The sequence below is a fragment of the Furipterus horrens genome, unplaced genomic scaffold (assembly GCF_987537825.1).
Source record: "Furipterus horrens unplaced genomic scaffold, mFurHor1.1.pri manual_scaffold_4, whole genome shotgun sequence".
In the NCBI taxonomy this organism is placed as follows: domain Eukaryota; kingdom Metazoa; phylum Chordata; class Mammalia; order Chiroptera; family Furipteridae; genus Furipterus; species Furipterus horrens.
Window position 1 is genome coordinate 173,736,161 of NW_028327174.1, and position 144,179 is coordinate 173,880,339.

A 144,179-nucleotide genomic window follows, 5' to 3' on the forward strand; every position below is an offset into this window, starting at 1 on the left:
TTTCAATTCCGCAGCTTCTGTTGCTGGTTGTTGTGATACAGCTTTCATTTTAATGTTCATAGTTTTGATCCTCCTTCTCCTAAACAAGTCCCTTTAATATTTTGTATAACAGTGGTGTGGCTCTGATGAACTCCTTCAGTTTTACTTTGTCCTGGAAGCACTTTCTCTGCCCTTCTATTCTGAATGACAGCTTCACTGGATAGAGTAATTGTGGTTGTAGGTTTTTGCTTTTCATTACTTTGAATATTTCCTGCCAGTCCCTTCTTGCCTGCAGAGTTTCTTTTGAGAAATAAGCTGAGAGTCTTATTGAGACCCCTTTGTGCGAAATTCTCTTCTCTCTTGCTGCTTTTAAGATTCTCTCTTTATCCTTAATTTTTGACATTTTGATTATAATGTGTCTTGGTGTGGTTCTCCCTGGGTCTAGTTTTTTTGGAACTCTCTGTGCTTCCTGGACCTGTAAGTTTATTTCCTTCCCCAAGTAAGGAATGTTCTGCTTCATTACTTTTTCACATAATTTTTCAATTTCTAGTTCTTCTTCTTCACCTTCTGGCAGCCCTGTGATTCGGATGCTGGCCCGCTTATAGCTGTCCGATAAGTTTCTGAGCCTCTTCTCACTTTCCTCACTTTTTGTTTCCTCTTTCTGCACTGGTTGAGTGTTTGTTCCTTCCCTATGTTCCAATTTGTTGATTTGATCCCTGTTTTTTTTGCCCTCACCACTAGTTTTGTATGTGTTTTTGTTAATTTCAGCAGAACTAGCTTTCATTCCTTCCCTGTCTTGTTTAAGGTCTGCTGTTAGGTCTGTAAGCATTTTTATAACCAAAGCTCTGAAGTGAGCCTCAGAAAGGTTTCCTATCTGCTCAGCCATTAGATTAGCTATTTGCTCTCTGGTCATCTGCGTCACTGGGATCTCTACCATGATCTGTGCCATCCTGATGGTTTTGTGTTTACCTTTGCTTCCTGGGCAGGGCTGTGACACCTCCTACGCTATAGGGGGCGGGGCCCTGTTCACTCGTCACTACCAGGAGACCTGTCTCACCACGCTGTGGTGTTTTCTGTGGGGGTGGGGGTCCCAGATGGATTCCTGCCATTCACTCTCTGCTGAGAGACTGGGAGCCTCCTCCTCTGTCCCCACCCACTCTGGGCCTCACAGTCCAAGGCAATGGAGGTCTGTCTTCCCTGACTTTAGAATCACGAGCTGACGAGTATGGTCTGCAGCCGGGGGTACTCCCCAGGTGCTTCTCATCTCTCCCTAAATATGGATGTCTGTGCTTACCGCTGTCCTGCCTCCATTGCTGCTGCTGCCATGGACAGCAGAGCTTGAATTCTCCTCCCTGGCTTCACTCCTCCTACCTGTCCAGACGAACACCACTTCTTTATAATTTCATACTTTGGACTTCCATTTATTTTCTGGAACTTCTGATTCTTTCTGGTTTCATGGTAGTTGAATTCCTTCTTAGTTGTGGAGATGGAGCATGTCAGTCTAGGCCTCCATCTTGGCCGGAAGTTTCCTGTGTTTGTTTGCTTCCTGGTTCCCATTTTTGAGACACAGAAATGTTAAGCAATTTGTCCAAAGCCACACAAGTGGTGAATCCACTGCTTCATTCTTTTAAATGGCTGCACGTATGTATTCCACTGTAAGGATCTACTATCATTAATTAACTGGTCTAATATTGATGGACATTTAGATTTTCCAATCTTAAGCTATTACAATGAATGCCACCATAAATATCCTTGAATATTTATGATTTAGCACATGTGGTAAAATATATGTTTTATGTATATTTTTAATTTTGATAAATAATGCCAATTTATACGTTCCTGTCAGCAATGTATGAGAACGTCTATTTCCCCACACTGCCAACATAGTATGTTGGTCCTGAGACTTTCTGGTCTCTCCCAATCTGATAAGTAAGAGGTGACATTGCATTGTTGTATTTAAACTTTTGGAATTTAAGATAATTTAAAATGTGAAATATAGTATATGCATGCATAAATGCTTATGAGAGTATGGAAAACACATTTGAGGTTTAAAGAATAATAAAGCAATCACCACCTAATTTAAGAAACAGGACATTGCCAGTATGTTGGAAGCTTCCTGGGTATTCCTTCCTACTCCTGGTCTCCCCTCTGCCCAGAGATAGTCACACTCCTGATTTAAGTTATAATTATTTCTTTGCTTTTCTTGAGTCTTTATCACCTGTGAAATATTTTTGCATCCTTAAACAGTATAGTTTGGAATTTCCTCTTTGTAAATTCTGTATAAGTTGAATCATTTGTAGATATTCTTCTTGACTTGTTTCTTCATTCAGTATTATGTTTGCGAGATTCATGTATCTGAGCATAGCTAAGTTCATTAATTTGTATTGCTAAATTCCATTATATTTATCCATTTTGCTTTGATGAATAATTGGGTTGCTTCCCAGCTCAATACTGTTATAAATATTTTATACATTTCTCCTGTTACTCATATATATTCCCAATTGTCCTACTTGTGGTTACAACCCATCCTTTTCTCCACCAATCTCCAATACCATCTCTGTTGTACAGCATAGTCCACAAAGGTGAATGGGTCTGGTTCTGAGATCTCTATTGTTTTTCATTGGTTTGTTTTCCTATTCCTGTGTCAATGTTACACTACCTTAATTAATATTGCTTTATAGTATGTTTTGGTCTCGTAGAGTAAGTCTCTTTACCCCAACCCAGTACTTCTTCAAATGTGTCATTGCTGTTCTCTGTCCTTTGAACTTTGATGTAAATTATGGAATCAGCTTATAAAATTCTACAATAATTCTTCTTGGGATTTAACAATGGGATTACATTGACTCTGTAGATCAATTTGGAGAGAATTAACATCTTTATAATATTGAGTTTTCCAACCCATGAATGGGAAATATTTCTATGTTTTATTTATCATTCAACACATTTTTTAATTTATAATTTTATGCATAAGGATCTTGAAACTCTGTTGCCAGATTTTCTTCTGTATGGTGACATTTAATATAAATATATAAAATATATTTTATATTGAAATATGTAAGTATATATCTATATTTCTTGGTATCCTTAAAAATATTTCATAATTTATTGCTGGAATATAGAAATGCAACATAATTTTTTTGTATATTGATTTAGTGCCTATGGACCTTGCTAAACTCTCTTTTTAATACTTAAATTTCTAAATTATTTAAATTTTCTGCATATAGGCAATAATAACATATGAGAATAATAGTTTTTTTTTTTCTTCTTTCAAAAATGTTAGACTTGCCTTTTTTTCTTGCCTAACTGCACTGGGACTTCCAGTTCAATGCTAAATATTTTTATCATGAAAGGGTGTTATTTTTTCAAATGCTTTTCCTGCCTCACTTGATATAATCATGTGATTTTTCTTATTTAGCCTGTTATTATGGTAGATTGCATTGACTGAACTTTGAATATTGAACCAACCTTAAGGCATTCAACTTCCCAATTTGATGAAGTCATGCAGAATTGTAGCTGCAGTTACACCTTTGCTTCATTGTCACTGTTCACCTCTGTGTGTTTTATTTGCAAATTTGGTGTTGAGAATTAATTAGAATTTATTGGCCTTATGTGTTTCATCATTCTCTACTGTTTTTACATACAATGTCTATCACACCCTTTCAGTTATTTATTTTTAACTGTTTATTGGGACAACTTTCTAAAGTTTCTATCCTAGAAAGATTATGAGGGTGTGTTATTTCTGTGTTTTCACATGACAGTGAGTGTCTTTTTAACCTTCACATCTGTTAGTGGTCAGCTGTGTGCAGAAGTCCGTATCACAACCCATTTCCCTCAGAACTCTGTCAACCTTGTTCCACTGACATTCACGTTCAGCTCTGCAGAGCAGCAGGCCAGTGCCCATCAGGTTCTCATTTCCTTTTAGGTAATCGGCTTTTCTTCTGCAGAAGAGTCTGTAGAATTGTTTTGGTGTGTATCAATACTTATTCTTGGGTTTACATATGTATGTCTCTGGCCAAAATTCTTGCCTGGTGATTGATAAACCTTTTATGAGCAGAATATCTAAAACATCTGTTCATTGAAAGGCTTTTTTCCCTCTTTATTATTTGTCTTTCATCTGTTTTGTGTTCTCCCCATGAATTCTATAATGGACACCCCTAGTCTATCTTTCATCTTTTCTCAAATAACTTAAATCTCTTTGGCTTTTTTCTCTGAGTCTAGGAGATCAATTTAAGTTATTTTTAATTTTAAAATTCATTTTCAAGCATTGGCCTATCTACTTCTATTATTTTTACTGAAATTTATTTGATTAATTATGTAGGGGTTTTTTTGAACCTAAGAAAATGTTCTTAGCTCCCAGTCATCTTTTCTCCTAGCTTCTTTTTATAGAATGTGCTTGTTTTACTGATTCAACAGCCACTTGAATTTCACTGAGGATACTTATGAGAACTTTCTCTAACATTTACAAATCCTCCTTCAATAACTCTTTTTCAGCAAAGGCTGTTTTGGATGTTAGTTTTTTCCTCTCTATTGAATTAAAAGGTTCTGTCAACTATCAGAAGTCTTCCATTCTGCTCATTCTTTTCCCTGGACTTCTAGATTGATTAGTATTGATTAGCTGACTTGGAATTCCTCACCAATTATGTGAGTGATTCTTACATGTTTCCTGGTGAACATCACTTCCATTTCCCTCTGATCTCTGTGTGGCTTTGGGGATTCTTAGGTAGAAAGCAAGTGATGGTCAGGTGGTTAAAGAATTAACCTCATTCTCCTTGACACACATTCATTTCCACATTACTCTGATGACCCAGAGGAGGCCCATGCTATTTAAGGACAGAACCCAAAGATGAAAACCATTTTTTTAAAGACTTTATTTACTTACTTTCAGAGAGGGGGAAGGAAGTGAGAAAGAGAGGGAAAGAAACATGTGAGAGATACATATATAGGTTGCCTCTCACACGTTCCCCAACGGGGGACCTGGCCCACAACCCAGGCATGTACCCTGACCAGAAATTGAACCAATGACCTTTCAAATTGCAGCCTGGCACTCAACCCAGTAAGCCACACCGGCCAGGGCTGAAAAACATTTTTAAAAAGGGAAAGGACAAGAAGCCCAAACCTTTGACTCTTGTATCTGTTTTGCAACATCTTCCTCACTACCCTCTCTGCTCCAAGAGTTTGAATGTGGAGACCTTGATTAAGGAGAAGGAAAAGGAGTTAATTATGGAGACATAGGGAGGAAACAGTTTAGGAAACAGTTTTAAGAATTAATGAGGAGAAAAAGCAATGAGCATAGAAATAAAAATATTACTAGTATTCAGTATAGAATAGGAAGAGTTGAAAGGTAACATAAAAATAAGGACCCATTCAAATACAGTATATTCAAAGAAAGAAGCCAAGGAGCCATTGAATTACAGGCCTTCAGACTAGAGCTTTTTATAAGTTCAAAAGTAAAACTTGAAGAGTTACTTTTCTTTGACATCAATTTGTTCACTATATATCATAGAGAACTAAGGCTTTACCAACAGGAATATACTTTTGTAAAATTGCTTATACGATAAGGTAAAAAAAAAAAAAAAACAAGTCCCATAAAATGCTTCTTGTTCACGCATAGCCATCTATGAAATTAGATTTACCTATGTAACCTTTGATGCAATTGGCCCTTCATCTTGTCCTCTGAGATTCTCAGGTGACAGCAAACAGGGGAAAAGAACCATCAGAACTTTCCCACCATCATTGGGCAAAATGTTTATGAAATATGAAGTTTCTCACAGCAGCTTTCACATCCTTGTTCCTCAGGCTGTAGATGACAGGGTTGAGCATGGGGGTCACCACCCCATAGAAAAGGGAGATGAGTTTGTCTGAAATGTCCTCTTTGTCTGCTCCCAATGGGTCCTTGGATTTGGGTTTTCCATACATGAAGAGGATGGTCCCATAGAAAACGACCACGACTGTGAGGTGGGCAGAGCAGGTGGAGAAGGCCTTTTTTCTTCCCTCAGCTGAGGGGATCCTCAGGATGGAAGCAATGATAAACACATAGGAGAAAAAGATGAAGAGAACTGGGATGCCCAGGAAGATCACATTGGCCACTGCCATACTGATCACATTGATGGAGATGTCAGCACAGGCCAACTTCAGGACAGCCAGGATCTCACAGGTGAAGTGGTTGATGATGTTGTCCCCGCAGAAGGGCAGTTGCATTGCTAGAGATGTCTGCACCATGGCAGTAGAGCTTCCAGCTACCCAGGAACCAGCAGCCATGGGCACATAGGCAGCCTTGCTCATGACCATAGGGTACCTGAGGGGGTTGCAGATGGCCACATAGCGATCAAATGCCATCATGCCCAGAAGCACACACTCTGTGGCTCCCATGGCAAAGGAGAGAAACATCTGCACAGCACAGGCTGAGAAGGGGATGGTTTTCCTGGGGGTCAGGAAGCTGTCAAGAATGAGGGGGACTGAGGAGGTTGTATAGCAGATGTCCAGGAAGGAGAGGTTCCCCAGGAAGAAGTACATAGGCGTGTGCAGGTGGGCATCAAAGATGGTCACCAGGATGAGGACCCCATTGCCCAGCAGGATCACCAGGTACATTAGCAGGATCAGCACAAAAAATGTATTCACCAGCTTTGGGTGGGCAGAGAGGCCCAGGAGAATGAACCCCACCACTGGGGAGGTCTGATTGGACCTGTTCATGGTGCATCTACTGTCACTTGCAAGAACTCAGAAAGCCATCTTCATGATTCTCTGATGCCCAAAGTGGCCAGAAAGCCAGTGAGAAAACTCACTTTACTGAACAGCTAGAGAACTGCTCTGGTAACGTGAATGGTTCTCTGTGTTGTTCTAAGTAAAATGCAGAAAATTAAATCAAAATCTACTTCAGGTATTCGGCTATCCCATAAAGATATTTGAAATGCTACCTGATTGGATTCAATATGCCTAATCACAAGATAAGAATTACACATTTACTTTCAGTTATACCATGTGTGGCTGATTCATTTTAATCAATTTTATGAGAAGTGTTATATTTCATTTTGGGACATAGGGTCTGGTTGAACTAACGGGTCTTCATCTTAAATTCCCAGCCATTCCCCTTTCCAAGCACTTTTGGATATGACTTCCCTCCTCTTTTACAGTTCTTTTGGACAGTGTATGGGACCCTGAGCTATTCATTCATTCATTCCTTCACTTGCTTCCCAAACTCCTGTGGAGCACTTGCCAAAAGAACTGGCCTGCGCCAATCACTCCACATGTGGGAACCGTTAAGTCCCCTTTCTTCTCTGAGCCTCCTTTCCCTCATACTCACTTTGGAATGGATTACTTTTAGCAGTATTCCTTCCCAGGGCCTAAATGATCTCACGAACTTCTCATTCTTGGATTTTCCGTCATAGCACTGAGATGTCCTTTTCCCTTTCCTTCAAGTTACCCCCATGCCACTTAGACTCGAGGGATGAAGACAGCAATGGGGCTGGGACCACAAGAGTGTATATATTCTTTTAAAAGTGCTCGCTTACCTTTTAATTTTTTTGTAAATAGGTTGATAAAGAAAATTACTTCTCTGAGATCTGGGAATAGTCCAGAGTCTGAAAATAGCCACAGTCTGGTCTGAAACAGCAGTCAGAGGCGTTCCAGCCTGAAATGGGTGAAAGCTAAGTTTTCTTGTGTTTGGGTAAAATCCACAAAGGACCATCTGTTGTGTATATGATGCCATTTAAAAGCCACCTTGCTATTGGGATTATATGAGTCCCTGAAGTAATTTAAAGTTTAGAAACTAAAGTGACAAAGTTTAAAAACTTTATACACCTGGGATTTTGTCCCCAAGATCCAATTTATTCTGAAGTTCCTCCAGAAATACTTTCTTCCCCCTCCCTCTCTATGAACCCATCCCACTGAGCTACTGAAAGCACCAGTGAAGAAGTGTCACTCTGGTCCTGCCAGAATTTACATCAACCCCCAATCTGTGAGAACTCTCACCCAGAGCCTATGATCGATGTGAGAGGATGTAAAACCCACGACACAGGGAAAATCCTTGTAGTTCAGTAGTACCTGGGCCATTTCCAAATTCAGGATCCTGAGGGTTAGAAAGAAGCAAGTGACTGGAAAGTGCCCTCTTGTCCGTATCCCACCCAATGAATTCTGAACTTCTACCATAGGCCAGACCTTTAAAGGGCATTGGGAAGGTCATAAATGAGTCTGGTCTGGGCTCCTGCCAGGAGACTTTCACAGCAGCTATGGACTTGAAAAAGGCCCATTGATTGCAGAAGTAATGTTGTGTTTTTTGAAGTCTTTATTACCTGTGTGTGCATGAATACCCCATATCTGTGCATCTGTGAAAGCATGGTTGGTTTGCCACTGGGATCTGGTATCCTCCACTTCCAAGATCCCAGTTGAAAGCTGTGACCACCTAGGCATCAGACAGGAGCATCTTCAACCAGGGACGCTGCTTTCTGACATGCTATAGTTTCCCAACCACGTTCTAGTTTTCCCCTTCTGTTTAATGTGGATGCTGAAGATGCTGGGCAGCACGTGTGGAGCTTTCGTCCCACAGATGTCCTTGGTGTCCAAGAGGAGCCTTCCCAGTGTCAGGAACAAATAGAAGACTTGGTCAGTCTTCTCATTTCTTTCACAAATGACACACACCTGCCATGTGCATAGGCTTCTAAAAATCTTAGAATCAAATACAGTATTCCCTCACTTATCGCGGGTATTATGTTCTAGACCCCCTGCAATAGGTGAAAATCCGCGAAGTGGGAACCTTACATTTATTTTAGTATTTATATATATTTTAAGGCTTTATAAACCCTTCCCACACACTTATAAACCATTCCCAGTCCCTTACTAAACTTTCCCACTCCCTTATTAACCTTTTCCACACTTTTATAAACACTACTTATGTTCTTAAACATATTCTACACTCTTAAAACTATGTAACTTTAAAAACATACATATACAGTACCAAAAAACCCCATGATATAGCAAAAAACCCTCAATAAATAATTAAATATAATATGTTTAAAAATCCCGCGATACAGTGAGGCCGTGATAAGTGAACCGCGATACAGAGAGGAACTACTGTATATGCCACATTCATGGTCATAAATCATTATGCCTTGCCTTGATATTTTTCCTTGTGAAATATAAATACCAAAGAGTGTAAAAAGTTTATGTGTAATATTTTAGGAAAAATAATAAAACGCATGCCATGTACCACCACAGGCTAAGAATTAAAATGTTCCAGTGCCTTAGAATCCCCCTATTTCTTACCCCAATTATAGTTGCTCTTATCTTTCTTCCAGAGGTAATTACTACTCTGACTTCCATGGAAATTATTTTATTTTAGGCAGAACTTAATGATATCATCTCAACCCATGATCTTTGTACTCATACACTAAATAGGTGCTGCTGTGAAGAGAATTTGTCCATGTAATTAAAGTTCAAATGGGCCAGACCCAATCAGGTTAACCCTTTAAAGCAGAGAGTTTTCTCTGACTAGCAGCAGAACTAGAAGACAGATTCAAAGCATCAGAAGTATTTCACCTGCTATTTCTGGATTTAAGAATGGAGGGGACCACAGCAAGGATGAGAGAACTGCCCCGAGAAGCTGAGAATGACCCCTGCCAATAACCAGCAAGGAAACCAGGGCTGTAGACCAATAGCCCACCCAAACTGAATTCTGCCAACAATCTGAATTTTCTCAGAGCTCACCCAGACTTCTCACTTACAGAACTGTTAGGTAATAATTAGATGTTGTTTTAATAAAACAACAATAAAAAGAGAATATACACTCTCTTGATTTTCTTCATGGTTTTACCACCTACACATGTATCTGTGTACAATGCATGTTTCATTTTTATAAAACTTAATAACAAGCATAAACCTACCTTTTCATGTAAAGGGAAAAATTGCCACTGTCTGGGGGAAGACTCACCTGAGGATATAAGCTTATGGTTTTAGCCCCTTCAGGGGAAGTCAGGCACAGCCGGAGTGTGGCTAGATACCAGACACCTGTCACAAACACCATCAGAGCAAGTGGTCGCTATGTGTTTTCTGCCTCTAAGCTCTCACTATGGCTTATTTCCCACTCTTTGGAAAAGTAGAAATGTATGTGGGGTGAAATGAGTGTCCTCAGCTAACGCAAGCACCAAGACGTGGAGAGAGAAGAGGAAATTTTATCAGTGTATGGTCAAGATAAGGCAAGTACTGTACAGGAAAGAATGTCAGAGAGAAAACCAATGTCCCAGCTTCAAGGCAGTCAGAAGGAAGGTGTTCTCTCCTAGCCTTTTGGTTCTATTCAGGCCTTCAACTGATGGGTGAGACCCACCACACTGAGTAGGACAATCTGCTTTAATCAGTCTATCAATTCAAATGTTAATTTCATCCCAAAAAACCCTCAAGACACACCCAGAATAATGTTTGACCAAATATCTGGGCACCCCATGTCCCAGCTGAGTATAAAATTAACCACCACAGTGTGGTATGGAATTCTAAGAATTTATTGGAAATCATCTTCCTTCTGAATTTGAAGGTCCTGCTGGTGCAAAGTCAGAAGCCATTCTAATTCTTGATCCTTTGTAATAATGGTTGTTTTCTCCCTGAAAGGTTACAGTACTCTTGCTCTCAACTGTGCCGCCCATTGTCCCTCAGTCCAGAGAGCCATTGTTTTATACTTTGCAGGAAGTAAATCTTTTGTTGGGGTAGAAAAGGGACAGTTGACCAATGTTATGGAATGAGAGAGGAGGTGTGGGGACTGTTTTTAAATATATTTTTCATTGAATCCTTCTTATTTTAGTAGTCCCTCCTGCTCCCTAGCCCCAAAGGGAGCTGGCATGGTGACTTCCTCTGTGTTAGAAATCTGGTTGTTGCTCAGCCCTCCTAGTTTCAGGCTTAAGATTTGATTCTATCAAATCTGTTACAGAAACAGGGGAGTTCAAAAACAAACCCCAGAGTTTGCGGCTGGGAGATAGGGAGCACGAAGCAGCTTTCAGGATGCCCTTGCATGCCTGGAGCTGGTGGCTAGAAACATTGTTGCAAAGATCCGCTTTACTTCCAAGACTCAGGAAGATGGGCGGGATCTTGGACTGTGGGCTGGTAAGGAAGAAGCAGACAGAGCCTACCTAGGGTTCTGTGAACGGTGAGAACTGTTTGCAACAACCACTGCGTGAGAGGACACAGTGAGGGAGAGGAGGCAGGGAGGAGAGAGAAGCAGCAGCGGACATTTTGGGCTGGCTCTGGTTCTAGGAGGCTCTCTCTCTCAGGCTCTCTCTGGCCCTCACGCCCTCACTCTCTGGCTCTTGTGGGCTCCCTCCATGTGGCTTGGAGGGGCAGGGGTCTCCAGGCTGCTTGAAGAAGAAGCTCTCGCCATGCGGTTTTGAGGAGAGGAGATCCACGCGGTTTGCAGGAAGAAGGCAGTTTGCAAGGAGGCTGAGAATCTAGGCGGTCCTGCATTGAGAGCTGGAGGGCACCACAGCACAGAAAGGACCTCCCCAATCAGAACTGAGTGATTGGCAGCTGCTGGTAAAGCTGAACTGTGCCTAGGAAGTAGGGAAACAGTGTTTCTGACTTTCCTAAGACTGGCCAGGTCTGGGAGGGGGAGGCAGGACTATGTGTAAATAAACAATTCTTTTTCTTTTCACTAAACTCTGGTATTACGAGTTATAATTCTGGCAGCGGGCAATCGGGCCGCTAACTAAACAGCACATGGGTTTTGTTTCAGTTGGGGCAACCCAAGGGTTCTGTTACAAATCTACTAGGGAAATGACTACTCATCCATCCATTTTTCCAGCCTTCAAAATGTTATCATTCTGATGTTTCATTTCTTCTCCTTAACCTTGTAACTTTTGTCATTGCAAAAAAATTAAACAAAACAAACAAAAAACCCCACTTTATTGAAGCTTTTGTGGGTTTCAGGAAGGAGCAAAATTAGATGTATGTGTTCAGTCCGCCTTTATGCTTCAGTCCTGAAACCATGCAGTTTCTAACACCCTCTTTTGTTTTCTTATTTATTTTATTGATTGTTTCTTGTCTGTTTTTCTCCTGCTCGAATGTAAATTTCACAGAGGCAGGGATTTTTCCTATACTGTTCACAGATGTATCCTAATCATAAAAATAGGACCTGACTTGCAGCAGGCACTTAATGAATAGTTGCTGACTGAATTAATAAATGAATTTTTGACCCACACCTATTTTTTTCTTTGTCCCATGTTAGCTCTCCTTCTTCTGTCTTATCTTCTCTTTATCTCATCTATTTTAATTTCCAGTTTTACAAACATTTTAGGTTGTGCATAACATATTGATGCAGTAAAACATTTATACAAACCAACAGTGTGAATTGTAAGGAAGCATGATTTTAGGGCCTAAGAGGCCCTTGACCCAACGTGCCTAGGCTCCAACACAAATGCCATGATACTCTGGGATTTGTTTCAAAATAATCCAGGAGAGGGAGAAGTAATCCATGGAGGTGTGGGTGAACAAGATTGGCCATGAGTGGCTCATTGTTGGATTTGCAAGGCTAATACCTAAGGATTCATTTTATTATTCTCTCCATTTTTCTGTAGGCCTTAATTTGCCCATAAAATGAAAGAAAAATGACTTCTCCAAGTCTTAGCTCATTTATGTATTGCAGCCTCTATTTCTGTTTTCACGTGAGTTTAGTTCTTTTTATGCATTTCATTTGCCATCTCTCTGCAGATGAGCTTTCTCTGTCCTACAGGGCACATGGCCACATCAGTTCTGAATTTGTGTGGCCCCTCAGTTCAAGAGTCCTATGCCAACTAACAAGGGTCTCTATATCCAAATCCCAAATTCCTTGGAAAAAAACCATGATTAGCCAGGAGAAGGGGCATGACTGTTCTTTCATTGAGTGGCTAGGGGAGGAGACATTCTGCCTCATGTAGGGCTTTCTGGCTAGTATGCCACATGCTCCAGATATGCCAAGCTCAGAGACCCCCAAGATCACTAAGTAGGACATGTAGTGGCCTAAGACCCCAGGTGAATTGCTTTCAGCCATGAATAGACTTACCCACTTACCCCAGGGTGCCATTCAAATCCCATTATTTTCTATGTGTTTTATACCAAGAAAAAGATTGGGAAATGTTAAACTAGGGATGTGGGCAGGGTGGGAATGGTAAGCAGATGTCAGAGAAGTTATCTACAAAATAAAACAAACTAAGGTTACAACCATGATAAATAGGGGAGCTGGAATCTAACCAAGGTCTGGTTCCAAAGCTTCAGTTGCTAACACTACACTATACTGCTGCATCCAACTATTCTACATGATTTTTGCTAACTAAGTATGTCCGATGTTCACAGATTATGAAAAGAGAACACATGTTAGTTGAGCATTGGAGTTTGCATGGTATCTCAGTTTGGGTTTGCTGGGAAGCAGACTCTGAGATGGAGGTTGGGGTGCAGGAGGTTTTTAGAGAGCTCTCTTGAGATCAACATTGGTGGAAGGGAGGATAAGGTAGCAGGGTTGGGCAGAGGGAGAAGTTAGGCTGTGATGCAGTGTCAACAAAGGCTTTGGTCAACCCCTGGGGAGCTCAGGCACCGGGATGTCCCTTCAGAATTGTCCCTAGTTGGGGCAAGCTGTTTATATCCCCCATCAATCAGTCATTGGATATGGGCTGCCTCGAGGAAGGGGCATGATGTTGGGTGACCTAGCTCTTTTTTAGCTAAGAGCCCTCTTTAGCTAATTCCTGAAGATGAGTGACGGCTGAAGGCTGTCTGCTGGCAGTACTTTGAGCAGCTGGAACACCTCCTTCAGTTCTGTAGGAAGATATGGGTGGGAATTAGGCACAGTTTTTCAAGTCAAAACTAGTGAAATAAAATATGTCAAAAAGGAATTTTGCTCTGCAGATATGTTTCATTTTTAAGTCAATTCTTGACTTGTAATGGTTCACAATACTGGCATCTTCTATGTGATGAGCTACAAAGTACTTGGAATGACTCCATGCTTAATAGGGAAAGGCAAATTCACAGCAGGATGGAACAAATAGTACTGTCTTTGAAATGGTGAAACAGGAACATGCCCCCTGTGCTCGCACTTACAGCCTGAGACTATTTTAGGGCCCACACAGGCAGTGATTGATGTGCATGTTTCTGCCCAATGTGGGCAGGAGAGTGCTGTGGGGCCAAAGAGAGTTGCTAGCTACATCTCAGGCTGGAGAAACCCCAGTCACCCAAGCAAGGCAGGCAAGAGAGCTTTTTAAAATTATTATTAAAAAGTTTTGATTCTCAGGAAAAAATAGACATCCAATTGCCTCAAGGAAAAAGAGATGTTTGAATTCCTCTGCCTCACAAATCTTTGCCCTTTTTAATTTCACTATTGACTGAGATTCTCACACATTTTATAACAGTGGGGAATTGTAATATATCCCTCCATTCTTTTGACATTGTTTCTGTAAATGTTGACTTTGACTAATATGTAGCTTGTAGATAAAAAGTATGTTTGTATAAGAATCTTAGGAAATAACTTCCAAAGATACAGACTCCAACCTTGAGTCATTCCAGCTCTGGGAGATTTGCTTACCTTCAACCATAAAAACAGGATGACCAATTTTGAGGTCCTTATTTGAACAGACTGTGCTGGTCTGAACGTCGAGAACTTTTCAACCCCCTCCCTTTCATCTCTTTGTTCTGCTTTCCCTCCTTCCTTATAAGAACTTCTGCCTGCACTGAGATGTTAAGATGGTTTTTGAGGCATGAGCCTGCCATCTTCTCAGGTTTCTGGCACCTCAGATAAAACCATTTTCCTTCTCACCAGCGCCTGTCTCATGAATCTGGCTTTCATGGTGGCAGGTAGTTGAACTTGTGGGGTCATTTTTCCTGGTTTCAATTTTACCTCTGGACCTCTTGTTAGGCATCTTATTTCATTTTCTGCTGATCACATCTTATTATTCTGACTCCTGCTGTGGCACACTGCTTTATTCTCTCCCAATAGGTCCATTCTTTAACTGCCCAGACTATAGAGCCAGACTATGTACTTAAACAAAACTTACTGAAGGCAGAAAAAAAATGAACCTTAAAATTGGATGGAATTAAAGAATTCCAGCTATGAATGTTCCCAGGTGAAGATGCTCCACATGTGTGTTACACGATTCAGCTTGCTTGTGCTCAGAGGAAATGCCTGACATGGAATCTACATGGTTCCAACTTCTCTAAGTCTCAGGGAAAGGAAGGAAACCAACTCTATTCTTGTCTCCAATTTTAGCCGTGCCTCCAAGAAAAATAAAATTTGAAGACGTGCCATTTCATCTGTAATACTGTTTTGTCATGAAGTTTTGCCCCACATTATCACTAGAGTAGGATTTTGGATCTTTATATAACACAAAGGTACACTAAACTATTTTTTCCCAAGACAGAGGAGCAACCTTTTCACAAAGGTGAATTCAGACTTGCCTAGTAGAAGATCAGAAAATTTGCTACTTTTTTAAAAGTAGCATTCCACTTCCATTCCATCAAGTCACTCTCCCATTAGGTCTTAGGTTTTATTGTTTAAAAAAACTAGGCCCAGTAACAGCTAAGATTCATCATTCCATGTGTAATTTGATTTTCTGGTCATTATTCTTTACATGTATATTCTTTGGAGGACACAGTCTCCTGAGACTGGTGTGTGAAGGCAGCCAAGAGGCACAGAATGACAGGGACATCTGTTCTCCAAACATCACTGGGTGAAGTGTTTCTGACTCACCAGGTTCTTCACAGCAGCCTTCACATCCTTGTTCCTCAGGCTGTAAACTATGGGGTTGAGCATGGGGATCACCACCCCATAGAAGAGGGAGATAAACTTGTCTGAAAGGTCCTCTTTGTCTGCTCCCAATGGGTCCTTGGATTTGGGTTTTCCATACATGAAGAAGATGGTCCCATAGAAGATGACCACGACTGTAAGGTGGGCAGAGCAAGTGGAGAAGGCCTTTTTCCTCCCCTCAGTTGAGGGGATCCTCAGGATGGTAGTGAGGATAAAGATGTAGGAGACAAAGATTGAAAGAACTGGGACCACCAAGAAGATCACATTTGTCGTTCCTATGCTGACCACATTAATAGAGATGTCGGCACAGGCCAACTTCAGGACAGCCAGGATCTCACAGGTAGAGTAGCTGATGATGTTGTTCCCACAGAAGGGCAGCCTCATCACAAGGTATGTTTGAACCATGGAAGCAGTACTTCCAGCTGTCCAGGAGCCGGCAGCCATGGGCACATAGGCAGCCTTGCTCATGACCATGGGGTACCTGAGGGGGTTGCAGATGGCCACATAGCGATCAAATGCCATCATGCCCAGAAGCACACACTCTGTAGCTCCCATGGCAAGGGAGAGAAACATCTGCACAGCACAGGCTGAGAAGGAGATGGTTTCCTGGGGGGTCAGGAAGCCATCCAGGACCAGAGGGACTGAGGAGGTTGTGTAGCAGATGTCCAGGAAGGAGAGGTTCCCCAGGAAGAAGTACATGGGCGTGCGCAGATGGGAGTCAAGGATGGTCACCAGGACAAGGACCCCATTTCCTAGCAGGATCACCAGGTACATCAGCAGAATGAGAACAAAGAATGTTTTCTCTAGCTTTGGGTGGGCTGAGAGGCCCAGGAGAATAAATTCTGTCACAGAGGCTGTCTGGTTGGCACTTTGCATGGTAGGTCTCCTCTTTCAACTGATGAAAATACTGAGATCCAAACTCAGCATTCTCTGCCTCATATCGGTGCAGGCCATCTGGTCTTGAGTTCAGTCAGGCTGAGTGATTAGAAAACCGTTCTGAAAGTCCACAAACTCCATTTCTTTTCCAAGAAAAAGAAGCAATAGGATGTCAAATTTACAGTGTTTAAAATGGTGATTCTGATAATTTAATGGGTTTAATCACAGACAAGAACTATAACACATTCATTTTAGTGATTCTATGTCTTACATGGCAATTTATCTCATTGAATTTCTATCATAAAAATGACTTTAAGTTTGCTCCATGTTCTTCCGCTGTGCAGGTACTGGTGATATGATTAGTTGTGAATACTCATTTTATTTCTTCTCTCCAGATGATTCTCACAGAAAACATACTCCTGCTATTCCCAGTATCTCCTTTCTCATGATCAGCATCAGCTCCAGGGCTTTCCTTCCTTCCATCCATCTATCTGTTCATCCATCCATCCCTTTGTCTATGTCTGAACATCCATCCACCAAAACACTTGTTAATCACCCAGTATGTAGGTATGACAATTCCTATGAGGAATAAGGGTGACTCGTGGCCAAGGATTAAATGACTCGCAGTCTAGCAGAGAGGAAAGGCATCAGGGTTTAGGAAAGGCCAGAGCATCTGAAAGGACATTTGGGGTATTGGTGGGAATAGGGGTCATGGAAGGCTCCTTTGATGATATAGAATCCAGCTAGTATTTTTAAGGACAAAAGGAGACTGAACATGGAGAGATAGAAGGGAAAGTGGGGAGGTCTCCACAGTGACTCTGCTCTGGAAATGCTGATATGTCCTTAATAGTTTGAATGTGATGTTTCATGAAGATAAAACAAACTCCAAAACCCACAAGGGATCACAGCGTCTGGAAATCTAGTTCTCTTAGGAACTAAAGCAGTGCTTTTTTATTTATCATCCTACTGGGTCACCTTCCCTCTGGATTAGTGTCCACAAAAGAATCAGTGGACATTAAAGTCCTTGAGCGTTTTGGCTCAGCTACCTGGGTATGTCGCCCAGACTAATATCCTGCCACTAATTATACTCTCAAAGTAATTTAGTCCAACACTCCCATTCTAGATCTTTTTCTGCACCACACTGAAGAGTAGCTTTTGGTTTTGGCTTGATCTCTTTTAATGATAAAGAGTACATTTTACCAAACAGTGTACTCCATTATTTGTAGAGCTCTGGAGTATTAGACAATTCCTTATATTGAAACAAGCAGGTAGCATTCTGAGTTTTTCTCATTCATATGATAGTAGTCAGCTTCCTTCTGAAACTGCATTGAATTTGTGGAAAGTCATCAGGTCTATAAGTCACAGATTTGGGCTGTATTCTTCTTAAACTTCTAACCTGCTGTATGGACTTCAGTACTTCTTCCTTCTCTTCAACCCTCAGGTTACCCTATTTTGAACTGGGACTAGAAGACGGAAATGATTTCAAACTCTTTAAGAAAGAGAACGTTTGTTTTCTTAAAGTCATAGCCCTCAAATGTAAAGCAGAGCCCTTCTTGTGGAAGTGGGGAAGCAAGGCCCAAAAAGTATGGGCTGCTCAGCTCGTGAAGCTGCTTCGAATCCAGAACACGGTGACACACAGCTCCAGGACACTGCACTTATATTGTACACAACATAAATGATGCCCTCTGGAGCACAACTCCAACCATTTTCATGGCTATAAAGTGAATGGTGCTCCTAGGAGTTGTACAAGACGAGGCTCCAAAACCATGGGACCCTCTCATTTCTCAAAGGGCCTCTGAAGTTATGTGAGTCCATGAAATGAGACTTAAAATTTTCATAGGTTTCTTGCCATCTCAGTTTTTCTGACCCACGGAAAAGAGGTCTGCATAGCCCTCAATCTTTGTAATACCACTGAAATTGTTTCATTTCTTCCCTTCTCAAACCCCAACCCCTTTGGGAAAAAAATCCAGAAGCTGAAAATGTTACTGCGATAATAAAAGATTAAGGATTACCCTTGTAAGAACTCTCACTTACCTTGATCAGGAACCTACTGAGAAGGGGTTCCTATGTCTTGAGAACAGACATGGGCCAGAAATAGCACCACCAGTTTGAAAGACCCAAGCCAAGATATCCACGTCTTATTTGAAGAAGTGGTACAAGCCAGTTTCCCTCTGTCTTGGTTCTGTGTTTTAGGAAAAATACCCAAAGGAACAACTAGTACGTATAGAAGGAAATTTGAAATCAGCACTGTAATTGGAACTACTTTGTTCCCTGGAGTGATTAAAAGTTTGGAAATGGAATCAGAAAGTCAGAAAACTTTTTATACTTCTGAGGCAATGTCCCCAAGATCCAATTATGCTGAAAGCGCTCCACGAAGACTTCTTTTTCTCCTTACTTTGTTCCTGCTTGAACTTTCCACTCTTAAGCCACTGAAGGACATCAAAGGAAGCAATTCCATGACCTGATGGAATTTCTGCAAACTTCAAAGTGCTTAACATTCTTGAAAAGAGCATCTAGGAAGATAAGAATTATTTATAAACATGCTATGCTTATGACACATGGAACCAGCAGCTGTGGGCACAAAACTTCTAAACCAAATGCTCAAGGTCACGACTGTGCACACTGGGGAGACTTCAAGGAGGAGCCAATTTCTGGCCAGGCCTTGAAAAATGGAGGAGAATTTGCAAATAAAGGGATAGATAAGGGATGGGGGGAAGGGGAAGACAATGTTAGGGACACAGCTTGGCACAGGTCTTGGGCTTATTTCTTCCACAGCCTCAATAGTCATTTGTTTAAAAAACTTCATGGAGCCCTGGCTGGTGTGGCTCAGTGGATTGAGTGCCAGCCTGCATACTAAAAGGTTGCTGGTTTGATTCCCTGCCAGGGCACATGCCTGGGTTACAGGCCAGGTTGTGCAAAAGGCAACCAATTTCTCTCACATATCGATGCTTCTTTCCCTCTCTTTTTCCCTTCCTTCCCCCCCTCTCTAAAAATAAATAAAATCTTAAAAACAAAAACAAACAAACAAAACCTTCATGGATCAAGAGGTATTGGACAAAGTCCAGGGAGGTCATTCTATGCTGATGGAATCTGGAGTATGGAAGCAGCCTCTAAGATGGCCCCAGTGACTCTTGCCTTCTGGGAATTATGGCCTTGTGTAATTTCCTCCCCATAAGTGACTTGCTTTTAACCCTGAGACTACACTCTATTGCTGGGTTTGATGAAACAAACTGCCAGATTTGAGAGACCCATTTGCGAAGGAACTGAAGGAAGTCTCTGGGCAACAGGCAATGTAGAATTGGGGTCTTAAGACCAACAACCCTTGGAACTAAACCCTCCCCAGTCAAACCTGCAGATGAGATCCCAACCCTAGCCAACATTTTGATAGCTGTCTTGTGAAAGACCCTAAAGCAGAGGATCCAGATAATCTGTGCTCAGATCTACATAATCTGTATTAGATCAACATAAGCCATAAACCACACAATAAAATGTTACAGTTTTGGCTTTAAATGCTCATACAAATGTTAAAAAAATTAAGAGAAAATTAGAGTTTTCTATTTCCCCACATATTTATAATTACTAGTGTCTTTTTTCCTTCTTAAAAAAAATAAACTTTCATTTGGTATCATAACTTTTCAACATGAAGAACTTCCTTTAGCATTTCTTGTACTTTAGATCTGCAAAAATACACACTCTTAGTTTTTTATTTATCTAAAAGAAGCTTTATTTTGTATTCATTCTTGAAAGATTTTTACTGGTTATAGAATTCTGGAATAATGGTTTCTTCTCTTCTTTAAAATATATTTTTTAAGCACATTTTATTGATTATGCTGTTACAGTTGTCCCAATATCTTCTCTCTTTGCTCCCCTCTGCCCAGTACCCCCTTCCCTCCAGCAATCCCACCCCCCTTAGTTCATGTCCATGGGTCGTGCATATAAGTTCTTTGGCTTCACCCTTTCCTATATTATTAACTTTCCCCTGTCTATTTTGTACCAACCAATTATGCTTCTTAGTCCCTGCACCATTTCCTCATTTCTCCCCCTTCCCCCTCCCAGCTGATAACCTCCCAAATGATCCCCATACCTATGATTCTATTCCTATTCTGGTTTGCTTAGTTGAATTTGGTTTTTATTTTTTAGATTCAGTTGTTGATAGTTGTGAGTTTGTTGTCATTTTAGTGTTCATAGTTTTGATTTTCTTTTTCTTAAGTAAGTCCCTTTGACATTTCATATAATAATGGCCTGGTGATGATGAATTCCTTTAGCTTCATTTTGTCTGGGAAGCACTTCATCTGCCCTTCCATTCCAAATGATAGCTTTGCTGGATAGAGTAATCTTGGATATAAGTTGCTTTTCATCTCATTGAATATTGCTTGCCAGTCCCTTCCTGCCTGCAAAGTGTTCTCTGAGAAATCAGTTGATAGTTCTATAGGCACCCCCCTATAGGTAACTCTCCGCCTCTCTCTTGCTGCCCCCAGGACTCTTTCTTTATATTTCACCTTTGGCATCTCAGTCATGGTGTATCCTGGTGTGATCCTCTCTGGGTCCAGCTTGCCTGGAACCCTCTGTGCTTCCCTCGCCTGTATGTCCATCTCCTTCGCAAAATTTGGGAACTTTTCTTCATTTTTTAAAATTCTTGCTTCCTCATTCTGCACTGGTCGACTCTTTTCTTTTTTCCTTATATTCCAAATCATTGATTTGAACCCTGGTTTTCTTCCCTTCACTGTTGGTTTTGTGTGGATTTTCCTTTGTTTCACTTAGTATAGCCTTCAGGTCTTCTCTTATGCGTTTGCCGTATTCAAGCATATCTGTCAAGCCTGTGAGCATCTTTATCACCAGTGTTTTGAATTCTTCATCTCTTAGGTTGTCTACCTCCTCATATGTTAGTTTGGCTATCTCCTCATCGCTCAGTTCTCCCACTGGAACCTTGATTTGTTTCCCCTTTTGGGCCGTACTTCTCTGTCTCCTCATTCTGACAGGCTCCTGTGTTTGTTTGCCTCCACATCCCAGGTAGAGCTGTCGCTCCTGCTAAATTGTAAGGGACAGAGCCTTAGGGATTCATCAGTAAAGGGAGACCTGTTTCAACACATTGTGGGGCTGTATGTGGGGGAGGGGTCTGAGAGGGAACAATGCTGCCTGCCCAGTACTCTCCCCTTTTCCAGGCACCTCTCCCACTTCTGCACCAGACTGGCGCCCCTCTAGCTGCTGCTCTGGCCATCGTTCCCAGAATGGGTGGCTGTGCAGACATTCTAGGACCCTGGAGGCCCTTTGAACAAGCAGATTCTGCTGAGACCAGCAGTTTCTGCCTCCACCCCAACCCCCACTGTCTGCACAGTCAGAAGCAATGAGGCTTAAGTTTCCCTGGTGATGGGACCATGGGCTGTGAGGTCCGGTGAGGAGCTGGGAATGCTCCCCAGGTGTCCTTCCTTACTTCTTAAAACATGCGACTGCTCTTTCTGCCAGCCTGCCGCTGCCACCACTGCTGCTGCTGTAGCTGCTTCTGCCACCACACCGAGTCCTCTCCACCCCGGCTCTGCACCTCCTACCTGTCTGGATGAGTATTTCTTATTTATATCTTTGTTTGCTGGACTTCCATGCAGTTTGATTTTCTGGAACTTCTGGTTGTTTCTAGTTTTGAGGTAGTTGTATTCTTTCTTAGTTGTGGAGGGAGACTCAGTGTGTCTGTCTATGCCTCTCTCTTGGCCAGAATTCTTAAAAAATATTTAAAAAAATAGTTTTCAATATATTCTAGCATTTTTTTTCCTGATGAAAAGCCACCAGACATTCAAATCTGGTTTTAAGATTTTCTCTTTATTTTTCCTCTTCAGCAGTTTGACTACAATGTGTCTATGATATGTTTTATAATTTTCATTTTTTAATGTTATTATATAATCTTATATTTTAAAATTTATGTTTATGCATGAGGTTTTCTGTATTTCTTGAAGCTGTGTCTTCATGTTTGTCACCACTTCTGGGATATTTTTGTCTATTGCTTTTTAAAATATTTTTCTGCCCTATTCTTTCTCTTTTCTTCTATGACTCAAGTTACATATATGTTAGGCCATTTTTTATGATCCCAAAGTATGAAGACTCATTGTTTTTTCAATCTTTTATATCTGTTTTTCAGACTGAATACTATTTTATTGGTCTATGTTGCATTTTGTTAAGTTTTCCTTCTGTTATCTCCAATAATTTGAAAGCATAGCTGGTTAGTATTTTTAATTCAAATATTTCAGTTTTTAGTTCTAGAATTTTTATGTTTTTATTTTTTTAGTTTCCCTATTTCTCTGCTAAGATTTCCTATCTATTCATTAATTGTGACTATATTTTTCTTTACTTTCTAGAGCAAAGTTATAACACTTAAAATTTTTTCTCTTCACAGACAGTAGATTAGTGGTGGCCTAGTGCAGGGGAGTGAGGAGAGATGGGGAATAATTGCTAATGGGTATAGGGTGAGGAAATGTTCTAGTATTTTGGGGGATAATGAAATGTTCTAAAATTAGATTATGGTAATAGTTGCATAACTATGAATACCTAAAAGCTATTTAATTGTACATTTTAAATGGGGGGATTTTATGGTGTGTGAATTATATCTCAACTAAGTAATTTAAAAATATTTTATGTATTTATTTTTAGAGAGAGGGAAGGGAGGGAGAAAGAGAGGAAGAGAAACATCAATATGAGGGAGAAAAATCAGTTAGTTGACTCTCATAGGCACCCTGACCATGCCCTGACCTGGGACCGGACCTGAAACCCAGACATGTGCCCTGACTGGGAATCAAACCAGCAACCTTTTGATTTGCAGGATGATGTCCAACCAACTGAGCCACATCATTCAGGGCACAAGTAAGTGATTTTTAAAAGATTGATTAATGCCTGAAGTCTGCCCCCCACACAGGTAGTTAAGTAGTCATTGAGACACTTGGATAGAGTTTATGTGCAAAATTTGAGACTATTTCTATATGGCTCTCTCCTTTCTTAGATTCAATCCACCTCCCACTTTCACACACACTTTCATAAGCAGTGGTTGCCCCAAACCCTGTATTCTGACTTCTCAACCAGTAAAATTGTTGGTTTCTATATGACTTTTAGCTAAACCATGTGACAACAACTAAAGGCTATCTTTAGATGAAAATCCATAAAAATGGCAAACTCACCAAATGCTCTTCCCATCTTCTGTCTTGACTTCCCTGCAGTTTTCAGCTTCTCTTCACTTTCTCTGAACTATTCAGTGTCTTCATATAGTTGTTTTTATTATATTTTGTCCATTATTTTAAATTGTTATACTTGAGGGGATGGATTAATGCAAGCCACTTCACAATTCCTGGAAACAGAGCATATAGTCCCACATTCAATTTATGTCATTTTGCTTTATTTTGATTCACTTTTAGCTGTCTCAAAATTCTTGCTCAAACAAGGATATACAAATCAATCAGGCAAACGAATTAGTGAATGAACCTTAATACCCGACCACTTCTACCAGAAAATCCTAGGTACTTGCTACTCAAAGTCTGGTCTAAGACGAGTAGTGACATCACTTGAGACCTTGTTAAAACTGTAGAATCTGCAGTCCCTCTCCAGGTCTACTGAACCATAACTGCATTTTAACAAAATTCCCAGGTGATTTATAGCACATTAAGTTTGGGAAACTGTCCTCAGTAGTTAATTGACATTCTGGAGTAACAGAAGAAATGTTGTTAACACGTCAGACTCCCTGTTCGGCAATGTTTGTCATTTCTTGGAATCCACCACACCATCATCTTCTTCGGTCACTTGGGTAGTTTCATTTGCTTCTCAGTTACGAACATTAATCCCAGACTGGCCACATCTGCACAACAAGCCTTTTGTTGTACCATCAGTTGGCTGATTGGCTCCCTACATTTTTCTGAAACCTGATGCTCCTACCTAGCCCCATCAAAATGTATAATGCACAATGCCTTTGCTTCATGCAGGCACTTCCTTAGAGTGAAACACATTCATGCCATATGACCCACCAATTCTACATATAGTTGTGTACATAAATGTTACTGGCAGCATTATTTATAATAGTTAAAAACTGAGAACAATATAAATGTCCACCAATGGGCAAATAGATAAACAAAATGTGGTACATCCATATAATTGAATACTATTCCATAATAAAAAGGAGCAAACTACTGATACTTGTTACAGTTGAATGAGCCTCAAGAATATCATGCTAAGTGAAAGATATCAGCCACACAAAGCTATATTATATGGCTCCATTCATCTGAAATTTCTAGAAAAGGCAAATTGTTCTAGAAATAAGTATATTAATGGTTACCTGCAGCTGGAGTAATGGATTGACTGCAAATGGGCATGACAGAACTTTTAGAAATGATGTAAATATTCTAAAATTTGTTTGTAGTGATAATAGCACAACTGTATACATTTACCAAAAATCATTAACCTGTACCTTATGTAGGGGATAAAATATATTATTACTTTTCCTCCCACCTTCTAAGTTCTTCTGGCTGGGCTAATAATCAAATTAATAGAGGCAGATTAACAGGAGAAAATCAAGTTTTAATATATGCACTTAGGAAATTCACATAGGCATAATAATTCTATGAAAATTCTGAAGATCGTGAGGCAACATTGAGTATATAATACATTTTTGGACAAGGAAGGAAGGAAGTGGGAAATGCAGTATTTAAATTTCAGAAGTGAGAATGGATGGTGTATATAGTGCTGATAAAAATGTTTGTTTGGTTTTATTTTCCCATAAGATGGCTCTAGCAATGCTTAGTTGTCTTTAACTTTATTCAAAACATTTTTGTTAGATTATATTGTGACAGCTGTCATATAAGTGCGCATTTTAAAAAATCACAATTGATCAGTTTTTGTGTAACCAACTTAATATTGAAGATGGAAGAAAATGTGCAATATTTTTGGCATTTTAATGCTTAATTATTTCAAGAAAGGTAAAAATGCAAACAAAATGCAAAGGAAGATTTGTGTAATGTATGGAGAAGGTGCTGTGACTGATCGAATGTGTCAAAAGTGACTTGCAAAGTTTCGTGCTGGAGATTTCTCACTGGATAATGCTCCACAGTCGGGTAGATCAGCTGAAGTTGATAACTCTAAAATTGAGACATTAATTGAGAACAATCAACATTATATACTATGTGGGAGATAGCCAACATACTCAAAAATATCCAAATCAATACAGTTATTAGTGAAAATGAAAACATGGATCTTTATTTTACAGAAAAAACTAAATAAACTTTTTGGCCAACCCAATAGTTTTCAGAGTACAGGTCTTTTACCCCTTTGGTTAAACATATTCCTATGTATTTTATGCTTTTTGATGCAGTTGTAAATAGGAATATTTTCTTAATTTCTCCTTCTGGTCATTTGTTATTGTTGTATAGAAACACAACAGATTTCTGTATATTTACTTAACTATTCTTTCAAAACATTACAATACATTATTCTCTTGGGCTAGCTACTTCTGGATGGTGTCATATGTGGAAGGGTCAATACAGTATATGTCATAATCATGATCCCACAACAGTACTTAACTTTGCTAAATGAGTCCCTTGGACTGATGAGATGTAATGCAGGGTCTCATGCCATTGAATCAAACCCTCCATGAGTTTTAGACAGTGATGTTGGCTAAAGCCCTGCTGAAGGAAAAGGCAACCCAAACTCAAGAGGTGTTAATTGTAATCAAGATTAATAATCACTGCCCCTTTCAGAATGGAATTGGTCTAATGCAATTAACTAACCACCAAGTGACTGATTAGTCTCTTCTAATGAGGGTTGGTTTCTGTTGCTGACAGTTTAAACAATCAGCTACTGAAATAACCACAGCAGCCTTTGTGAGTGAGAACGCCTGCTGTTTAATCCATAGACAGCCTTCTGCAATCATGGCTACTCTGTTCATTGTACCAGTGGTAAAGGTTGGATGGCACCAATTTCTTGAATCATCTATTGGTTGTTGAGCCTAGTGGGGAAGATGGAGACTCAGACATGCCTGGCACACAGACAGCTAAGGAAGTGAGAGAAACCTGACTTGTCTTCAAGTAATGAAATATTCCTGTAAGAAGGAACAATGTTCTTGTCAAGGGACTGACTCTCCCACTAGATAAAGGAAACACAGATCCAGGGAAATTCATGGGTGTGGCTGAGATGTGAAATACTCCCCCTTCACTGAGGTTCTTCAAAAGCAGAGGACACACACTCACGGTCACCCGGTTTTATGTGAGAGGTCAGAGATTTGACCAAGACCTTCTATATCATACATACACCTGGACATAGAATCCACGGAAGGCACAGCCACTATAGCAGGAAGGGAGCAACTGATAATAAGAAGTACTCCATATTAAGTTCAGAAAAATTGTTTCAAAGCTGATTTCTGTAAGACTTCTGCATGACAGCCTGGCACTCTGTTTCCACATGGCATATGAAAAAGAGTATTTTATAGAAGTTAATAATCATATTAGATGTTATTTTTTGACCCCCTTCAAAGAAAGTAACTTAACATAGACAAGTGAAAAGTAGAATCTAGTATAAGGATATAGGGAGTCTGTTAGAAGCACAAGTGCAAGAATGCAGCCAGGCCTGGGGAAAACTGAATTAAAAACTGTGAACACGTGAGGTTGCCTCATCATCTCTCATCTTTGCTCTTTAGCTCTTCTTTCTTTTCTCTTTGTAGACTTGGTTTCTCCCTAGTACACACAGTCAAACACAATTACCCCATAGCACCCGAGTTTGCAGATTATGGATCCAGGACTCACTCCTTGAGTATTAATGGAATTCCCCCCAAAAGAATCTGACTGGTCTAGGTAGGGTCAGTGTCACAGAGCACAAACAGGTGTCTCTTATCTCTGTGGATAAGGAACAAGGATGACTGAGAGGAAAGTGCCCAGAGAAATGGGACTATTGGCTGATAAGCTAGAAAGCCAACCAAAAGGGTGCAACAATAATAAATTGGAACTGATTCAGTTACATGTGGTACTGAATTCTTCCTTCAAATGTCATAAGGCTTCCTTAGAGGAATTATTTAACATATTTAATTAACAATAAAAATATTCATTTCTTAATTGGGATATTTGCTATTCTGAGCTACCCACTATATCTCTTTTTAATTTAATCCCACAGTTCCATGGGATCATTTTAATTATTTCCATTTGACAAATTAGGAAGCCAAGGGTATGCAAGATTAAGTAAATTTTCTAAGTGCCTGGAGTTACAAAGGCAGAGCCACCTCCTCATCACTCTGGCTCCAAAGCCCATGTTCTTCACGAGAAGAGCAATTATAAGTAGATTTTTAGCCATTGGTGCCAGTGTCCAAATCCTGAAGAGACAGAAGAAACTGAGTTTGTCCATTGGGGTTTGGATAATTGTAAAAATTAATTTCAGTGAAACAAAGCAACTCAGTATAAACTTTGAATTGTAGTAATGATTTGTCTAAATGGAGACTGCTAGAAATTTTGTTCTTGGCTAACAATACCAGAGTTTAATTAGTGTTGACACAAATTCCTCCTCCACAGGTTTGGGTAGGAATAGATGTGCTCTGTGTACAGGAAGAGAAGAAGGAATCCCCCCAAATTGGCTCTAGGATATTAAACAGGAAATAATTAAACTGGAAACACTCTGATCTTCTACAGTCAAAGGGCATTAAATAGTATCATTTGGCATGTCTTGGTGTTGGTAATTTTCCAAAATGCAGATTGGATTTTAGTTTGGACACCAATTAGTTAGGGGCTGTTCCTCATTTCCATGTTCCCCATTACACAGAGCAGAAAACAGCATAACCAGGACTTACAAATTGCAACTAGCCTGCACATGAACAAAGAAAGAAGTAAAAATTTTTACAAAGTTTTAACTTTATTGCTTATTTTTTCAGACTAAGAATACATTTTAATAGTCACTTATTCTTGGTTATGGATGATTTAACACAATCCTCCCTTCATTCTACAGAGCTGATGTTGCATTGTCAATCATTCAGGAAAGCCCCATTGTTTGGGCAGTTTTGTAATGAAACTGAGCAAGTCTATGCTTATCATGTGGTCATTTCCTAAGGGATCTGCTGTGTGCACAGAATCACAGGATACACTGCTTCCTCCCATTATCACTGGTTGAAGTATTTCTGACTCACTAGGCTCTTCATAGCGACCTTCACATCCTTGTTTCTGAGGCTGTAGATGATGGGGTTGAGCATGGGAGTCAGCACTCCGTAAAAGAGGGAGATGAGTTTGTCTGAAACATCCTGTTTGTCTGCCCGCAGTGGATTCTTTGATTTGGGTTTTGCGTACATAAAAAGAATAGTCCCATAGAAGATGACCACCACAGTAAGATGTGCAGAACAGGTAGAGAAGGCCTTTCGCTGGCCCTCAGCAGAGGGAATTCTCAGGATGGTGGTGAGGATGAAGATGTAGGAGACAAAGATGAACAGAACTGGGACCCCCAGGAAAATCACATTGGCCACCCCCATACTGATTACATTAATGGAGATGTCAGCACAAGCCAACTTCAGGACAGCCAGGATCTCACAGGTGAAGTGGTTGATAATATTGTCCCCACAGAAGGGTAATTGTACTGCAAGAGAGATCTGCACCAAGGAGTTGACTACACCAGCCAGCCAGGAGCTGGCAGCCATGGGCACGTAGACAGCCTTACTCATGACCATAGGGTACCTAAGGGGGTTGCAGATGGCCACATAGCGATCAAATGCCATCATGCCCAGAAGCACACACTCTGTGGCTCCCATGGCAAAGGAGAGAAACATCTGCATGGCACAGGCTGAGAAGGAGATAGTTTTCCGGGGAGTGAGGAAGCCATCCAGGACCAGAGGAATGGAAGAGGTTGTGTAGCAGATGTCCAGGAAGGAGAGGTTCCCCAGGAAGAAGTACATAGGCGTGTGCAGGTGGGCATCAAGGATGGTCACCAGGATGAGGACCCCATTGCCCAGCAGGATCACCAGGTACATCAGCAGGATCAGCACAAAGAACGTTTTCTCCAACTTTGGCTGATCTGACAACCCCAGTAAGACAAATTCTGCCACAATGGATTGGTTGGCCACTTCCATTTTAACATCTCTCTCCTACCCTCAGGAAAACTGAGGACAGCAAACACATATTTATAGGATCAATATGTGAGGATTACAATGAGATATTTCCAGAACTTATAATTGTACCCTTTGACACACCAACTTGTAGTATCAGTGTCTGAGAGATAAAATTCACTGTCTACTAAAGTGATCTTGTACTTAGGATATATCACATCAAAAGCAGGAAAAGGATAGCCTGGAAATCTGATCAAACCATGATATATGAAAGAATTTTAGCTGGATCAATAGCATTAACACATTTGAAGGGAGGGATGCATAAGGATGAACGTACATGAGGACCACAAAACATAGACTCAGAGGGTCAGCACTCACTGCCCCCCTGGCTAGTCCTGCCTGTCCCAGATGGTACCTGTAGTGTCCTGGGAGGCGGTTATATTCCCTGATGCTGACCACTGATGTAACCTCACTCCCCTTGTTCTAATTCTGTGCTTGTATAATAATTTTTCTGATGGTAATTTGGCTTCACCTGGAGTCCTGTATGGAAGGAATGTGATGACCACAAGCTGGGAAGATTACCTGATGCCTGGTTTATAGTTTGTTTCTTAGGAGTTTGTTTGGTGATCCCTCTTCATGACACTGTCAATAGGAGTTTCTACCCGATAGACCAGGGAGACCCTAACAGAAGCACTTCCACATCCCCCTTCTCTTGCCATGGCCTTTGTCCACAGCATTGCAGTGTCCTCAGCCTGCTCCAGCTCCAGGGGTTGGGGACAGGAACAGATTCCAAGGACAAGTGTCCTATAAGCCTCCCACTGTGAGCATCTGTGACATTGTGACCAGACTCCATGCTTCTGGAGTTATTTTATAAGTCACAACTCCTAGCTCAGATCCTTCTCTATCTGAGTTGACCATGATTGCCACTGCAATGCCACAGTAATGCTTTTTCCACAGGAAAGCAGACAGTCCCACCCAACCTTGCAGAGAGGCCAACACAAAGGAGGTGCTGCCTATAGGGTGTCCTTCAGTCCCTGGAGAATGGTCTAGTGCTTTAGAAAAAAGCTCAAGCCCAGACTGCTCATGTTAATGATGAGGAAACTGAAACTCAGAGGGGTCACAGACAGTGCAGACAGGGCCAGGACTGGGGCCTGGCTCCCAACCTTCTCCCAAGGGCTCCTTCCCTTAACTCTCTAATTATATTCTGCCTCCTCTATTTGTACCAGAGCAGGTTTACTGAGAAGCAGAGGAGCAATTATGGGGTCTTGGTCCTCCTCGCTCTCCCTAGGACCCTCATGAAAGATACAGGTGTCCCACCTTTCTCCAAAATATCTGTCTTGTAGCAGGGCTTGGGTGGGTGAGCTGTCTCTGGGCTTCACACAGTACATCTACAACAATTACACAGTTGCTTGGTGGGGAAGATTGGATGGGGGAAACAGGGCACAGCCTGAAGCTATCCTCATGCAATTTTCAGAGATTAACTGTGGATACTGGAAATATTTAGGGAAAAGAGATCTGATTTTAGAGATATCAATAGCATTGACTGGAGAGTCTCAGACTTGGCAGAAGTGCTGTAAAATAATTAGCCTTGCTTCTTTCACCCCGTCCTGTACGAACACCTTCTATGAAACACAGTTTTCCCGTTTCTGCTTTGAACATCTTGAGTTGTGTGAGTGCATGGCTCTCATGCCTTTGTCAGACAGACTTGATTGTTGGAAAGTCTTCCCTTACTATAAGGAGAAATTTCCTTTTTCTAATGTCATCCCCACTCCTCACTTCTGCCTGTCCCCACATGGGTCTAGACTCCTAGGACATGCCTGCTCCCTTCCCCTAGAAAAACCCTTCAGAGACATGGCAGCTGTGACCAGGTCTCCCTCACAACCGCCTCTTCTCTTCCTCCCACCTACCTGAAGAAGCTTTAGCCACGGAGAGAACTTGGTCTCTGCCCAGTGTGGGGATGAGGCCATGGTGGGGGCAGGAGCTCGCCTGGAGAAGTCTCATGGCAGGGAGGAGGCTGGAAAGGCCTCTGGGCTTGGGAGGTGATTGCTTCAGCTGCCAACCTTGACCATCCCTGGTAAAGCCCAATCTACCATGCTGTGCTTGGGAGCATCCAGCAAATCCTGTTTAGTTGTCTTGGGGCCGGGCAGTCCCTTCAAATTTCACAGCAAGATAAAGAAAACTGAGGGTTGACCATAGCAGAAAGGGCTCTGGTGGCTCCTCTTCAGTGGCCTTCTCCATGCCCAGTATGATAACAAGAGAAAGGACAACCCGAGGAGCTGCTTCTCAGTGGCCCTGGCAGCCCAGCCTGCACGCTCAGGGCAGACACCCTCTGCTCTTTGCCCCTGCCCTCTCCCCAGAGATTCTGTCATGGAGCTGTGGAGCAATTTAGAGCTCTGGATGTTTGGGGACAGTTTTAATCTCAGAGGCAATTTAAAGTTTGGTGAGAGTCCTCACAGGAGTTTAGGGCCTGTGTCCCATAAGCTCAATTAGATAAGATGCAGAGAGTTCTATGCAAATCTTAATTCTCACTACAAAGAAGTGTTCCTTAGATAAGGAGGTTCCTGTCCTGTCTTTGCTGACCTTCCTGGAAGCAGAGGGATAACAAAGTCTGACTGTGCTTTGACCACAGTGGTATTTGTTACAGGGTCTCTGCACTTGTCTTTGCAAGGCTAAGTGTCAAAAACAAGAGGTAGAAGTTTTGCCTTGTTCTCAACAGACACACCGGACTTTACATGGTCCAAAGCAGCTGGCCCTCACTGCAGTCCCTCAACACTGTCCCTCCAGAGCTGATGGCCTGGCCTCTGCCCTTAAAAACAGAAAGCATGAGACATGTACCAAGGGCCATCACCAGAAAGAGAGCTGAAATGACAAGAGCAGGTGGCAGCTACAGTCTGTGGTTGCCAAGTGCCCCTAAGTTGTATGGGAGTTCAGAAGCAGGAAAGAGTCAGGGTGGGAGGTGCACCAATGTGAGAGTCCTGTCAGGAGAAGAAATTATAAGGCTTAAGAATAGGTCAGGGTTAAAGGAAAAGACTAAACTGAGGGTACGAGTTCAAAGCTAAGAGAGGAAAAGAAAAACAGAACAAAACAAGAGACATGAGGGAGGGTTTTAAGCTGGCATAGGAGACTGGGGTCTGAATTCCTCTGACCATCTCCTTATTCTGTGCCTGTGGGAAGAATGTGTGACTTTGGGTGAGGTAACTCTTGGGCCAAGGGCAAGCCAGCAGAGGGACGCAGCTGAATGTTGTCAGCCGCCAACACTCCCTACAGCTACAGTAACAAGAGCTTCAGCCTTAGGAGAGGTGGGAATGAAGTCTGGGCAGCACACCCACCACAGCATCCGCAACACACCGTTAATCAATTCTCCTCAAAGTTTAACATGAATCGCCTCGGGGATCTTGTTAAAATTCAGATTCCAATTCAGTAGATCTGGAATGGGCCCCAAGAGTTTGCAGGTCTAATAAGCTTCCAGATGATGCTGACACTACTGGTCCATGGACCACAATGTGAGTAGTGTGGCTCTGAACCCAATTTGTTTCTCACCTATCATTACTTTGCATGAGATACTCAAGTGAGTCAGAGTGTGTGGGTCACAGGACGTATTTCCCCATCACCGGGTGAAGTGTTTCTGAGTCACCAGGTTCCTCACAACAGTCTTAACATCCTTGTTCCTCAGACTAGAGATGATGGGATTGAACATGGGGTCAGAAGTCCACAGGAGAGAGAGATGAGTTTGTCTGAAAGGCCCTCTTTGTCTGTCCCCATTGCATCCTTTGACTTGGGCTTCCCATGCATGAATAGGATGGTCCATAGAAGATGATCACCACAGTAAGATGTGCAGGACATGTAAAGAAGGCCTTTCCCTGCCCCTCAGCAGAGCGGAGCCTCAGGATGGTGGTGAAGATGAAGATGTAGGAGACAAAGATGAACAGAATTGGGAGCCCCAGGAAGATCACACTGACCACCCCCATACTAATCACACTGATGGAGATGTCAGTACAGGCCAACTTCAGGACAGCCAGGATCTCACAGGTGAAGTGGTTGATGATGTTGTCCCTGCAGAAGGGCAGTTGCATTGCTAGGGATGTCTGCACCAGGATGGTGGAGCTTCCAGCTACCTAGGAGCTAGCAGCCATGGGCACGTCGGTAGACTTGCTCATGATTTCAGGATACTTCAGGGATTGCAGACGGCCACGTACTGATCCAATACCATCATACTTAGAAGCACACACTCTGTGGCTCCCATGGGAAAGGAGAGAAACATCTGCACAGTAGGGGCTGAGAAGGGGATGGTTTTCCTGGGAGGTCAGGAAGCCATCCAGGACCAGGAGGACTGAGGAGGTTGTGTAGCAGATGTCCAGGAAGGAGAGGTTTCCCAGGAAGAAGTACATGGGTATTTGCAGATGGGAGTCAAGGACAGTCACCAGGATGAGGAGCCCATTGCCCAGCAGGATCACCAGGTACATCAGCAGGATCAGCACAAAGAACATTTTCTCCAGTCTTGAATGGACAGAGAAGCCCAGTAAGACAAATTCTGTCACAGAAGATTGATTGGATACTTACATTTTAAACCCTCTTTCATCCCTAGGAATGCTGCAGGCAGAAAATGCATGTTTGTTTTTTGAATACATAGGGACCACAGTATGATGTCCCTAAAGTTGTAAATGAACTCACCCTATGGGATTCAACCATAAAACCAAGTCATATAAAGCTGGGCTGGATATCAGTCAAAAGCAGGAAGAGCAGACTCTAGAAACAATGAAACAATAAAATGAGGGACATTTCTGTCTAATCAATGATATTAATATACTTAAAGCAAAATTGTATGTCTGCATATGCTGTGTGTCTCCAGCACTTTTCAGGGAAGCAGAGGTCTCTAACTCTGTCTTGTCATGTAATTGGGGACCTCCAGCTATCACAGCTCAGTGACCCTGGCCATTGAAGTCACGTGGCCCATTCCTCTGCATCTAGTTCCTCCTTGCCCAGCAAGTTTCTATTATTATTTGACTTCCTGCATAGACAGCCTTATAAAGAGAGAATGTATTGGCTTGAAAACATGACAGTTCTTATCTCTTTAACAGTTTTATTTCTTTAGGTATCTAGTTAATAGTTCAGTGTTTTGTCAGTTTAGTTAGTAGGAATCAGTTCATCCGATCTTGATCCTCTTCTCTGAATGATCTTACCAAACTGAATTTCTAGAGCCTGTAACATGGGATGCCTATCAAAGTCTTCAGAAATCTGTTTTGTAGATTAGGCCTGTGTGTTGTCTCCTGTAACCACACCTGACCTGTCTGTACCTCTGCCACTCTGGGCCTTGGCCTAAGGAATAAAATCTTACCTGATGGTTAGAGCCCACTCCTCAGTTGAAATGAGCCACACACCATCTAGTGCCATTCAGATGCTTTGAGGATATCGTCCCATGTAAATCTGCTTAGCATTCCTGAATATCCAAAGCCACATTGTAGATCATCACAATTTTACTACCAAAGAGATTAGGAACACCAGATGTCAACAGGCTCTGCCATAGGATGCCCAAAACAGCACAGCTCTGGCTATCTAATACTACCAATGTGCTGGTTAAAAATACAGATTTTTGAGTCCTCCTTTGCAGATGGTCTTGGAGGTCAGTCTTTTTTGCTTTGTTTTGTTTTATAAATAAATGCTTCCCATATACTTCCTTTTTTAAAGTATATTTTATTGATTATGTTGTTACAGTAGTCTCAATTTTTGTTCCCTTTGCTCCCCTCTTCCCAGTACCCCTCTTCCCTCCAGTAATCCCACCCCGCTTAGTTCATGTCCATGGGTCGTGCAGATAAGTTCTTTGGCTTCACCCTTTCCTATATTATTCTTAACTTTCCGCTGTCTATTTTCTATCAACCAATTATGCTTCTTAATCCCTGCACTATTTCCCCATTTCTCCCGCTCTCCCTTCCCAGTTGATCACCCTCCAAATGATCCCCACACCTATGATTCTATTTCTATTCTGGTTTGCTTAGTTGGATTTTATTTTTATTTTTTAGATTCAGTCGTTGATAGCTATAAGTCTGTTGTCATTTTAATGTTCATAATTTTGATCTTCATTTTCTTAAGTAAGTCCCTTTGACATTTCATATAATAATGGCTTGGTGATGATGAACTCCTTTAGCTTTACCTTGTCTGGGAAGCACTTCATCTGCCCTTCCATTCTAAATGATAGCTTTGCTGAATAGAGTCATTTTGGTTATAGGTCCTTGCTTTTCATCACTTTGAATACTTCTTGCCTGCAAAGTTTCTTTTGAGAAAAAAGCTGAAAGTTTTATAGGCACCCCTTTGTAGGTAACTCTCTGCTTTTCTCTTGCTGCTTTTAAGATTCTCTCTTTATCTTGAAACTTTGGCATTTTATTTATGATGTGTCTTGGTATGGTCCTCTTTGGGTCCAACTTGTTTGGGACTCTGTGCTTCTTGGACTTGTATGTCTATTTTCTTCACCAAATTAGGAAAGTTTTCCTTCATTATTTTTTCACATAAGCTTTCAATTTCTTGCTCTTCCTCTTCTCCTTCTGGCACCCCTATGATTTGAATGTTGGTATGTTTAAAGTTGTCCCAGAGGTTCCTAAGCCTCTCACTTTTTTCAATTCTTGTTTCCTCATTCTGTACTGGTTGACTGTTTTTTTCTTCCTTATTTTCCAAATAATTGATTTGAATCTTGGTTTCCTTCCCTTCACCATTGGTTTTGTGTGGATTTTCCTTCATTTCATTTAGCATAACCTTCACTTCTTTTTTTATGCGTCTGCCATACTTAAGCATATCTGCAAGCTTGTGAGCATCTTTATCACCAGTGTTTTGAACTCTGTGTCTGTTAGGTTGTCTCTCTCCTCATCTGTTATGTTGGCTATCTCCTCATTGCTTAGTTCTCCCACTGGAACCTTGATCCATTCCATCTTTTGGGCCATACTTCTCTGTCTCCTCATCTTGACAGGCTCCTGTGTTTGTTTGCCTCTGTGTCTTAGGTAGAGTTATCACACCTGTTACATTGTCAGGAGCGGAGCCTTAGGTATTCTTCAGTAGAGGGAAACCCATTTCACCATGTTGTGGAGCTGTGGGGGGTGAGGAGTCTAAGGGAACAATGCCGCTTGCTCAGCACTTGCCCCTTTTCCAGGAACTTCTCCCACTTTTGTATGGAACTGGTGCCCCTCTAGTTGTTGCCCTGGCTGTTGTTCCCAGGGTGGGTGGGTCTGCAGACGTTCTAGGACTGTGGGGCCCTTTAAACAAGCAGACTCTGCTGAGAGACTGGCAGTTTCTTCCTCCGCCCCAACCCCCACTGGTTTGCACAGTCAAAAGCAATGAGGCTTTATTTTCCCCAGCACTGGGACCATGAGCTGTGCAATCTGGTCTGGTATTTGGAGTGCTCCCAGGTGTCCTTCCCCACTTTTTAAAACATGTGACTGCACTTTCTGCTGGCCCACTGCTGCCACCGCTGCTGCAGCCACCACACTGCGTCCTCTCCGCCCCTCCTATCTGTCTGGATGAGTATTTCTTCTTTATATCTTTGTTTGTTGGACTTCCACATAGCTCAGCTTTCTGGAACTTCTGGTTGTCTCTAGTTTTGAGGTAGTTGTAGTCCTTCTTAGTTGTGGAGGGAGATGCAGCATGTCTGTCTAAGCCTCCATCTTGGCCGGAAGTAGACCCATGCACTTCTGATGTATATCAGTCTTCCATATCACTGACCTCTCAGTTTAAAGGTGGAGAAACTGATGTTAGGATATAGGCTTGTGAATTGCATCTGGCTCTGAAGAAGAGATAATTTCTTTGAATTGGTAATGATACAATGTCTAAAGAGGTTATCTGAGGATATCAGAAATTAAGGGATGGGGCAATCATTTTTAGAGAAAGGCTTCTATTTTATGAGGGAACATAAAATTTGAGGCTTGACGGAATTTTCAGATATTAAACCAATTCAGTCCTCTCCTGTAATCCACATTTTAGAGGGATCCTCTCTTTAGCAAGTGATTTCTTGGACTCTGCTTAAACATTTCAAAGTGGGGGCACACAGCTTCCAATGCTGCTGTCAGGAGGCCTGGGCTGTTGAAGTTCTTCAGGGACCTGATATCTGCCTTTTCTAACTTCTCCCTTCTTCCACTGGTCCTAAGGTGGCCTCCTGGGCTCAAGTGAAACAGGCCTACTCACTTGTCACAGCAGCTTCTTCAGTCCTTGCTTGACCCTAATCTCTGATCCTTCAGCCTTGACTGTCCACATCCCTGCTGACCTCCTCTGGGTCACTGAACTCTGGAGGCTTCCTCTCCTGCCAACAGGAAACCTCCTTCATAACACAGTGGATGAGCCCCTAGTGACTCAGAGGTCAAGGAAACCCTGTAGATATTACACATTTGCATTTGGGGGAGGGGTCTCCAACAATTTCCCATGATAATATCGTTAGATTTGTATCTGGAGACAGGAGAGGAGTACAAGCATCTGCAGGGTTCTTGCCACGCTCCCTTAGCGATGAATGAGTCGATGAGTCTTCTGCTTAGACATCTACCCATCTCTACCTGGATGTTCCTCACACAGACTGTGCCCCTAACTGAATTAATCTTAATCCCTAAAATCAGCAATTTAGCCAATATTCTCTACTTTCATAGTGTCATCATCATCCACCCACCACCTGACCTACAAATATTGACTCTACTCTCTTTTCTGGTTTCTATATTCAGCCAAATGCTAATATTGTATTTTGTATCTACCAAATACTTCTTGAATCTCCCTGTTTTCACCACCCCTCAATCACTTCCCTTATAATGTCCTCATCTTCACTTGTGGAAAGTGTTTCCCTATCTGTTTAGTCCCTGTCCTCCTGCCCCCAATCTTCCCTTCACATTGTGCTCAGAAGGATCAATCTAAGATGCAAACTTGACCATATCAGACCTTTACCTGAAATTCCTAAATACTTTCTCATCCCCTACAGGAGAAACAGGATGCCCCAAAAGACCAACCACAAGTCCAGCCCTGCCTCCCTCCCCATCAGCAACACATTCATGCTTCAGCAACACTGCATTGCTGATCACCCCCCACCCCTGAGCTCTTCTCTTGTCTGTGCCTTTGTTTACTTAGCACCTTCTGCCTGGGGTGCTTCCCCACTCCAGGCAAACCGCCTCTCTTCATTCCAGTGGTGTGCTAGTAAATGTTTAACAACTGGATCTCCAGAACAAAAAACAAACAAATGAACAAAAAAAGCCCTGATCTGGATCATTTGCTGATTCTGTGGTGTAAACACTCCCACGATGTCCAATTTTTAGCTACCAATTAAGTCCCTGATCGGAAGTTGGGAGGAGATGTGTGCAGTTGGTGAGCCAGCTCCAGCACACCATGACCTTGGATCACCTCCAGGAAGTCTGGCTCCCCCCTCCCTCTGGCTTCCTACAGCAGTGTGGGCATTCTCCCCATGCTACCTTTCCTACCTTGTTTGGTAACTTTCTTTTTGTGTGCCTCTCTGTTGCCACTAGGGGTGCACTCCAGAAAGCAGAATGTTACCTCCTTTTATGCAATAATCCACTGCTGAATAAAGGAATGTAGCGATTCTCTGGACCCATCCCTGTTCTAGGTCACAATCTGTCAGTTATTCCCATGAGGTCTCGGAGCACATGCACAGATGATAGGAAGTTGAAAGGACAATGATTTAGATGGAGAGTTAGGGAAGACTGAGGAAGAATAGGGCAGGTTGATTCATGGGACCTATGAATTTCCCTTGAAATTTTAAAGGGAAAGTATGTCTTTCACTCAGACCTTCCAAACACCATTGTATAAGCACAGTCTTGGAGTGATGGGGCTTGGCTATATCATAAAAGAAAAGACTTGGGGGTCTGAATGAGTCTTATAATCAGTGATTGGCCAGCTGCTGGACTCTGTGAATGGGATTAGTGTTCAGAGAAAAGGCAAAGAGGGAGGAAGAAAGAGAGAAAAGGAAGTAAAGAGAGAGGAAGCAGGCAGCAAAATTTCTCCAATGCCTTCATCATAATTGGATCTTGGGGACATTATCTCAGAAGAATACAAACTGAGTGCAACTCACTTTCCAAACTTTAAATGACTTGAGGGACTAAAATGGTCTCAAAGAAAAGACTGGAATTTAAATTATCTTCTAAGGGCACTGTCAGTCTTCTGAAAAATGTGCCTTGAGTACACAGGGTAAGTGGAGGGAGAGGACCGACTGGACCCTTCACCTGTCACACATTCTGAACCTTCACCCTTAGGAAACAAACCATCACTGCTCACTATTTTTCTGATAAAGGTAAGCGCAAGTTTTGATCAAACTAAAATCTAAATTAGCATGGCTGTATTTATGCCATCAGTCTTGATTGTAATAGAATGTAGGCTTGAGAAGGGGAGAGATGAAGCTATTCTGCTGATATAATGTTAATGTCACGAAGTCAAACAGACCCATCAAACTGCAAGAGTCTCTAAGGTCATCTGGCTTCTTCTCATTTTGTGCAGAGGGAAAAGCCTAGCCCAGGTCCCCATAGCTCATAGCCTTCTCATACAGTTGTCCCTTCTTGATTAAAAATGGGAACTCCTTCTCCTTTTGCATTTAAGAATCCAAAGCCCAGCAATAATAAGGAGCCACGTTTCTGGATCTGATGATGAAGACATGGAGGGAATATTTTCCTTATATGATGCAGGTTCTCGGGAGAGTCTGGAGGGCTGGCCCGCAGAGTAAAAACCAATCTGGGACTGACTTATTGCCCTGGATCATGCATCACAAGTAGCAGTATGTCCTGGACACCTGATCCCATTGTATCCTGGGCAACTTGAGGATTCAAGCTGGAGACTGTTCTCAGCACTGACCAGCTTTTATAATCAGTTATTGGATGGTACACGTACCTCTGAGAGATATATTGATTTTTTAAGGCTTTGGAAGAAAAATAGAGACTACTCTTGTTTATCTTCATGCCAAAGCCACACTGTTCCTGGATATTTGGAGGCTTTCTGTGGAAGGATTAAAGCTGCAAAAGAACAGATTTTTGTTCAATATAAAAAGGGACTACTTAAAAGAGCCTTGCCAGGAAGTTCGCCATAGCACCCCATGTCACTTAGGGAGTCCAGCCAGGCTGGAGGACTATAAAGAATGCAGTAAGGGGCTTTCTACTTTGGAAAGGAAGCAGATTGCTAAATAGACCCTAAGGCTCATTGTTAGTAGTGTTGGGGTGAGTATTATAGTCAATGATGATGATGATGACAACGACAGTGATGGTGATGTGATTACTAAGATAATTAATTATGGTGATCACCACTTCCCGACCCCTCAACCCCCTATACCCCCTTCTACCCCCCTACCCCCACCGCCACTAGATTTTGAGCTCTTTGAGATCAGGGGCTATGCCTTTCATTGCTGTGATCCTGGCATCTAGAATTATGCCTGGCCCAGAGCAGGTGTTCAATAACTGTCAACATGAGTTAAATTATTATGGGACTGATTTGGTAACAGCTATAATGCCAAGCAACAAGAGGGGAGTGTCTCAGCTCCCCAGGAAGGAAGTGCCACTGTGCACTGAGAAAGGGGCCAGATGACTGAGAGCACTTGGAACTATGGCCATCTGGGAAGTTCATGAGTATTTTAGATACAGAGCAAATTAAACTGAATGCCCAACACCTTCACTGTTGTCTGCAAGGTTTCTATTGGTCCAGAATGAACCCCAGGTTAGGGAGCACTTAGCAGTCCCAGAAAGAAGAGCTGACAGAGCAAGACTCAAGGCTCCATGAACAGTCTCAGGGAGAAGCCAGAGCCTCTGTACAGGCAGATGGAGAATGATGAGAAGAATGGATGTTCAGTCAGAACTCTCCTTCAACTTGGCCATAGTGCACACAAGGCCACTTGCTGCCCTAAATATGCACAAGGACCAACAGCATATTCAGACTTTGGCACTGTGGTCTGGGCTAATTCTCTCAACAGGTGGCACCACAGCAGACATGCTAGTGGCTCTCACCAGCCCCAAGGAAACAAACACTTGAGTTTCTGGATTTTTCCTGTTGATTTTCTTTTAAACATTTTTAAAATTAAATTTATTAGGGTGACATTAGTGGTTAATAAAATTATATACATTTCAAGTGTACAATTCTATAATACATACTCTGCATATTACATTGTGTGTTACCACCCAATATCAAATTTCCTTCTGTCACCATCTATGACCCCCTTTAACCATTCCTACCTCCCCTCCATTCCCCTTTCTCTCTCGTAACCATCATACTGTTGTCTGTATCTACGAGTTTTTGTTTTTCTTGTTTGTTCATTTGTTGCTTTCAGTTTTATAACCCACATAGGAGAGAAATTATGTGGCTCTTGACTTTTTCTGTCCTGATTTATTTTGCTGCTTTAACATGATAGTCTCAAAATCTATCCATGTTGTTACAAATGGCAGTATTTCATCTTTTCTTATGGCTGAGTTGTATTCTATTGTATGTACGTCACATGTTCTTTATCCAGTCATCAATTGAAGGACACTTTGGTTGTTTCCATGTCTTGGCCTCTGTGCATAATGCAGCTTGGTGGACTGGTATGGCCCGCACACATGACAGCGCTAACCTTCTCAAGCCCACCACCTGCAGTTTGACTCGCTCATTGATTTTCATTTATGTTGTCTTGTCACCCATGTGCCTCATTTTTTCAGTGTGCACTAGATGCTGTGTTGGCAAAATTATTTGTGGAAATGATTTAGATACTGTAGTGACGTTACCTTCCTTCAGAGTGGATTCATGTTTGCTTCTGTTAGGTATTTTGGAGCACCGAAAAGCTTGGACAATCTCAGTCTGATTTCAGGGCTTGGGAAGATTTGAAGCTAGCTGTAAAACCTGTAAATGTGTGTTTGCTTCTGATTCACTTTTATTCTTATGGTGCTGTCCCCTTTTAACAGGAAGAAATTTAGTTAGGAACAACTCTGTGGTGGGTCTTGCACTTCAAAACCTGTTCCCTACCTCCAGGCGGCAGTCAGCGCTTCTTGGCCTCTCAGTGACCACCTCCAGAAGCTGCAGATGCCCCAATTGAAACATAGCTTCTTACTTCTCTGAGTTCTTATTTTATCCCAGAATTATGACCTTATGATTCCTTGTTGTTTTATTGCCTTGCCAATGCTTTACTCAGATGTTTTATATAGTTTGTTCAGTTTTTATAATTGCCATCTGCAGGAGAGTTAATCCAGGTTAACGTTTTTGTTTTTTTTTTTACTGGAAACAGAAGCTAAATATTGATCTCTACTATATTTTTCCTAGAATCCTATAGAAAGGACCAAATCGTCACAGCTGTTTTCCAGTTGCTCAGCAGGGTGGGGATTTTTGCCTGACTGCCCAGGCATGTCTGAAGTCAGAGAGTGCTGAGACTGACCTTCTCAGTTACTGCAAGTGACAGAGTAGATACAACATGAACAAGTCCAATCAGACGACCACCATGGTGGGGTTCATTCTGCTGGGCCTTTCTGCCCACCCAAAGCTGGAGAAAATGTTCTTTGTGCTCATCCTGCTGATGTACCTGGTGATCCTGCTGGGCAACGGGGTCCTCATCCTGGTGACCATCCTTGACTCCCATCTGCACACGCCCATGTACTTTTTCCTGCGGAATCTCTCCTTCCTGGACATCTGCTACACAACCTCCTCAGTCCCCCTCATTCTTGACAGCTTCCTGACCCCCAGGAAAACCATCCCCTTCTCAGCCTGTACTGTGCAGATGTTTCTCTCCTTTGCCATGGGAGCCACAGAGTGTGTGCTCCTGAGCATGATGGCATTTGATCGCTATATGGCCATCTGTAACCCCCTTAGGTACCCTATGGTCATGAGCAAGTCTGCCTATGTGCCCATGGCTGCTGGCTCCTGGGCAGCTGGTATCACCAACTCAGTAGTTCAGACATCCCAGGCCATGCGACTGCCCTTCTGTGGGGACGACATCATCAATCACTTCACCTGTGAGATCCTGGCTTTCCTGAAGTTGGCCTGTGCTGACATCTCCATCAATGTGATCAGCATGGTTGTGGCCAACATAATCTTTCTTGCAATTCCAATCCTGTTCATTTTTGTCTCTTATGTGTTTATCATTGCTTCTATCCTGAGGATCCCCTCAGCTGAGGGGAGGAAAAAGGCCTCCTCCACATGCTCTGCCCACCTCACAGTTGTGGTCATCTTCTATGGGACCATCCTCTTCATGTATGGAAAACCCAAATCCAAGGACCCGTTGGGAGCAGACAAAGAGGACCTTTCAGACAAACTCATCTCCCTTTTCTATGGGGTGGTGACCCCCATGCTCAACCCCATCATCTACAGCCTGAGAAACAAGGATGTGAAGGCTGCTGTGAAGAATCTGGTACATCAGAAACATCTAACTAAGTGACTGTCACAGATTCCCAGACTGTCAGAATGCAAGACCTCCAAACTCTTCATTGTACTTCTGGGAAAATGGTAACCCAGGGAGGTCCTTGGGCTATCAGTGGAAAGAGCCTTTTCATTTCTGGTACTGCTGATTAGTTTGTTGGCTTCATACAAAACTACACTGTATCCTATTATAGCTATATTTTGCTGCCCAAATCTTCAATCTTCTGATACCAGAATTTGATGAATATCTATAAAGTAGATGTGGTCAAAAGAAACAAAAATTTGTGTGGCACAGGGACCTTAGAGTATATTGCCTTTCCCTGTGTAGAACTGTTCCTTACTGTTCTTCTCTGATCTCATCCCAAAGACTTTTGCTCTATCTGACAGAAGGATAAATTGGGAAATGTCATCTGCCTCAACATATAACTGTGATCAGTAGCACCATGACCAGACTGCCACTTATATAATAAACACTAGAAATAGCAAGACTTACCTTGAGTAGCTGCTTCATTTTGATGTAATGGAATCTTGTCATTCACCATATTCCCCTCTTTATTGTCACTGCAGGGATGCTCAGAGGCCACTTCACTGCCACAGTAGGAAGAGTGCTGCATGACTGAGTACAAGCAGCTCCCAAACTTCCATCCATGCAACCGATGTGGCACATGGATGGCAGTTACATACACCTAGCACACACTCCATAAATATGTCCACACTGTGAATAAACCCCCCCCAAATATTGTGGGGAAGCAAATGCAAAAATCATTCTTAATTCCACAATTAATGAGAGGCCCAGCTGTAGAGTTGCTCCCTACCACTAGTGGCAAGGGTAAGATTGGCTATGCGAACAGTGTAGCTCCCAGAGCTCTAAGTCTGCAACTTTTTCCAACACTCAAGGAATGTATTGGAATACTATGTATTTATTACATGACAGAGATTATTTTTAATCCACTTAAGTTTATATTTGTAAAAGTTAGTTATAACCAAACCTTAGTCCTTTAACTATTACTAGTATATAGCCGTTTATTTTCTCTTTTTCTTTCCACTTTCTTCCTTCCTCACCCCCATGTTAAATCAGCTCCCTCCCCTTACTGGTTGATAGTTGCCTCTAAAGTTGTATTCATTTTCTACTGCTGTATAAAGTCTATATATTTATAACCTATTTGAATTGAAAACATAGGAGTTTGGAATACATATTACCTAATAAGTAATTGTATTATCTCCAATATCAGAAAAATCTTTATATTGAAAACGGCATCTCTTTTAAGAATGGTGTACAAGGTGGGGCAAAAGTAGGTTTACAGTTGTGAGTACACAAAACAGTTTAGTCTTAATTATTGTATTATTTTCCATATGAACAATTGTAAACTGACTTTTGCCCTACCCTGTGTATATGTGTGTGCATGTCTGTGTGTCTGTATGTGGTTTCATGATTGGAATGGGAAAAGATTAAGAACAATGCATTGATTTATGGCTGCCTGATTTAAGCTTTCTCCTACAATTCACTTACATAACTCAGTTATTTCCTGCATGCAGACCTTTTTGCCAATCAGTTATTTCCCACATTTTGACTTTCTGCTGTGAAAAGAATGCATGAATAAACCAAAATCTGTAACAACCATGTCTGATAAACTAGTATCCAAAAATGCTATCAAATATTTCCTCTCTACAAAAAAAGTCCATTGATACCACACTGCATATTAACCACTATTATAACTGAAAAGAAGATTTTAAATTGCCTCCCCATTTTTTATTTACCCTAATACATTTGTGTAAACCTTGGTTAAGTGATCTGAAGAAGTTTTAATATAGGTCTGATTAGTCAAAGATTACAGTAAGACCATTATCATCAGCATGTCAGTTTTAGCTGTCAGAATAAGATGTCTCTGAATGGGAAGCCATGGTCTTCATCCATTTTTCTTCAACCAGCCAACTCCAACCTCCTTCTTCCATTGTTATAGAAAGGCCAACAGTCATACTCCATCCTTCATTCTGGATTTGCTACCAATTTGCTACCAGTCTTGTTTGTTACAATCCCAGGCACTGCCTCACAGTCTCTGTGTGTAATTCTCTGTCCCTCTATTCCACACTTAGTGCAGAATCTGCATCATTCACATTGCAGGCATAGGTTCATTCAATGTTTCCTTTGGCCTTCACACTCAGAAAGTTCTCCTCTTGTCCTGCTTTGTCTGTATTACTTATATCATGAAGTTTTAAGAACATGCATTTGAAAGAGCATCCAAGTTCCTTATACTTTTCTTGAGTTAGTGAACCAAAATACTCAGTTTCTGGGGTCATTGGAGAGCAGTTGTTCCTCAATACAACCAATATTCCTGCCCCCCACCCCACCTTTGCATACTGCTTTTGCTATATCCCATAAGTTTTGGCGTATTGTGGTTTTTAAAAAAATCTCAATGTATTTTCTAATTTCCTTTTTGAGTTTTTCTTTGACCCAATGGGTGTTCGTGAGTATGTTGTTTAATTTCCACATATTTGTGAATTTTCCAGTTTTCTTTCTACTATTGATTTCTAGTTTCATTCCATTGTGGTTAGAAAAGATAGTTGGTATGAATTCACTCATACCTAAATTTTTTTTGACTTGTTTTATAACCCAGCATGTGATCTGTCCTGGAGAAAGTTCCATGTGGGTTTGAAAAGAATGTACATTCTGCTGCTTTGGGATGGAATGTTCTGTATTGAGTAAAGGTTATGAGGGCTCTGATTCTGGGAAATGCCTGGGAGGGTAGAATGCCTCTTAGTGATTGACACAGAATATTATCATCAAGCTGATCAGATGGAGGCTTTATATCATATTTAACTGGATTGAAGAAAATAAATACCTAAATATTTTTTGTACATCTCAGTTTTGTTCTAGATTCAAACCTGCTCTGGGTGTGTTGTATTGCATCTCAACTCTACAGCTGGGATTGTCTGCATTTTGAGGTTACACTTACCTCTACCTTGTTTTGTAATACATATATATATATATATATATATATAATAACATTATATTGAGTATATTTATATATGATATATATTGATTATGCTATTATAGTTGTTCCAATTTTTCACCCTTAGCCTCCTGCAACTCAGCACCCACATTCCCTCTGGCAATCCTCCCCTCTTTAGTTCATGTCCATGGGTTGGGCATATAACTTCTTTGGCTACTCCACTTCCTATACTGTACTTAATATCTCCCTGCCTATTCTGTAACTACTCGTTTGTACTTCTAAATCCCTGCACCTTTCCTCTCATTCTCCCCCTTCCTCCTCCCAGCTGATAACCATCCAAATGGTCTCCATATCTATGATTCTGTTTCTGTTCTGCTTGTTTGCTTAGTTTGTTTTTTACATTCAATCATTGATAGTTGTGAATTTATTGCCATTTTAATGTTCATAGTTTTGATCTTCTTTTTCTTAAATAAGTCCCTTTTACATTGCATATAATAAGGGCTTGGTGATGATGAATTAACTCCTTTAGCTTTACCTTGTCTGGGAAGCACTTTATCTGCCCTTCCATTCTAAATAATAGCTTTGCTGGATAGAGTAATCCAGGTTGTAGGTCCTTATTTTTCCTCACTTTGTATACTTCTTGCCAGTCCTTTCTAGTCTGCAAAGTTTTTTTTGAAAAATCAGCTAACAGTCTTATGGGAACTCCTTTGTAGGTAACTCTCGTCTTTTCTCTTGCTGCTTTTAAGAGTCTCTCTTTAATTTTAACCTTTGGCATTTTAATTACAATGTGTCTTGGTGTGGCTCTCTTTGTGTACATTTTGTTTGGGACTCGCTATGCTTCCTGGACTTGGGTGTCTATTTCATTCACCAAATTAGGGATGTTTTCTTTCATTATTTTTTCAAATAAGTTTTCAATTTCTTGTTCTTTTTCTTCTCCTTCCAGCACCCCTATGAGGCTCCTTACCCTATTCTCATTTTTTGTTTTTTGTTTTATTCTTTTGTCTTCTTGCTATTCTGACTGAATGTTTTTTTCTTCCTTATGTTCCAAATCATTGATTTGATTCTTGGCTTCATCTACTCCACTATTGATTCCCTGCAAATTTTTGTTTATTTCACTTAATGTAACCTTCATTTCTGCCTGGGTTTTTTTTATGCTGTTTAAGTATCCAATGAGTTCTTTGAGCATCCTAACAGCCAGTGTTTTGAACTCTGCATCTGATAGATTGCTTATTTCCATTCTGTTTAGTTCTTTTTTTTTTTTTTTTTTTTTTTTTAGTTTTTCTCTCTTCTTTCATTTGGGTCATGTTTCTTTGCCTCCTCAATTTGGCAGCGTCCCTGTGTTTGTTTCTACATATTAGGTAGAGCTGTTTTGACTCCCTGTCTTAGTAGCGTGGCCTAATGTAGAAAAGTGCACCCATCAAGACAGAGCCTTAGGTAATCACCAGAGTAGTACAACCCATGTAAACCAGGCTGATGGAATCTTAAATATGGTTCCACCACTCTGTGACTCTGTATGGGGGAGGTTCAGAAAAGGAACAATGGTTGCTGCCCAGCCTCTGGAGTTTTGCCCAGGAGGAAGCTGGTTAATAACAGGGGTGGAAATGAGGATTTTTATAACCCTTTGCTTCTCCCAAAGTATTTTTAAAATTTCCTTATAGTCTGGGCATTGTTCAGGCCCAATTAGCCTCAATTGTACTAAGACTTCTATTCTTGAATTCTACATGATTTCCCTGATCAATCCAAATGAATTCTGACTTGGGAAAAAAAAACAAGAGAAAATATTTAGTTGAGCTTGTACAAGTGAATCATTGTTCTTCTAGCAAAAACAGCAGAAGTAAATAGTTTGGGATGAAAGTGGACAGAACAGTCAGTGGCTCACAGCTAGCACTGGCCACAGACTTAGGGACCATCAAAATTCCCAGGAGACTGCCTAGGGACCATGGATGATCCTGTTTGTTCCAAGTTACATCTGATGCTTGGGGGTTAAGTCCAGGACCCCTAGTATTGTGGAAAGTCCAAATAGAATGATTACAACAGCTGTTGCTAGCACTGCCAAAGAAAACAAGATAGCTATTTAAAGAGCAGCTGGGTGGGAGAAGATCAGAAGTAGGGTAGGCGGGTGTCTCAAGTCAGCATAGACTGGTATTGGGTGCCCCCTGCCCTATCCCTCTAAAGGTGCTCTCAGCTTAGGCCAGGCAACCAGACACCTGCCTTCCAATTCTGTCTCCAATACCATTTGCCACTGCTGAGCTCTTGGCTAAGTTTCTTTCCCTCTCTGGGCCTCAATTTCCTTGTCTGTAAAATGGGAGTAAATCACTACATCTCTCTCACTAGACAATGTATGTGAAAACACCTGTGGAAAGCCCAGAGAGAGAACTCATGGCTCAGATGCCACATTCTGCCACTTATTGATAAGGGTTCTCTTCTAGGCTCACTCTCCAATTTCATGCTTTCCACAGCTCATTGGCAGTGACTCCACACTGCTAGTGCCACTCAGGGTACTATTTGAAGGAGACTTGATGCCTGATTGTGGCTCTGCCACTTGTGCCTGCTGTAAACCCGCCCTCTGGTGGGCATTTCTGCAAGCTCCTGAGATCAGAGCTTCTTGAACTTCATTTAATGTGCTCCTGAGTCACCTGGGGATGTTGTGAAAATACAGATTCAGATTCAGAGAATCTGAGGTGGGGTCTGAAATTCTACATCTCTCACAATTTCCCAGTGATGCCTATGCTGTTGCTCTGCCGGCCACACTTGAGCAGCAGGCCCTAGAAGACTTGGGACCAGGGCTGAAGGAAGAGGCAGGGAAGCAGTTCCAGTGTGGAAGCCTCCTGCTGTGTGCCAAGTCTTCCTGCGTGAGCCACCCAGTCAGGTCTCTCTGATGTTGGGGCAGCAGTTTGCCCTGTGACCTCACGTTTCTTATGGATCTAAGAATAATTGTTGATTAGTCAGCATGTTCATCTTTTTACTTGCTAGCAAAGAGTGGTGATTCCAAGATGCTTACATGCTAGACCAGAAACCATGCATTCCTCCTCAAGTAGCTTGAAAATGCATAGGTGCAAACAGATATAAAAATGTGGCCAAATGCAAAATAAGAGGTGTAAATAATATAGCAAAGGAAAAATGGCTGTCAGTTACTTCAGAAAACACAATTCTTTTATTTCTAAAAATTACCTTGAGAACTATTAGCAGTAATATAAATTCAGAAAAGTTAAGAAGAAATAACTTCTCAAAAATCAATTGTATTTCTACATACCATCAATAGACAGAAAAACAAAACAAGAGGAAAAATAGCATATTTAAAGTAGTAACAATTACCAAAGAATTGGGAATAAACATAATTCCCAACATGAAAGACTGAGTCAATTAAAAAAAAAAATTGTGTTATGTGAATATAAAGGAAGTGATTGACCAGAGCTTGGGAGAAGAAATACTACAATAAAAACACCTCAATTTCTATGGTGGAAGCTCTCAAATTGTAAAACAGAAGAATTTCTTTAAAATGTATATTTTTGGGCTCTATTCTCCAAAATTCAAATGTTGCTCTGTTGGAGGTAAGGCCAAAAGGAAACCTGGGCTTAGAAACATAGTTATTTAGTGTTTTTAATCCACCAAAAGATTCCACTGAACCACATAAATTGCTAGTAAAGAACAATTGAACAATACAAGGATTTTTGAAGGTAACAGTGTTCAATTCTTCATATCAGATTAGAACTTACTACAAAGTAAAAATTAGTGAACTACACACCACTTTTTTTTTAAAGTTTAGTGAAATCAGTAGCATCAAACATACCAGAAAATTCCAACTGTGAAATTAATAGGTATATGTCAGATCAAAATTAATAGCACAAAGAAGGAAACACATTTTAATAAACAGTGGGACAGCAACAATACTTAATTGAATGAAGGTTTGCCTTTGATCCATAGGTCACACCATACACTGCCATAAACTTCAGATGAATTAGAATTAAACATAAAACATCATCATGATTACAAAAAGCTAAAAAAACCCCAAAATGACATATTTATTCCAGCTGTGGAAGAGAGAGTGAAAGAAGGCATCAGAATTAAAATTGACAAAACTCTTGAATGATATAGTCTGATCAAACAAGAATCAAACTGTTCCCAAATGGAGGTTTCTCAAGGATTTAATTTGAGCTTAATATATATATTAAATAACTTTTAACATGTAGTAAAACAACAGACACACACAAACTTGTTATGTTTTGATTTTTGACACTAGACGTCACTACCTCATGTGTGCTGTTGAAGTGACTGCCTTTTGAATAGTCCTTGGAATAAATCTTTCCCTGCCATCTCTGTGCATTTATTTTATCTTCTTTAAATGTGTCCTTGATTAGGAAAAGTGTAGTTCTGCACTGATCTTTTCTTTAATCCAAGCCTAGGCACATGTGCTTATGTTTAATTGTACCAGGGAGTACACATGTGCACTGTTCTCAATTAAGTGTGGGTGAGGCTCAGAATCATCTGCTTGGTGCGTGTTCTCATCATGGTGTCATAACCAATTGCATAACAAGTGCATGTGTAACTGGCCACACAGTAATAATATCACATTATAAATGGTATTAGAATTAACCATAAATTTGAAGTGCTGCTTCTTTGACTTTGCATTTATTGTAAGGAATTTGAGCAGTTATACAACCTTATCAGTGAATTGGTACTTTTTTTCCTGATTTTTAATGTGTAACTGACACTTTTTAAAATTAATATACTTAGTTTTTTAAGAGAAGTTTTAGGTTCACAGCAAAAGTCAACAGAAAGTAAAGAGAGTTCCCATATATCCCCTGTCTTCACACATGCAAAACCTCCCCCACTATCAATTTCATGTACAAGACCGGTACCTTTGTTACAATCAATGAATACAATTGACATATCATCACTCAGACTTGGTAGTTTACATTAGGGCTCATTCTTGGTGTTGTACATTCTATGGGTGTGGACAAAGGTAAATGACATGTATCACCATTATAGAGTACAATTCACAGCCCTAAAAACCATCTGTGCTCTGCTTCTTCATCCCTCCCTCTCCCCAACCCTCAACCCCTGGCAACCACTGATCTTTTTACTTTCTCCACAATTCTGCCTTTTTCAGAATGTCATGTAATTGGAGTTATACTGTATGTAATCTTTGCAGATTGGCTTCTTTTGCTTAGTAATATGCTTTTAAAGTTTTCTCCATGTCTTTTTTTTTTTTTTTTTTTTTTTAGAGATAGAGAGAATGGGGAGGGAGAAAGATGAGAGAAACATCACTGTGCCAGAGAAATATCATCGATTGCCTCCTGCACATCCCCAACCAGACACCCTACCCACAACCCAGGCATGTGCTCTGACTGTGAATCAAACCAGCAACTTTTGGTCCTCAGTCCGGTGATCAATCCACTGAGCCACACCAGCCAAGGTTAAGTTTCCTCCATGTCTTTAAGAAAAGTTTTTAAATATTTTTATTTTTTATTTTAGAGAGAAGGGAAAAGAGGGAGAGAGGGAGAGAAACATGGACTGGCAACCTTTCAGTTTGCAGGGCAATGCCCAACCACCTGAGCCACACCAGCCAGTGCTCCTCCATGTCTCTTCATGGCTTGATAGCTCCTTTCTTTTTAGTGCTGAATAATCTCCCACAGTCTGGATGTACAACAGTTTATTTATCCACTTTCCTACTGAAGGACATCCAAATTTTGGCAATAAAGCTGCTATAAACATTTTTGTGCAGGCTTCAGTTGGACATAAATTTTCATGACTCAATATTAAAACAAAAATTTCTCAGTACTTCTTTTTCAAGGTACCATTTTAATTTAAATATAAGTAGCCTGAGACTTCAAAGTGAGCTATTTAAAAAATCATGACCCTTTGCAACCTACTTATTTATGTGAATAAGGATTTTGTCTACAGTGGGCAAACAAAGCAAAATACAGAAGTAAATTGGAAGATGAAATTGGTCTGACTGTAATTATCATCCATAATTACAGATTTCAAGTTTTGCATTCATCAAAATCTCATCCATTATCTTTGAACCAAGCAATTGTTATGAATCTGAGCTTAAATAAATGGAGCAATAACACACAGCTCCCCCCCCCCCATTTTATATATCAGGGTTCTGTAAGATTTTGTTGAAAAAAATTTCACTGCTAAAAAATAAAAATAACATTTTTTAAAAAGTATTTGTATTTTTTCCATTACTATTTGTCCTGCTTATACTCCCAACCCCCCATAAAAAAATAACTTTTTTTTAAAGTTTGAAAATTACTAAAATAAACAGGCAAGGAGAGTAGAGAATAAGGACAATTTCAAACTTACAGGTTCATGTCTAGGGTGCTTATTGAAGCCAGCAGGATATTGTACCAGCATGTCATGCTGAGAGTCACAATGCTAAATTTTATCACATGTTGGTGGTGAGTGCCTTGTGGGGAACTTGTCTTCTGCCTGTGAGATCTCAATATAGGGGCCAATGGGAATGTCAGATACATGGATTCCGCTCCAAGGCCCAGGGATTCTTTGCTCTCCAAGGCCATACTCCAGTTGTTAGTTAACAATGAACATGACAGCAGTTAGAAAATGTTTTCTCTGCTTTGGAATTTGCCTCCAAGCAATAACTTTTAAAAAGGTTGCATAGATATATGATGGACAGCTAGTTGTCTCTGCAAGTCTCCTTCCTGTTGAATAACTAAAATTTAATCTCAGTCAATTCAGAGGGACCTCAGCTTACTGAAGACCTCTCCACAACCCCCTGTCTTTCTCCCTCCCTTCCCCTCTCTCTAAAAATAAATAAATAAAATCTTTTTAAAAAGCCAATTTAAAACAAAAACAAAAAAAAACCCAGGTGAAATCAATTTTAATAATTTTACTTTCTTGTTTTCATATTGAATCTTAAAATCTGGTCTTAGCACATTTCAATTTGCTACATTTCAAGCATTCATGAGCCACATGTGACTAGTGGCTCCCATATTAGACAGCGCAGCTCTAAACTTTTTGACTCTTCTCTGTCAGAGAGCAGTCAGAGAGTAAGGTAGCAGTAAACCCAGCCAGTGAGTTCTGTGACCCGAGTTGAAGGTTGACCCCATCTCTCATTACAGCTCTAGAATTTAACATCATTCACTGTCTGTGAAGCACTGTGTTAGACATATTAAATACAATGTCTTCTCTCTTTTTTTCAACTTCCAGTATCATTTATTTTTCCTAGAATCTGCATACAATTAACCATAGCAAGACAGAAGTCAATACTGTTTGAGCCTCATTTCAGGTTCTTTTAACTACCTCAATATTTATAAATGTGAGATAAGCAAAGAGTAACTTTCTGTGTAAGCTAGTTAATAAAGGCCAAATTCTGTTATACTAAAGTCTATATGTTGCATGTAAAATTTTGTGTAGTAACATCAATAACGAGTAAATTTCTTGGTACGTCAAATTTTAGTTTTCCAGTTTTACTGGAATGTTAATTCTTGTATTTATAATGTCTTATTTCATCTTCTCAAGAAGTCAAACACGAAAATACTAAAGGAAAGAGAATTTAAAAGACTTTGCCCAAGGTCACACAACTAGCTAGAGTGTAATCTGGACTCAGGTGTGTCTTAAGCCAGCGGCCCCCAACCTTTCTGGCACCAGAGACCAATTTTGTAGAAGACAATTTTTCCACAGGAAGGGGTGGGTTGGGGGGGAATGACTTTATAGCCTGCCACCAAATGCAGCTTAATTGTCACTTGCTACTCACTGATAGGGTTTTGATATGAGTCTGCAAGCAGTTGATTTACTATGATTTCTGTGCAGTCAAACCTCCCTGCTAATGATAATCTGTATTTGCAGCCACTCCCCAGCGCTAGCATCACTGCCTCAGCTTCACCTCAGATCATCAGGCTTTAGATTCTCATACGGAGCACGCAACCTAGATCCCTCACCCGAGTAATTCACAGTAGGGTTCTTGTTTCTATGAGAATCTAATGCGGCCACTGATCGGACAGGGGCAGAGTTCAGGTGGCAGTGGTAACAATGGGGAGCAGTTGTAAAACAGATGAAGCTTCACTCGTTCACAGGCTACTGCTCACCTCCCGCCTAGTGTTCCAGTTCCTAACAGGCCACGGGACAGGTACTGGCCTGGAGCCTGGGGACCGGGGACCCCTGTCTTAAGCCCATGCTCTTGCCACTACATTAGATTGCGGCTCTTTGTCTTGTGAGAAAGCTAAGTTTTCTGGTGGTCTGAACAGAGGGAAACTGGAAATAAACTATTGGCTTCATCACAAAACAGCAAAGTAATCTAAAATGGATATGCTCTTTGTTCAAGCCTGCTGACCATGGCTAAGGCTTGTGTCTAACCATTTGCCTCAATGGGCAATAGTCAATAGCCTCCAGGGCCCATTTGCTTATTGGGCTCCCTTCACAGGAGGTTTAATGATCCATCCAAGTAGGGGACTAAAGAACTCTTGGCCCAAATCTCCCTATTTTCTGAGCTCCCCCACCACCCAAGAATACAGTAGCTGGTCAGCCATATTTCTGGGTGGGAGGATCTCAAGCATCTTCTGCTAATGGCTCATTATCACATCTCAGATTTAACCATTCTAACGTGTCTGTCCCAATTATACACATATTGGTAGTAAAGAAATTTTCTACCAGAGCCCCTCAGCCTCACTACATTGATTTACTCGTCCAGAGGAACTTTGCTGCCATATCTCATGAGAGATACCTGGAAATAAAGTCATTTCTGATTCTATAGCTAAGAGATCTCCAAGTATTCAAGCATTCTCTCCGTGCATAAGACCTTAAGTATCACCTCTGTGAGACAACTGAAGTAAGCTCAACCTCTCCTGTTACAGAGGGACTTAGAATCATTGAACAGCAACTGGCCAATCCTTTTTCCTCCTTCTTCAGAATCTCCTTCAGGATCAATGATTTATGAGGGGTAGATGAATGGTCTTTCATTTGCTAATGTTATGAGTTGAATTGTGTGTCCCCCCTCCCCCAAATTTACAAATTGAAGTCTTAATCCCTGTTCCTTAGAAGGTGACCCTACTTAGAAATAGGGATTACTGCAGATGTATTTAGTTAAGATGAGATCATACCAAAGTAGGGTGGGCCCCTAAATCAATATGACTGGTGTCCTTATAAAAAGCACAAATTTGGATAGACACGTACACACAAGGATTCCATGTGAACATGAAGGCAGAGATCAAGATGATGCATCCACAAGTCAAGGAGTGCCAGCGATTGCCAGCAAATCAGTGAAGCTAGGAGAAAGGCATGAATCAGATATTCCTTCACAGCTCTCAAAGGAACCAACCCTGCCAACACTTTGATCTCAGACTTCTGGTTTCAAGAACCCTTGAGACATAAATTTCCGTTGTTTGAGCCACCCAGTTTGTGGTACTTTGTTACAGCAGCCAAGGACACAGGGACCCAATGGTCTAATGACCCATCTCCATGGCATATAGCAATCAGTCCACCTATTGAATTACCTTGGGAGCCATATCAATTATCTGTATGACCCCATTTCTCCATATGGAAATCCCCTTACAGCCTTCCCTTGTGACATTTTCTGAAGTGCACAGAACTAAGGAGACCAACTGTCCCATTTTGTCTGGGACTAATGAGATTCCTGGGACGTGGGAATTTCAGCTTTAAAACCAGGACAGTCCCAAGTAATGCAAAATGTGTCAATCACTTTACACAGACCTCTTCCTGCTCAGGTCCTTTCAGTGACACAGTTGGGCCCTGAGCAACCATCTTAGTTCCCTCAGCTGAGCTGGGTTACTACAGAATTGGGGAATTCTAGGCAGAAGAGATACATGTTGTGAAAGAGGGGTGAAAGCAATTAAGAGGTTTGGAACAAGATAAAAGGTTCTGAAAGGATGGTGGCAAGGGTTCAGGGAGGGTGTGGAGATGAAGCTGAAAAAGCTTATTGGGTCTAATTGCCAAGAACCTCTGACACCATGTCAAATAATCGTACATCATTCTGTCCCATAAGAAAAGAGGTGGCCTCTCTGAGAGTTTGAAGCAAAGGAGTTGTCATCAGAGCAGATGTTTAGATGTTTTAGAAAGATTATTGTAACTCATTCATGTTCTCTTTTTGTAAACTTAAAAGAGATAATAGGTATGAAGAAACCTAAGACATACAGACCAACTTCAACCTATGGGTTTTGTTTGGAACTTGAAAAACTGTGAAAGGAAATTATGTGACAATAAGTGAAATGTAAACATTGAATATTTAATGATATTAAGAAATTAAAAACTTTTAACTTTGGTTATGCTTTTTTGGAGGGGGTAAGGGTATTAATTCAGGAACAGAGAGAGGAAGAAAGGGAAGGAGAGAGCGAGAGAGTGAGTACTTTGCCAGCCTGTATCCTTTCAAACATTTCCCACAGTGCCTTGTGGGAGGGACGGGTGGAGAGGTAAGGGACGGAATGGGGACCCACCTCCAAACTGTCTCTTAAAGTCTAAATCTGACATTCAAGGCTCTCCATATCTGGATACACAAGCATTCCTTACCTAACCGTTTAGGTACTTATTAGTACATCAAAGACACATTGAAGCTACATGTGTCAAAGAACATTGGAGGTGAATCTGTGCCTTGTGCCTTTGTCAGGGGACCGTGTCTGCGGCAGAGCCCCTCAGACTTCAGGGGAGGCCGCGTTGTCCCCGGTGACACGCCTTCTTAGAGTGTGAAGCAGCGTCTGAGCAGAAAAGATATTAAGAGGATTGTGGAGGGTATGCGAAATGGAGAAGTTACTTTGGTTTGGCGGTGTCATCTTGGGCATGTCAGTCCCTCTCTGAACTTCAGAGACCTTATCTGCAAACCTCGGGAGCGGTGAAGGTATTCTAAAGGCCCTCCAGCTCTGACATCCTCTGACCCCGCTCCAGGAGAACGCTGGCCGGGGGTCTCCGCTGCCGATGCTGACCCACACTTGAGCCAAAACAAAGAGACAGGGTGGCCGGCACGTTCCCGCCCCCAGCAGGTTTGGAAACTCTTGGCGGCGGTGGGGCGGGCCTGAGCGAGCCGTAGCCAATCACCAAAGTTCCAGGGCACCGGGGCGGGGTCTCCGCGCACTGCCGCAGCAGCCAGGCTGGGTCCGAGCATCTTGCGGCTCTGGACCTCCCGGGCCGGACATGGCGACCACTTGGACCTCCCCGCAGGTTCTGCTGCTGCTTCTCCTGGCTGTGGCGGGGGTCGCGGAGGTGTCAGGGGGCCTGTCCCCCGGCACTGCGGGTGAGTAACTGCTGGAGCAGCGGTTCGGGGCGGTCCGGAGCGGCCGCCTCAGCGCTCCAAGATGGCGCGGGGCTGGGGGCGGAGGTGCGCGCGACCCCCAGACCCGGCTCATGTCCGGTGACCCAGGGGCCGCAGGTCCCAGGGGCCCGGAGACCCCAGCAGGTGGGTAAGGGGTGCCGAGGCCGGACGAGAGAGGGCCCCTCTTCACCCTCGCTGTCCCTGCCCCGAAGATCTGCTCAACTGGAAGCGGCGCCCCACGTTCGAGGCCTTGCTCTGTCACCCACCAGACAGGGGACCCTAGCTTGTGCCTTATCTCAACAGACTCTGGTCTCTGTCGGAAAAAGGTGAAAAATGCCTTCGTCCAGTATCATCGTGAGGGTTGTATAGGTTTCGGAGGTGCAGCCACCCACCGCTGTCCTGACCAGTTATTACTTGACCCTCTCTGGGTTCAGAAAGGCAGACCTTGAGCGGCGAACACTGATGGGCCCCACAGCCCACAAGGTTCCAGTCTCAGAAGAGAATGGGACCCAAGCCTCCTAAATCCGATTCCGCTGCTGTTCGCTGTGGGTGCACTTTGTGTCCGAGACAGCGCCGGGCTCAGACGAGAGACATTAAAAATCGGTCAGCCCCACCCCCACCCCGCGCCTCCCTGAAGGTTGGCAGGTAGGCTTGAGGAGAGTTTTGTTCTTGATCTGGAAGAGTTAACCCCAGAGCGGATAGGAAGTGTTTCAGTACTTACTGAGCGTCTGTCTCTCCCGGGCTGGGCTTTAGGAGTTGGTGCGAACGTCTGCCCTCCAGTAGCTCTTTGGCTAGACCTGCGGTACAAAAGGACACAAGCTGTTGGAATTCAACGCGGGGGTGTCCAGAGGAGACGAAGAGCTGTGGGTGCACAGAGGGAGAGATGACGCCCACCTCAGATGTTTGGGAGGAAAATTGAGTGATTCTCCAACTGCCCGGGACAGTAAAAGATGGCAGAGATTTATACATGCAGAAGTGGTGGAGCAGTGAGTGCGTTACTTACTGAAAGAGCTTACACCTAGAAAGTAAAATCAACCCCAACAGGGTTTTAAGGCAGTTTACAGCGTTAAATATATTTCTTTCTTTTTTTAAGGCAAGAAAGTCTTTAAAGAAGGGAGAGAATTATGTCAGGAACCTGGGATTAGTCCATTGTAATTGGGTTCTAAATTTAGCTGTCAGATGGAAATCAAAGGAGAGGGAGAGAGAAGATGCTGTGTATTCTTGGCTAAATCAGCTTACCTTTCTGGGCCCATTTATCTCATTAAGTTAAAGATAAGAACTTAAGTTTTTCCACAGTTATGGTCCGTAGAATACTAGTTAGTTGTTCATTCTCATCTCACAACTAGTCAGTTCTGTGGGTGATAATAGAGTGTAGTAGTTATGAACACAGCAACAGGTTACATAGTCTTTTTGTGCTTTAATATCCACATATATTATATATATCATAGATTTTTGTGTGTGTGAGAGAGAATTGAGGTAATACATGAATAACATAGTAAGCACTGAAATATTAGCTATTAAATAAGTTTGGGAAACATTGCACATTGTACCCCTTTCTCATAAATTCACAAAACATGTATGATTTCCAATAAAGAGTCCAGGAATTCCTGTGGTAGAGAAACTTCTTTGCTGAGGAAACGGGGAAATGACTGCTAATGGGTATGGCAGTTGTTTTTAGGATGATGAAAATATTCTAAAGTTAAACTGTGGTGATAGTTGCACAACTCCATGAATATACTAAAAACAACTGAATTGTACACTTTAAAAGGATGAATTTTGCATTATGTGATTGTTAATATATAAACTGATTCAGCAATTGATTCAAATGGGCAGCAAAAAAAGGGAAGTGACAGGAGCACAGGGAATGACTTTCATGGAGAAGAGGTAGAAATAAAGCAAAGAAATTATTGGATTAGCTACAGAATAAGTGGATGCCTTATTTGGGAAAGCCTCGGTGGCTCTTTGTGATTGGTGGTCATTAGATTTCAATTTCTTAACCTTAAGGCTTAGGTTTTGGTTTGCTTAGGTGGACTACTAAGGCAGTAAAGCCACCTCAGTCTAATGGCCTCCTTGTTTAATTAATGTAACATGATTTATATCAATACGTTATTATAAAAAGTTAGGAACTTGTTTGCCTATGAAATGCCTTTTCCTTCATAGCACCTAAAGCACACTAGAAAATTCTAGGCTAGATGATTTCTAAAGGCCCTTCCAGCTCTAAAAGTCCATGACAGCATGGAGTTTGCATGTTTGATAAAAAGAAAAATTTCAGTTTGATTTCAATGTGAGATTTGTCCCTTGTACTAAATTCTAGGAAGCAAATATTACTTGTTTCTTTACCTAAAGGACAGAAGCTTCCACTGTGTATCAGTATAAAGTGTGGAAAATGTTCTTCAATCCTAAACAAAAACTGAGAACACAATATTAAATTGTGTTTCAATGAAGGCCGAGCCTGTATTCTGGCTCAGTTTTCTTTCACCTGTCCTTATCCCCTGGTCAAGGTTGGATACTCCTGTTTCCTGGTATAAGGCTTTACAAGTCTTATCTGTTCTGATTTAGAGATTTCATTCCTGTTCTTGGGGAGGGTGGTGGAGATGAGAGAGTGATGTTACTTGCTCAATGATTATCATCTTTTGAGAAATTTGGCCACACCCTCTTCATTGGGGTAATGCCACACTTTCTATTCCAGTGTACTTTTCAATCCCACCCCTCGCCATTGCACCCCCACTCCACCCTCCACATCACACACTTTAGGGTTCCCTTTGAAGGATGGGATGGGACCTTAAGCTATACTGTAGTGGGTCTGTCATGGCACCTGATAATAGCTATTTCTATTCAAGATTTTTGTAATAAATAGTACAAAAGAGGGAAGGGTGTAAGATTAAGGGCTAGATTTCAGTAAGTTGACATTTAAGGAATTATGTAATAGCCCAGAATTCTGAAAAAAGAATGTAATAAATTTTAAGTTAGAAAAAGCTAACACCTATCTAGAGGAAACTAATTAGCCGGTTTTCTTTCTGAGGAAGTATCTTGGCCTACACACTACAGAAAGAACTAGGATTGGTGATAGACCAGATATGACAGTTTATTCTGGTATGCTGCTAAAAGTTCCTGTCTTATAGCCATAGATTTAAGCAATCTGTCATAATCACACTTTTCACTGTGTGCTACTTCTGGAAGAAAGTAGGATGATTTCAAGAGGTGGTTTTTATGTATTAAAAATGTAGGTTTTAGAAAAGCAAAACAGAGACTACAGGTGTTTGTTTTTTCAAAAAATATGTTTTTGTTGCTTACTATATGTCAGGCACTATTCTAGATGTAGGATTAATGCTCTTAAGGAGCTTACATTCTAGTGGAGGAAAGATAGAAAATAAACATAAATAAAATGATTTCTGGTAGTGAGAAGTATGCTGTGAAGGAAATCAGATGATAACATAGAGAATTGTGTGAGTAGAGGGAGAGTGACTCTTTATATAGTGATGATGAGAGGCATATTTTAGAAGGTATAGTTCAGAACCAAGATCTGAAGACATGAAGGTGCTGTCCTTAGAAAAGATGTATAGGGACCAGAAAGTGCAAAGGCCCTAAGGCAAGAAGGAGCCAGAAGGCTGGTATGGTTGCAACAAAATGAACCAGAGAGTAGGCTTGGGCTAAATAGTGCTGAACCTTGCAAAAAACCACATAAGGATTGTGGATTTTATTCCATGTGCAGATGAAAACTAATAGACTTTTAAGTAGGAAATGAGTGCTTTGGTTTATATTTCAGATCATTCCGGCTTCTGAATTTTAAAAAAGGCGATTGTAGTGGATAGGAGTAGAAACAGGGTGACGAGAAGCCCATTGCAGCAGCTGAAGCAGGAGCTAATGGTGACTTAGCGCAGAGTGGTGGTGAAGGTAGAAGAGAGATTGGAGGTATATTGCTGATGGATTGGTTGTGGGAAGCCAGGTAAGCAAGAATTAAAGATTACTCACAGATTTGTGCCTTGAGCAACTAAGTAAAAAATAATACCATTTGCTGAAGTCAGGATGTTGGGGGGAGCAGGTGAGTCAGGAAGAGAATCGAAAGTTCCACATTTTGAACATGTTTAAGATGGATATTAGGAATAACTCCCCCAGGTCCATTACTTATTAAGCTAAGGTTCATACCTGTCATTAATCCATTCAGCAAATATTTATTAAGCTGGTAATAGTGCCAGACAACCATTATAGGCACTAGGTATAAAGTGGTAGGGGAAAAGAGACATGGTCTCTGTTTTCTTGGTGTTTATGGTTTAGTGGGACATTCAGACATTAAATATCACCAAAACTGTATACCTACATTGATGACAATATGTGGTTATATTAGTACATTTTCACTTACATTCTAAATCTGAAGGATATATTTGAGAAAAAAATCATGTGATTTAGTCAAGTATGTAGCACATAATATGTTGGATGTTGTAAAGCACATAAATAACATGAAGTGGTCAAGAAAGGGGTGGTATTAAGGAGAAACATTCTGACCATGGAATATAGCCAGGTATTCACACTCACGTTTTATTATTTTTACAGTCACACTTCTAGAGGTAAATGGGAGGACTGCAGCATAGAGTGGGGAAGGGAATCATCCAAGAATACGGGCTATTAGCATCTGGGGAACCTGAAGGGAGTCATTTGCTTTAGTTGTTTCATAATGATGAATGTCTGGGTTAAGGTTCTTTTGACTCTCAAAGGAGCAGAAACCAAGGACTAAGGAGCTAGTTATAGAACAGCTAACAAGAGAACACACAGAAATCCAAGGGCAGGAAATTCAGCACAGCACAACCCTTAGGGACTGTTGTGGGAACTGGAAACTACTTTTGGAGACATTCTCTCTCTACCTGTGACTGGTTCTCTCCCGTGCATCTCTTGCATTTCCCACATTCCATCAACCAGCTTCATCTTTTAACTCAAGGTGTCTTGTACCACCATAAAACTTCAGTTTTCCCCGCCTCAGCACTGCCAACTGGTTGCATATCTCTGTGTCTGAGTGTATGATTGGAGTCAATTTATCTTTTGATCTAGGCCAAAAACTCATGTGATATTTTGTTAAATCGTGGGTTGGTCACCATATGCAATGTGGTAATGAAGTGGTACAGTGAGGGAAATACAACTTTTTGTACATTTTTTCCTGACAGAAATTCATTGCATAACTAGGAAATTATTATTTATTAACAAATGAACGAAAAAATTTTTTGAGCTGAGCACTGTGCTAAATGGGTATAAGAAGTTTACAGCCAATCTGGGGATACCACATCTATAGACGTGAAATGATGAGAGAAGAGTTAAATGTTAAAGTTTCTAATCCTGACTAGAACAGTAGGACCTTACATAGAAAAATAGAAAAAAGAAGAAGAAGAAGAAAGAAAAAGAAAAAGAAAGAAACCTACCCCCAAAACCAACATGGCTTGGAGTTGTTGGAGAAGAAAAGCTTATCAAGCACTGAGCTCAGATTTAAGTCAGCAGGAAGAATGCAGTAAGCGTTTCAGGCAGAAAGCTGTGTTCAAGGTAAATGAAAGCTTTGTTTAAAAAAAATAGAATGTCAGGGAAGGGGAGGTTAGAAGATTTTGAAAATTTAGAATTAGAATAGCAGGAAGCCACTGTAGGCCCTTAATGAGAAGATCTGGCTGTCATATTGGCAATAGACTCAAATGGATATAATTGGTTGTTGCAGCAATGCACTATGAGGCTAGCAATAAAGAAGGATATCTGTAACTTGCAAATAATTCAGGGAAGAAAAAATATGTGTCTGTCCAGATAGATAGGTAAAGCAGTATGGCAAGATGACAAGATGTTAGCAGTATTGAATCTAGGCGTCTGGGCATATGGGTAATCATTTTACTGTTTGGCTCTTCATTGGCTGGTGATATAGTCTATATGCACGCACACACACATATTTGAATGTATAAAACAATTGCAAGAATGCATTCATAAGTTATAATTGCAGTTGTCATTTAAACGTTTTTAAAGTGAAATGTCAATTTCCAGACTGTTACAAAAATAAAGATTTGATTAAAAGATATTTTTTAATTAACGTGTCCTTTTTTTAAATTTAGAATGACCTTTTTCCAGTATCAGCTCAGATTCAGTTTTTCCCCATCAGTGGCTTGGAACTTATATGTTCTGTTTTAGTAATTCTTTGGGAAGACATTAATTAGAGGGAATCTTTATTTTCTTTAGAAAAGAAAACAAGAATGGCTTTTCATTAACCAAATTCAGTTATAGCTTTTGGGAGGCCTCTGTGGCAAAATCTCATTTAACTTCAAAAATCCTATAATTCTATGAATATTTTAGTTTAAATTAGAATGTGTATTTATTTTTTTAAATGCTGGTTGGTCTTAGAAGTTGTGTTTTTCCCTTGTGGCTGGAGCATGTGCTTCCTGCTTACTTGCCTATCTTTAGTATACGTGTGGCCCAAACCAGCAGCCAAACCTTGATGTTTCTAATCTTTGGATAACTCTGCTTGAATAGTTCTAGTTTATACTAATACCTTCTTAAACACAACATACATGGCCTTTAGTAATCAGTTTTTGGTTTTATTAATTTTATAATTACAGACTCTTGGAATAAGAATGCAAATAGGACATTCATCCTTAGGTCTTGAATGGGAATAATGTCTCTGCTTTATATTTTCATTATGTCAGTATCAGTTTTTATTTTGAACTAATTTATCTTTATTCAGTTCCATTTTATGAAATTAAGAGTTTTTCTCAAAGAACAAGAAATTAGATTAGAATTAAATTATAAAAACAAATTTCTAGAAGTCATTTTCTTTTCTAGTATAAAACATTAGGCCTTAGAGTTTTTTGCACTACAATAGTTGACTGGCCCAATTAATCCATTTTAATAGCTCTTAAAAAGACAAAGAACCTGTAATTGCCACATTAATGGCATTTAAAACTCTTCCCCTCATTCTTAATGATGACATGTGAATTGATGCTTATTTGTAGACATTTATTTCTTGAAAAATATGCATTGTTAAAGTTTCTAATAACTTTTTGTTCCAAAGGAAGAAAGATGTGTACCAATATAATAATGGCTAAGATTAAGAGTAGAATGTGGAAAATGTGATGGAGCATGAGGTCCCCTAGCCTGCTCAAGGGAGGGTGGCCATTTCCTCCAGGGAAAAAATGTAGTATTACAGAAGAATGCTTGGTTGTGAGGGGGAAGGGAGTTATTGCCAGAAGACTTCAGGCTGCCCTCTTTAATCCCATTTTGTCAGAAATATCAGGCTTTTGGAAAGACTAGAACAGTGGTTCTCAACCTTCCTAATGCCGCGACCCTTTAATACAGTTTCCTCATGTTGTGGTGACCCCCAGCCATACAATTATTTTTGTTGCTACTTCATAACTGTAATTTTGCTACTGTTATGAATCGTAATGTAAATATGATATGCAGGATGTATTTTAATTGTTACAAATTGAACATAATTAAAGCATAGTGGTTAATCACAAAAACATATGTAATTATATATGTGTTTTCCGATGGTCTTAGGCGACCCCCATGAAAGGGTCATTCGACCCCCAAAGGGGTCGCGACCCACAGGTTGAGAACCGCTGGACTAGAAGGAAATATGTCAAAATGTCAACACAAGGGGAGAGGGGTCTGGAGGCGAGGCACAAGCTCTTGGGGCCTCTGGAACCTGCCTTCCGTGTCTATGGCCATACCACCCTGAACGCACCTTTTCTCATCTGATCTCCGAAGCTAAGTAGGGTCACGCCTGATATTGGCAGATCACTGGAAGGATGATGAAATCAATCAACTTCCTCTTTTGCTTGGAGCCTGCATTGGGCGTCGTCCTTAGTCCCACCACATCAGGTGTCATCTGAGACCTCAGAGGAGCTGCTGCTGTAGCCGAGAGCTGAGGTGGCCCCAGTCACAGTCCCTATCAAGGGAACATGCTCCCATCGTTAGCATGAACCGCCTCCTCAAAAGCAAGGAGCCGCGATGGCCGAGCAAACCCAGGACACGACCCCAGCCTCAGCTTGATCAGGACCAGGCACCACCTGAGGAAACAGGGATTCATGCTCAGAACATCCAAGACAGCATAACATGTCAACCAAACCACATCTGACTTCTTCCTGTTTCACTATGAGGCCAGCCATCAGCATGACCTGCACATCGCCAGCTGGGAGAGGGAAGAGCAGTGTCTTCCACGCCTGCGGTAGCAGTGTCTTCCACGCCTGCGGTAGCAGTGTCTTCCACGCCTGCGGTAGCAGGTCTACGCCCTGGTTGGAGGGTGAAGCTGCTGTCTTGAAACGGGGCCTCAGCGCTGGAAGGAAGGGCCTGAGTGTGGAACCTGGTGGCTATGATCTCTGAATCATGGACTCTGCTCCAGACAAAGAAACCCCTATTCATGGACCTTAAAAATACAATAATATTTCGACAATGAAATTTTTGGGCAAAGAAACCTGCTGGCCTGGAAATCCCTTTTTTTCAGACATCCTTTGCATAGGTTGCTCTGATCATGGAATCCAAGAGACTTCAGACTTTGAGGAATCCATTGAAGAAGCGTGGATTGACCTGATCATGGATTGTCCTTTTAATATGCTTCCTAACCTTTGGGCCTCTCTAGTGTGTACCAGCGCTGTATGTAATATATAAGTTCTGTACGTGAATCTTCTTGAGCATGGAACCGTGAGCTTTGACCATGGTCTTTCTGTACTGGTTAGGTGTTAAACTATGTGACAAAGCTCCCCTTGAGAATTTACCATATTGATCTCTTTCATCATCTGTACCTCTAACACCTTACAGATTTTATTATGGGTTAAGTACCTGGTTGTAGACTTTTATGTTTTGATTGTTTAGTTTTGGACTTTCCATTCATTAACTCTTATGCTGTCAACACTCAATATCGTATCTTTTGTTTGCCTATACCCCTAATAATCAATGTGTGTGGTCATTGCTCATATTGAGCTTGTACCTCTTTTTTTTTTTTTCAAGCCCTTTACATGGAAGTAACTTCCTTTGCATTTAATCTTTTTATGTTCCATTTTGATAGTGGACTGCTTTTATTATAATCTGGCCTAGCGGTATCCACACCTGGGCATTTACCCTACTGAATATGTATAATTTCTGACTACGTACTTTTATCAGCAAAGAAGGACCAAGTACGAATCTATCTGACTACGTTTTCAAAAAATAATCGCCCTCATCCAGATCATGGTCACTCCTGAAAATAGACCTTTCTGAGGATGTTTTCTCTCTATGAGAGGAACCATCCTGAGAATGAACTACAGAGTGTGTGGACTGTTTGATTGTGGAACATTTAGAGCATGGAGCCTCCTGAGCATGGACCATATTCTGAATATGGATCAATTGTGAGAATAAAACCATTCTTAGAATTCATCCCTTTTAAGACTGACTCCCTCAATGTGGACCCACTTAAAAATGGAATCGTGGGAAGTAATCCCTTGTAAACATGGACTGCATCAGCATGGAACATTCTGATCTTTGACTGCCCTAATAATCAACTTCCCTAATCATAATTACTCTTGAGTATGTATGGCCCTGATTATGTATAACACTTGTATATATATTTTTCTGAGCATGGAATCACTAAGCGTGGACCTTCCTGATCCTATACTGCTTTGAGTATCAACTTCCTTGATCATAGCGTTCTTTGAGCATATCCCCTTTTGATCATGTGTAACATCTGAACATGTATGTCTAAACATGGCTTCTGAATATGGAGACTCTGTGCATAAACTATTTCAACCTTGAAAAAAAAATGTCAACACAGGTTCTGGCAGGACAGTGAGATTATAGAACATTTTTCTTAATGAAAAAAAGAATTATTTCAAAATTTTTACTTGGGTGGGTCACTCCACTATTAATTTTACCTTCATCATTAAATAGGAAAAAGTAGGCTTTTTATATTTATATGTATATATTTTATATCTTTACCCAAGGATATGTTTTTATTGATTTTAGAGAGGAAGGGAGAGAAACATCAATCAGTTGCCCAACCCCCCTCATGCCCCAACTGAGGATTGAACCACAGCCTTTTGGTTGTACCACAGGGGTCCCCAACCTGGCCTGTTAGGAACCAGGCCACAAGAGAGTGAGTGATGCTTTAGCTCTGCCTCCAGTCTCCTCCCGCCCCTTCCACAATGGGGGAGAGGGGGAGGGGCGAGGGGGAGTGAGTGAAGCTCACCTGAGCTTCGCCTTCTGTGCCCCACCCCATCTTCCACTAAACCCTCCTGGTGCCAAAAAGGTTTGGGACCCACTGCTAGTGTACAGTGTACGGGACAATGCTCCAATCTACTGAGCCACCTGGCTAGGGCTTATACTTATATTTTTAATAAAAGCCTTCCATTGTTACTGAAATTTTAATTATAACACATATTGTTTCTTTTCTAAATACTTTGCTCCAAGGAACTTTTTCAAAAATCACTAGGCCCAAATCAGACTCTTGTATGCCTGATTGTTTACTCTTTGCTAAGCCTGTGCTTATCGGGACTGTACATTATCCTGAGTTCTGTTTGCTTGTGAGCAGCTGGGTTTTCTGCCCTCACATGACCTTTGTGCCAGAGCAGCAATTTTCAACTGGTGTGCTGCAAGAATTTTTAAGATATGTAATACCTGACTATTTATTAGATTATCAAATTAAAAAATGTTAAAAGCTAACACAACAATAGTACCTATTTTTTTGTCAGATTGGCAGGAAATATTTTTGTGTGTGTGCTACTGAATTTTAGTGATTAGTTTGTGTGTGCCCAGAGATGAAAAAGGTTGAAAATCATATCTCTAGAATAGTAACATGCCACTGCTGATTATCTCGATAGCCAATTTATCAACTTCTCTGGGCCTATAATGCTGCTCAGCAACATTTTTTCTTTTCTCTAATTTGATATTTTTCAAACTGAAAGTCAGTCTACTTAGATCCCTTTTTAGGAGATTAATGAATATTAGCGTATTAAAGAATTCGTGAAGTCCTGCAGTGAATAATTCTCTAACTTTTCTTATTCCTTCGTTTCCAAATTTATTTGACCATGAAACATTTTCTCTTGTGTAAAGGAGCTCTAAACCAGGGAGCTGCTTAAATGTTCATGATATTCTGGAAAAAACCACCCAGAGGACTAGCAGATCTGGACATGCCATTTATTACACACATTACAGGCGAGCGCACCGATGGCAGTGGGTCGGTGTGAGAGAGACCGCACCTCCTCCAGTCTGAGGCTCAGTATAAGGGGTTCCAGACAAGGCAGCACCGGTCCAGGTTGCACAAACCTAGTGTGGCCTGGAGCTACATTAATTACATCGGTGTGTACCAGCAGAAGGAAAAAGTCAAGAAGCAATCACAGGACAAGAAGCCACTCCCAAAAGGAGATAAGGAAGGAGTTACAATCTATTCCCAGAATAATACACATTCCTTTCTGGTCAGGGACCCGCTGGCCAGCCCTTGTCACTGGTGATGGAAGAGCCATATATTGATCCCACCTCTTAAAGGATAGATATTTACAGCTTATGGAACACAGGTTTGAGATTCTAGTTGCCTCCTTTATCTCTTCTTCAGAGTGGCTCTTCCAGACCTTTCCAGTTTCAGCCCAAGCTCCCAACCCCATCTCAACCCTCTATTTCACTGAGAAAATGGAGGCTGTCAGTTTCCCTCTTAATTTGTGAGTGTCCTTACATCTTTTCCTCTTGTCTAGACTTTGTTCTGCCATTAGACTGTGACCTGGATGAAGCCAGATGTAATACTTATTCAATGTTGTATCCCTGGCCCCAAACAGATGCCTCTGACACAATGCCTCTTCTTGAACTTATATCCCATGTTCTGTTTTGTCCACAACTGGGTGTACAGCAATTCAGTTCTGTACTGACCACCCAGAGTTAGAACACTCCACAAGTTAGAGGACATGGGCCTCAACAAGACTGCTTGTACTGCCTTGACCTGTGTGGCTCAGTTGGTTGGGCATAAGGTTGCAGGTTCTATTCCTGGTCAGAGCACGTGCCTAGGTTGTGGCCAGGTTCCCAGTTGTGGTGCATGTGAGAGACAACCAATGGATGTTTCTCTCCCTCTTTTTCCCTCCCTTGCCCTCTCTCTAAAAATAAATAAATAATATCTTTAAAAATAAAAAGTAAAAAGACTGCCCTTACTTCAGACACTAGCCACATTTCGGGGGACCTCAGTCTGTCCACCAGCTGACCAACTGGCTATAAATCTGGATTTCCCATGACCCCCTTAGAATTAGTAAACATTTTAATGATTCATAGAACTCAGGGAAGCACCGTGGTTATGACTACAGTTTTATTATAAAGGATACAAATCAGGAGGACCATTCAAATGAAGAGACACACAGGGTGAGGTCTGGGAGGAAATGCAGAGCTTCTGTGTCCTTTCCTCATGGAATCATGTGCGTCATCCTCCTGGCACATCAGTGTCTTCACCAACCTGGAAAGGTCCACTGAGCTTCAGCATCTAGAATTTTTATTGGGATTCTATCACATAGGCATGATTAATTGAATTATAGTCCATGTGGTTGAACTCAATCTCCAGTTCTCCTGTCCTGCTGGAGATTGGGAGGTCAAGGTGATATCATGGGGCTGGCAGAAAACATCTAATCCCTTGGTTGATCTTTCTGGCACTGTCAGTCCTGGTCCTGAATACATCTAGGTGAGACCTTGGACAACTCATTAGCATAACAAAGACATTCCTATTGCTCAGAAAATTCCAGGGATGTAGAGTCTCCCAGGAACTGGACAAAGGCCACTCTAAAAAAAACCAAAACAAATAAACCCCCAAAAGAAAACAAACAAACGAAAACAACGAAAGAATCTTCCCTTGATCCTGCATCCTCCTGTAACTTCTTCCATCACTGCTAGACTTAAGAGCCTTTATTTGCTGTTTATACTTCCTCCTTTCTGGTTTACTCTTTAGTATCATTCACTTCTACCAACTCCGCAGGAAGTACATTGCGAAAGTCAATCAGTGGCTTCCTAATTAATAAATCAGTTTCTTTCTCTGAGCCTTCAATCTAACTGACTTCTTGTGTATGACAGTAGCCGTTTCCTCTTCTGTGATGGCACTTTCTTGCAATCTCTCTGACTCTTCTATCCCAGCCTTTTTCTTTGTTTCTTCCCCTGTCTCAGATGCTGTTCTTTAGAATTTGGTGTTGTGTTCACTCTCACTAGAAACTCTCCTTAGGCAATGTCACTCATTTTCATATACCTTCTTTATGCTGATGATTCCAAATTTAGATCTTCAAACTTGGCTTTACATGCAATCCAAACTTGGGTTTTTAACTTGACTGGAATTTCCACCTGGATGTCTTAAGTTTAACATATCCAAAACAAAATTCACTGTCTTTTTAAAAAACATTTAACCTTACATTATAGATATAATCGTAGAAGAGCATGCATCGGGCAGTTGTAAGGGTTGAATGAGATAATGCATATAGCAAACCAAGTAAAATTCTGGCATGTGGAAGGTACCTAATACATTAGCTGTTATGATATGATAGTCTCCCCTAATAGACTAAGCTTTCGAGGACAAGAACCAACCTAGCACTGTCCTTGGCTTCTACTAGATACACAGTAAAGGCTTGTTGAATTAAAATGAATAATAATAATAATCTGTTGAATAAATGGTGTGTAGCCATCCGATTTAGCTTAACCATCTTGTTTACTTAAAGTGGGCAACATCGGGTGTTTATTTTTTCTTCCTAGGTGCGTTGTGTTGTGATCATTCAAAGGATAACCAAATGTGCCGTGATGTATGTGAACAGGTAAGCTTACATAATAATTCTAGAGGATGTTAGTAACTTTATTAAGTAGAATTGTTTTGGAGAAATCTGTTGCGTAGCACCTTAATCAAGTGAAGGGAGTTCACATCACCAGTAATGGAACAAATTAATACGTGTCTGCTAACACGATGCACTGAAAAAGAGCACAGTAGCTCAGGTAGAATTTCTGCCAAAAATGATAACCTGACTATGAAGAAACAATACGGCAAACCCAGATTGGGGGACATTACTCACAACAACAGCCTGTACTCTTCAAAAAGATATCAGTATTATAAAAAACAAAGGCTATAAGAAACTTCCAGATTAAAGGAAACTAAAGAGACATGACAACTTCATGCAAAGCGTGATCCTGGATTGGACCCTGGAATTAAAAGATTGCTGTAAAGGACATTATTGGGATAAGTTGGTGAAATTTGAACACGGACTGTAATAATATTTTAATCAGTGCTGTAATCCTGAATTTCGAGGTTGTACTGTGATCAGGTAGGATGATGTTCTTGTTCTTAGGAGATAATATGCTGGAATTTAGGAATGAATATTTTGTCTAATGTATTCTAAAATGTTTCATCAAAATATTGGTAATAATAATATGTGTTTATGCAGAGAGTTAAAGCAAATGTTGCAAAATGCTAATAGTGGGCCAGTCTAAATGAAGACTGTTCATTGTACTACTTTTGAAACTTGGCTATAGGTTTGAATTTCTCTGGTTGAGCCTTTTCAGGCAAGTTCTAGTGAGACAGTACCTACCTGTTCATAAAGTCTTACCTTTCTTTTGTCTTGGTTGTGTAGTTAGCCTTAGCACTTGAGATTGATGGCTTCGGTCAACTTTTGGAGGATTTTTCAAGTAATTACCTGGATTTTGTCACTGCCTAGAACCGAGAAAGCTAACTGAGATTACAAGTTCTCTCAAACAATATTATGAATTTGGAAAGATTTTACAAGATACTCTGATTATAAAACAAGACAGTGACTTGACTCATCTAAATAACTGCCTGAGAATTCATGTTGAAACACTATAGCAAATTGTTCTCTGCAAATTTATTGTCAGAAAATAGCTTTTAAAAGCAAAAATGGTCCCTTGATGCTGTCACCATAAGGGAGCTTTTCAAGTAGCTCTATCACTTTCGGAAACACTGCTTTCCTGACTTTTTTTGCTTTGTTTTTTTCCACTAGGTATTCAATAGGGTGAATGATTTTTATGAGGCACCTGCCGCAGGCAAGGTCTAAACTCAGAAATATTAGAAATTCTGTAACTTAGCAAATTAGTTACCCTAATAAGGAACATTCTTCCCTGACCTGGTTCTTTAATTAAGAAATAAAGCAAAGAAGTAAAGTAAATTAGACTCCAGATATTACTCTTATTACTAGTTACAAAAATGTTGAATGTAACTTTTATCTGTAGAAACACACTAAACTACAGAATTAGATATACTCCCAGAGAAGAAGTAAAGCCTGGGTTACATATGTTCACTTTCTTCTACCAAACTTGGCAGTCAGGTTACTCAGTCAGTCTTCACCATGTCTGGAGTACTGAGTGAGCCACGTGGGGAGAGACCAGGCTGATAAAACTAGCAGAGCTCACTCAAAATGAAAGGAAATACCAGGAGTGAGGAATAATTATTTCTTCAGTGGAGGATGAAGAAAGGGTGGAGTCCTGATGACATTTAGCTTTTGAGTTGGAGTGAATATTTGTGTCTGAGGGTTGTGGGATGTTGGGGAAAAGATTTGGTTGGGGTGGGGGGTTGCAAGTTGCTGAATTATTGAAAACCACGGTGTGAAGACAGTTGGAGATTGGGAATTAAAACTTTAGAATTTGAATTTATGTAAGTCGGGGCTGGTGTTTTATAATTGTTAACCAAGTAAGATGTCAGATGCCAAAGAAAAGTCAAGGGGTTTGAGATCTGAGAAAAGGCCCTAGTTTTTAAAGATTTTATTTATTCATTTTTAGAGGAAGGGGAAGGGAGGGAGAGACACATCCACGTGAGAGAGAAACATCAAACACTCGTTTCTCACAGGCGTCCCGCTTATGCCCCGCCCTGGAATAGAATTGACAGCCAACCAACTGTGCCACAGTGGTCAGAGCAAGGCCCTTAGTTTAAAAAAAAAAAAAAGACTGTTAGAAGAGATGCTCTAGAGAAGGGATTTTGTTTGCTTTGTTTATGATGCATCCCTCACTGCTTAGAATAGTGCCTCATATGAAAAACTCAATAAATATTTCTATATTGACTGGAGTGGTGGGGCTAAAGTCATAGTGCAGAGATTTAAAATATTTTTTAAATTTAAATTTATTTTATTTTACTTGTTTTTAATTCTCACCCAAGGATTTGTTTTTATTGATTTTAGGGAAAGAGGGAGGTCGGGGGGAGAGAGACAAGAGACAGAGACATAAACATAGATAGGTCACCCTCCTGTATGTGCTCCAATCAGGGATCAAACCCACAACCTAGGTATGTGCCCTGCATAGGAATCGAACCTTCAGCCTTTTGGTGCACTGGACGATGCTCCAATGAACTGACCCACCTGGCCAGGGCGAGGAACTGAATTTTTAATTTTATTTAATTTTAATGATTTCAGTTTAAATTTAAATAGCCACATATGGCTAGCAGCTACCTCATGAAACAGATCTGGAGGCTTGATCAGATTCAGGTTGGGTTTTATTTTTTTTTTGTCTTCCTCATAAGTGATATTATGTCTGGTTGTCTCTTTTTGTAATGTTATCAGTCATCTTTGATAATCACCTGAGTGCATTAATTCACTAGGGGTTGCAAAATGCTAATATTCTAGCTCTCTTTACTTATTTATTACAGTTGGTAGTTTGGAGAAAAATAGCTACTATAACTATCTGGAGATAAATCCTTTTTCACTGTCCTTACTAGCATTTATGGATTTTACAGCCCTGTTTGTACGTAACCATGAAGGTCTGTCTGATATACATAATGATTTATAATTTACTGAGACATCAAATTGTAATTTTATCAACTAAAGTTCTGTTTGGAAGTGAGCCAGGTAGCCAGCATGTGAGTGAACTTGTCAGCTCATCATCTGTATTTTAAAATGGCTTTATCTCTATTTTATGGCATTTTGCAGAGAAGTTTATGCCATAATGCTGTTCACAAATTTGTTCTTTACCAATATTAAGGAAAACATAGTCTATTTTTGATTGTGGTCAGTTGGCTTAAAGCCGTTTATAGACAGTTTAGAATAAATTTATCGTTTTTTCTTCTTCCTTTTCTGTTTTCTTCTTTCTCTTTCTCCCAGGCTAGTTTGGTAGCCTGGTTTTGCCCATTTTTTGATCATTAGAAAATAGGATCTAGACTGCTATATTTGGACTTTCTTGGTTATTTGCCAAACTAACCAACCTTCTAAGAAATGTTACATCAGTTTAATTTAGATCCTTCCAAAGGTTTTTCATTTATAAAAGGAAGTGGGAAGATATTCTAGACAGCTGTTAAGTCTAGAATATAATACATTTTAACCTTTTCTTATTTCTTATGAAAAAGTGTCACAAAAACATTTTTCTTTCGTCAAACAGATATTCTCCTCAAAAAGTGAATCCCGACTAAAACATCTGTTGCAGCGAGCCCCCGATTATTGCCCTGAAACAATGGTAGGTCTTGTTTAACTTAACTATGGAAGCTTTTGTCTAAATGAAGTCATCTAATGAGTTCCTTTTAGATTTAGCAAAATTTTTATGCGACTGGGGTTTGTAGTCAAAGTAAAATGTTAGATTTATCTAGGTACTTTAAAAAGATCTTCACACAAATTGCTAGGTAGAATAAGTCTTTCAATTTTTATTTATTCCATGATACAGGTAGAAACAATGTTAAATATAAATTTATTCTAGTCTTTAAGTTTATCTGGAATATGAAATTTTACTTTATTTTGATAATTCTATGAAAACTATATGAACTTAATTTTATATTTATCTTGATCTTGAAAAGTTGTATTTGGGATAAGGGAAAATCTGTGACTTTTCATTTTTCCTGTCTTCCCATTCTCTGGTATTCAACAGACCTATTTCTTGCCTGTCTGAATCATGTAACTTAAAATGTCTCTAATGTTTGGGTCACCCTCAGTGTTTGGGATGCCCACGAACCAGGCTAAAAAAGTCTGAGCTTGCCATGAGAGAGCCGCTTTAGGTATGGCAGCTTACATTATGTGAGGGGGAGAGAAAAGATGGTGGTCCCACAGTTCTAACTGATAATATTTTCCTTTAGTCATTCTATAGATACTTTTGTCTTTGTACTTAGAAATAGTGATTACAGTAAGCATCCTGAATAACCAGACGAAACTTTAGTGCTGTTAGATGGGAAGACGGGAAAAGAGTAAGCAATATCTTGCATCTGTTTTATTTTTTCTCCCTAAATAGCTGGTTGATAACTTGTATAGTCCTAGAACACTGACTGTATAGATTCAAACATAATCACATCGGCTGTACATAATTTTTGTAGAAATTAAGTGTCATATTTAGGAACTGGTTATCTACATAAAAGTCTTTTGGTGATTACAATTTTAGGTTGAAATTTGGAGTTGTATGAATTCATCTTTGCCAGGTAAGTAATATAAGTGTAACATTTAGCACTTATTTTTTTAAATTTATTACAAAATCTGTGTTACAGAACTATAACAAACTCCGTTATAGTTCTGTTGACTCTGCTTATAAAATCTTGCATATGTCTTTACTACTCTTAGTTCAAGCCTTGCGTATTACATTCTTGGGATAGAATATGGTAATAAACTTGTAACTGGTGTTTCAACACATCATAGCTATTCTCCTAAGCCTTTCAAAAAAAATCCCGCAAGGGTTATCCATTTCCATTGGAATAGAAGCCATACTCCCTAGCCTTGCCTCCTAGAATTAAAGCTTATGTTCCAATCCTAGTTAAAGCCAGTGCCTTGAAAAATGAGAGTATGTCTTACATATCTCTGAACTATGAAGGCTATCATACAGTTTGAAGTGTGTATTTCAAACACTCTGTCTTCTTGGAATTGCCCATATCCTTACCTGTTTTCCTAATTGTCCTTCTATCTAATGTCCTGTAATTATATATGTGTGGTATATACATGCACATTATTTTTAGCCAAACCATAATCTCCATAATGGAATAAACTATGTATTTTATCTATTTCCTAGTCCACAGAATATCTAACAGAGAGCCTTGTACATAGCAGAGGGTCAGCAAATGTAAATGCTTGTTGAAAAATTTAGTATTTTCTAAGAGGAAACAGCAACACACTGCATTATGGTATTAAAATTCAGAGTTTATGACCTACATTGATTTTATTCAAAGTTATGTCTAAAGTGTGGGTGATTTTGAATAACAAACAGCAAAGATATAAAGGAAACTATACTAGGCACTTGGTTTAGATGGGAGTCTATCGTCCTTTTTACTCTTAAAACAGGTAGGGATAGAGAAGCTTATGATATTCAGTATTTTTAGCCAGTTGTAACAGTTGGGGTGGTTTATATTATACAGAGTGGGGCAAAAGTAGGTTTACAGTTGTTTTATGGAAAATAATACAATAATTAATGAATAATAATGCAACAATAAACTGTATTTTGTGTACTCATGACTGTAAACCTACTTTTACCCCACCCTTTATTTTGAGAGCTTTGTCTATCTATGGGCCATTTCTTTGCTTTTGCTTGTTTTGTTTTTTAGCAGAATGTTTCTAGTTTTATTTTGAGAACTATATTACCTACTGCCCTCAATCCCTGACAGTTTTTTCAAATGTCAATAATAATCTGTTTTAATGTATATGTGGATTTGAAGACCTATGTATTACATAGAAGCAGCATAAAACATTTTTTAAAATAATTTGTTTGTTTATTTATTTATTTTTAGAGAGAGGGGAAAGGAGAAAGAGAGGGAGAGAAACATTACTGTGTGGTTGCCTCTCACTCACGCCCCCAACTGGGGACCTGACATGCAACCTAGTCATGTGCCCTGACTGGGAATCGAATCAGCGACACTTGGTTCGCAGGCTGATGCATGATCCACTGAGCCACAGCAGCCAGGGACATTTTTTAAAGGAAATAAAGAATTTGCAGCATCCCTACAAGCATTAATCTTTTTCTTATTTTCATAATTATTACTTATATCTCCTAATTTTATTCCAGGAGTCATTCGTTAATATTTGATTGCAAAAAGGGATCTAAACATACATCAAAACACTTTTTAAAAAAATCCTCACCCAAGGATGTGTTTATTGATTGTATAGAGAAAGGAAGAAGAAGAGAGTAGGGGAAACATCAATCAGTTGCCTACGGTACAGGCCCTGACTGGGGTTTGAACCTGCAACCTTTTTGGTGTATGGGACGATTCTCAAACCAACTGAGCCACCTGGCCGGGGCTACATTAAAATACTTTCTATAATTTTATACAAAGTGATATTATAGTACCTCTTGGTAGCACAGTGATTTGGTTAGAAAAATATTACTCTTCATAAACTGAACTAGAAAAGTCATTTTGCCCCATGATGAAGTAAACCCATCAAAGTTGGTCCTGGCTCACAGGAGATATTTGTTTACTAAGCATTAGTTTTTAAATGATGTCATGGGTTTTACAATACTGTAAATATTTAATATATTTGAATTCAATACTACTTGTGCCCTTTTTTGTTAGTTGTTAAGTTAAATTGGAATCTTTGCCTCTGCTTCACGTTTTAAAGGTGAGGAAGGCCTCTCCTTGCTGTCCTGAACGTGCATGTCCTTTAGAGATGCTTGCTAACCAAGAGTGAGAATGAATGACCTAGAGGGTTTAAGGTGGGCAAGGAGGCAAGAGAACAAAACAAAGGACCTGATAAATAGGAGATTATAAGGTGGGTGGGGGGCAGAAAACAGAATTTATTTGTAAAAAATTGTGTATTTATTCTAACATGTTTAAACTTCACTCATCTTCAAAGTACTCTCCATTTGATGCAGCACACCTATCAAGACGTTTTTTCTACTGCACAAAACAGTTTTTGAGCTTGTTAGTTTTGATGCTTTTCAGTGCTTCTGCTGTTTTTTGTTTCACCTCTTCCACATCAGCAAAACATTTCCCTTTCAGGACTTTTTTGATCAGAGAAACAAAAAAATGTCACTTGGGGTGAGATCGGGTGAATAGGGAAGGTGGGGCACAGGGGTCATGCCATTTTTGGACAAGAACTATTGAACACTTAGTTTAGTGTGGGCAGGTGAACTCCTAAATCACCCATTGTGAAATGGGCAAATGCTTTGAAAGAGTCTTCAAAAAATTTCACTGAAGCCAAACACAGCCTCTCACAACAACGCCAGCTGGTACACTGATACTAGAACACTCACCTAGCAGGGAAGCCTGTACTACAAGGGGCCCACCCTCCAGAAGATAATTCTAGGTATTTTTGGGTCCCACTCAAATACTGTGAGGGACCCTGAGAAGACTGATAGTATTGGAAGTAAGGCTGAGGGGAGGGGCTTAATAAATTTCAGGCTCTTTTGTCTGAGCTAGTTTTCCTGTAGATGCCTGCTTTGATTTTTTTTGTGGTATCCATGAACCAATTTGGCATGCACTTTGTGTTTGTCACTACTTATGACCAGAACATTTGAACATTTTGTTTTTTAAGGTGTGTTTAAGAAATCTGATGGCTGGGTTGGCTTAGGCTGCTGTGAACTGGCTATTACTTTGGAGTGTCGGCAGGCATGCAAGCAGGTAATACTGGACAATCATGCTCTTAAAAAGCATGGACTGCTGTTTGGTTTTAGCTGTGCATATTTCTTGAACCTTGCCAACCTTATTTATACCTTTGGAGAGGTGACCCACAAAAGCTGCAATTTAGCATTTCTTGCGTAGACCCCTTCCTTTTAGACTTGATGTTTTTCGGTTATGGCTGCTGCGTGTAAGACCATAAGCCCTCTCTTATTTTTTCTCAACTTCTCTCTGCCACACAAAGAATTAATATTCATAAGTTATATAAATGGCTGATTAGTGTGTTATATAACTAAAACTAATATTGTATGTCAACTGTAATTGAAAATTTTTTTAAAAATTAAAGAAAAAATATTATAGGAATTGAGACCTTTTGTACTTTGCCTGTGGTCATCCTTAATCAGTGCTTAGTGACCCCAAATGGTTATGTGAATTTGGGATATACCTGGATGAGAGCAGTTGACAGTTGGCTTACTTTGCTTTCATCTTTTCTTCTGTCTTTCCTCCTGGGTTTACACTGAGCATGTTCTTATATCCCTTCTCTGCTCCTAAGGTGAGCAGGACTCCTCCTACAGTGAATTATGACTTCTTTTTGAATTGATATATCTCTGGTCCAATTTAGGTTAGGGCCCTGAGTTCTTCCTCATTATATATATTTTCATAGTGGTCCCTCAGGGTGTTGTCGGAAAACTGATCCTGGTTCCTTATACTCCAAGTGGTGGAAATAGACTTAACTGGGAGGTTTAGGTGGACCTGAAACTACAGTTGCAAAGCCTTCTCTCATTTTCTTCTTCCAGTGACCGGCGTCTGGACAGGAGTATGTGAGACATAATGTCCCCTTTGCTTTCATACGTATCAGTGCAACACTCTTTGGGTTGTACACAGCCTAGCTACCAGCTGCTCTCATCCAGGCATTGAGATGAAGTTGAGCTGCAGAGGGTTGGACTATAACGGATCTGGTGGGACATAAAACAGTTGCCTGTTCATTCCACTTCTTTCTCTTTACATCCTCATCAGCTGGCCTATTCAAAATTACATGAGCTTAGGTGATAGAACAGGAGACCAGAGCCCATGGCTCTAAAACTACATCTCTAAATGGAGACTGATAGCATGTGGAGGAATAATGACTCCTCAGCAGATTCATTTTGGCTTGTTTTATATAGAAAGTGCATACTTAAATGTGATAAAAAAAAAGTTGCGATTTTCTCTGAGCATCAGTGTCTTCATCTGTAGAAAAGTTAATATCTCCATTAACTTAAGAGAATTACATAAAAATAACTTTTGTATTGCCAGGCATAGCCTTTCTTTTTCAGTTGCTCCCCTTCCTTATATATGGATTTTTTTCTGGGGGAAAAGTTAATATGAGAACTTACAATGTGAAGGATTAAAGAAAAAGCAAAATATAAATATCTTGGCAGAGCTTCACAAGAAAATTTGCTGCAGAGTGAAATTCAGCTAAAAAAAAAGTCTTCTATTTTCTTCAGAGATATCTAGTTTCTGAAATAACAAAAGGACTGTGTTATTATGTGAGATTAAAGCCATAAAAAGTTAGAGTGAAGTTCTAGCATATCCGGTAGGTTCTGGGGCTCATGTTTGTTTTAAAGAAATTGCATAAAATGTGTTTGTCGTATATAAGGAACTTTAAAATATTTGAGCATAAGGTTTTCCTGTTCTTTCTTATTCTGTGCTGAACAACATATATAATATAATACAATTAATGGAGAAATTTATTGTCTTTTAGGCATCTTCAAAAAATGATATTTCCAAAGTTTGCAGAAAAGAATATGAGGTATGTATTTTATTTAACAAATTTAGATAGACTATTTAGATGTTATCAGAATTGATAGAATCACTTAACGTTTAAAATAAATTTATTCTTACATAAATTGCCTTTTACTTTACAGAAAATATAGCCTTGACAAAAATGTCATTTACCTTATTTAGAAATGTTATGATTTTAATTGACTTTTGTTGAAATTAGGCATTAATTTTAAAGAAATGCCTAAACCGCATACACAAAGGACTTAACCTATAATGTCTGTATAACAAAACAACTGATTGTATCCAAAGTTGTAAAATACTGTAGGTTTTTTTTTTTAGGTTCTATATTCTCTTTTTCCCTTTTCCTATCCCTTGACCCATCTAGGTACCCATTTTTATAAACCACCTCTAATCAAAGAAACAAAATCATATTGCTAGTGTGAATAGCTTTAAATTTTTCTAGGATCTGGCATTTGGGGTTGGGGGGTGGGTACTAACTTACAAAGGATGCATTAAATCTGAAGGACTCTTGTCTTCCAACGGTGGTATTTTAAGCACTGGGGTATCTAGATGGGGAAGTTACTAGGTCAGGGGTAAAGGAGGTGTTTCATATCATGTAAATAATGTACGGAAGATTGTCCCTGATGTGAAAAGGCTCCTTACTGGGACTACTGTGTTCTGTTTCTAGAACTCCATGGTTAAATGTGGCAGTACTATTGTTTTCCATAATATAAGACCATGTAATTAAGGATACCAATCTGCGTATGCCTCATTCATCATTTTTACATATAAACATTGGAATTCCTATTGCTTTTAATAGTCTGTGTTCTCTTGGAGAAGGATAGAACAACTTTCTTTACTGCTTCTAGATTATAGTCCTGATATATTTTTTCTTTTCTCAAAGCTTGTATCTCTTGATTAATATTTTTAAATTGGAGAATCTTATTTATCTTTTGTCTCTTTGTACTATTTGCTAACTTATATCTGTTCATCTGAAGACAAATTTCCAAATTAACTGAACTCTCCTCTGTTCTTATTGAAAGGAGCCTTGTTACAAAGAAGTAAAAGACCCTTTTTCCCCTTATTTCTCTGCCTTTGAAATAACTAGTTTTCGTTTCTCTTGAACAAAGTGGCTAACTGTGATAATTCCTTCTTTTCTCCCACATGATGTCTGACACTGTCCATCTCCTGTAGCCTGTCCTCCATTATTTTAGTGTGCTTGCTTCTCTTGTCTGGATTTCTGCATTGCCCTAGGAAGTCTGCCAGTATGTGTTGATGAAGGACGGGACAGGAAAGGTAAGAGAGATAAATGCTGTCCTATGAGAGAAATACTAAGAGTAGTTTACTTTTCTTGGTCTAGCCTCTCACTTGACTTAGAATTAAGAAACTATTTTCCAAAAGCTACGCACCAACAGCGTTCTTTTATACATATAAAAGTTGAACCTACAAATTATTCAAGGTAGTTCAAGACTCAGTTTAATTTCTTATATTTTATTTATAAATAAAAAGAGAGGCGAGAGCACTTCAGCACGGAAAGCAGGTCCTGAATTATAAACCCGACATAGCACTCACTTTCATGATTGTTGATGTTTAGTCTATAAAGTAATGCTATTTGTCATAAAGTGAATTGGGTAAGTTTGGTATAGTGCAACCTGTTTTAACTGGATTGGTTATTTATCAACATCAGAATAATTTATAAAACGGGGCTTTTAATACCTTTTCCTTAATGCTAAAATAGTCCCTGGGCTGATCTTTTAGATGTGTAAACCATTCCTTTAGGCTTGCAATTTTAGGGGTTAGCATTTACCCTGAAGGAGGGTTTTGTGTAGTTTGATTAATTATATTAGAAGGAGCTAATGTTTATCTTTACTGGTAAGCTGATACAGAAACCCTTTTGAGGGGATTTCCTAAGAAATTTATTTACACGAGTGAAGTTATTTTTATTTTTTATATTTATTATAAGTGTCATTCTTAAAGAAAAAGGTGTCAAAAATATTTCTGTATTTAGAATCATGAACTTCTATTTTTTTCTTTTATTAAAAAAATTTTTTTAGAGAGAGAGAAACATCAATTTTTTGTTGTTCCACTTATTTACATATTCAGTGGTTGCTTTTTATATGTACCCTGACCGAGGATCGAACCCACAATCTTGGCATATCAGAATGACACTCTAACCAACTGAATGAACTACCTGGCCAGGACTTAAAGATAAAAAATTTTAATGCCATTTAAGATTCTGTTGTTTGTTTTTTCCAGTCAAACTAAATGTAAGACATTATGTTTGATTTTATAGCATCTGGTTTCTTATGCAAATCAATAAATATTTATTGAATACTGAGGGGCAGTTTTATATATTTGAAAGAGGACAAACTTTGAAGTCGGACCTAGGTTAGAATTTTGAAGCTTAACTTCATATATTAAAAAGTTCTATCTAATTGAGTCAAGATAATTAAAATAAATACCACTCACACAGGGCTCAGCGAAATTAGAAAGCAAAGTGAGCATATTGGGAGTTACCAGGGAAGACTTTGCAAAATGGAGAGGCCTGAACAGATTGGTATAATTTGGATAAAAAAACTGAATTAAAAGCATGTTAGCAAAAATTCACATGGCCTGTGCAGAGGGCAAAAAGATACTAGGCCTGTTTGGAGCAAAAAATCTGCTTATATAGGCAACATCGGACCAGATCCTTAGAAAGATGATATTTTGGGGCTCAATATTTTGGAGAGATAAAGAAGAATCTGTAATAGGAGGTAAACATAATAAAAACAAGTCCATATTTTAGAAAGCTTAAAGTCTTAGTTTTGTGCAGACTAAATTTTAGGTCTCCCCAAACCCTAGCTAAAAACATGTGAGGCCCCAAACTAAGGTGATAGCAGTAGAGTTGCATATTCAGGAATAAATTAGAGATTTGCAGGCAGAATCCAGCCACAGGATTTGTTATGATGGATTGAATATAGAAGATGATATTAAGGAAAATATTAAAAATATTAGGTAATTGGGAGATAGAACTGAAGAAATTACATGGAATAGGAGCACGTAGGAATGGCTAAAAGAGAGTTTAAGGCAAATGGGATAAAAATTGGAACATGAGAAGAAAGAATGTAGAACAGATTCAATGTTTAAAGCAGCCCAGCAAATCCCCAGCAAGAGTTTTAAAATTAATATATTATAGACACACCTCATAGCCAGTTACTGATTTTAGGGAGAGAGAGAGGGAGAAACAGCGATTTGTTGTTTCACTTATTTATGCATTCATTGGTTGTTTCTTGTATGTGCGCTGACCAGGGATTGAACCTGCAACCTTTATGTATGGGGATGGCATTCTAACCAACTGAGCTACCTGGCCAGAACTGCCAAAGAGCTTAAAAGCAGTCAGAAAAAAAGGACATTGCCTTTAAAGGAAGCCAGAAACAATAGAATGATGTACCTATAAACTGTTCTGAAAGAAAACAACTATTAATTTAGAATTCCATGTCCAGCAAAAAAAAAAAAATTTTTTTCAAGAAAGAGGGAAATTAAGATCTTTCCAGACAGCAAAAACAGAGGATTGCCAATATTAGGCCCTTTGTAGCAGTCCTTCTCTGAAGGAAGCTCTAAAGTAGTTGTAATTATTAGAAATGCAAACCAAAAAGAGAATGATTACAATACAAAGTGGGTAAGTCACAACACACTTAGATTGTTCAAAACAATATTGTATATTTTAGGTTTTTAAATTTTTTTTTTTTTTGAGAATTATGTTTATTAAAGCTGGGAACAGTGAAACAAGGAAGGACTTAGGATAGAAGAAGCAACAGGAGAGCCGAGGCAGGGCTGCTTTGGCTCACTGGGAAATAAAAGTCACAGTGACAGAAGTGAGCCAAGGCAGGGCTGCTGTCGGCTTACAGAAAAGTCAGAAAAAAGGGGGCCTTGGAGACAGGCTCGGGGGTTAGCCTGGAACAAGCTGCCACTGCCCGTTACTCCCCTGGTTGCAAGTCTCGTGGGTACCCTTAGAGTTTAGGAGATGTGCACCTGTGGGGAAAGAAAGGCATGGATGTTCCCAGGAGGGAGAGAGCGCCTTGAGTTTTTTTAAAAAGAGAAAACACACAACAACAATAGTGTATACATTGGGAAGGTTGTTTAAAGAAATTGAAGTATGTTGAGTGTTAGGTCTTTTTTAATGTAAAGACCTGTATCAGAGATATGTAGGACTAAAGAAGAGGAGAAGAGATCATGCCCAAAGTCAACTGTGAAGTAACCCCTGATTTTTGAGAGTGAAAGAAAACTGTGTTAAGAAAAAGCACAGAAAAAAAGTAGAGAGCTATATTTTGAAAATTGCTTCTTTAGGGAACTAGAAGAGAAGGAACCAAATACTAATCTGACATTTCAGTAGGAGAGGACCATACCTGTGTTCAAAATGGAGTGAGATATTCCAAGAAAAAGAGAACTTCCTATCACTGGAAATGTTCAAGCAAAGGCTTACTGGATTTACCATGTGGAGGGGGTTTCTGCAGTGGACAGGAGATTTGGCTAATGATCTCCCAATTCTACAGTTCTCTTATCCTGACCAATACTTAAGAAAGAATACTTCTTGCAGTACTTGAGAATCACACCTGTTTGTTGGAGCCACCAAACTCACCCAGTGGCTTGATAGCTGTGACGTGGACATGTTCAGATGCCGTAGGCATGCTCATTTCCGGGTCCTCCCTGCATTTTCATAGGCTTGGTCCTTGGCCCACCTAGGAGTATTGGTCAGGCCACCTGGGTCCATGAATGTGTGACGCTGGAACCAGGGTTGATACTTAAAATGTTTAACAACTGGAATGCCGTAGGCTCCAACAGTCAGAACAAGTGCCGGCTGTAAACCCTCAGTATGCGAGTAGCACATGGGCTGATTAGAACTAAAGTAAGAACTAACTCATGTTTTCCATAAGTTAGTTTAGTTTAGTTTAGTTTTTTTAATTGTCTGTTGATAGTTATTTTTGTTACTGAATGACATAATAAACATCAAGATGCTCCGAGGCTGGTGAATTTCCAGGAACCTGGCAATGGCTTATGAGACAAATTTTAGTTTCAGGTTGATAAATCCATTTCGTACCTTTATGTCAGATCTTACCTGCCATTCTCTTAACATAATGTCCATAAATATAAATACCTTTCCATTTGCTGCGTGACCCACTGAAGTAAAATGCTGCAAATTTGTCATCAGACTTATATTTTTACTTGTTTCTTCCTTCTTTCACTGATTCTTCTTTATGCTTTCCTTTATATTCTTTTCAGAAATCTCATTTTCATTTCTCTCCTTTCTTTCTAGCTGTCTTCAGTTCAGTTATTTGATGTTAATTTCATTAAGGAAGATGAGAAACTATGAAGGAAAGTCAGTAGAAGATATTTTTGTGAGGACTCTTTAATCTTAAGGCATTTATGTTTTAAACTAAACAGTTGCTTTAAAAAAAAACAAAACAAAACTGTAAAATAATGTTCTGTCCTGGAACTCTGGTCTGTGAGAATTCTAAGATAAAATTAAGATTCTTGAGATGTTAAAAAGAGGCTCTAAGAAGCACAGAAGCAAAGATGGTGGGCCTTGTGAGTTTTAGGCTCGGTTCTGTCAGCATCGCCCTGTCAACATGCAGCTAAATGCATAAGAGAAGGGTGCAGGTATGTATTAAATTTTATTTTTTGAATATTCACATGGTTCAAAATTCAAAATGTTATACAATAGAAGTCTCTTTTTTACCTCTTGTACTGAAGCCACTTAGTTCCTTAAGTTACCAGAGATATTTTATGCGTATAAAAGTGAATATGTACATATAATCCTCCTCTACCCCCCTGTAACACAAATGGCAGCCTGCCATAAACTCTGACCTACCTGTGGTTGCCAGTGTTTGTTTATGTATTTCTACACGGGCTGTAACAGTGTATTCTTAAGAAATGTCAAAATGAAATATTCTGCTTTAAAGATTTCTATGTATTTTATTTTATTCCATTTTTTTTTTCTCAAATTAACCTTGGTTCTAGATTTACTACAAAAAGCATAAAGAAAAAGAGATGGAAAAATAGCCCCACTTAGAGATAGGATGGCAGGGTTGTCAGCACCAGCAGGATTCTCTGGATAGCTGGAGGCCTCCTGCCCCTCAATGTGATCGGGTCTGTGCTGCAGTGGTTCTGAAAATAGAGGAGACAGTCAGCTGTGGGGGGTTTTAGCAAAAAGAATCATGTGGTGCTTGGCCCCAGCAATGCCTTCAAGGATTTAAATGTAAAGATTCTTTTAGTTAATGCTAAGGAAACTGAGAATTGTCACAATATAATGGGAGGCTTGGTAAATGGTAAAATGCGATATCGGTATACTATTGGGTTGGCCAAAAAGTTCGTGTGATTTTTTTCCTGTAAATTAAAAGACACCTTTTTCTTTTTCACTAATAACTTTATTGATTTGGATATTTTGAGTATGTTGGCTATCTCCTGCATGGTATAACATTGCTCTCAATTAATGTCTCTATTTGATTGCTATCCACTTCACGTGGTCTCCTTAACTGTGAAGCATCGTCCAGAGAGAAATCTCCAGAATCAAACTTCACAAACCACTTTTGACACATTCGATCAGTCACACAGCACCTTCTCCATACACGGCACTAATCATTTTTGCATTTCAGTTGCATTTTAATCTTTCTTGAAATAATAAAGTGTAATATGCCAAAAATATCTCTTACTTTCTTCCATCTTCAATATTAAAATGGCTACACAAAAATTTACTAATTTTGATAGGTTAAATGCATGCTGATATGACAGCTGTCACAATACAATCTAACAAAATTGTTTCAAATAAAGTTAAAGACAAATAAATGCTACTAGAGCCATCTTATGGGGGGAAAACCAAACTAACTTTCTTTTTGGCCAACCCAATATCTCAGAGTAGAGTTGAGCCGTTACCTGCAGCTGATGAGCTCCAAAAAGAGCGAAACCTGTTAGGTCCTGCAGTACTGGCTTAAGATAGTATATAATATTGACTATGTTCTATTTGTATATTGTTTTGTTTTGTTATATTTTGTATTATAATTTGGGGACAAGAATAACTCCTGTTTAGCCTCCCAGTGCTAGTATATTTCCTCTCTAGTCCATTCTTCTGAGAAGTCACCTGAATGAGATATCGCCTACTCCCATAGCTTCATTGCCCCTATGTGGTGACAACTCCAGAATTGTCTTTGATAGCTTCTTTTATGTACTCCTGAATCACTCCTGGATATGTGTACTTTTGATGTTCAATTGGCATTTCAAATCACCCAAACTGATTGTTAACCCCCCTACCTTCTGTACTTCCCCTTCCCTCTACCCTTCTGCTACATAACACCACACACACGCATCCCAAAACAAAAACTTATTTTTCGTACATGTCTTGTTTAGTTATTCCAGTACAGTCCTCTCAGACACATAAACTAAAAACCTAAGAGAGATTGTTTATTTATTTTTCTCTCACCATTTCCCACCAATAACTGGCTATCAAGCCCTAAAGATTTGCCTTCAAAATATATCTTAAATCAGTCTTCAGATCCTCAATTACTGTCCTATCTCAGGCCTTTATATCACTTATCTGGACAACTACAGTAGCTGCCCAACTAACTTTCCTATCTCTAATTTCTCCTCTTATCTACTATGTCTACTTTTTCTAGAGTGGTCTCTTGAAAGACCAGATATGGTCATGTCACTTCCTTAAATAAAATGCATGGCCAATCTCGGAAATTATAAATTGCATAAGGGTTAGAAGAGTAAGAGGCTAGATAGAGAAAGGCTTGGTCTACCGTACTGAGGAACATGAACTTTATCCCATAGGTGAGCTATTGAAGAGGTCTGTTAATTGTGATTGTACAGCCTGTTTGTTCTCCCTGAATCTATTATAGCACACCCCCATTCAGTAGTATGATGGAACTGGCCTCCTACCAGCTAAGGAGAGCTGATTGTTAAATATTGAGGAATTTTGCAAACCAGTTTTTAACTTGAAAGCAGCCATGATGAGGGTATTAAATGCCATGAGCATCTGCAAATACTGCAAATCAGCCCTTCCCCTCCCCACAACTCCCCCGAAAGCTGATCCCAGCACACCACTACACTTGAGTTCCTGAGGGCAGAGTCTATGTGTCAATTGTCTTTGCCTTTGTCATTCATTTATTTACTCAGCATTCATTGAACTTATACACACTGAACTGATAGACCTAATTTGTATCAGACAGTGTTCTCAGGGTACAAAGATGAAAGGATTTTAGCCACTATCTGCAAGAAGCTCATAGGATTTAAAGAATAATTAAATGGTTTGTTATTCTGATTTTCATATAACCAAAAAGTGGAATAAAATTAGAAATACAGTGTGGTTGTTAATTTGTTTGTTTGTTTTTAATTTACAGAATGCTCTTTTCAATTGCATTAGCAGAAATGAAAGTAAGTATATTATTGATGGTTATACAAGCAATCCAAAGAGCAAGATACAGTTTATAGAATGTGATTTAGCTATTATAAATATTGCCAAGACCCTGGCATTATAACTTAGGCTGTTAGTAAACCATCCAGAGGAATGTGCCCAGTGGGATTCTGATAGGTGCTTTGCTCTGGAGTGTTCAGGCCATTCATTCCCATGTCCTAATTGCAGATTTACAAAGCAGATACCGGTGCTAGGTGTGTTAGAGGAAGATCATGTCTCACCTGAGTAAACAGGCTCCCTTTCAGAAGTTAAGCATTCCCATGTGATACAATGTTGCACTTGCCAAGGGCTGCCTCTCAGTTCGTACAGCAGACGTTCATTGACTACATGCTCTGTGCGGGACAAATACACAACTATAGGGGATGCACCCTATACACAAAGAACTCTAGGATGTGGTGGATATGGGATATTGTCATTGATAAAAGTGCTGTGGAAGTTCAGAGGAAGGAGGGGTCCCATCCAGCAGGGGTGCTGAGAGGTGACTTCATGCAGTTGGTGACTGAGCTGGGCCTTGAAGGATGGACAAGACATTAGCAATGGAGACTGGAGGAACGGCATTCCAGCTGAGGGGAACAGTGAGAGCAGTTAGAGACAGGCAGGTTGTTTAGGTTAGCTTGGCAGTGGGGTATATCAAGTATAATAAGAAACATTAGTTATCTATACTTTATCTTCCATCCTTTCTTATCGGGGCTTAGTTCAAGATTTCCCAGATAATCTCTGGCACATAATCTTATGTCCTCCCCCACTGGTGAGGAAGCCAGGATAATGGGGAATCAGAAGATAAGCACCAACTTTTCTCTTGTCCTCAGCTCCTCCATACACCCCCACTTTGTCCTCATTGATGTTTACCATGATAAATATAGCCATTAATAATTGTTCTTTGTTATTCATCAATGAACACAGTAAGTTTGGTAGTGGTTAACAATTCAAAAATTTATGTGAAAAAAAAAAATTTATGTGGCACAATGGGTATGAAATAGTGTCCTTGCCCAGGAAACTGAGGCCTGTCCTGCATTAGTTCAGTCCTAGTTTAATTAATTTGTATATGATTTTATCATTATCATTATTATTTCTAGAAATTACCCTATTTCCCTGCTCATTACTTGGTCTGTGGAATTCACCAGAAACCTGATTTTGGTTCCTCTGTAATAATCTCTAATAATTATCAGAGATTTTCTACCTGCCTTTCTCTTACCCTTTTCCCGCCATACCTCTACCTTGTCTCCTTCCAGTTTCCCACAGACCCCTTAGCCTCTCTGTGAGTCTCTTGCTCTTTCCCATTATAAATCCCACATCTGTACCCCCCAGCCACTCATCTAGCTCTCCCCAGATACCTTAATGGTCCTCTTGATTTTTAAAAATACATAAATCCAGAATCAAATGTGGGTTTTACTTTTCAAAATTGAAGCAGATCATGCCACTTGTGAGTTAAAGACTATTTCAGTTTAGGCATATTCTTGCAGAGATGTTCAGACATTGTAGAACTTTTAGGCTTTTGTTTCAAGATATAGTTATATAATTGTCAAATTTATGAACAATCCTGATATCTCTTACTTTTTACTGGTCCTGTTTTATAGATGTGAGACATTTGGGGTTTTGTTTCATTTTGGTTTTGTTTATTTAGTTTTGTTTTGCTTTGCTTTGTTTGTAAACCTCCACAGATCTAATGTGGAAAGAAGCCATTCAAGTGGTTCTCAACATGAGCGCCATTGGCATTTTGGGAGACAACTTTGGCTGTGTGAGACTGTCCTGTATGTTGCAGAGCATTTAATAACCTTGACCCCCTTGTGCTAAGTGGCAGCAGTGGTCCCCAAGTCATGGTGAAAAGCAGACATTTCCATATGCATTCAAATTCCCCCAAGGGGATGGTACGAGTATTGCTCCTGCGGAAAGCCACTGGCCAATAGTTGGCCAATAGTGACTTTTTTATACTGGTGACCATAGCTCTGTCTATGGTAGTGCTGATTTTAAGTACTTGTCTTCTATGGCATGGTTTTATTTCTCAAATTCAAAAAGACGCATATTGTTCTATCATTATGATGATGATTTAATGTTAGCAAATTGCTGTTCCCATTTCAATGCCACCTCCTTTTCTCCCCCAGTGGGCTCCGTTTGTTGCGGATACGCGGGCCATCACACCAACTGCCGCGAGTACTGTCAAGCCATTTTTCGAACCGACTCTTCTCCTGGTCCATCTCAGATCAAAGCAGTGGAAAATTATTGTGCCTCTATTAGTCCACAGTTAATACACTGTGTGAACAATTATACCCAATCTTATCCAATGAGGAACCCAACAGATAGTAAGTAAAAGGGGCATGTTCTTCTCATCTCAATCTTTGGTAAAATAACTTCTGAAAAGAAAGTAAAATCTTGTAGATATCTGCAGTCCGGGCATTTGGGAAACACCAGACTTCCTTCAGTATTTAGATTTTGCAGATTGGACATTATTGTCACAGCTAAAATATGCCAAGAGAGACAGAGCTGGCAAGGGTGTGAAGAAACAGGTACTTTGTATTCAGAGGTGGAAGAATTTGTTACTGTGGATATTTGGGGTCAGAGGGCAGAGCTGGGTAATGATCATTAGAATTTCAAATAATTATACCTTTTAATTTAGCAATTCCATTTTTCAAAATTTGTCCTTCAACGAAGCTTACAAATTTGCAAAAGTTTATCTATATATATAAAAGGTATTTGCTACACCACTGGTGGTAATAGATAAAAATTAGAAATAACCCAAACATTCATCAAAAGGATATAGATTAAAAGTGATTAAATAAATCATGTATTTATATAATAACACTATACAACCATCATAAAGAAGTATGTTTTTATTAGAAAGAAGTCTAAGATATAAGCAAAAAAAGTTACAGAACTAAATGTATAGTATGATACATTTTTAGCTATATACCTATTTTTTCCATATCGTATATATCTGTAGTGTTTGAATTTTTACCAGTTAAGAATTATTATTTTTATAATAAAAACATCACTATATGAGAAGAGATCCTGTTACTTTTTTAAATGTCAGCTTGTGCATACTATAATCCATTTTCTTCATTTAGAGGTTATCAAGGTTTAAAGAGCTGACTCATTAACCAACTAACAAAACCTTATAGGATCTATAAGCCAGATGTCAATGTTTGTATTTATATTGGGATATTGAAAGACTTATTTTATAAACTCAAAAGCAATGCTATGTTCCTTGTTTGTCTGTCATCTAAAGCAGAACTCTGAGGTTTATGACATTCTGTGGTGTGGCTGTGTGATGAAAATCAGAGGATGAAGCATTTGCCATAAATAACCATTCATTTTAAAGTCTTACTGACATTCAGGCCTTACAGAGGCGTTGCTAAAGCTAAGGTGATGAAACTTAAAAAAAAAAAAAAAAAAAAAAAAGACAGAAAGACTTTTAAGGGTAAAAGAACAACCATATTAAATGTCTGTGCCAACACACAGGGAATCTGAAAAAGAAGGCTATAACATATGCCTGAAAAGATTATTTAGAAAGTCAAAGACATGAGCAAACTACTTCAAAAAGCCCTTTGAATTGTATAGTATGGTTGAAATTGTTCTTTAACTTTCTTATTCTTTGTAGAAAATTAAAGGTGGCAGCAAACTGATATCTTGCCAGAGTTTGCAATTGTATTATTTGAATTATAACTTAGATTAATTAACTTGCATAGACATATAAAAGCTTTATATCCCATAGTGTGATGAAATGCGGTATTTGTGGTTATTGCTATTAAAATTAGTCATCTCTCTCTGTCTGTCTCTCTCTCATTATGTCTAGATGGAATCCCTTTTAGGAAGTCATTTCTAGCATGTAATGATTCCAGTTTTATCTACAATACCTTTTCCAGGAATATAAAATACCTTGCATGTAGGTGTAGGATGACCTTTCATTTTTGCAGGAATGGTGCCAGAGGTCCCATGATTGGTGATAGTGGTGAGTTCTAGTAATAGATACCTAGTCTATAGGTACACCTAGTAACCACCTTTATTTACTATACATCAAAGTAATAGAGAATTTGGTAGGCCTTGTATACTGCAGATATTGACATACAACTCAGAGAAGTAATGAATGCCAGTACACCACCGTGTGCTTTTGTTCTGAGTACTACACGACATCAAACCAGCTAATTAAGCTACTTATGTCCTGGACATGTAGGTTTATATTGCTGTGACAGAGCTGAAGACCATGCTTGCCAAAATGCCTGCAAGAGAATTCTGATGTCTAAAAAAACAGAGATGGAGATTGTTGATGGCCTCATTGAGGGTTGTAAGACCCAGCCCTTGCCTCAGGATCCTCTGTGGCAGTGTTTCCTCGAAAGCTCCCAGTCTGTTCACCCCGGAGTCACTCTGCACCCTCCGCCCTCCACAGGCCTTGATGGGGCTAAATTGCATTGTTGTTCTAAAGCAAACACGTCAACATGTAGGTCAGTATCTCATTTTCCTTTATTAAAACTAGTAGAAAATAGCACTTTAATTATTTTAAGTCTAGCAAATGTCTGTTACATTCTTGCATTGTGTGAACTTGAGTTTAGAAGATGTAAAACCTTTCATTCTGCTATCCAGCAAATATTTAGAGCATCATGTGTACAGTAGTCCCCCCTTATTTGCAGTTTTGTTTTCCATGGTTTCAGTTACCCTGGATCAACCAGGGTCTGAAAATATTAAATGGAAAATTCCAGAAATAAATAATTCATGATTTAAATTGCACACTGTTCTGAGTAACATGATGATACCTCACACCATCCGCTCTGTCCTGCTTCATCCTGCTCGGGGTGTGAATCATCCCTTCGTCCGTCTCAGCTTATATGCACTCCCTGCCCATTAGCCACTCGGTAGCCATCTAGGTTACCAGATCTGCTGTCACGGCATTGCAGTGTGTTTGTGTTCAAATAGCCCTTATTTTACTTAAGAGCCCCAAAGCTTAATTAAGCGAGAGCAGTGATGCTGGCAACTTGCATATGCCAAAGGGAAGCCACAGTGTGCTTCCTTTAAGTGAACAGGTGGAAGTTTTTGACTTAATAAGGAAAGAAAAAAATTATATGCTGAGGTTGCTGAGAACTATAGTAAGCATGAATCTTTTCATCAATGAAATTATGAAGAAGAAATAACTTTTTCCTAGTTTGCTGAGAGAAACCACATTCACATAACTGTTATTACAGTATAATTATTAAATTGTTGATCTCATACTGTGCCTAATTTATAAATTAAAGTATTATAGGTACAATATGTATGTATAGGCAGAAACAGTATATTGCAGGGTTCCATATCCACTGGAGGGGTCTTGGAACGTATTGCCTGCATTTAAGGGGGTCTACTATATACAAAACATTGTTTTTGTACATTGAGTGCTAAAAGCACTGTGTTTTGGGATATAGAGGATTAGCATTGGCAGAGCAATAACTTTTTAAATGATGCAATATGGATTCTGTACTTGAGAATATTAAGTAAGCTTACAATTTAGATGTTTTGATGTGACATCTAAGGGATATTCTCTCAAATTGTGAAACTTTGAACTTAACCAACTTTTTGTATATATTAGTAAATAACCTGGATTGACACTTATACCCAAAGTTAGGTAACAGTGTATAGGCATTCATTTGGGTGATACACTTAAGGATAAAAAATTAACAGTACAAATGTAGGATGGAGGAAACACAAGCTAGAGACGAGAATAAATGGAGAGCCCTGGCCATTGTGGCTCAGTTGGTTGGAGCATCATCCCATAAACTGAAAGGGCATGGATTCTATTTCCAGTCAGGGCGCATAACTAGGTTGTGGGTTTCAGTCCCCTAGAGGCAACTGATCAATGTTTCTCTCCCTCTCACTCTCTCCCTCTCATCCCCCTTCTCTCAAATCAATGGTTATGTCCTCATGTGGGGGTATTAATTAGTTAACCAGTTAATTAAAAAGAATGAATGGAGATAACTAGGGTCATGATAGAACACAGCTGAAATAGAACTTTATTTTATTAGAGAGATTTTGGATGAAAAGGGACCACATATTACTAGAATATTCTGAAATGAATCTGACTACCAGGAGTAAAACCATCTTTCCTGTGGTTTCATAGTTGGATGGACCTTTAGTAAAAAAGTGTGCCTAGAATAGCTCATCAAGCTTTACCAAAGAGATAAAAATTTGGAAAATATCCAAAGAAAGTTAACAGAAGAGCCTAAAGAGAAATTAAGTTGATCCTGTAGTTAAGGAAATTGGGTTGCTGATAGGACTTAATAAATGTATTTATGAGAGGGTTGCTGAATAATTCTTTGAATATCCACAAAAGAGTTTATGGCCTAAAGTCACTGTAGATTGGAATGGCTTTGTTGTGTCAGAAGAAATTTAGGAAGAAACACTGTTTGCCCTCTCACACCTCGATGTGAGGTTTTCTGTTTACTGAATGCTTTCACTTCCATCTTATTTTGTCCTCATGAAACCTTGTAAGATGATCGCTATCTCGATTTGTATAATTCCTGTTTATATATAGAAAACTGTGAGATGTTAATCTCCCCAAGGTCATACAGAATGTTAAGTTCTAGAGGAAGGACTGATTTGTAGTTCAAGGTACCTAATGTAACTCCATCGCACCTTCCTCATCCTCATGATGTGTAAGTTCCATTGAGAGCAGAGAACTTGTCTCTTTATTCACCGTTGCATATCCAGTGCCTTGAACAGGGTCTCACACAAAACAGGCCCTCAATAAACGCTGATAGAATGAGTGAACAAACTTATAAAAATAAAGATACCCTCCTCATAGGGGTAATTATGAAAGTCAAATAAAATGTTACAGGAGTAGAGAATTTTTCTTGTGAGTTTACATATTTTGATAGTGTTAAAGTTTTGTATTGCATGTTTTATGTTACACATATTTACATTTTTATTACATTTAGACATTTTGAAAATTAAACTAATGAATATAATGTGTAAGAACACTTTAGAAATAGTATGGATGTTATTTTAGCTATATGAGGTCTGTCTAGAAAAAGTCAAGCCGTTGTTAATATAATGAGAACAGTTTGCACGACATTGATGTAACCTGGTAGCCAAGGAGAGTGGACTACAGTGTACATGTGTGATTAATGACAACTTCACTGTACTAGTCAGTGGGGGCCCAGATGCTGTTGCGTGAGCATCTGTACTGTGTGGCAGTCGCATTCAAAATGACTGAATGAGTAGAGCAATGAACATGCATCAAATTTTGTGTTAAGTTTGAACATTCCTCTGTGGACACTATTGATTCAGAAGGCCACAGCTATGGGCAACTGGTGATTGGCAGCTTCATCATGACAATGCACCTGCTCACGCATCACGTCTTGTGTAGTTTTTTGGTGAAACATCAAATCACCCAGGTGACAGCACCCCACTACAGCCCAGATTTGGTGCCCTGCAACTTCTGGCTTTTCCCAAAACTAAAATCACACTTGAAAGGGAAGAGATTTCAGACCATCAGTGAAATTCAGGAAAATATGACAGGGCAGCTGACGGTGATTGGGAGAACTGTGTGAGGCCCCAAGGTGCCTACTATGAAGGGGACTGAAGAGTCATTGTCCCATGTACAAGGTTTCTTGTATCTTCTATCTTCTTCAGAATGTCCCTGTTTTTCATATTACATGGCTGGATACCTTCTGGACAGACCTTGTATATGTGTAATCAAGTTGCTCTGTAATCATTTAGTACTGAAAATAAGAATGTCATGTATTAATTACAATAGTATATAGAAGTTTCAGAAGTCATAAGCCTTTACATAAAGACTCTTGATATATCTTCAGGAATATAAGTGGCTTTGGGATAGTTTTTTGGTGAGAAACTAATGAACACTAAATCTGTAATGCTTATTAAAAAATGTCTGAGGACCATATCACGGTTTTGTGATTGGAATATAAATAGAATGAAATATATCTTTGTGGAGACAAATATGTATGCTTTAACTTACTGTACATAAAGGTAAAGATCAGAAATTTGGTAGGCAATAATTTTGCCAGAACAAGGATGTACAGATGCTGTAATTAAGCGGTAAATTTGTCACTGAGCTTTCTAGCAACCATGGCAAAAAGGAAAGAGATGGATGATAAAAGGAGGCTAACTCTTTCATGGAAAAGATCGCTTTTTCTGGCTCTGAATTCTAGGAGATAGATTTTAGTCTTTTGGTTTCTGTATTTATTTTTCACTTATATTCCAAAGTACAGTTTATAGCATTTGAATTTTATGCAAATCAAATATGTATTCATTTGGCTTATCTATATGTTTCTGCATTTGTGCTTTTGTTTCAGGGAACTATGCACTAAACTTTATAGCATGAGCTGGGGCAATACACAGAGCTGGCAAGAGTTCGATCGCTTTTGTGAATATAATCCAGTGGAAGTGTCCATGTTGACCTGTTTAGCAGATGTTCGGGAACCTTGCCAGTTGGGCTGTAGAAACCTTACTTACTGTACTAATTTTAACAACAGGTAAGAGAAAATTATTGTACATGGATAGAAATATTTTTTCATTGGTTATCTTGTTTGTAAATAAGGGAAAAAAACCACTATATTCTGATTTTGGTTTTGCTCAGTTAAAAGGAAATAGTCTTCTTTATTATTTCATCTTTAAATGCCGTATTTTATGGGGTGAATCATCTCTGGGAAAGTATGCAGTATAGCAAAGTTCCTTCTAATCTAGGGATACTTCAAGCTTCTAGAATTCAGTTGCCCTCTTGTGGTCAGTTTACTTTGAAGGACCTTCAGACTAGGTGAGGTTCCCACTCAATGAGTCCCCTATTTCATACAAAATATTGTCATTACAGAAGTAATTCGAATAGGTATTTTCCAGAGGTATCATGTGTTGTTAAGAAAAATAAGGGCCAAGAACTGAATGAATGGCTGAAAAAGCAGTGAAGAAAACAGAAAGGGGGCATTCAGAAGCATAAGAAACCAGAGAGGGAGAGTTTCTAAGGAGGAAGAGGCAGGTTTTCAGGAGAGCAAAAAGAAGAGAATTGTTCAGTGAGGCCAGAAGGGAGTTCAGAGGATGTTCACCTAAAACTAACACACATCCTGTCCTCTTAAAAGTATACAGATTATTACTTTGAGTAAGAAAATTGAGGTATCTTTACAATTGGTGATTGAGTATTATTTAATAAGATTGAGCAAATATGAAATCTATGAAATGTTTGAAGTTAAACTTGGACACATAACTGTAGCTTCTAGTAATGGTGGAGTAGTTTGTATCAGACTAACACTCCTGTCTATATAAATTATGAACTCTGCATAAAATATTAGAAAACTGTTGTTTTGAAGGTATTGAGAAGTGACCAAAAGCAGGAGGGGCTGTATCTCCTGCAAGATAGAAACTACACTGCGTGAGAGCTACATTTATCCAGTTTTTCCTTCATGGGTGCTCTCAGGATCCTTGCATGGCATGTAGAATTCAAGCAAAAAGCAGCAGTTTTGGACTGAGGAGTTAAGAGATCAGATGCTGAGGCTACCAGAGTGGCTGGATATGGAAGTGGAAAATCCCAGAAAGGAGGAAACCACGAAAGGAGATGCCCCAAAATCTGCATAAAATTCCCTTAAACCCTTTAATTTAACAAAGCCATAGGATACAAGGTTACCATACAAAAGCCAGCTGTATTTCTGTATATTAGCAACACATAATTGGATGTATTGAAAAATACTAATTTAAACAATTGCATCAAAAACATGAAATACTTAAGGATACATTTAACAAAAGATGTACAAGAATTCTATACTAAAAACCAGAAAACTTTAGAAAGAGATTAAAGACTGTGAATAAGTAGAGAGTGCTACCATGTTCATGGATTAGAAGGCTCAGTGTTGTTAAGATATTAATTCTCCTCAAACTGAGCTGTAGATTTAGTATAATTCCAATCAAAATTCCAGTGGACTTTTAAAAATAGAATTTTCCAGGCTAATTTTAAAATTTATACGAATATACAAAAGACCTAGAAAGCTAAAACAATTTTTAAAAAATTAATTTGCAATGGCTGGTGTGGCTCAGTGAATTGAGCACCAGCCTGTGAACCAAAAGGTCACCAGTTCCATATATGGCCAGGGCATGTGCCTGGGTTGTGTGCCAGGTCGGGGATGTGCGAGAGGCAACCAATCAATGTTTCACTAGCACATGGATGTTTCTCCCCCTCTTTTTCTCCCTCTCCTCTCCCACTCTAAAAAATAATTAAATAAATAAATAAATTTGAAGAACCCAGTTATACCTCAGTTTTTAAAACTTTGGCTTATTTATGAGGGGGGACCCAAAAAACAGAATTTATTTATAAAAAATTGTGTATTCTTAGATGTTTAACCTTCAGTCACCTTCAAAGTACTCTCCATTTGATGCAGTACACCTACTGAGGTGTTTTTCCATTGCTTAAAATAGTTTCTGAACTTGAGATTTTGATACCTTTTTGTGATTCTGCTGTTTTTTGTTTCAGCTCTGCCACATCAGCAAAATGTTTCCCTTTGAGGACTTTTTCATCTGGGGAAACAAGTCATTGGGGAGAGATCGGGTGAAGAGGGAGGGTGGGGCATGGGGGTCATGCCATTTTTGGTCAAAGACTGCTGACCACTCAGCACAATGTGGGCAGGTTCACTAGTAATTCACTCGTCATGAAATGGGCAAGCTCATTGAAAGAGTCTTCAAAAAAAAAAATTCACTGAAGCTGAACTCAGCCTCTCCCCAAAACGCCAGCTGGTACACTGATACAGATGGGTTCCTAGAACACTCACCTAGTGGGGAAAGCCTGTACTAAAAGGGGCCTGCCCTCCAGAACATATTCTGTTTTTTCATGTGTCCCCCCTCATATTTTGTGAAATAAAAGAAATGGACGTGTGGAGATGACAATCCTGTCCACAGCATTTTGAAGTTTTTAACTGTTTCACAAAAACTTGTGGTTGAAAGAAAACATGCCACCAGAATTTTAATGATTGTATCTACATTGAATCTTCATACACTCAAAACTGATATATTTTGATGGGTTGTATATACTTCTTTAAGAAAATCAGGTTTTTCTGATTAGTATGCCAGGATTTTATACATTGCTTCTCTAGAAAATAATTGCCTCTTGATTCCCTCCGGCCTTTTTTTCTCTTCAGGCCGACAGAGCTTTTCAGGAGTTGTAATGCTCAGTCAGATCAAGGAGCCATGAATGACATGAAGCTATGGGAAAAAGGAAGCATAAAGATGCCATTTATCAACATACCTGTTCTTGACATTAAAAAGTGTCAGCCAGAAATGTGGAAAGCTATAGCCTGTTCACTACAGATTAAACCTTGTCATAGTAAATCCCGGGGAAGTATCATTTGCAAGTAAGTTTCTTTCCTCATAAAGACTCTCCGGTTTTGGTTCAGATCTGCCATGATCTTTACCCATATCCTATTATTCCCTTTGCCCATCACCCTTGCAGGTCAAATACCTTTCTCCTTTTTCTTCCTCTGTCTGAAATTTCTGTCTCCATTTGCCCACTGCCTGTCCTTCATGGCCCCTCTCAAATACCAGTCTTTTCTTACGGAATCTTTCCAGATTGCTCCAGCTGACAGTAATTTATCCTTACTACAAATTTCTGTAGATCTTTATTTGTACTTCTGTTATGGAACTTGATTCAACAAACATTGAGTAGCTTCAATGCACAATTCTATTTTTAAATTTCAGTTTGTGTGCTTGTCTTATATTCTGTTCAAAGTTGTTCTCCTTGAGGCATTTGTTTTTCTCACCTGCTTTTTCTTGTATCCTCTTTACTCTTTTTCTCCTCTTCAGGAATTAGCATAATCCTGACACCCGATGGGTATTTCATGCATGTTTGATGAGTGAATTAGTTAATGTATATAGTAATTAGGGCCTGTTCCTAGTAAACATTCATTTAGGACAAAGAGGTCTAGGAAAAAGTAATGATGAAAGCTGCTGTGGTAGGTGAAACCAAAAGCTCTTCAAGCTTTTTTTTTTTTCAAAATGCTTTTCCAACACCTAGTTAATATCCAGTCCTGAAATTGTTGGTGTGTGGCTCATTGCTGCTGGGCACTTAATGACTGATTGTTGATTGCTTCAACCTTGAACAGGGTCAGGATCTATCCTCTGACTTCACTTGAGGGGTGACCTGATTAGGTGGAGATGAGGGGTCACATTGGGTGACAAGCAAGCATAGAAAACTTACAGGCATCAAATCTCTGTTGAAGTCTGGGAAAATTTTAAGGAAGTGGACTTTCTAATTGTTATAGACCAAACCCATTAAGTTGATAACTAAAAAAATATCTTAAAAAAGAAAAGAAGAAAGAGGAGGAAGGAAGAAGCAAGTATGCATAAAGTCCTCAGAGAAAGGGTGTCTATAGTTTCACAAAGAGCAAATCGCACTAGCCTAAATTAATTCCCTTTCCAAGAGTGAACAGCCACATTGATGGTAATGGCAGTAAGTGTAAAATTTGAGCAAGGCCTTTGAACTCAGGTTCTTAAGAGAAAGTTAAGAATGATTTGATAGTGTAATACATTACTTGCTATTCAACCTAACGTTGGCTATGACTCCAGTTCTCTTTTGCCATCCTTACACCTAACCAATTGTGAAACGTTATTAAAACCCACTTCCTAGAAAGAATTGATACTGACTAGACAACACAAGGAGATTCCCCAACCCCTGAATTTGTGTATTTTCCTTTCAAGATCAGACTGTGTGGAGATTCTCAAGAAATGTGGGGACCAGAACAAATTCCCTGAAGACCACACAGCTGAAAGTATTTGTGAACTTCTATCACCTACAGATGACCTAGAGAACTGTATACCTTTGGATACATACCTCAGTAAGTACTTTATTTTTTTTAATTCCAAACAGTTCTCCCTTCCATCTCTGCCTTTGTTTGCTTTGGATGAATATGTGATTTAATGATACTTTCTCGATTGCTGACTTGCTTGGCCTTCTTGGGAAGAAGTGTCATCTTAAAATATATAAGCACAAGCAATTATATCAATCTGAGGAGGGAGTGAACTGTTGCAATCAGGAGTTCTAAGCAGTGAATCAGGGGCCAGCATTCCCAGATAACCAGCTCCATATCACTGCTGTCTCCTTGGCATGATTTGCCAGAAAGTGGAATTTCCCTGAGCCAGGCATTGGCCTGGACTCACCCTCCAAATAGGGAGTAAGGGGTGATGGTCTGCGTTAGTACATGAAAATGAAAGTTTTTTCTCTGCCAAATACTCCTGCTGAGAGGTAGAAGAGGGATCCTGGATCTGAGCTTCCTGGCAGAAGGTGACGACGGTATGGTGGAAACCAGGGGGTAACAGCAGAACTACACACGTACTTAGGGAAAGGGGAGTGTTTAGGCTGCCACCAGGGGGCGCTAGTGCCTTGAGCTGGCTGGAAAGAGTAAATTCAGCTATTTTTTTCCCTGTGTCAGATAGGATTAAGTTCCACTGCCAATAGCAGAACAACAGATAGATGTAAAAGAAAGCCCAGAAATAAATAGTCCATGATTGTTATGGTGGTTCCATCACCAGTAATCTTTTTTCTTTCTGCACCATCCTTAGTGCTTGGCTTCCATCGTCAAAATTAACATACTTTATCATGACAACGTGGCTACTGGCATTGTAGCCACCATACCCTAGTGTAAGGGAAAACCACCCCTAATTTTAAGGGAAATTGGGAAAGATTATCTTTTTAGCTGTCGGCCCATTGTCATCCTAAGTGAAATTGGAGTTCTACTAGTAAGCAAGAAAATAAGAGTGAATGCTAGGTTTGCGATTGGTAACATCTGCCATATTTTCTCAGGACCAACAATGTCTTACGCTTTGTGACCAGTATAGCAAAAAAAGAAAAGCGTTTCACTAGAATCAGAGGCCTCTGACTTAGAGCAGACCGCCTCTTTGAGCCTCAGCTTCCCTGTTTGTAAAATGATTGGGCTGGATGAGATAAATTTCAAAAGCCCTTATTTCTCTATTAGCCTTAGAGTCTGAGTCTGGCCTAAAGTCAGTAAGCAAAACGAAAGTATTCACAATAATCACTCTGTTAGAGCAGTCAAACATATGAGTGTAGAAGAAAACTGTTCCAGTGCGAGGAAGCTTCAAGAAGGCTTTGGTTTGAAATTTAATATTCTCTTTAAATATTACATATACTTTATATTGAGACCTTCTCAGTCATTATTTCACGAGATAACAAATATAATCATGGTACGTGGTCCATCTTACAATAATAAATTATTATTTATGACAAAATATGCTAAATTATCCCTCTTGAATGTAAGCATCTATTTGACCACCCTATCCAAAATATATACTTTTCATTCCCTTACACTTATTACTTACCACTGTCTGACTTCTATTTACACACACATATGAGTACATACACACACAATCTATTTATTGTCTATTTCCTGACCAGATCAGAATGCAAACTCTGTTAGAGATTTGTCTGTTTTGTTCACTCCTGTATATCTAGTACCTAGAACCTTGATGGATGTATTGTGTGTACCCAATAAATAAATGAATGAATGGATGTTTGTGCTAAATTCACAAATGACCAGAAAATCTGAGTGTTTTATTGGTTACTAGAATCAGGCCTATGCTTATCAGCTGTCCATTTATTTCAGACATAATTAATTCAGATAATTTACAGACCTCTGTTACTCTTTTGGGTAGGTTAAACTGATCTGTTTTTCGTTTTCCAGGGCCAAGTACTTTAGATAACATTGTAGAAGAGGTGACTCATCCCTGTAACCCCAATCCTTGCCCTGCTAATGAGCTTTGTGAGGTAAACCGGAAAGGGTGTCCATCCGGAGATCCCTGCCTTCCATACTCTTGCGTTCAAGGTAAGAGGTAGGTGGGTGTGGGTGTGGAATGAGTATCGATATGTGTTGCTGGTGTTGTTTTTTAGGAGTTATCTTTATAATGAGATTACAAGGGGCTTTATTTTGTAAATTGTTTTTCTATAATGTTTGAGGTTTTCCCGGTAAACATGTGTTATTTACGTAAACAAAAAATGACAAAGACATGTAATTTTCAGTAGTCATTTAGATTGTAAACTAATATTGATCCAAAACCAAACTCTCATAATGAGTTGTAGGTTCTTGACAACAAAAGAAAAAAGAAGTTCGGGCCAGCTTTTTGTACTTTTGTCTTTTATATTGTAATGTTTGAGAATATATATGCATTTGTTTGTGTTTTTCTTTTTTCTTTTTAAATGAGAGGGTTGGAGCATTTTATTTATTTACTTTTAGAGAGAGGGGAAGGGAGGGACTGAAAGAGAGGGAGAGAAACAGCAATGTGCGAGTGATACATCAATTGGTTGCCTCTTGCACAACCCCAACCGGAACCTCGCTCGCAACCTGGCATGCAACCCAGGCATGTGCCCTGACCAGGAATCAAACCTGCTACCTTTTGGTTAGCAGGCCAGCACTCAATCCACTAAGCCACATCAGCTAGGGCTCTTTCTTTCCTTTTTTTTTTTAATATATAGAGAAACGGGATATGTAATTACTCCATAAATTTAATGTTGTACTGAAATGCATATGATTTTAAGGCTGAAAAATTTCTTATCCCATAGAATTTTGATAGTCTTTATCTTTTTGTGGGTCTTTTTAGAATATAGTTGTGACAACATTTTGCTTCCTTTTATTTATTTCCCCGTTGAAACTATTTCTTTATGATATTAGAATCAACATTTTAAATGCATGCAAAATAAAAAGGAACAGAAGATTACATTAAATAAGCTTGATGTCTCAAAGGATCCTCTGTAATATTTGTGTAATACCATAATGTATATCAGCTTTAGAGTCATAACAAATCTTATTAAAATTGGAAGTTAATGGGTTTTCCTTAAGCCTAATCAAGAATTCGACTTTTTTAAAATTTAAGACATGTTTATATTACATCACTAAAAGTGTTCTTACCAAGATTATTATAAAAATACTGTCAGTTTTTATACTCTATTTTTTAAATATCTGTGATTTTAAAATATCTTTGACAAGCTCCCCAAAATAAAAAAACTACTATCTTGTAGCATTTTTGTACAGAACAGTAGCTAACTTTGGGAACTAGATCCTTAATCACCCCTGTCTCATAGAACATGGAATTTCTGTTCGAAAGAATATGTTTTTGGCCAGTGAACCAAAACCGTTACTTACTTTGGTGAAAATTCTCTTAGAAAATCTTTAGTTGCCACACAGTACCTGTAAGACTCATGTGAAGTGTAACTAATGCATAAAACAATACCATAGAACAATACCATCTCTCTGAGCTAATTTTTGTCTATACAGGTTGTAAATTGGGAGAAGCCTCTGATTTCATCGTCCGTCAAGGGACACTAATCCAAGTGCCATCATCTGCAGGATCGGAAGTTGGTTGTTATAAAATTTGCTCATGTGGACATAGCGGACTCTTAGAAAACTGTGTGGAGATGCACTGTATAGACCTTCAGAAGTCTTGTATTGTTGGAGGAAAAAGAAAAAGTGAGTCTTACACCATATTTATTTGTTTTTTTTTGTTTTTAATTTGAGATTAGTTAACTTTATAGGAAGAACATTGAATGGATTCTCACCAGAGAGTAAAGTCTACAAATCAGGTACTCCAGGGCAGTATTTTTCAAACTATAAAAGGATACTAGGACTTATAAAGAACTCTCTCAGAAGCCTCCTCAAGAAGGGACTAATTGCTAATAACACAATAATTGACACTTATTGAACACATAACTGTGTGCCATGCACAATTCTAAGTATTATGTATGAGATATTTGAAAGAAGAGTGCTCTTAGCTCGCAAATTTCTGCCCTAGAGCAAGTCAGGTATTCATTTCTTAGTCCACGTTTTACTTAGCTAAAATGTCAGGTACGTACTTTGTATCACAGAAAATATCCGTGGATAAACAAATTCATTCCTTCCATGAACTTTCACTGATTAATGCCTGTCCTGTACAAGAGAATGTACTAGTGCCTGGTGGACCTGAAACTAAGATGAGGGATTGAGGTCATGCTTTCCGTAATATGAGGGGAGAGAACTTGAGCCACAAAAAGGAGCAGACCAAATGCTCTTCAAGAACCTAGTTATTGCCGCCAGGCACTGGGAGAATCTGCGATCCAAAGGTGGCATCAGGGCTGGCCCTGGAGAGATAAGTGAAGTTCCAAAAGGAGGGGAGGAGTGTTTGCGGCGGAGGGACAGTCAGAAACATTCTCCGAGAATAGGGAGCGGTCTGGTGAGACCAGCACATCGGGGGTTTGGGGAGATCTGGTGGGAGATAAATACAAAGATATAAGGGGAGGGGGCCAAAAAAACCGACTTTTATTAAAAAATCATGTATTTATTCTTACGTGTTTAAACTTCAGCACCTTCAAAGTACTCTCCATTTGATGCAGTACACCTATCGAGACGTTTTTCCCACTGCTCAAAACAGTTTTGAACTCGTCGATTTTGATGCCTTTTAGTGCTTCTGCTGTTTTCTGTTTCACCTCTTTCACATCAGCAAAGTTTCCCTTTGAGAACTTTTTTTATCCAGGGGAACAAAAATAAGTTACTTGGGGGAAAATCAGGTGGACAGGGACAGTGGGGACACAGGGGTCATGCTGTTTTTGGTCAAAAACTACTGGACACTCAGTGCTGTGTGGGCAGGTGTGCTCGTAAATCTCCTGTCATGAAATGGGCAAACACTTTGAAAGAGTCTTCAAAAAAATTCACTGAGGCCGAACGCAGCCTCTCACAACAACACCAGCTGGTACACTGATACAGATGGGTTCCTAGAACACTCACCTAGGAGAGGAAGCCTGTACTACAAAGGGCCCCCCATCCAGAAGATAATTACAGATTTAACTTTCTAATTTGTGTATTTGGAAGTCATTTTTCAAGAACTTCTATTTTAAAACTTTTTAAACAATTAGATTTAAAATCTATGATCTACTTATAAATGCATGATATGGAACACATTTTATTTCTCTCAGGTCATGGAACATCCTTTAATATCGACTGCAATGTTTGTTCTTGTTTTGCTGGCAATTTGGTGTGTTCTACCCGCCTGTGCCTCAGTGAGCACAGTTCAGAAGATGACCGTCGCACCTTCACAGGTAACTGGTCACTCAGAAGCTGTCCCCAGCAGGCCATCATCCCCTTGTAACCATTTTTCCTTCAAGGTAGCCTCTCTGGTCTTGCCTTAACTGCAAATATACACAGTAACATTATCTGTATATATGAGAACAAGATTCTTGCCCTCTCTGTATCTGTTTCCTCCTCTATGCATTGAAGACATTAAACTAAATGGTTTTGTAGGGTTCTTCCAACACTAATGTTCTGGGATTCCATGCAAAAAGAAGAGGGTCAGTGATTGGGATGGTTTTAGTTAAATGAAACTTTTCTACCGCTAGAATACCCCATTGACCCCTACAATTATGGTCTAAAACATCCATGTATTTTCTGAGTTTGTTTCTGTTCTAATATTTTTCTCACTACTTTCTTCCTTGGCCCATCTTAGCCTACTGGATCATATAGGTAGGGACGCCTATAAATTAAGCTATAGGTAGGAAAAGTAAAGAATGTTGCTCCCAATCTGGTGTATATAAAATCTAGAACTTAGATGTTTGAAGTGTGGCTCGGGGGATTTCTGGGAAGTTAAAGGGTAATACCAAAAACAAGATAAAGAGTGAAGGTTATACACTCCTCACATAGGTTCCTTCCACTCCCATCTCCGTAGGGATTTCTCCAAGAAGGTAACTTGGGAAATTATCTTAATTTTGAAGCTCAAGAATTTTTCTGAACAAGCAATTAAGAATAGTACTTTCTTGACTTACCTATACTTTCTGCTACTGGAATTATGCTCATACCAGCTACAATAAGTGAAAAGGCTGGTAGGATGAGATGCTCTTTTCTTGAGACGAAGCTGCAATTGATGACAGCAGCAGCACAGCCTACTGGTATCTGTTGGCCTCTGCTTTTTCCTGTATCTGAAATACGGTTTGTTCTGGGTAAAGAGGAACCAGGTAGCTGCCCTTGCCTTGTTTCGTGCTGCAGGAGCAGCAACTTGATTTTTCTTTCCCTGGAGTGGGGTGGGGAGAACAGAATAGGGGTTTACCAGGCACTGTGTCTCCAGCATGTGGGAAATAAAAAGCAGATGAGAAATAAGAAGCGAACAGCAGATGAAGGAGAAGTAGAGGCAAGACAAACTCCACCCCATCCTCTATCCACCCTAATAAGCACCAGCCTTCACTGCTTTGTAGCTGCCCTTTATTATTATCGTTTATCTGCTCTGCTCTGATGGGGACAGTTCCTCCTGCTTAGAGAAACCATGAAACTTCTGTGAGGATGGAGAGTGAACTGAAGATTTAGCCAGAAGACTTTTACTTATTTATTTGCTTACATCTAAATGATTTTGAAAGGTGTACTTTACAATTAGTGAGAACCCTTTCCCTGCAGTGTGCAGCCCCTCATGTCCTGAGGTAAATTAAATTAATGACTCTTTAGCTAGCAGACTCTTAGGGAGATTTTTCTGGCCACCAAGTGTACCTCATTTCTTGGGACCCAGATAGTGTTTGAGTCCAAACATGACTCAGACATTCATAATACTTAGGGCTCAAAACTGCAATAGTTTCTCGAGTTACCGTGTTCTCTACCTTTCAGGGGATGGGAAGAACCTATGTGAGGAATTTATAACCTTCACTCCTTTGTCTTCTCTTTAGTACTTCTTGATTCATATTCTACTTAGCTAAAATCTATGGTAGGTGCATTCTAGAGATCCCCCAAACCAGACTTCAAACTTCTAAATTCTAGATTTTATGCACCGGATTGGGAGGAACATTCTTTACTCTTTCTACCTATAGCTTTGTTTATAGGGGTCTCTAGCCCTGGCATCAAGGTCTGGAGGCCCTCAATTATCTGGCAATAAATGGTACAAACTAAAGCCATTATTCAGACAAATGGCTTTTCAAAAAGCCTTGCTGCCTTTAAAAAACACTCAGAGATGGGAGGGATTTGTTTTTTTACTTAATTTTAAATTCTATTTTAACAGGAGACGTCCATATGATTGTTAGTGGTTTCTCTTAATGAGGAAATATCAGGGGAAGGGGAGTGTACAGGCACACGTTGTTGAGACTGTTTCCTCCCTGCAGGTCTGCCCTGTAACTGTGCGGATCAGTTCGTCCCCGTGTGTGGGCAGAACGGACGCACTTACCCCAGTGCTTGCATTGCTCGCTGTGTGGGCCTCCAAGACCATCAGTTTGAGTTTGGATCATGCATCTCAAAGGATCCATGTAATCCTAATCCCTGCCCAAAAAACCAAAGGTAAGTCAAGTGGCTTCTCACCTTTTTCAACTGAAGATGAGCACTTACTAAGCATCTGCTGTACACCAGACAGTGAAAATGCAAAGAAAAATTAAGAAGGTCTCTGCCCTGAAGAGTTTCGGGTCTAGAAGGAAAGAGCCAGGTAAAGCTGCTTAGCAACATGCTGTGTGATTGGGGGCCTGCAGGTGGATAGTTGGTACAGCCGTGGGGAGGCCTGGGAAAGCCTGTAAAGCCTCTAGAGGGTATGATGTTCTAGTGGAAAGATGAAGAGGGCATTGCAGGCAAGTCTACAGTGGAAGAAGATGGTGGTGGTGGTGAAGGCAGAGACACCAAAGCTCGCTATTTATTTGTTTGTTTGTTTATTTATTTATTTAGCTGCACCAAAAGCATAGCCTAGCTTTATTGAAGAGCCCGTGCCACAGAGTCCCATCAGTTTAACAATAATTTTATAAAACCCAAAATGGAAAATGGGGCAGGGAAGAGGCCCCTAAGGAGGGGCAGGGGCACCCCTGCTCATGGCACCAGGCCTGGCCACAAGGCCTATTGGTATTGCTGTTGCTATGAGGTCAGGGGGCCGCGATAGTCCTGTGGGGGCCACCATTCCCCTGGGTTGAGGACCCTTACTTCTGGGGTGTGCTCAGCTTCCGCGTGCCCTGGATCTTGTCCAGCAGGCCGGAGGTGCAGGCCTCAGTGGGTTGTAGCAGTCAACCAGCAGCTCCTTGACCCTGGCAGCCCAGGTATCATCACTCCAAGTCCAAGAGTTTGTCCACATCAGTCTCCAGCTCTGGGATCTCCTCTTCCCAGCAATCGCAGAGGCAGCTGGGTTTTTCTTCCCCTGGAGTGGGGTGGGGGAACGCAAAATAGGGGTTTACCAACATTGTGTCTCCAGCACATTGGAAATAAAAAAGAGATCAGAAATAAGGAGTGAACAGCAGACTGATAGGGAAATAGAGGCAAGACAGACTCCAGGATCCACTCCTCTAGGCTGAGGTGCTTCCGTAATTCCTTTCCTTGCTGTCTTACACCATGACCTTCCTTGACGCCTCACTGGGCCCTTGTCATCTGCTCATCCGTGTTGCCTAGCCTTTGTCTGCAGCAACTGTGGGTCTCTGAAAGTAGACACGGGCTCTGGGCCACCACTGCCCTGCTGGGTGCGGGCCCAGCCTCAGTGGCCACCAGCCCCTCTCTGCGTCACCACCTACCCAATGCCTGCAGTCTGGCTGCAGGCTCATCCCTTCCATGTTAATAGATCATTAAGTTGTAAATATTCTTTTCCATTATTTCTTTTCAAATGTCTTAAATTTCCATAAAACCATAACTGCATGCATTCTCCTTTTAAATCCCATGAGAAAAGGCAGCCATACATAGTAGTAGTGATGGTGTGGTCATTTCAGTGCAGGAGGCTCATCCCTAAAAAGAATAAAAGTAATTTCTTTTCAAATTAAAATAATGCTAGCTACTATATTCTTCTTTTGTTTTATAGACTAACATTTGTATATCCTGTTGTTTCAAAGACCCAGTGAAAGCTAAACATTTTAATAGGTCTTATTTTCCTAAAGAAAGTTATAAATACCGCCCTGACTGGTGTGGCTCAGTTGGTTGGGCATCGTTCTGCAAAGCGAAAGGTTGTTGGTTCATATTCCTGGTCAGGGCACAGGCCTACGTTGCAGGTTCAGTCCCTGATCAGGGCATGTACAAGGGGCAATGGATATTGCAATGTTTCTCTCCCTCTTTTTCTCCCTCCCTTCCCCTCTCTCTAAAAATAAATACATAAAATTTTTTAGAAGGAAAGTTATAAATACCCTTTAGAGAAATGAGAAAAGTAGAAAAGTCTAAAGAAGAAAATAATCATCATTCCTGACCCCTCTGAAGAAGTCCAAGGATTGAGAATGAAGCAAGGTACAGATATTTCTAGGGGAACCCAGCTTCATGGGGTGGCATTCTCTCAGTGATGTGTGACCAGCCAGTGTCAGGTCCTCAGCCTGTCAGCACAGAAACCTGAATTTTTCAGCGCACATTGTGAAGCCTTCTCTTAGTATAGACTCCTATTAGCCAAACTGAACATTAAGCCCCTGAAAATGCTTCATTTATTATTGACTACGGGCCTCCAGCATCACACCCCAACCTACTTGGTGGCCTCATGTCATACCATTTCTACCCTGTGTGTCCTTTGCTCCCGCCCTTGGCACCACCTGCCCTTCCCCAGCACCAGAGTCTCGGCCACCGCACCTCCTCATCCTCCAGGCTCCACCCAGGGCTGCTCCTCCCAGGGCTTTCTCCAGGAGCATTCTGTGTGTGATTTTCTACCTGAGAGTCTCCTTGGTATGTGTGCTTGACTCTTCCACTGTCCATAAACTCCTGGGGACAGGAAATATTTTCAATTTCTCTGTTGCTTTCTCCTCACCCTCCTATGCCTTGTCAGTGCTTTGCCGGCCTCACCATAGTCTCTCCTGACAGCGTTCATTTGTGTTTTCCAGATGTGTACCCAGACCACAAGTCTGCCTGACAACATTTGATAAGTTTGGATGTAGCCAACATGAGTGTTTGCCACGACAGCTCACCTGTGACCAGGTCCGCGATCCTGTTTGTGACACAAACCACATGGAACACAGCAATCTCTGCACTTTGTACCAGAGAGGGAAAAGCCTCTTATACAAAGGCCCGTGCCAGGTACCGTTGCTTAGCTGACAAACCCAGATACACAGGGCATACAGTTGGTGTATGGGCTTTTACAGGGAATCAGCAGTAAGACCGCTTGGGGGGGTCTTCTATAAATCCTGTCACATCTAGAGAAGTCAGCCCTCCACTAAAAAGGAACCGTCCCCAAGACTGGCTTTTTCTCCCAACTCTGGAGGACTTCCTTGCAAGTATATGTACCTTTGCTCACGGAGTGTACAAGCAAGAAAAGAGAGTGGCTGCTTATAGGAAAAGAATTTAAAGTTTCATGGCCCCGGCATGAATCAGCACCATTTTCACTTCCCGTAGTTCTGTGGGCCCTCAGTAGAAAACAAATCAGAAAGAATGCGAGTTAAAACAACCAAGAAAAGAGCTCTTTTCCAAACACTTCCAACTGAAGCCCCTAGCACAGTACTGACAAGTAATCGAAAATTTCTCTAAGACAATGTCTTTTTCCATCAGTTTATCTCTTGGTCTTTTAAGGTTGTGGAATCTGTATTCATATTTTAAAAATAACCTCAAGGACAACCCCCCTGAGGCTTCCCACACACACACCGCTGCTCTGTGTGCCGGCCTCTCTGGGGAATCCCGTCTTTGGGCCCCACATCCCCTGCCCACAACCAGCTAACACCTGACATCATTGCTTCTCATTTCCTGGTCTTCACCGTCAGCAAAACCCCTTCTTCAGTTTGTCCCCTGGACTTGTTTTTTCCCCGAGTTCTGTTCCAGTGGCATTGGTACCTGCCACATTGAATTCCCAGTCTTCTCTTCCTATTCGTTCCCACGTCCTGGTTACAATTGTTCTCTCACATAGTCCTTACCTGCTGATGGATCTAGAGTCTCTCTGCCCCGCTGCCCTCTCCACTCTTCCTTCTCCTTATCCCTCACCCAGTGTGAAATGATAAGGCCTTCACGTTTGCATGAAAATTAATCTTGTTTTCTTCAAACAGGCACTTCTGGAATAATAGAAGTCTGAGGGAGGGGGAATTCTATCTCATATTGGTTCACATGAGTGAGCACCACGTCCCAAAAAGGCTGAGAATGGTAATCTCCTCAGTTCACTTTGGGACAGTCCTATTGTCCCTCGTCACCATGTTTAGCCCTCCTCAGGAGCTTAATTAGGCGGGTCCCCAGAATTTATGCCTGTGTCTTTTTTTCTTATTGAAAATAGGGAGACCTACTATGTATTCTTGGTTAGGAAATGTGATTTATTCGCCCTCAGTCCTTCTGCAGAACCACGGAGCCCGTCTGTGGGCACAACGGGGAGACCTACGGTAGCGTGTGTGCTGCCTACTCAGATCGTGTCGCAGTGGACTACCCCGGGCCCTGCCAGGCCGTCGGGGTCCTCTCAGAGCACAGCGCGGTCACAGAGTGTGCTGCTGTGCAGTGTCCTTCGCTCTCGGTGACCGAGTGCAAACCCATCGTCCCACCCGGTAGGCTGGCAATATCTGGGGTGGAGCCGGGCAGGGATCAGGAGGACTTGCTTCTCTGCCTCCAGAGAGTGAGTCACTGAGGAGAAGAGAATTAACTAGTTTATTTAAATTTTTCAAAAAATCTTAACTCTAGCTGTTGCTGGTAAGATGCATAACTCTGGGTCCACCTTAAAAATCTGTGGATTACCTTAGATATCATCTGGTCCAATGGTTTTAAGACAATATGGTAAACTTTTTCAAAGCAAAATCTTATACCAAACACCAATATATAAGCAGATGAAGCAGTATTTAATTACTAAAATTATGATTATTAGTTCAAATGCATAATGTTTACTTTAATATATATATATTACCATAAAGTTAATGAATAAAGAATTAGTAATTAATGAACAATTGAAGTCGTTTTGGTGAACACAAACATTTGAAATTGAGAGAAACAAAATAGTTGTCTTAGATTGGCCTTAGAATTCAATTTAATTGTTTTAGTTGCACATAATTGAGAAAATTTTATTAGAAAGACTATAAGTGGTAACAGTTTTTTTTTAAACAGCTTATATTACAGTCTCTTATTCTTCAGTTAAACAGAGGAGGAAGAAGAGACTTTATCTCAAGACCGCACAGAACAGATTAGTTTGGAGTCTAAGAGGTTCACTCCTCCACCCATGAATTCAGCTGTGTAGTAAGCTGCCGCTACGGGCCAGATACTCTTCTAGGCACTGGGGGCACATCAGTGAGCAAAACAAAGCCCCTTTCCTCCTGGAGACCATGTTCTGATGTTTTGTTGTTGTTTTATAACAATTTAAAATAATTTAAAAAATTATATTAGAGTTAAACACTCATGGAATCCCTGAAACACCTGCTGCCATGTTTCGAAGGTAGAAAGCAGAAGCCTGGAGAGCACTCGCCCAGGACCACACGGTGAGGGTGCAGGCAGGTCTAGGCTTCGTGCCTCCTGCCAGGCCACTCTCTGTGCTGTCTCACACCACATGGCCTCACCCTGAGAAGGGGCAAAAGATGAACGCGGGGACGGAGGAAGGATTCTGGGAGATGTGCAGACTGTAAGACCCCCACTTGGTCAGGGTGCATATCGGAAGTGCAGTCATCAGGAAGGCCAGCTGGAACTCTCCTAGCACAAAACAAAGGGTTGGCAGTGTCACCAGCTCTTTGGTGTCCCTGTTTCTGATTCTGAAAACGCATGACATGGTTTCTGTTTACAGGTGCTTGTTGCCCATTATGTGCTGGGATGTTAAGAGTTTTATTTGACAAAGAAAAACTGGATACTATTGCCAAGGTAAATTGCTTTCTATGCTAGGCACTATTGAAAGCTTATTGATAAACCACTCAGTAATCCGACAGAGTAGAATGTGTTGTCCTGTTTACAGATGAAGAAACTACTTGGCAGAGAAGCAGCTTGCTCAAGGCCATACAGCTCATAACCGGGAGAACTAGGGCCTGAACTCAGGCTGTCCTCTGCCTGATCCTGTGCTCCTTTCCTCTGCACCCTGGCTGTGTGGTGACCTTGCTCTGCACATCACAGCCTGAGCCTTTCTAGAAAAGATCCCCTCCTGGCACAGTAAGCAGAGTTAGGGCCAGAGAGTGGTGGACGCCCAGGCGGTTTCAGGGTTGCCTGCCCTCCACAGAGCTGCTCCTCTGTGGGCTGCTTCAGAGCAACCATGTCCCATGAGAGTTTCACCTCTTTTCTTTTTCTGTACCGTCGCTTTTACTGCTCCCTGTTGTGGAGACAGAGCTCCAGACATGTAGCGGCCAACACCTGGCTCTACCTCGAGAATTATCCCCATTTTGATTAAACCACCTATACTTTTACAGGAAGACTTTAATTATTTCTTTGTGCCATCCAACGCCGAACAATAACTTCTTAAAAAGCTCTTCTGGTGAGTGTTTATTTTGGCTAGGAAGCTCCCATGTCAGGCAGAACCCTGTTGGAGTGGACTCTGTGGAGTTTTAGAATTCAGCTGGCGGGACCCTGTACTTAGAGATTCCTTGGTCAAAAGAGCCTCCTTGGCTTAGGCAAGGTAACAAGGCAGCTTAGGCAGTGATAAGGAGTTCTTTTTTTTCTGGTAATAGAATTTGTTTTCTCTTTCTAGGTAACAAACAAAAAGCCAATAACAGTTCTGGAAATACTTCAGAAAATCCGCATGCATGTGTCTGTTCCACAGTGTGACGTATTTGGATACTTCAGCATTGAATCAGAAATTGTGATCCTGATTATTCCTGTTGATCATTATCCAAAAGCTTTGCAGGTTGGGGTTCAGCCTACATTTTGCAGCCATCTTGTCAATTTTAAGTTTGGTGGACTTGGGAGGGGTGGGCACAAACTAGGGTGGGGGAGGAGGATGTGATGCGAAAAGGGAGGCATTTCGGCAGGGCAGGAGGGAGAAAGGTGCCAGGCAGTCTCTGAAGGACAGAGCTGCATGCAGTGAGCACTTTGCCAGGTGGCTGAGGCCAGGTACACATTTGACAGCAGAATGCTAAGGAGTGGGGGAGGGGAGAGGTTGAGATGCTGTAACTCAACGAGTGCAGAGATGGAATGCATCCACTCATTGTACAGACAAGACCCAGGGATGGAAGGGAGTGACGAAGGTCACACAGTGACAGAACAGACTGGAAGACCGTGCCTACAGTGGGGAGGACAAGCCCACTGGAGCTAGTCTTGTGGGCCCATTTTTCTTCCTCACAATCTTGAGGTGAACCTCACTCACTAGGCCTAAGTTTCAGCATCAAAATAGTGAGGGCTCACCCTGGCTGGTGTGGCTTAATGGATTGAGCGCCATCCTGTGAACCAAAGGGTCACCGGTTCGATTCCTAGTCAGGGCACATGCCTGGGTTGCGGGCCAGGTCCCCAGTTGGGGGCATGCAAGAAGCAGTCACACGTTGCTGTTTCTCTTCCTTCTCTTTCTCCCTCCTTTCCTCTCTCTCTAAAAATAAATAAATAAAATCTTTTAAAAAATCAGGGCTCAAGCGAAGGGGATGAATACAAACAGCCTATAAACTTCCATGTTAGACAGCTCATTAAGTCTAATTACTTTCCTCCTGATGTGTAAATAGGCACTGAAAGTCCATTCCCTATGACTGTGTTTGACTGTGTAAAGCTAATATCTCAGTGTAGATAAGCAGTGAAAGGGTCATGTAAAACAAAGGACAGTGGCATTTTGGGTCATTTCATTTCTGATTTGGTTTCCATTGATCCTGTTACTACTTATGTAATAAAATAAAACCATAATTAAGTGTTACTTTGTTGAAGAAAAGAACAAAATGAAAGCATATTCCCTATGTTGGAATATATATGGAATTTGACCTGACGTTCTCTTAGGTTCTGTGGTTTTATATTTATAACCATCTGATTTTCCTTTCCCAGATTGAGGCCTGCAATAAAGAAGCAGAGAAGATCGAATCCCTTATCAACTCTGACAGCCCTACTCTGGCGTCCCATGTCCCTCTCTCTGCCCTCATCATTTCCCAGGTACGGGTCGCCAGCAGTGTGCCATCAGCCAGCATCAGGGCCAGACCTCCCTGCCACTCCTGCCTCTTTGTCCTCAGCCTGGGCCTCACCCTGCTCATGGTCTGGACATGTAACTGACTGCCCATGGAAAGTGCAAAATGTTCCTCAGTCTAATTTTCTACCTTGTGAAAGACATGCAGGACCGCCGGTTAGTAGTTGAAGAGTGGCCAAGTAAAAGCACTCGTCACCTGTTGACCACACAGTATTTTTTTTAATCTGCCAATATTAGCAGGATTTTTGTTTTGTTTTTATAAATGTCAAAATGTGTTCTTCCAAATACTAATGCAAAGAGGTTGTTTCCTTCTGGTGGATCACTGCCTTCCAATTTACATTTTGCTCATTAGGTGGGTCCCTCGCTCTAAAATGTATTCAACATCACTGATAAATAACATGGTCACTTTTAGAAAGATAACTCATTATACTCTGGGCTCTGTATCACAGAGCCTTCATTTCAGAGTTCCTATAAGTATTAAGGGGCCCCTAGTGTTTGTGTGTTTACAGATAATTACCTACTCAATCTAGAAGCGAGGGGTCACAGTAAAGAGCCCTTGCCGTTAAAGTATGAAATAGAGATAAAGCATCTTTGGAATTACCATGTGGATCATCAGGCAAATTTAACTTCCAGAAATTTAATTCAGGAACCCATCTATTGTGATAAGCAAAAGCATTCACATGATATACGGTACCTGACAGTCTCAGTGGTTATAAACGTGTCTGTGACTTTTGCGAAAAGGAGAAGTTAGAGAAGTTATATTACATCAGAGCATCCTGCATCTATATTAACCAGATGTATACTCTTCGGTAGCTTTCCAAGTTAAATTTAGTATCTGTAAACATCAATCTTTAAACCAATTGCTGCTACTTATATAATTGCCAAAAAGTGAAATAATTAGTAGTTCATGTAAATACTACATGATTTTTCTATTTTATTATGAAGAAGGTGAATAGCCATATTTGTAAAGTGACAATCATGGGTGTTAACCTAGTACTTTCCGTTCATGAAGACACATTTGCTTTTTGTGACATGCACAGTGTAGGTAAATGTTCTGTCTGCTCTCTTTTCAGATATAGAATTATAAAGAATTATGGTTTATATATTTAAAAATATCAATCTAAGTATTAAAATGTTTGCATGTTGTCTAAGAAATTGAGTACTTTGAATGTGTTTCACAGTTTAAAATAAGCTATTCAGTGTAATACTTCTTGTTTGTATGCACCTAAACTTAGATTTTACATGAAGTATTTTTTTCAGTGTTATATGTACCCTCTGAAATATATAAGGATATGCTTATACCAAATGTTTAAAAGTGGGCACTTAAGCTTTCAGAATATCTCAATGCCAATGTAGCATGTTTGTTGCAATTGTTTTTTCTATATAAATGTCTTCAATGCAATATACTGGAAAGTATTTTAATAAAAATAATTTTTATATGGTTATGTGTACTTGCAGGCAATGTGCACATTGCCTTGGGTGAGCTGTGTCCTTTGCTCTGGAATTATGGGAGTGTTATTATTCCAAGCCAAGGGCCCTGAGAAAGTGGAGCAACTGGAACAGAGGGCAGGTGGTGGCAGAGCTTCAAGTACAAAGACCAAGCAAGCTTCAGACCCAGGAGCAGACCTGGCAGTTCTAGTCCCCACTGCCTTGGGCCTGATGTGCCAGGTCCAGGGTATGTCCTGGGACAGCAAGAACTTTGGACTGTGGAGTCAGAGGGTCTGTTGATCAGGGCCTGAGAGGCTCTATCAGTCTAGCTGAGGCTAAGGCCCCAAAACCTCAGTGGCTGGCAACAGCGGAGGTTCATCTCTTGCTCCCATCACGTGGCCATCATGGGTCAACCGCATTTCTCTCCATCATCTTCTCTCCAGGACCCATTCCAGTGTCCTCACAAAGGGGAGGAAAGAGACAGAACCACAACTGGCCCTTAGGTCTTTGCTCAGAAGTGACCCTGTCATGTCTGTCTGCCTATGTCTTAGTGGCCTGAGCAAATCACACAGCCACTCCTTAGTTCAAAAGGTAAGGATGTGTAATTTTCTGGGTTGTGTGTGTGTGTGTGTGTGTTGGAGGGAACGAGCTGGGGGAGGGACCGTGAGTATTCTGAACAGTAAGTGTGAGGTTCTTCTCACTGGGATAGGACAACAGCCAGGGCTGACTAAATTTTTCACTAGAAAAGCAGTAGAAGTCTCATGGTCTGGGAAGGAAGTAAGAGAAATGAGAGAAATGCTTGGGTTTTGGGGACCGGGTAAGTCAACGGAGAGAAAGATCTAAGGGTTGATCTTGCTCTGAGGATCCAGTCATGAGAACTCTGAAGATGGTTATGGTCAATGCCAGCTCAGGTCAAGGAAATAATGCCCCTCACTTGCCAGCTGCTATGGTGAGCACACCCAGGCTGCCTGGTGGACAGATTGTCAGGGGCTTCCTGGCATCAGAGCAAGATGGAGATTTTAAAGACATTCACTAGGACGTCTTTGATACAGGCCGTGGGATGTTCATTTCTAGTAAAAAAGGGTATTAACTAAGAGCTCCCGAGGGACATTGCCCTCAATTATGCTTTGCCAGTACAAGACAGGAGGAAGATGGCCAATTGTACGGACAGTGTGCCATGGAGGTGTGAGGAAGAGGAGAGGAAGTCTTACAAGGCGAAGACAGAAGGCTTCTCAGGGTTTGGTTTGAGATGGGCCTGGTAGAAATAGGGAGGCTCTGCCAGATGCCTTTGAAGAGAGGCACTTTGAGCAGAGGGTCGGTCCAGCCTGAGCAAAGGCACAGAAGTAGGAGAGTCTGGGTTCCCAGTGGTAGAACCGTGTAGCTGAGTCATAGGGAAGTGGTGGAAAGGGGAGGTATAAGGCAGATCAGATGGGCTGACCTTCAATGGTGGGCCAAACTGGCATCTAAAGCCTCTGCCCTTGCCGCCCCCAGAGATACCAGCTGACCTGGTTAGCCCCGGTGTGCACAGAAGTGTGTGTGTCAAAATTTCAGTGCCATGAGAGACCTTCACAATCACCCACCAATCTCATTATCAGGTTGTGCTTCCTTTCCCTCTGTCCTGTGCAATTCCTGGACTCGACTGAGCCAGGCAGGATGCCAGGCTTCCCCTGGGCCTGGTCCCCTCGGGGTTAGCCTGAGTCTGTTTCAGCTTCACTGTGGGAAGTTACACCCGCCAGCGACGCTAATGACCCTGACACAAAATCCATTTTCTTTTCCTTCATTTGATTTAATTAATGGTTTTCCTTTAGCCCCAGGCTTGTGGGAGTCAAATGCACACTCTCAGAGAGGGCGTTCTTTCTCAAAGAGACCTTAAGCCCTGCTCCCGAGCCACTGAAGGGGCTTGAGTGGAGGGGTGGGAAAGCAGAGGGATCACTCCCAGGCAAGTTTCTTTCCCTGATGCAATAATCTTGGAGCTGGGGGGCTGGGTTGCACTTTGTTCATCGAGGGAAATAGGCCCAGAGAGCAGAAGCACAAGCCCAAGTTCCCGCAGTGAGTCAGGGCAAAGCCAAAGCCTGAGGCCAGGTCTGGACTTTCCCTGGCACCAGGTGGCTGGGCAGGATTAGTGCTTCTCAGGGACAGAGCCAGCTTTGCCGGGGAACCCCATGAGGGCGGACCCCAGGGGCAGGCCGAGTGAAATAGGTTCCACACTGACAAGGCAAGCTTGCTGGGTGGGGTCTGACTCTTAGGAGAACCAAGAGCAACAGGAATCATGAAAGTAACTGGCACGGCTCTCCAGCACTTTCTGTACTTAACACTGCGCTTTTGACCTTGTACTCTCACTGGTCCAGAGCAAAATGGCGCCCAGAGAACAAATGTGAAGTCTAAGATTCAGTTAGGTTCTCAGGAAATTACGCCAGTGGGGGCGAGGGTAAGGCAGGAAGCTTGTTAACACCCTCGCCACAGCTCCACCCATTCTGTCCTTTTTCCAAAACTGTATTGTTTTCTCATGATAAAAATAACTTGTGCATTCCCCCAAGTACCTGGAAATATAAACAAAAAAAATGTCACCTACAGTGCACCTTCCTTTCCTTGACTACCAGTGAGTACAGAATTCTTCTAGAGCCTTCTCTGTACATATACCTCTGTGTTTAATTGAGGCAGGGTTCCTCCTCTGGACCTGTACCATGTGAAGGGAAGTCCAAACACATGGTTTCATATTTGGGACAGCTTCTGCTGGTTGGCACTTCCCTGCCTAATGGTTCATGAGCAGAAGCCCCGTCTTGCCCAGAAGCCTCATCAGGTAGGCAGATGCAGCACCACTTCACCTGTCTTCCCCAGACTAGCCTCCCACTGAACTCTGCTGGAGATGTGAGCGATTGCTTTACTGAGCAGTCAGGTAAGCGTTTATGTTAGTGAGGGCCCAGCAGAAAAATAGATGGGTCACCCAAAGTGAGATAATTTGAGGAAGTCTTAATAAAGGGACTAACGACACAGGTGTGAGCAGGGAACATGCAAGATACGAGCCGTAACATGGGGCTGCCAGCTCCCCTAAGCCCCAAGTGGCGAGGCGGTCTCCAGAACTCCAGGAAAGGCATGCTGGGATCAGACTGTCCTCCCTTCCTGCCTCGTGCCTCCCCTCCCATTGCAGAACCCAGTCGAAAACCAGAGGACAAGGGAGCCTGTTGCAGTACCTATGCAGGTCAGCCTTTGGGTCAGAGAGCAGGGTGGAGAGTCAGTTTAGGGAAGGAAGTGGAGCAAAAAGGAGATACCAGCACAGCAGGTCAAGGTGATGCCAAGTAAGAGGATCAGGAGATGAGACGCTATGTGCCAGTCATTCCAGCACACTGCCCCTTGGTTTAAACTTTCGGAGGTGTTCCGCTGAATGCTCCTTCCTTCCTGACCTCACTCAGCCTCCTTAGATCCTCTCCATCTTCTCTCCTAGCCCTTCTACATGCCTACGTTTTCCAGAGTCTCTTCCCAGCTCCCTGAGAATCCCCACTCCTCCAAACCCAGACAAGGAGTCCAGGTCCTCCTCCCCCTCTTGGATCACACAAACACGGTCCTCAGGCTGTCATGCTTCAGGCTAGAGCAGAACTGCGCGCTCCCCAAGCTGAGGCTGTGGGGGAAACCTCTTCTGCCCAGGCTTTGCTGGCTCTGGAGTGGAGGACCAGGCTCTGGCTTAAGAGTGGGGAAGGTGGTCGCTATGGATCGAGAGCAGCTTCCCCATCAGCAAGGAACCGCCCAGCAGCAGCAGCCCTCAACACAGTGAGTGTTCATTTTCTTCTCAGAACAGCCTAGGCTGTCGCATATTAGGAAGGGATGTAATCCTCATAATAGAATAAATTCCATTATGTGTCTAGCAAAATAAGTCTATACTTGGTTGCTTTTAAAATGGGTTGTTGTTGTTGCTATTGTCAATATTTCCCCAATGGTATGTTCTAACGGGTTGTTGACACTATGTGAAAAAAGCTAGATTGATTTTTTAAAACATTTTTGTTGGACCTGGCTATCATGAAAAACTTTTTATATGAATTTAATAGATTTTTTCAGGCTATTACAGAGAGGAGTCATAATGAAAACTATGCTCTTTCTTTTCCAATATTTATACTTCTTATCTGTTTTACAGTCCATGTATTGGCTAAAACTCCCAAAACAATGTTGAATAACAGTGGTGATAGCAAGAAACCTTGTTCTCAATTTAAATGGGACTACCCCATCGTTTCACCAATTCTACTAGGTATGCCATGTTTTAGTATAAACAATACACTGCTAGATTCAACTTGCTGGTATTTTATTTAGGGTTTTGGTATTTATATTCATAAATGATGTTGCTGTGTTTGTTTTTTGTATTTGCTATATTTTTCAGGTTTTAGAATCAGGACCATTCTAGCTTCATGAAATGAATAGGGAAGGTTTTCTTTGCTTTAGAGCAGTGATTTTCAACCTTTTCATCTCATGGCACATAAACTAATTACTAGAATTCTGAGGCACACCAAAAAATATATTTTTTACTGATCTGAAGAAAAGAGATATAATTTTGATTCATTCACACCAGATAGCTATTGTTGTGTTGGCTGCTGTCATTTTTTTGACAGTTAAAGGGAAAAGAGGTCAGTGCCCCTGCCTAAATAATCGGGTATTGCATGTTTTTAAAATTCTTGTGGCACCCAGAGGAAACTTGCTGCTTTAGAGAATGTAAACAGTACCAGAATCATCTGCCTCTCCAGGTTTAATAGAACCTACCTGCAGACCTAGCTGGGTCCAGCTATATTTAGGTAAGCAGTGATGTTCTCATTTTTTTACGGCTATCTCAGTTCATTTAGACTTTTTTCTCACCTTAAATAAATCATCTTAATAATTTGTATTTTTCTAGAAAATTGCCCAGTTCAGAAAAACTACTAGTAGAGAATCTGTCAATATTTTTCTGAACACTTCCAAGAAAAGATTATATCCCCATATTTATTACTAATGTGATACATTTGAGTTTTCTTTCCTTTTAAAGATGTTTTTACTGATTTGATTTTGTAGAGATTTATCTACTTAATATGTCTCCCAGCCCTTGGCTGTACTTTACAGTTCTGTTATTTTCTGTTTTCTAATGTATAATTTTCCGTTTTAATCTATAGTAATTTCTGTAGTCAATTAATTTTTAACCACTTTATTGTGGGAAATTTCAAACCTACGAACAACTTTTAAGTGAAAAATTTGTATACTCACCCTCTAGATTCTACAATGAACATTTTGCTGTGTTTGCTTTATCACTTTTATTCATCTCTCCTTCTGTCCATCCACCTTACTTTATATGTGTTTAAAGTAACTTGAATCCATTTTTATGCATTTCAGAGTAGGTTGCAAACATTAATACATTTTACTACTAAACACTAGCACTTATTCATTAACTAGAGTTCAATCTTTGTTTGTGGTTCTTTTTCTTAATTATGTTTTATAATTTGTCTAGCTACTTTAGTCCAACACTTAGTTTACTTTTCTCTTTTTAAGTAAGTAGTATAATAACATTTAAGATATACTGACTATATGCCCTGACTGATGTGGCTCAGTTGGTTGGGTGTCGTCCTGTGAAGTGAAAGGTTGCTGGTTCAATTCCCAGTCAGGGCACATGCCTGGGTTGTGGGCTTGGTCCCCAGATGGGGAGCATACGAGAGGCATTGATCGATGTTTCTGTCTCCCATCGATGCTTCTTTTCCTTTCTTTTTCTATCCCTTCCCCTCTCTCTAAAAATAAATAAAATCTAAAAAAGAAAAGATATATTGACTGTGAATCATGTTTCAGACCATTTTAGGGGAATTTTTAGTCAAAGATCAGGGGAGAGTCTTTTCCCTCCAGGCTCCAAATTAGATAATAGATTATTTTTATTATAAATCAGTATATGTAAGGTTCAGAATTCTAAGGTACATGTCTTAGTTTGGGCTGTTATAACAAAATGCCACAGGCTGGGTGGCTTATGAACAACAGAAATTTATTTCTCACAGTTCTGGAATCTGGAAGTCTGAGAGCAGGGTGCCAGCAGGGTTGGGCTCTGGTGACAGCCCTCTTTGGGGTTGCAGACTGCTGAACCTAGTTTTGTCCTCACATGGTGGAAGGGGAGAGGGAGCTCTCAGGGGTCTCTTTTATAAAGGTGCTAATCCCATTCATGAGGGCTCCACCCTCAGGAATTAATTATCTCCCAAAGGGCCCTCATCCAAATACCATCACATTACAGATTAGATTGCAACATATGATGTTAGAGTGTCACAGACATTCAATCTATAGCAATACAGATACCAATAAGAAGGAATTTTCATTATTAAAGTCCTTTACTTTCAAATCAGAAGTACAATATTAAATAATAATAACTCATCTTTCTCATCCCTTTGATGGTGAAGCTTCTCTTCCTCCTGGTTTCTGGGCAGAGAGAGAAACCCCCTCTCTTAGGAAGGGGGGACAATAAGAGGCTCATCAACAGTTTAGCTCCACAGACATGTCCTGGTGACAAGTTGTCTCCCTTCAGGCTTCCTACTTGCCTCTTGCTTAGCCAGGATCAACAGTGCTGTCATCTAACTGCACCTTTTCTTTCTCATTTGGAGCTCTGACAGATGAACTTGGTCTATACACTAACAGGAATACTATACTACAAGTCAGCAAAATGTGAAATCTACCGAACATTCCATGCTCAGTTATATCTTACATCTACCACCTCATGGGGCTAAAACAACCGAGCCTGTGTATCATGCTCTTCTACTGACAGTTCCCACCGGGAGAATTGTCATGTGACAAATGGCCAAGAATGACCAAGAAGGTTCCTGAACCACTTGCTCAAGCTTGTCCAAGGATTTCTTTCATAAAGCATACTATCAAGTGTTTTTAATGAATGATATAATGCAACTTTCAGAATCTCTCTTTGAGACAAATAATATTATTAACAGTGTTTACAGTTGATACAGCTAAGGTTTGAGGAGATTAAGTAATTTCTCCAAGGTCAATGGCTGGTAGGTAGCAGAACAGGGTTAGTTTGAACCCAGGACTAACTGAAAGTTTATGTTCATATTTATTATATAGTATATTTGCTTCTAAGTACAGCTTTGACTTTACCCCATATATTTTTCCAACAGCAATAACAAAGAGAGCATAACCTGGTAAAATAAGGATGTTTCCTGCCAAGGATTTTCTTTCCCCTGCTTTTCTAGTTTCCATGGCCTTACATTCAGTGAGCTATCACAATGAATTTTTTATTCCCAAAACCTGCAGATCAAGAGCCAAAGCCTGAAGGGGTTAAAGCATAGTTTGTACCTTAAACCATACTTCAGGGAAGAATTCATAATGATGGAAGAGCTTAGACACGGAGAAGCACGGAGTCATGGTGTATAGAACATCCCAGGGAAACATGTAGGGCACAAATAAAATTTCCCCTCTGAAAAGGGAGAGATAGTAAACATTTGCTGTGTATTGGCTGCTCAGCCTGTGGAGAAACTTCTGTCTGAGTAGAGAAGATCTTGCACCTAATTATGGACACTGAAGGGGTGCAGGCATTCCTCTGTTCTCTTTCTGAAAGCTTGTGTGAAGGCACGTGACCCAGACTCAGCCAAACAAATGCTCTTGTCCAAGAATCTGAATCTGCAGTTGATCCAGAGGCGTGAAGTGGGGATCAAGAAAGATTCTAGAATGCTTGACTATTTGAATACTTGTCCCCAAAAGATTAGATTAGATGTGACCAAGTTTCCTTCAGTGCACAAGTTTCCTACCATCAGCATAATTTTGCCTTGATCTATTCAGAAAAACAAAGGTACTTCTTTACATATACAAATTGTGACCGAGAAATACTACACAGACTAAAATACATGACCTTTAAAGAGTAGTTTTTAAGTGTCATCTCAATTTAATCTAAACATCTTCTAAAAAAAAAATTCTCTAAGATAGGTATTACTATCTTCATTTCAAGCTCCTTCAGAATCAGTTGGTCGGCAGCAGAGCCAGAACTTGGACTTGGGCCACATAACTTCAGGTCCATGCCCCATGCTCTTAAATGAGTATTGTAATTGTCATTTATTTCTGATTGTCTGTTTTGATTTTGCTTTCATTTATTCTGTTGAATGAACATTGGACTCAGGGCCAACAGCACTGGAATAAAACTTATCTAACACGCACATTCTCTCCGTCAGGCATAACAGAGGCTTCCTGCACTTAGGAACTCTAAGCAGCACCTCAACACTTCACTTAGGGGCCATTTTAAATAGTAACATCAATACCAAAATGCAAAAAGCTTGACACTAAATAGACTGTAAAGAGGTCATTTGTTTACAGTACAAGAGCTGAAGGAAGAAGAATGTCCCCTTTTCCACCTCACCTGGGAACTTGTGTGTTGGACAACTCAAAATTTTCACTGCTTTGTACATGTTCTCAAATGACCGTCAAAGCATTGAAAGTATTGATTTTAGGGTTACAAATAAATCTTAATGAACAGACAAATTCATAAATATAGAATCCATAAATATTAAGGGTTCACTGTATTGATAAACCTCTAGAAGATACAAATTAGCAGTCTCAGAAGTGATAAAGGGACACCACAATGCATCATACAGACAGTAAAAGGATAACAAAATAGTACCAACAACTTTATGTCTGTAAATTCCACCACTTGAATGAAATGGATTAATTCCTTTTAAGATGCAGGTTACCACCCTGGGTTGAGTGCCGGCGTGTGAACCAAAAGGTCGCCCATTCAATTCCCAGTCAGGGCACATGCCTGGGTTGCAGGCCAGGTCCCCAGTGTGGGTGTGTGAGAGGCAACCAATCGATGTTTCTCTTGCACATCATGTTTCTCTCCATCTCTTTCCCCCTCCCTTTCCCACTCTCTAAAAATAATTAAAAAAAAAAAATACAAATTACCAAAGCTCGCTCAAGAAGAAATATATAATCTAAATGGTTCTATATCTATTAATAAAGCTGAATTTACTATTTAAAACCTTCCATTCCCCCAAAAATAAAAAACACCCCCATGCCTAGAAGGCTTCATTGATAATTTGTAGCAAATATTTAAGAAAGGAATAATAATAATTCTGCACAAACTTCCAGAAAATAGGAGAACGCTATTCAACTTTCAAAAAAAAGATTTTATTTACACATTTCTAGAGAATAGGGAAGGGAGGGAGAAACAGAGGGAGAGAAACATCAAAGAGTTGCCTCTCACAAGCCCCACCTGAGAATCTGGCCTGCAACCCGGGTGTGTGCCCTGACTGGGAATCGAACCAGCGACCTTTTGGTTTGCAAGCCGGCACTGAACGCAATGAGCCACACCAGCCAGAGCTCAACTTCTTCTTTTTTTAATATAAAAAATATTTGTTAATGATTTAATCTTTATTGTATTTTTTCCCATTACCATTTAGTCCCCTTCAATTTTTTTAAAGTATATTTTATTGATTATGTTGTTATAGTAGTCCCAATTTTTTTTCCTTTGCTCCCCTCTTCCCAGTACTTCCCTCCAGCAATCCCACCCCCCTTAGTTCATGTCCATGGGTCATGCATATAAGTTCTTTGGCTTCACCCTTTCCTATTTTATTCTTAACTTCCCCCTGTCTATTTTGTACCAATCAATTATGCTTCTTAGTCCCTGCACCATTTCCCCATTTATCCCCCTTCCCCCTCCCAGCTGATAACCCTCCAAATGATCCCCATACCTATGATTCTGCTTCTATTCTGGTTTGCTTAGTTGGATTTTATTTTTATTTTTTAGATTCAGTTGTTGATAGTTGTGAGTTCAACTTTTTTTAATAAGGCCAGCATTGCCTTGATTCCTAAATCTGAAAAAGACAACACAAGAACAGAAAACAGAATAAAGAGAAACATCCCCCCAAACATAACAGAGAGATTAAAGGAGATATAAATAAATAGAAAGATGCACCATGCTGATGGATCAGCAGACTCAGTATTATGAAGAGATTAGTTCCCCCCAAGTATATCTATAAATTTAAGATAATACCACTCAAAATCCCAGGAGGCTTTTTGTTTGTTTTACAGTAATTGACAAACTAATTCTAAAATTTATATGGAAATGCAAAGCACCTGAAATGGATAAAACAACTTTGAGAAGAAAAAAGAGTAGGCAAATTTACACTACCTGATTTCAAGACTTATCAAAGCTGCAGTAACCTAGACAGTGTGGTATTACTGTAAAAACACATATCTAGATCAATGGAATGGGATAGAAGCCACATATATCTAGTGGATTGGGAAAGAACTATCTTTTCAAGAAATGGTACTGGAGTGACTGGATATTCATATGCCAAATAAGAAAGAGAGAGAGGACTTCTGATCAAGATGGCTGCATAGGTAAACATGGTATGCGCCTCCTCTACAACCACAGCAAAATTACAACTACACTATAGGACAACAATCATTCAGAACCGCCCCCCAAAAAGCTGAATGGAAGTCCTACAACTACGGATTTAAAGAAGAAACCACATCAAGATTGGTAGGAGGGGCAGAGATGCAGAACAAGCTAGTCTCACATCCACGTGTGGTGAATAAAAATTGGGAGGGATATCTCCACTGTGGAGGACCCCCCACTCCTAAGGAGCGTGGGATTCCAGACCCACACAAGGACCCCCTTCCCAGGGTTCCAGTGCCAGAAAGAGAAATTCCCATAACTTCTGGCTGTAAAAACCAGCAGGGATTGAGGCTGAGGAAGATGGAAACTTCTGGAGTCCCAGGAAGTTCCTTTTAAAAGGCCCATGAATGGACTTACCTGGACTCAATCTGAGTTCCAGCAGCAGCTTGAAAGTCACTAGAGACATACGGGGAGGAACTGAAGTATCTGGTATCAGGGTGAGGGCTGGAGGGGCATCTTTCTCCCAGACAGAAGTGCTGCCAGAGACCATTGTTGCTTTGCTGAGCCTGAAGGTAGGTGCCATATCTGAGACTCCTTAACCTGGCGCACACTATTTCCCCTTCCCTGGTGATTCCATGAGGTCCTGCCCCACTCAAATATTTCCAGTGGCTTTTCTCTACCAATGGTTTGTCTTGGCTCATGCTTCAGATTTTCCTAAATTCTCTCAAATAAGCAGCATCTGGCCCTAGCAAGCCCCCATACCTCTCCTCTTGCTAAGTGGCCCTAGGCCTGGCACAAGCAGCAGCCAGCCTTAGTTCAAAGCTTGGTCCTACCTGGGCACCTCTAAGCCCAGCACAAGTAGCAGCCATCTGCAGATTGCTTTGTAGCTTATGCCAGGTGGCCCTGCACAGGACACAGGTGGTGGCTAACCTTGGTCTGCACCTCCCAGGAGGCCCCAGAGCCAGCACACCCAATGGACAGCTTCAGGCCACATTGAAGCACCACCGCCCAACCATCTCCACAAGCAACACACTCAAGGGCAGACTCAGCAAGCACCAGAGTCCTGCCAAAGGAAGGAAGTCCTGCTTGGTGGAGTGGGCCCCTGCACAGATGAGCCTCCAGAGAGTTGGTGGTCAGTGATCACAGCCAGTTCTTGTGGCTGAATAGTCTGGATAGATCCCTTACATTGATGTGCCAACTGCAATCAAGGCTCAACCACAAGAGGAGGGTATTCAGCCCACACCAGGGCGCACCTTGAGTACCCAGCTTGGGCAATAGGGGAGGCTGTGCTACTGGACCCTACAGGATACCTACTACATTAGACCACTCTACCAAGCCTGGAGATGTAGAAGCTCTGCTTAATACACAGAAACAAACACAGGGAGTCTGCCAAGATGAAGAGACAAAGAAACATGGCCCAAATGAAAGAACAGAACAAAACTCCAGTAAAAGAACTAAACAAAACGAAGGCAAGCAATCTACTAGATGCAGAGCTCAAAATGCTGGTTATAAAGATGCTCAATGAATGTAGTGAGGACCTGAACAGCATGAGGACCAGACAGAAACAAAAGATACACTAATTGAAATAAAGGGTAATTTACAGGGAATCAGCAGTAGAGTGGATGAAGCTGAGAATCATATCAGCAATTTGGAATATAAGGAAGCAAAAAACACCTAATCAGAAGAGCAAAAAGAAAATAGAATTTAAAAAAATGAAGGTAGTGTAAGAAGCCTGTGGGATAAGTGCACCAAGATTTGCATCATGGGGGTGCCAGAAGGAGAAGAGAGAGGGCAAGAAATTGAAAACCTATTTGAAAAAATAATGAAAGGAAACTTCCCTACCTTGCTAAAGGAAATAAACACACAAGTCCTGGAAATGCAGAGTCCCAAACATGATGAACCCAATGAGGACCACACCAAGACATATCATAATTGAAATGCCAAAGGTTAAAGATAAAGAGAGAATCTTAAAAGTAGCAAGAGAAAAGCAGTTAATTACGTATAAGGGAGCTCCCGTAAGACTGTCAGCTGAGTTCCAAAGAAGCTTTGCAGGCCAGAAGGGAGGGGCAAGAAATATTCAAAGTGATGAAAAACAAGGACCTACAGCCAAGATGACTCTACCCAGCAAAGCTATCATTTAGAAACGAAGGGCAGATAAAAGCTTGCCAAACAAGAAAAGCTAAAGGTGTTCACCACCACACATAGATGTTTCTCTCCTCTCTCTTCCTCCCTTCCTCTCTCTCTAAAAATAAAATCTTAAAAAAAAAAAAAAAAAAAAAAAGGAAACAGCCTTCCAGAGGTTCTAGAGGGGATATAGAATTCTTCCTACTGAGTTCATCTGGTCATTTCAATGGGGATTTGTTGACAAAATGGGAATGGGAATTGCATACAAAGGGTTAGGTCCCCACTTAGCAGCAGCAGTCCCTTTTGATTCGGGATGGGCCATGCTTTCTAACACTCTTCACACTGAAAGTACTAAAATCTAGTAAGTCTATTTGCCTGATATAGTATGAGGGAGTAAACAGGGTAGTGCCCAGCTTTATTGTTGCCCTATAATCAGCAAGTCAGTTCACTTTAGTGCCCATTTATTGAACGGTCTTAAAATTAGCTTCCTTTAAGTAGAATTTACTGAGCTCTTTCCCCAGAAAGGAGTTCCTCTGGGAAGTCACACAGCGGACCCAGGCTATGCCTTCAGGCTAGTGTCCTTCTCACACAGAGGTGGGACCATGGCTGAGACCAAGTCTCCCCAGTGCCAGGTGTGTCCTGACCACTGCCCCCGAGGTCAGGGAAGGTCAGGGCCTCTGGAAATTGAAGGGACAAAAAGGCCCTGAGGGATGGAGAGGACTTGAACAGGTAGAGATGAGCCAGCATTCCAACTCCAACCCGGATTCGCATCAGAGGGTATATCCCGGGGAGAGGATGGACCTGCCCTTCAGAGCCCGGTGTCACCGGATAGGGGAAGGCGGCACACTCTGAAAGAGTAGGGGAGACCTCCTGTCCCAGGCCGGAACTGCCCTTCACGCGGCGACACCAAGCACCGCGGTCCTTGCAGCGCGTCAGCCGCTGAGTAGCTATGGGGACCTGCTGGGAGGCGCAGGATTCTGAGTCCCGAGAGAACACAGCTCGGGGCTGAGATCCAGGAGGCCCTTGGTTCCAGGTCTACACCTGGCGAGTCCTGGGCAGTCGCTAGGGTCCCTAGGCGGGGCAAGTTCTCCGGAGCTAGATTCCGCGGAGCGCAGGGTGTGCAGCGCCTCCTCCAGGCAGCCGGCGGGGTGGCCCCAGGCGTCTCCACCAGCAGCTGCTGCTGCCTTATAAGGCGGGGGCCGGGCCGCGCCGGGGGAGGGGCTGCGGCCGCCCGGCCTCCTCCCTTACTATCCTAGAGGCGCGCGTCTGGCCGGGGAGCGCAGAAGCAGCGGGACCCCAGGAGCATACCGAGCCGGCCATGGGCAAGTCAGGTGAGCGCGCTATGCCGGCCCGGCCAGGGTGCGGGGATGGCTCAGGAGCTCCGGGCTCCGGGTTGCTCGCTGTCCTCCTCCCCTGGCAGGCTGCATCTCCCTAGAGCTGAGCGGCCACGACTCCGGCTGCAGCGGGACCCCAGGCGAGGGATGGAGAGGCGCGCGGGTCGAAGCACCCGGAGGCGCAGCGGGGACAGTTTCCGGGGTAGCCAGGAAGCCGGGTGGCCGTGGGGGCCCCTGGGAGAGAGAGAGAGGGAAGGCGAGACCGAGGGAGGGTCTCCCTGTCTGCGAGCCAGAGGTTGCTTCTGGGAGGGCTTCCAGGCGCTGATGGTATTAGCGCTCAGCATCCGGCCAAGGCGTGGCTTTTGCTTTGTTTCAGGAGAGCAGTTAGGAGTTGGAAAAAGCCACCAAACTGTGACAGCATCTTTCGCTGCAAAGCAGCGTGCTCCAACCAGCCCTCTTAAGGACAGACAGTTCGAGCTTCCTTCTGTCGTTGTCCCTCCTCCCCTAAACGCCCCCTCTGTGCCAGGCTGTGTGCCAGGCTATCGGGCTCCGCTAGGGTACAGACTCCACTTCCCCTTTTTCTCCGACCTGTTGCCGGCCCGTTTTCACCACTGTGGCTGTCCCAGGTGAACTTTCTAAAATGTAGATCTTATCCTGTCCCTCTGCAACACTTTCCGTGTCATCATCTGCAGGTGAGAGAGTACACATTCTTCAGCCCCGACTTGGGGTCCTCTGGGAGTTGGTCATCACCCCACTCAGCCATCCTGAGGCACCCACGCTGGTCCCTTCCCCTGGGTTCCCTTTCCTACCACCCACCACCACCCCTCTGCCTCTCCCACTTCTCTAAGGTTGAAAATCTTCCCCATCCTTGTAGACTCAACTTCTGGGCTGGGAGACCACCCCTGACTTCCCTAACTCCCTAGAAGGATTGCAGGCCTTTTGGTTGTAGCCCTCCCAGCAGTGAACTTGGGACACTACCCAGCCATAGATCTGTTTCCCACAGACACACACTCCTGGGGGGGAGGTGCGGGGGCACCTGTCTATCTCAGCATAGTTCTCGCCTCCCAGGAGGCCCTGAATGAACAGCTGTTGAACAGGGTTCAGAAGTCCTGCTTCATGGGAAGCTGAGGTTGTCAGCCTTGGGAGAGTGCAGCTGAGTCCCTTCTTGAATCTCTTCTCAAGATCCAAACTCATGAGGTACCAGCCTGGGATAAGTGGCTTTCCCTGACATTGGTCTTAACCTGCTTTATCTGTAGTGACAGGTCTGGCTTTGAGCCCTGGCTGTGCTAATCACTTGCTGTGTGATCTTGAGCAAGGTTTGTTCCCCGTTTGTACAATGAGGGTGGTCCTTAGGATCCCCGGGGTCCTTCATAGTATGGAAGGGTGACATAAGGAGTTGTCATGAAGCTAAAATTCATGGCGATGGATGGCGATGGGACAAGAGCCTGGCAGAGGTGAGAGAGCATTTTGAGAAGTCAGCTTCTTTCTCTGTAGATTAAGAGAAAATCCACAAGTTCTCTAAAGCTACATTTTAATCAGTTGCTCCTAGCTTCTCCCCTAAGATACAGTTTTTGTGAACTGCTGATATTCACCTGTGTGCCCATTCTTATCTCCGTTTATCCATCCGTCCATCCCTGCCTCCTTTTTTCCTTCTCTCCCTTCCTTTCTTCCATTCTTTCCATCAACTATCAGTGATGTACCAAGCGGTGGATTCGGTGCTGAGGAAGGCATGACCCTTGTCCACAGGAGTGTTCATTTGGATTGTGAAATGAATCATAAAGCTGATCTTGGGGCGGGGAGTGTCATGTGGCATCAATAAGAGGTGGGAAGTGACTCTAGGCACAATACAGGTGCAGGTTAAGAGCAACGGGAGCTCAGGGGAAGGTGAGATCTTGGCAAAGGGTCCTCGTAAAGGCTCTTGGAGGTGGTTAAATCCCAGAGAGTCTTGAGAATTTGGACTTTATCTGAAACCTGGGGTGCCATTGAAAGGTATTAATCTGAAAGTGGCAGGACCAGAGCTGTGTCAGGGTGGGTCAGGTGGGGAGAGGGCAGAGGTGGGGGTCAGGAAGAGATGTCTGCAGTGATTCAGGTAAGAGGTGACAGGCGTCTCAGGGACTGGAGAGGAGGAGTGGATTTTGGAGATGGTACTTCTGTGACTTCAGTGACTAACTTGTGAATGGGAGAAAAGTGTCAGAGGTACATCTGGGTACAAGATGGTAGTGACACCCTGACTGGTGTGGCTCAGTGGGTTGAGTGCTGGACTGTGAACCGAAAGGGTGCCAGTCTGATTCCCAGTCAGGGCACATGCCTGGGTTGCAGGCCTGGTCCCCAGTTGGGGGCGTATGAGAGGCAATTGATTGATGTTCCTCTCACACATCGGTTTTTCTCCCTCTTTCTCTCTCCTACTCTCTCTGAAAATAAATAAGTAAAATATATATTTTTAAAAAGACATCAGTGACACCTTCTAGGACTTAAGATGCAGAATTGGGCAGGTTTCAGAGTGCCTCACCCCCCATACATATATACACATAGTGAAGGACCTTCCAAAATGCTGGCCCAGGCCTCTCTCCCTCATTGCCACATGCATTTTATTTGTCTCTCCCCAAAACTAAGCCCCGAGGACAGTGTCTGGCTCCTGTGAGGGTCTCCAAGAAAAAGTGACTTTCCTGGGTAATGCAGACCCAATGCACTTTCAGCACAGGCCCAACCCTGAAGCTCCAGTCCAGCAGCCTGAGGTCTGTGCTGCAGGGCCTGTAACTCTCACAGATGTGTAGCCACACAGGCTCTACGTGGTTCCTTAACGACGGTTGTAAGGAGCCAGTCCCTGCCTCTTGTGGGCCTCAGTTTCCTCATCACTGCATAGGAGACAGTCTCTTTTTAATCTTAAACCTCAGATAAACCCCAGAGCTGCTTGGGGTAGTAGGCATTGCTGAAAAACTGTTGTGCAACTAATACAGCTTTAATTCCCAGAGACGCTCAGCCCGGTGCTCAGAGACTTCTGGGTCCATCTCCCAGCCCTGGTCTCCCTGCTGGGCTCCAGTTTGCAGCAACTGCTATGGGGGCAGAGAAAGACAGTGATCTTGGGCTCAGTGAAAGCCTGTAGTCCCCAGTAAGAGTGATTACCAGTTAGTAAGCTCTTAGTTCAGGCTTGGGGCTACTTATTGTCAATTGTTTAGATTTATAAAGGTTGGGTATCATGTCCAAGCTCATACCTTGACACACTGGGATTTGAACCTAGGTCTCTGACTTCCCAGCTGTGGGCTTCCCCTCTACCACACTGACTACTTGCCACCTGCCCCCTGCCTGCTTCTCAGCCTGGAACGGCTCAGTAGGGACTTCTACACACCCTCTAATGATCTATCTCTAAGAATCTTAATGTCCCCTCCACCCACATATACTGTCAGAGCAGAAAGGCATTTAGGGACCAACTAGCCCAGGAATTGTATCCTGACACCTCTTCAGGGTGAGGCTGTGTGGGCCACCTCAGTCCTAGAAGTTCCATTTCATCTGTTGATTTTATTGGAAAAAAAAAAAAAAAAGTTCAAAGAAAAGACTTCTCCACTTTGAAAACATTTTGAAACTCACAGATGTCATCCTTCCTTCTCACACAGAAGGGGAACTGGAGCCCAGAGGGGCAGGGGCATACCCAGTGCTGAAGGCAGGCCTGAGTGGCCGCAGGCAGGGCTGGAGAACCGACGCTGGCTGCCCTGGCTTCTTCGGTTCCTCAGTGACTGTTATCTGTCTGCAAAGGGTCGGCCTGGAGCAGGTGCTCCAGGATACCCTTGTTCCTGTAAGCAATTGAGCAACTCTTCATTAACCAACCTTCTTGCTTAGGGAGAGGAAAGTATATGTAGAGTGGGAAGTATGCGAGATTTGGGGCAGAGAAGGGCTGTTCTTAGATCTAGCTCGAATGTGGACTCACCTGGTGAAATTGTGCAATTCACGTACCTCCCAAAGACCACAGCTTCCTCATCTGCAATGAGAGGACTCCGGTCCTGGAGCCTCCCAGCGCTGGTGAGCTTCTCGTTCATTTGCTGACTCACTCACTCATGCACTCAGCATATACCTGCACTCAGAGGTTCTGAAAGAGGTTGTCAAAGACGAATTTAAATACTACTAGCAGCCCTGCTCCCATGGAAGTCAGGGATGGGATCTGAAGGAGCAGTGTCTCTCTAAGCCAGAGGCTAAAGGGTCTAGGCTCCATAGTAATGATATAATCATAGTTGACATTGAATAATTGTTGACTATGTTCCAGAACTGTTCTAAAGCAATGACATAGATTAATTCATTTAATTCTCATAGCAACCCTGTGAGGTAGATACTGTTATCCCCGTTTTTCTATGCAGGAGGGAAAGGAGCCATGGAGTGATTAAGCAGCTTGTCCAAAATCAACAGCTAGTCAAAGGTAGAGCTGGTATTTGCCTCTTGAATTTCCTGGAACCCTGGCTGGAAGAACAGAAGCTACTCCTCTTTTTTTTTTTTTTCCTCAACTTTTTATTCTTTCTTCCTTATAAACCAGTTTTATCCCAAAGATGGGACCTAGTCACTTTCCAGTGTTAAAGAACAATATTCAACTGAGTAAATTTGAAGATCTAATTGGCTTTAGTCAGCAATTCATGGGATTCATTGCCTCTAGCAACTGGAAGGGTGATCGATGAGTGATTCAAAATGGAAGGTTTTCACAGGCAGAAAGAGGGTGAGACTAAGAAGTGGAAAGAGTGGATTATTTTAGGCAGGGTCACCTTCCTTTAGGGGAACCAGTATGTCTTATCAGGCAGTTTGCCTCACTAGTGATCAGGAAATTCCAGACTGATTGGTTTAAAATTCCACTCCTAGGAGAGGCTGAAATTGCAATTGGGTTCATTATTAAGTTTTGGTTTGGTGAGGTGGCTTAGAAAAAGTGACTCCATATTGGCCTGTTGTTTCTTTTTCTTTTCTGTTTTTTAAATACCAGCTTCTTGCCAAGGGGCAGAAGGGGCCTGTCCACAATTCCTGTCCTGGTTTCTGACAGTCCAGGGCCTCTTTGGTGGGGTGTGTGGGGAGAAATGAGTCAGGCTGGGCTCTGGGAGGCCTCCGAAGAGGACAGATGCTGAGGAGGAGCCTGTCTTAGCCAACAGCCAGGCGGGATGAGGGGCGCAGACCTCCTTGCGGTCTTAATTTGGCATTTAGAAGCCCAGGCCCCAGAGGACCTTCAGGAGCCCCAGTTCAGCCCCACCTAAGATGACTGTGCCCTCCATTCCGGGAGAGACGGCTCAGCCCTGCCACCTTCCCTCAGCCCCTCCACCACAGGGAGTCATGACTGGCCAGGTCCTTGTACCTTTCAGCAGCTCTGACTTTGAGCCCCAAACCTGGCCCCTGGAGCTTCTATTCCTGCAATCCCTAATTTTCCTCTGGGGCCCCTCAGGCAGGTCTGAAACCTAAGTTCTCTCTTCCTCCTCTTCTCTCCCTTCAGAGATTTGAAGGCAGCTGCCAACCTCACTGGGCCTGACCCACCTCCTAGGTCTGGTCAACCTCTATTTCTTCTCTGTGACTTTCTTTGACCGGTGTCCTGTGGGGGTGGTATGGGGTTCATTAAGGACAGTGTTTCCTTCCTGCTGGTCCTACTCCTAGACTGGTTGTGGCAATGTGGGCAGGTTAATTTCCTTCCTGACCCTCAGTTTTCTCATTTAAAAAAAATGGGTACAGTAATGGAAGCTCCCACAAAAGATGGTGAGAAGTACATGAGGTCCTGCACAGGCCCAGCACCCAGCAGTGATTGGCCAACATGGAGAAAGGACCCCCTCATGCTGGGCTGGCACCCTGAGCCTCAGTGTACCCTCGTAGGAGGACGTAACCCTCCTCTCCTCACTGTGGGGTGACTTTGAGGGCTCTCCCTGCCTAATGCCGAAATGGGTAGGTTTTCTTTGACCTTTTTCTCCTCGGTTTATCTTTTTTCTTTGTGTTTTTCTACAGAAGTGGGGTGTGACTCCTGCTGCATGTGCCTCTTGCTGAGTGTGGGCACTAGTGATATCTTCCCTCCCTCAGACTGAGGCCCTGCTGTGAGGAGCCATCTGGACAGGGACTTGGCTGCCACAGGGGAGGGGACTCCTAGGGCCAGTCAGAGGTGTGGTGGTGGGGCCGAGCCTCCCAGTGGGGAGAGAGGACTCCTCTCCTTCTGATTACTCAGCGTTCTTCTGACCCCTTCCTGGGAACCCTGGCCCAGGAACTGGCCCAGCTGCAGACAGTGCTGGCTGTTGCTATGGGACACTGAGCTGAGGTGGAGCCCAGGAACTTTCACTTTTGTTTCTCCCACATTCTGGGAGTGCAGTGACCTAGTTTTCAGCAGCCTTATATGTCCCTCTCTGCCAAGGAGGTGGCAGGGCGTACCGCACCACGAGCCCAGCACAACCTGGCCCAGCACTCAGAGCCGCCTTTAAACAGGCTTCATCAGCTGCGACCCGTTCCCTTTGTCTCTACCTCCTCCCCACAGCCCTGGGTACACCAGATCCCGTCCACCCTGGCCCCTTCTGTGCCCTTTGCCTCCACGCCACCTCCTCCAGGGAGCCTTCCCCAATACATCTGGGGTCACCATTGCCCATGCCACTCAGTCCCATGTACCTCTAGTGGTGTCCCACCATATCTGTCTGGGACATGGGAGCTGGAAGGGACATTGGAATGGGCTTCCCCATCTCTGCCTTGCAATCCAAATCTCCCATATCCTGGCTGTAGGCACCATCTCCCACTCCCCACATCTCTGTCCCATCCCACATTACTGTGACTGGACCTCCCTGGACTGTCCTGCTGGGCTCCACAGTCCTCAAGGTCGGTACTATTCTTCAATTTATCGAAAACCCCTGGGGCAGCTTGAGCACCATGGCCTGCACTTTCCTTCATCTCTACTGGGCCTGCGTCTAGCCCAGAACTCCCGAGGGCAGGTTCCAGGCTTTCTCCCTTTTGTCCCCTCTGAGACCCAGTGGGATTTGATTTGAAGGCCCAGGAGACCTAGATGATCTGGCTGAGGAAGGGGAGGAGGATTTCCTGCTGGCTCCTCTGCTCAGCCTGAGGGGAGGTGGTCAGCTGGTGAACGTGACCAGGGGCAGTGGAAAGAATGAGTGGTGCTTCTTTCATTCTCTAGTTTATGCCCTTCCTGCCCACGGCGGGGCCTGGGGGGTGGGGGCAGGCTCCTGCTGGATGGGACTAGCTCAGATTAAGGGTCCCGACTCTTAACCCTCACTCCTAACTCACCCAGCTTACCCCCCTTTCCACAGAGGGGACCCCCCCGGATTCCTAAGGCTGTCACTCAGTGTCTTCACTATCTGAGCCTGGCCAGCTGCCGTCCAGGCATCTTTGGGGCTTCAAATCTGGGGTCACCTTTCCTGATCCCCAGACCATGCTGGGTTGCATTTCCAGTCCCTCTTGCACCTGTGCTCTTCTGCACCATGGCTCTGTCACACTGTTGGCTAGTGTCTGTTTACAGACGGTCCCCTGTCTGTGTATGAGAGCTTTGAGGACAGGGCGTGGGTGATTTGTCTTTGGGCATCTAGTGCACAACAGGGACCTGGCACAGAGGAGGTACTCAGAGAACAGATGAACAGGTGGGTGGATTGGGATTGGGTGGGTGCTGCTGCTAGACACATGACAAATCCATGGACCGGTGAATGAATGGTGGAGAGATGGATGGAGGATGTTGGATGGACCCAAATTGACATGGCTTCTAGCGACTATTGACCCTGCCTGACCTTGGCTTCATCCGCTTATTCTCTTCCTAACCCCAGCCCCCTTGATCTTGCCCTTTCTAAGGTCATCACCCAGCTGGGCACAGGCTCCACCTCATCCCTCACTGCAACTCTGGGCCCAACACCTTTGTTTCCACACTCTTCCCTCATTCTACTTCCCCCAAGCTGTTCTTTCCTGGTCCTCTTTTCTTCCTTTGTCCCTCCGTCTTCTTGATTTTACCAGCCCACTGTGGGCACCCCTCCGCCCCAGCCAGGCTTGTTCTTTCTGAGCATCCACCTCCAGTCCTTTCCGGTCCCCAGCATGCACCATAGGTCCAACCTGAGATATCCAGTCTCCTTCAAACATTTTCTTTTGGAAGTCCTATTGCGCAATGCCCAGCCCCACCCTCCCCAACATCTGTTCTGCACCTCTGGCCCATCCTCCACTCAGTAGCCAGCAGCAACTTTCAGAAACACCATTCTCACCAGCTCATTGCCCTGCTTCCAGTCAGTTGCTTCCCATTGCTTTCAGTAAAGACCCAAATTCCCAGCATGACCCTTATGGTCCTGTATAATCCATGGCATGCAGATGTGCGGATGTGCGGATGTGGAGGGCAGCATCCGGCATACAGACAGGATGGGCAGAGGTGTGGAGCGGGTCATCACAGTTTCCATTTGGCTGGGGTACTGAAGGGGAGCACTCTGCGTGGCCTGAGATCTGAGCGGAGCGTTGCTCTGAAGCCCGCCATCACACCTGTGGTTTGTCCTTTCTCTGCGCTGAGACATTCTCCATTTTGAAATCGCTGCAGCTTCCAAACAGTTTAATAACGAGGTCCTGAAGGTCCACAACGAGTACCGGAAGCAGCATGGTGTCCCCCCACTGAAGCTCTGCAAGAAGCTCAACCAGGAGGCTCAGCAGTGAGTCCCCCCACACCCTAGGGTGACGGGCCCTTCACGGTGCTGCTGCTGCAGTTGGAGGGGTCCTGGGGTGGCTGGAGGGACATGAATTTGGGGGCAGATACAGCCAGGCTTGAATAACCACTCTGCCACTTCCCTAGGCAGATCCCTTTGTTCCTCTGAGCCTCAGTTTGCTCCTCTGTAAAATGGAGTGTTCGGGGGACTCGGGAGAGGTGCCAGTGTGCTGCCCAGGGAAGGAAGCGTGGCCACACCAGTTTGGGGCTCAGACTTTGGGGCTTCTCTGGGCTGCGCCCGCTCTGAGAGAGAACCGTGGTCTCTGGCAGGTATTCAGAGGCCCTGGCCAGCACGAGGATCCTCAAGCACAGCCCGGAGTCCAGTCGTGGCCAGTGTGGAGAGAACCTGGCCTGGGCCTCCTACGATCAGACAGGTGGGTTGCTTTCTCGGCTCCCCTGCCCTTTGTCTGAGTCAGGCCTGGGCACCCTCTTTGGTGTAGCCCTGTGGCAGCTCCAGGCCCAGAAAGGGAAGGAGCCCCAGAGCTCGGCCTGTTCTCAAGGGCTGTCTGCAGCTCACTGCAGGGTCTCTGATGGTCGGCTCAGGGCCAGGCCTGTGTTGGTGCCAGGGACACAGATGACTCAGACTGCCCAGACCCCACTCTCACCCCCCACTTTTGGAAGAGCTCCCAGCTGAGGATTAGGGTGAGGGACATAGACCTTCTCTGTGCAGAATCTCAGCCTGACCCTGCAGGCACCAATGTAAACCCAGCTACAGAAGAATTTTACTTTGGTCACATTTTTCTAATTTTTTTTTTTTATAGTGCTGGTATTTTAACTTTTTTCAGCGGAAAAGTACAATAGAGCTTTTTCCATGTTGGGGAAAAAAACATAATAATGGGAAAGGCAATTTCTCATCTGAGGTCGAAGCCTGGTGGCACTCCTGCCACATTGACCAGACATTCTTGAACTTCCTGGCCCTGAGAGCCCTGTTGTGGCTTTTTAGGAAAACTATTGGAGAACCCTACCTCCCTCTCTGAAGCGGTCTCCAAACCCCAGCTGGAGAATGATTCCACCCTCCCTGGACTCACATTCCTGGGAGTTCCCAGCGGGGAGGGCTGAGGGATGGAGTTCCCCAGAACTGTGGCCCTCCAGGAGAGGCGTGCTCATGCTCCTGGGGAAGGCAGCAGTCCACAGTCTGCAGCCACCTCCCCAGGCCTCGTTTTGGGCCCAGTGAGCCCTCGGGGAAAGAGGGACAGGGATAGGCAAGAGCCGATAGCAGATGTGGTTCCATTCCTATGGAGCCTTGAGCAAGTCCTTACCCTCTCTGGCCCCAGTTTTCCCATCTTTGCAGAGAGGGGGTTGGGTAAATGGTCTCTAAGGCAGTGGTTCTTCACCCTGGCTGCACATTGGGATCTGTCGTGGCACTTTTTAAAAATACCAGTGCCTGGGTCTCTCCTCCAGAGATACATATACCATCAGTCTTTGGCAGGCCCCAGGCATCAGCAACTTTTAAATGCTCCCCAGGAAAGGCTGGTACGTAGCCCCTGCTCCTCCAGGTGTGGTACACAGAGCAGCAGCAGCAGCTGGGACCTTGTTAGAAGTGCAGACTCATAGGCTCCATCCTGGAATCAGAGTCTGCATTCAACAAGAACTTCAGGTGGTTCCGGCATACATTAAAGTTTGAGATTTACTGCTCTGAGCGCTGAGGCCCCTCCAAGCTCGGGCCCTGGGATCAGCGGGTCCCAGGGAAATGCTGTGGGCTTTCTCCGCTCAACATGTGCTGGGCCAGGGGGTGCTCCGAGTGAGGACCCTTCTGCCTGTGCTGGGGACCCTGACCCACCAGGCTGGTTACCTTTCCTCCCGTGGATATTTCAGGAGCCAGACTAGGGGTGGAATGAAGGCAGAGCCTCTGGAAAACTTGGAGCATCATTAGAAGCCCTTGGAGTACATTGCATTTAATGCTCTTGTACAGAGAGGTTCGGAGAAGGGAGGGCCTTACCTCGGATTACACAGCAAGTTTAGTGGGCAGGTAGGGACAGATGCAGATAACCTCAGGCTAGGGCTCTTTCTGATCCCCAAGGAGGCCATCTTGTCAGCCTGGATATGCTCATGGGCAGGAGTCCCTGTTTCAGCTTGCAAGTGCTTTATCAGATGTGGGATTGTGGGATGGGTGTTTTGGGGCTAATAGGAGAAGACGGAAGGAACAGGGAGTGGATTGATTTTGTGGCTGAGTTTTAAAGTGTCTTTTCCATACAGGAAAGGAGGTGGCTGATAGATGGTACAGTGAAATTAAGAACTACAACTTTCAACAGCCTGGCTTCAACTCTGGGACTGGTGAGTGACAGGGTCACACTGGTGACATGGCCCTGGGTATTGTTGCAGTTGGGTGTCTGATTTTGGAGAGGAACTAACCCTCTGAAAATTAATCATTTCCCTCCTGTTTTACATCTCCCATATTTCTCTGGCTCGACTTTGCCCAAAGGGTAAAACTCTCTTTCCCCAACACACACACACACACACACACACATACACACACACACAGGTAAAACTCTCTTTCCCCAACACACACACACACACACACACACACACACACGTAAAACTCTCTTTCCCCAACACACACACACACAGGTAAAACTCTCTTTCCCCAACACACACACACACACACACACGTAAAACTCTCTTTCCCCAACACACACACACACACACACACAGGTAAAACTCTCTTTCCCCAACACACACACACACACA

The 144,179-nt window shown here is 41.6% G+C and overlaps 6 protein-coding genes and 1 pseudogene across 7 annotated transcripts in view; 3 read left to right on the forward strand and 4 right to left on the reverse strand.

Moving 5' to 3' along the window:
* Window positions 1-5,709: 5,709 nt before the first annotated feature.
* On the reverse strand, window positions 5,710-6,669 carry LOC150013382 (olfactory receptor 13C7). Its single transcript, XM_090275910.1, has one exon. The coding sequence runs from the start codon at window positions 6,667-6,669 to the stop codon at window positions 5,710-5,712; it is 960 nt and encodes a 319-aa protein (XP_090132036.1).
* An 8,965-nt stretch (window positions 6,670-15,634) lies between these two features.
* On the reverse strand, window positions 15,635-16,594 carry LOC150013383 (olfactory receptor 13C7-like). Its single transcript, XM_090275912.1, has one exon. The coding sequence runs from the start codon at window positions 16,592-16,594 to the stop codon at window positions 15,635-15,637; it is 960 nt and encodes a 319-aa protein (XP_090132038.1).
* Window positions 16,595-28,691: 12,097 nt separating this feature from the next.
* On the reverse strand, window positions 28,692-29,648 carry LOC150013384 (olfactory receptor 13C7-like). Its single transcript, XM_090275913.1, has one exon. It carries the CDS (start codon window positions 29,646-29,648, stop codon window positions 28,692-28,694), a length of 957 nt encoding a protein of 318 aa, XP_090132039.1.
* Window positions 29,649-33,231: 3,583 nt separating this feature from the next.
* Window positions 33,232-34,186, reverse strand: LOC150013385 (olfactory receptor 13C7-like; annotated as a pseudogene).
* An 8,819-nt stretch (window positions 34,187-43,005) lies between these two features.
* LOC150013386 (olfactory receptor 13C7-like) lies at window positions 43,006-43,965 on the forward strand. The gene has a single exon (XM_090275914.1). It carries the CDS (start codon window positions 43,006-43,008, stop codon window positions 43,963-43,965), a length of 960 nt encoding a protein of 319 aa, XP_090132040.1.
* Window positions 43,966-57,955: 13,990 nt separating this feature from the next.
* Window positions 57,956-119,023, forward strand: RECK (reversion inducing cysteine rich protein with kazal motifs). The gene is made up of 21 exons (XM_090275915.1): window positions 57,956-58,100; window positions 71,808-71,866; window positions 75,417-75,491; window positions 76,401-76,437; window positions 79,472-79,557; window positions 81,296-81,343; window positions 89,691-89,724; window positions 91,867-92,064; window positions 93,933-94,200; window positions 98,041-98,220; window positions 100,861-101,073; window positions 102,416-102,552; window positions 104,413-104,553; window positions 106,000-106,191; window positions 107,670-107,792; window positions 109,827-109,998; window positions 112,476-112,668; window positions 113,897-114,107; window positions 115,325-115,398; window positions 116,213-116,368; window positions 117,484-119,023. Exons 1-21 carry the CDS (start codon window positions 58,001-58,003, stop codon window positions 117,703-117,705), a joined length of 2,919 nt encoding a protein of 972 aa, XP_090132041.1. The 5' UTR covers window positions 57,956-58,000; the 3' UTR covers window positions 117,706-119,023.
* A 13,705-nt stretch (window positions 119,024-132,728) lies between these two features.
* GLIPR2 (GLI pathogenesis related 2) overlaps window positions 132,729-144,179 on the forward strand; it is a 19,148-nt gene continuing 7,697 nt past the window's right edge. Inside the window, exons 1-4 of one of the 2 annotated variants that reach the window (XM_090275916.1) lie at window positions 132,730-132,823; window positions 141,330-141,438; window positions 141,762-141,865; window positions 143,688-143,765. In XM_090275916.1, coding sequence (XP_090132042.1) covers window positions 132,811-132,823; window positions 141,330-141,438; window positions 141,762-141,865; window positions 143,688-143,765 — 304 coding nt within the window. In that variant the 5' untranslated portion in view covers window positions 132,730-132,810. Of the gene's footprint in view, window positions 132,824-141,329; window positions 141,439-141,761; window positions 141,866-143,687; window positions 143,766-144,179 lie in introns of both variants that reach the window. The other variant, XM_090275917.1, reaches the window with a different exon arrangement.

Bases quoted from the DNA above. Each gene is read 5' to 3' on its own strand.
- LOC150013386 (XM_090275914.1), top strand. From the start codon at position 43,006: ATGAACAAGTCCAATCAGACGACCACCATGGTGGGGTTCATTCTGCTG.
- LOC150013384 (XM_090275913.1), bottom strand. From the start codon at position 29,648: ATGGAAGTGGCCAACCAATCCATTGTGGCAGAATTTGTCTTACTGGGG.
- RECK (XM_090275915.1), top strand. From the start codon at position 58,001: ATGGCGACCACTTGGACCTCCCCGCAGGTTCTGCTGCTGCTTCTCCTG. The intron at 81,344-89,690 runs GTATGTATTTTA...TTTAATTTACAG, and splicing joins TTTGCAGAAAAGAATATGAG to AATGCTCTTTTCAATTGCAT. The intron at 98,221-100,860 runs GTAAGAGAAAAT...TTTTCTCTTCAG, and splicing joins TGTACTAATTTTAACAACAG to GCCGACAGAGCTTTTCAGGA.
- LOC150013382 (XM_090275910.1), bottom strand. From the start codon at position 6,669: ATGAACAGGTCCAATCAGACCTCCCCAGTGGTGGGGTTCATTCTCCTG.
- LOC150013383 (XM_090275912.1), bottom strand. From the start codon at position 16,594: ATGCAAAGTGCCAACCAGACAGCCTCTGTGACAGAATTTATTCTCCTG.